This window comes from Quercus robur, chromosome 7, assembly GCF_932294415.1.
Source record: "Quercus robur chromosome 7, dhQueRobu3.1, whole genome shotgun sequence".
Classification (NCBI taxonomy): domain Eukaryota; kingdom Viridiplantae; phylum Streptophyta; class Magnoliopsida; order Fagales; family Fagaceae; genus Quercus; species Quercus robur.
The window spans coordinates 14986055-15100394 of record NC_065540.1 but is presented as its reverse complement, the minus strand read 5'-3'; the positions used below and the strand labels follow the sequence as shown (position 1 = coordinate 15100394).

General features: G+C 34.9%; 7 protein-coding genes, 1 long non-coding RNA gene and 1 other non-coding gene across 23 annotated transcripts; 2 read left to right on the top strand and 7 right to left on the bottom strand.

The window, feature by feature from the left end:
• The first annotated feature begins 20959 nt into the window (after positions 1-20959).
• On the top strand, positions 20960-21879 carry LOC126690847 (transcription factor bHLH139). Its single transcript, XM_050385971.1, has one exon. It carries the CDS (start codon positions 21042-21044, stop codon positions 21699-21701), a length of 660 nt encoding a protein of 219 aa, XP_050241928.1. The 5' UTR covers positions 20960-21041; the 3' UTR covers positions 21702-21879.
• A 254-nt stretch (positions 21880-22133) lies between these two features.
• TRNAI-UAU (transfer RNA isoleucine (anticodon UAU)) lies at positions 22134-22207 on the top strand. Its single transcript has one exon. It is a non-coding gene; the product is annotated as a tRNA-Ile (tRNA).
• Positions 22208-25886: 3679 nt separating this feature from the next.
• Positions 25887-54459, bottom strand: LOC126692428 (receptor like protein 22-like). Of its 9 annotated transcripts, XM_050388037.1 has the most exons (3): positions 52320-54443; positions 31563-32842; positions 25887-26127 (listed from the first exon to the last, which is right to left on the bottom strand). In XM_050388037.1, exons 1-3 carry the CDS (start codon positions 54232-54234, stop codon positions 25909-25911), a joined length of 3414 nt encoding a protein of 1137 aa, XP_050243994.1. In that variant the 5' UTR covers positions 54235-54443; the 3' UTR covers positions 25887-25908. The 9 variants fall into 9 exon arrangements, 8 of the variants coding, with proteins under 8 accessions (XP_050243994.1, XP_050243996.1, XP_050243998.1 ...); XM_050388039.1 differs by lacking the exon at positions 31563-32842 and having other exon boundaries at positions 51046-54459; XR_007645020.1 differs by lacking the exons at positions 25887-26127; positions 31563-32842 and adding an exon at positions 31169-31293 and having other exon boundaries at positions 50791-54457.
• A 9042-nt stretch (positions 54460-63501) lies between these two features.
• Positions 63502-64074, bottom strand: LOC126691062 (putative receptor like protein 25). The gene has a single exon (XM_050386140.1). It carries the CDS (start codon positions 64072-64074, stop codon positions 63502-63504), a length of 573 nt encoding a protein of 190 aa, XP_050242097.1.
• A 2161-nt stretch (positions 64075-66235) lies between these two features.
• Positions 66236-76910, bottom strand: LOC126692426 (receptor-like protein 7). Of its 3 annotated transcripts, none has more exons than XM_050388035.1 (2): positions 76893-76910; positions 66236-69389 (listed from the first exon to the last, which is right to left on the bottom strand). In XM_050388035.1, the coding sequence occupies exon 2, from the start codon at positions 69325-69327 to the stop codon at positions 66550-66552; it is 2778 nt and encodes a 925-aa protein (XP_050243992.1). In that variant the 5' UTR covers positions 69328-69389; positions 76893-76910; the 3' UTR covers positions 66236-66549. The 3 variants fall into 3 exon arrangements, with proteins under 3 accessions (XP_050243992.1, XP_050243991.1, XP_050243990.1); XM_050388034.1 differs by lacking the exon at positions 76893-76910 and adding an exon at positions 69527-69599; XM_050388033.1 differs by lacking the exon at positions 76893-76910 and having other exon boundaries at positions 66236-70168.
• LOC126692429 (receptor-like protein 7) lies at positions 73633-77623 on the bottom strand. Its single transcript, XM_050388045.1, has one exon. It carries the CDS (start codon positions 77354-77356, stop codon positions 73952-73954), a length of 3405 nt encoding a protein of 1134 aa, XP_050244002.1. The 5' UTR covers positions 77357-77623; the 3' UTR covers positions 73633-73951.
• An 8897-nt stretch (positions 77624-86520) lies between these two features.
• On the bottom strand, positions 86521-91409 carry LOC126692431 (uncharacterized). Of its 3 annotated transcripts, XR_007645022.1 has the most exons (6): positions 91189-91409; positions 89341-89506; positions 89093-89250; positions 88848-88895; positions 88260-88318; positions 87070-87171 (listed from the first exon to the last, which is right to left on the bottom strand). XR_007645022.1 is itself a non-coding variant. In XM_050388047.1 (5 exons), the coding sequence occupies exons 1-5, from the start codon at positions 91292-91294 to the stop codon at positions 87073-87075; spliced, it is 594 nt and encodes a 197-aa protein (XP_050244004.1). In that variant the 5' UTR covers positions 91295-91379; the 3' UTR covers positions 86521-87072. The 3 variants fall into 3 exon arrangements, 2 of the variants coding, with proteins under 2 accessions (XP_050244004.1, XP_050244005.1); XM_050388047.1 differs by lacking the exon at positions 88848-88895 and having other exon boundaries at positions 86521-87171; positions 88260-88327; positions 89094-89250; positions 89341-89504; positions 91189-91379; XM_050388048.1 differs by lacking the exon at positions 88848-88895.
• Positions 91410-94136: 2727 nt separating this feature from the next.
• Positions 94137-97505, bottom strand: LOC126691061 (receptor-like protein 7). The gene is made up of 2 exons (XM_050386139.1): positions 97400-97505; positions 94137-97096 (listed from the first exon to the last, which is right to left on the bottom strand). The coding sequence occupies exons 1-2, from the start codon at positions 97503-97505 to the stop codon at positions 94137-94139; spliced, it is 3066 nt and encodes a 1021-aa protein (XP_050242096.1).
• Positions 97506-101232: 3727 nt separating this feature from the next.
• LOC126692433 (uncharacterized) lies at positions 101233-105559 on the bottom strand. 3 transcript variants are annotated; one of them, XR_007645027.1, is made up of 3 exons: positions 105340-105559; positions 104545-104605; positions 101233-102567 (listed from the first exon to the last, which is right to left on the bottom strand). It is a non-coding gene; the product is annotated as an uncharacterized LOC126692433 (long non-coding RNA). The 3 variants fall into 3 exon arrangements; XR_007645026.1 differs by having other exon boundaries at positions 104545-105559; XR_007645025.1 differs by lacking the exon at positions 104545-104605.
• Between the last annotated feature and the right edge of the window lie 8781 nt (positions 105560-114340).

Sequence of the window (114340 nt, the reverse complement as noted above, 5' to 3'; positions counted from 1 at the left end):
TATTGTAAGGGATTTTCTGTAGGCGAGCCCAGCATCGTTGTTAGGCCGCTAGAGATTCGTGTCCCTACATATATATATATATATATATATATAATGGTAAATATGTTTATATCATGAATAAGATTTTTTTTCTTATATATAATTTAAAATTATTTTTTAAAAATAATAAAAATGTTTAATTATCTTAACCCAAAACAAAAAAGTTACTAATTTTACTTATTCAAAGTGAGCTTCAAATAGTCAACCAGCTTTGGTTCTTCAAAAATTTCTCTTTAATTTATATTCATGGAAGAATACATGTTACCGATTAAAACTCTTAAAATACATATTGATAATCACAGTGAAATACCATACCAAACCCTCAAAAAAGTAAAATAGCTATCATAAACTTTTTCAAAAAACACATGCAATAAAATCAATGCCTTCAAAGAATAAGAAAATAAAATACAAAAAAAAAAAAAGGTAACTTGCATGACCAAATAAAAATTAACTTGAATGAAATATCAAAAATAAAGAAATATATATTAAAAAAATTAAAAGAAGCATTAAAAAGAAAGAAATATAAATCAACACATAAACTCAAAGTTACAGAGAATTTCCTCTTAAAAAAAAAAGTTACGAAGAAGAAATTGAAAATAACAATTACGGAGAAGAAATTTAGAGAATGAGGTCTAATATGTGCAATTTTAGCAAAAAGAGTGAAGGAAAGATAACAACAACTAAGTTTTTGTATTTATCTAAAAAATTGATAGAGATATATGAAAAAAAAAGTTGATAAGAATAATTAGAATTTTGTGTCTATCCATGAGGTGTTTAAAAAAAAAAATTCAATTAAAATTAAATTATTTTTTTATAAGAAAGTAAATAATGATAATTTATTATGAAAAATTCAAAATAATAAAAATAGTAACTCCCATTAACATTAGATTACTAAATGACGTCTAACTTTTGTCTTTTTTTTTTTTTTTTTCTTTTTTTTTTTCCTTGAGAAATCATCAAACTTAAAAACACAGAATTCATTAACAACACCTATCTAAATCCAGATTATCAAAGGCCTTGTAGCTGAATTGGCACTTTCCCATACACAAAGTGCTTGGGGGTCTAGGGGGGAAAAGGTTCGAGCTGCGAGATAAGCAGCATATTGTAATTATCTCTCCAAACAATAAAAAATCCAAATTCATCAAAGTTAATCTCTTCAAAACAAATCGAACATACATGGATATGGTTGCTAATCTCTTCAAATGAAATCGCATTAAGAATTTGGATTGTAATAAAGATTTTTAGTAATTTATAGATAAATTAATAATAAAAGGATTAGATGAAGAATTTGGATTGTAATCTAATAAGGGAAATTTTGAGGACAATAGTCTGGTTCACCTAAAATTGTCGGGTCCAAGGATCCCGTCAGCTTTGCTATGCAGAAGACAATGACCCCGCCTCCAAACCGACGGCTCTCAGTTAGGCGACTAGACCTTTTAGACATAATAAGAAGGTTAACTAAAGGAAGCTGACGAGAGAGAGGAGGCTCTTGACGGGTCCAGCATGGCATTTTACTTGGGCTTTACGAATAGATGTATAAGGAAATATCTTACGCCCTACAATTAACCCTAACCAAACGAGTCCCTATAAGGAAAAGATCCCGCAAAATACCCGCATTAACGAGGATTTTCCCCACAAGAAAAGACCTTCTCCGCCAAGAAACACGTCAACTTTACTCTACTATAAAAACTCCAAAACCCTCATAAACCAAAGTACGCATGAGTCCCCAGCTTTGGCACTCTAAAGTTGTGAAAGTTCTCTAACTTGATCTTTGGAAGGTATTTGGCCGGTACCACACCGGTACTGTCTACAAGGTCTTCTTTGTTTTTATTTCGTAGGTGTTGTCTTGAGCACGTGAGAACTGTGTGACCTACTGATAATTTTCGGCATCATCAATTGGCGCCATTTGTGGGGACGTGAGGACTTGTAAAGCCATACTAATGTTTCCCGGACAAAGAGTTGCATGGTGCTTACTTGCTTGATGGGGACCACAAACAATGTTCAAGGAGATGAGCCACACACCACCGGTTCAAACTCTCGTCGCTGCCGTGGAACGTCTCACCAAGCAAAACCATGATCTAGAAGAGCAGCTGCGCCAAAAGAACGCGGGACTTAACACTCAGGAGGAGGACCAAGAAGGCATCAGCGTAGAAAGAAGGGACCAAGAAGGGCCTAAAGGTAGCAACGCCCCAAGCAAACCCGAGCGACAAGACACAGGCCGTCCATCCTTCACAAATTTAGCTCTACCTCACATAGTTGCAGAGATGTAGATGATGAAGGAACATATGGACTTCATGATGAATGCCCTCAGGGACGAGTGTCTAGCGACCTCGATGACCTGGTCCATTGAACTAATTCACCATTCACAGCACCCGTCACTTCATTCCCCATTCCACCAAAGTTCCATATGCCATAGTTAGAGACCTACGACGGATCTAAAGACCCCCTAGACCACTTGGAGTCTTTTAAGACCATGATGCACCTGCAAGGAGTGGCAGACGAGATCATGTGTAGGGCCTTCCCCACTACGCTGAAAGGACCCGCAAGGATTTGGTTTAGCAAGTTGACGCCCAACTCCATTAGTACCTTCAAGGAGTTAAGCGCCCAGTTTGCCTCACACTTCATCGGGGGACATAGGTATAAGAAGTCCATTGCATGCCTGATGAACATTAAGCAACGAGAGGACAAGACGTTGAGATCTTACATAACCCATTTTAACAAGGAGGCCTTCTCAATCGATGAAGTTGATGAAAAGATACTTATGGCTACATTCACGAATGGGCTATAAAAGGGTAAATTCCTATTTTCTCTATATAAGAACGACTTAAAGACTATGTCAGATGTGATTTATAGGGTGACTAAGTACATGAATGCGGAAGACACACTACTGGCCCGAGAAAAGAAGCCTAAGAAGAGGGAAAGACAGGAAGACATATGGCAGGATAGGGTGCGGAAGATGGCTAGAACTAGAGAACGGCGGGAGGACAGGTGCTCCAAGCCCCCACGAGGAGGTTCACGAGCTTCACCCCGCTGACTACCCTGATCGACCAAGTCTTGATGCAAATCAAGGATGAAGAAGCCCTGACATTTCTTAGAAAGCTAAAAGGAGATCCTAATAAAAGGTCTAGAGACAAGTACTACAGCTTCCATCGTGACCACGGTCATGACACAGCCGACTGCTACGACTTGAAGCAATAAATAGAAGCTCTTATCAGATAAGGAAAGTTACAGAGGTTCGTCAGTAAGGAAAGAGCAGACTCACCTCAAGAGCAGGACAACGAGAGAACGAGCGTCTTAGGCCACCCATAAGAGATATAAGAATGATTGTGGGAGGCACGGCGGCCTCTAGTTCATCCAAAAAGGCCTGTAAGACTTACCTCAGGATGGTTCAGAACGTACAGCTAACAGGTTTCATTCCAAAGATGGCGCGGATCGACAACCCCATCATTGAATTCTCAGAAGAAGATACTTAACGTCTCCACCACCCGCATGATGATGCACTCGTTGTCAGCATACGGGTAAGGGACTACAACACACACTGGGTCCTGATCGACAATGGAAGCTCTGCTGACATCCTCTACTACTCGGCATTCCAGCAAATGAAGATTGACAAAGAACGACTAGTCTCGACCAACGCCCCCTCGTCGGGTTCGGAGGAACTAAAGTATACCCCTTCAACGCAGTCACGTTGCCCGTTATGGTTGGTGATTATCCTCAGAAAATCACTAAAGACATTACGTTCCTTGTCATCGATTGCTCATCCGCCTATACTACCTTCCTCGAACGGCCTACCCTCAACTCGTGGAAGGCCATAACTTCGACCTACTACCTGATGATCAAATTCTCCACCGAGTACGGAGTAGGAGAAATACATAGAGATCAAATGGCTGCAGATGGACGATTATCTACAGATAATGAACATAAAAGAGCAGCGGATTGTAGCAGAACTCGTTGAAAGGCTTGAAGAGATACTTTTCGACAACTCCAAGCCAGATCGAACAACAAGGATTAGCACCCTTACTTGCCCAATGGTCCACCAAGCACTTACAACTTTTCTCAAAGAGAACCAGGATGTATTAGCCTGAAGCCATGAAGACATGCTAGAAATCGACCCTTCGGTCATAGTGCACAGGTTGAATGGGTCGCCCTTCTTTCCACCCATCCGTCAAAAGAAGTGGGTGTTCACCCCAGAACGAAACCGAGCTACAGTGGAAGAAGTCCGCAAGTTACAAGAGGCGGGCTTCGTCGAGGAAGTTTACTACCTCGACTAGCTAGCAAATGTCGTAATGGTCAAGAAAGCCAACGGGAAATAGAGGATGTGTGTGGACTTCACAGACTTGAACAAAGCATGCCCTAAAGATAGCTACGCCTCCCGCGGGTTGACTTCCTAGTTGACTCTATGGCTCAACACCAGTTACTAAGTTTCATGGACGCTTTTTCAGGTTATAACTAGATCAAAATGGACGAAGCAGATCAGGAGAAGACTTTGTTCGTTGCCAGCCAGGGCCTCTTTTGCTACAAAGTAATGCCATTCAGCCTCAAAAACGTGGGCACAACATATCAGAGGTTCATGAACAAGATGCTCGCACAGTAGATTGGGAGAAATATCCAAGTCTATGTTGACGACATGCTGGTAAAAAGCCGAAGGGAGGGCGATCAATTTGATGATCTCAGGGAAACCTTCGACACCCTTCGTTCTTACAATATGAAGCTCAATCCAAGCAAGTGTACATTTGGGGTGACAGCAGGAAAGTTCCTAGGATTCATGGTGTCTTAGAGAGGTATCGAGGCCAACCCAGACAAGATCCAGGCCATAATAGATATGACAGCCCCAAAGAACGTGAAAGAAGTACAAAGCCTCAACGGCAAGGTAGTCATGTTGAACAGGTTCGTGTCAAGAGTGACGAATAAGTGTCTACCTTTCTTCCGCACGCTGAAGAAATCTTTTGAGTGGATGGCCGAATGTCAGTAGGCATTCAAGGATCTAAAGGCCTACCTCTCTTCCTCGCCGTTGTTGAGCCCCTTAAAACCAGGGGAAGAATTGTTCCTCTACTTGGCTGTATCCCCGGCTGCTATTAGTACAGCCTTGATCAAAGAAGAAGACCAAGTTCAAAAACCCGTGTACTATGCCATAAATTGAGCGAGTTCGACGTATAGTACCGCCCGCGTACTGCCATTAAGGGGTAGGTGGTTGCTGATGTCATTGCGGAGTTCACTAATGCAAAAGGTCAGGGGGCAAAAGAGTATCCTCAATGGAGTATACACACAAATGGATCGTCCAACAGATAGGCTGGTGGAGCGGGCATTGTACTTCGTTCTCTAAAAGGGGACGAGATTGAATGCATGGTTCGTCTTGACTTCTCTATGACCAACAATGAAGCGGAATATGAAGCTCTAGTAGCGAGACTAGATCTTGCTAGAGCAACATGGGCTGCAAGTATGGTTATTCATTGCGACTTTGAGGTTGTCACAAACCAAATAAACGGTGATTACGAATGTAAGGGTGAAAGGATGAAGAAGTACCTGGAGCTACTAAAGAGAAGGGTGGATAACCTATAAGCCAAAATTGTTCAAATCCCCAGAGGAGAGAATGAGCAAGCCGATCGTTTTACCAAGGCCGCATCAGCGGAGTACATGATCATCCCCGACAAGGTACTTTCCTCGTTTAGTTTTCACCATTAATAGATTCCATCGACGTGCGGGAGATAGGTTCTGAAAGCAACTAGACCACACTATTAGTCTCCTACTTAAAAAACGGTGCATTACCAAACGGTAAGGAAGCCGTAAGGAAGTTGAAGGACGTCTTATACAAGAGAGGCTTTTCCTACCTATACCTGAGATGTTTAAGCCTCGAAGAAGCGAGCTATGTCATGAGAGAAGTCCACAAAGGGATCTGTAGGAACCACTCAGGGTCACAGTCGTTGGTACATAAACTAATTAGAGCTGGATACTACTGGCCCATTATGCAGAAAGACACCCAGACTTATGTCAAAGCTTGCGACAAATGTCAAAGGTTCAGCAACGTCATCAGACAGCCGACGGAAGAACTGACCCCAATAACAGCCCTGTGGCCATTTGCTCAGTGGGGACTAGATATCATAGGCCCATTCCCAATAGCAATGCTACAGCTGAAGTTCCTTATAGTCGGCATAGACTATTTCACTAAATGAGTAGAAACAGAAGCCTTAGTTACCATCACGAAGAAGAATGTGAGAAGTTTCGTCTGGAGGAACATTGTTTGCAGGTATGGGATCCCTAGGGTCTTAGTCTCAGATAACGGGAAGCAATTCGACAATGACTCCTTCGAGGACTTTTGTTCACAATTATGAATCAAGAACCATTACTCCTCCCCAGCCTACCTTTAAGCCAACGAACAGGTTGAGGTCAAGAACCAATTCTTGCTTAAAATCATCAAGACTCGGCTCAAGGGGGCAAATGGTATATGGCCAGAGGAACTGCCGAGCGTACTATGGGCATATAGAACGACAACAAGGACACCTACCAAGGAGACACCATTCCAACTAGCATACGGGTGCGAGGCAGTTATCCTAACTGAGGTTGGACTCACAAGCTATAGGGTGCACGACTATGATGAAAGAAAGAACGACGAGGCCATGTGTCTACAGCTTGACTTAGAGGACGAAGTCAGGGCAATAGCTGAACAAAGGCTCACGCGATATCAGGACCTCATGGCCAAACATTACAATTCTAGAGTTAGACACAGAGACTTCAAAGTTGGAGACCTCGACTTGAGGAAAGTAATGGGCGCCACTAGAGATCCCACCCAAGGAAAGCTTGGCCTTAACTAAGAAGAGCCCTACAGAACCGCTTCATGCTAGAGGAAAGGCATTTACCACCTGGAGACGCTAGACGAATGAAAGCTGAACCATCCATGGAATGCTGATCATCTCAGGAAATATTACCAGTAAATGACAGTAGGAAAAGCGACACTCCTCATTTCTAGTTTATTTCTTTTAGTTAAGCTTTGCTTAAAATACTCTCTAAGCCTAAAGGGCAGTATCTCTTTATCCTTTTTAAGAACAATTTTTTATTTTTGCACGCATTTATCATAATAAGAGGAGTTATTCAGAAATGACCTACGTATGTATTCGTCTCCACTTTTACTAAGTCCTTAAAGTGGACAAGTTCGTCACTAAGTCCTTAAGTGGATGAGTTCATTACTGAGTCCTTAAAGTGGACGAGTTCGTCGCTAAGTCCTTAAGTAGATGAGCTCATTACTAAGTCCTTAAGTAAACGAGTTCATTACTAAGTGGACGTGTACATTATTAAGATCTTAATAGGACGAGTTTGTTATTAAAGTCCACAAGTGGACGAGCTCAACCCATTGGGAGGCCTTAAATTTATTTAAGTCCACAAGCAGACAAGATTTGTTACAATGTCCACAAGTGGACGAGTTTACCCCATGAGGATGCCTTTGTGTTCTTTGAGTTCATAAGTGGACGGGGTTATTACGGAGTTTACAAGCCGACGGATTCCTCCTAGTTAATTACAAGTTCATTAATGGATGAGCACATCTTAACACAGGCACGAGGAAGGAGGGACATGCGCATAAAAATCAAACACGATTGCTCAAAAGAAATGGGTGTAAAATAATAAAAATATACCATAAATAAAGTAAAATTTTTATGAACAAGGCCCAAAATACAAAAGGGCACTGAGCATTGTCTGAAAATTAGACGAAATACATGACAAGGATTGTCATTACAAACAAAAAAGCTAAGCTAAGGGGACCCCGACGTCCTGAGCTGAAGGGTTCTTATCATCTTTTGAAAGAGGATCCTGAGCATCCTTAGTGGAAAGATTTTTAGCATCTAGAGCCTCGGTTGATGGGATCAAAGGAGTGACAGTCTTCTCTACTGCAGGCTAAGCAAGAACGACACCGTCATTCTTTGGATCATGTTCGGACTCAGTAGAGTCATTGGTATCCTCGTAGACGGTGTCACTAGCAAGGGTTGACGGCAGTGGGTCATCCATGGAGACCTTGGATAAATCCAATTATGGGTAGACGGATTTGACCTGCTTGGGCAGTCCTCAAACCCATCACCATAGTAGACGGCACAGGCGTCAATGAAAGGTTATGAAGCCTTGAATTTAGTGACGGCGTCAACCCTTGCCATCTCAACCTGACCAAGAAGAACCGTCAGTTCCTTCTCAACCGCCTCCTTGGCCTATTGCTAATTTTCCCTCTTGGCACCCTCCTCCTTCAACTTATCGGTCAGCTCTTTCACCTCCTTATTGAGAGTATGTAGGGTTTCCTTGTACTGCTCTTGCTCATTGGTCAGGATCTCATTACGCTTACGCAGACGACCAATTACCCCCTTTTAGGTGACGTTCTTGTCGTGAAACGCCTTCATGCACACCAACGCCTAGAAACAAAAAATAGTCATTAGCCGAAGAAGCAAGCATGAAACAAAGCAAAAGGTAAGAAAAGCATACCCTAGCCAGGTCAGAAAGGCCTGAAGCCCCTAGGTCCTCCGTCAGCTGCTCAGCACAGGGATCCAAATTCGAATCCTTAATGATTAACTTAATCATCTCAACGACGTGTTCTTTGTGCGTAAGAAGTTGATGGATAGCTCCCTGGATGACGAGACTGGTCTTCGTCATAAGACCTTTACCTACTCCACGGACGGACTTGAGGAGCGACGTTTGCTTGGGCTTTTTATCAACAGCGGGAACACCCGGTTCTTTTTTAAATAGACGTTCATCCTTCCCGTCGCTTTTTGGTTTTGGCATTCCCTTGTTGATGCCCTTAAGAGCTGACGAGGAGGCCCCTTCTTTCTCCTTTTGCTTACGGGTCGTAGTTGACGCCCTGACCAAAGCCCTTTGCCTAATCGCATCCATTTCTGTGAAAGTAAAAAAGATAACGTTATGCGAGCAAACATGGGTATAATACATACAGAAGGAAGGGGTTAAGATACAAGAACTTATGTTGACAAGAATAAGCATTGAGCCTACAAGTTGTTGGCATCGGCTCGGGACCACCATAGTAGGCGTGCAAGGTGTCGAGGGTAATTAAATCCCTACACCTCTACTCGTCAAAATTGATCTCCAACAGCTGACGGATAAACGCCTCCTACTCGTCTGTTATATGGGGGCGAACCTTTGCTGAGGAAGGAAAAAAGCAGACAACATTAGATGTTTGAACATATTGGAAAAGAAAAACAGACGATATTAGATACTTGAACAAATTGAAAAAGAAAAGCAGACGACAATAGATACTTGAAAAAATTGGAAAAGAAAAGCAGACGACACTAGACCTAAGTCTTTAACGAAGCCCCAAGTATTGTCAAAACCATGGGGCATCGTCACCCACTCTTCCTGACAGCACATCGGCCCAGTCTGTCCCTTGAATGAAGAAATATCTACCCTTCCAATTCCTATTGGAATTGGGCATGTTAGACACCAGCCTAAAGGTCTTCTTCCTTGCTGCAAAATGGTATATCCCTTGAGACAACGCAATGTGTTGGGGCCTGTAACACCAAAAGAACTCATCCAAGGTAAGCTGACGATTCCCACCACTCAGACGCCCCTAGAGAATTTCGAACCCAATAAATATCCTCCATGCATTTGGAGCGATCTGGCAGACGGAAAATCCTAGAAAGTTAGCCAATTGAAGATGTAATGCCGTCAGTGGCAACCTCAACCCTACCATGAACATGGCATCGTGCATACCGATGTTCGCGGTCTTCCCCGAGTAGCACTTCTCAAACTTCCCAGGAAGACGGATTGGGATGTGATCAGGAATCTGATAATGGTCCTGTAGATTCTTGAAGATGTTGGCTGTTATCATCGGCTTAAAGTCATTAACGGTCCAAATTTTAGGGAGGACGAAGGGATGAGTATAGCCGTTCCCTAGGCTTCCTAAGCTTCCCGCCACAGAAGCCCCTTTATCGCCCTCATCCTCGTCTTCGTCATCTCCTACCTCTAACTCCCTTTCACTCTCTCCTTCACCCTCCTCATCCTCATCCCCCTCTCTTTCCTCTACCTCATCTCCACCAAAGTCTTTGTCCTCATCCACAGGAGATCAGGCAGACGGTTCCCTCTCTGATAACTAGGACAAGCCCTTCTCGGGCCCATGACCTGACGGGAATACTTTGTCATAGCCCGCCCCTTCACAGGCTAACGACTGCTCACTCGTCGCTTCACTATGTCCTGACATCTCTTCACCTATAAGCGACAGAGGCATTCTAAGAATCTAAAACTGACAGTTCTCTCTACAGAATTAACTAATAGCAAGTAAGACAAAAACAAAAGATGGAATAAAATAAAGGGAAAAAATGACTTACAAAGATTAGCAGACGGTTCCTTGAGAAGTGACGACCTAAACAGAATGACGGCAGCAAAGGCGACGAGATCAGTAGGTTGACAGAAATAAGGTAGACAAATGACAAGCTCTCTCTTTTGACTAGCAAGGTTGAAATAAGAGGAATGAGGGGAGGAGGTAAGATTTATATAGGATAAAAAAATGCACGGAAATGAAGCGACGCCCTTGTTTAGAAACAAGGCCAATTAGCCTGCAACACATGTACTAGCATTTAATAATGGCTGCTCGAGGACTCATTAATAAATGCCCCCTCCTTCAAAAAAAAAAAAAAAGGGACTTACAAATCAGACTCCATAACCCGTTAGCTCTTAGCTGAAGGGGCCATGGAGTAGAGGGCAGCTAATAAGGGAAATTTAGAGGATAATAGTCTAGTTCGCCTAAAATCGTTGGGTCCTAGGATCCCATCAGCTTTGTTATGTAGAAGATGACGACCCCGCCTCCAAACCGACGGCTCTCAATTGGATGACTAGACCTCTTAGACATAATAAGAAGGTTGACAAAAGGAAGCTGACGGGAGAGAGGAGGCTCTTGATGGTCCAGTGTGGCATTTTACTTGGGTTTTACAAATAGATGTATAAGGAAATATCTTACGCCTTACAATTAACCCTGACCAAATGAGTCCCTATAAGGAAAAGATCCCACAAAATGTGTGCATTAATGAGGATCTTCCCCACAAGGAAAGAACTTCTTCGCCAAGAAACACATGTTAACTTTACTCTACTATAAAACCCCCCAAAGCCCTCACAAATCAAGGTACGCATAATTCTCCAGCTCTAGCACTATAGAGTTACGAAAGTTCTCTAACTTGACATTCGGAGGGTATTTGGCCGATACCACACCAATACTCTCTACAAAGTCTTCTTCGTTTTTGTTTTGCAGGTATTCTCTTGAGCACGTGAGAACTGTGTGACCTACTGACAATTTTAGGTATCATCATAATCAAATTAAAATTTTTATCAACTTAGAAATTATAGGAAAAGAAGATAATGACAATATATATATATATATATATATTTTTTTTTTTATATTTAAATCTAACAAAAATTTTGCAATTTGGTGAAGCCACTTAGCGCAACTACAGCTTCTAAACCCAACCTTTATTATATAGTATATGATTTTGTATATTTGTCTGTATATATAATATATCTAATTACAAATTAGAATGATCAATAAAAAATTTTCAATTTTTTTTTTAATAATCCCTTATTTATTTATAAAGAGGAGGATTATCCTAAAAGAATTAATTTCAAATTTATGGTTAAAAAATAAATTGTACTTGTACACCTAAAAGAAATTTAATTTTTATTCTTATTTTGATATTTATATTATCTGTTTTATTGTTGACTTTATTCAAATGGTTATAACTTACAAATAAATAAATATAACACTCTAACTTAAAGTAATGTCTGTAATTGTATTGTGCTTTACCCTTTAAAAACACATATAATAATATTACACAGGAAAAAAAAATAACGAATTAATAATTAAAACATTTGAAAACAAAATTAAGCTAAAATCCCAATTCATTAATAATAAAAAAAAAAAATTCAAATTTCTGAACTTTTTATAAAAAAAAAATAAAAATGAAAATGGAGTGAAGTAAATATAGGGTGAGTTTAGTTCAGTTTTTTGTAAAAGTGCATAATGAAAAAGTGGAGTTTTCAAAAAATGCATAATGAAAAAGTGCATTTTCAAAAAGCTGAGTGTTTGGTAAAAGCTGTTAAAAAGTGTTTTTGAAAAAGCTGAGTGTTTGGCTAGCATTTATAAAAGTGGCAGTTTGAGGGGTAAATTACCAAAAAGGATAATGTATATATAAGAGCATCTCCAACAGGTTAGGCAAATTTTTGTACTGTTTGGACAATTAACAGTGACATTTACCTTTTACCTACCCACTTTTTTAATCTTTATTTTTTAATCAAATTTATTCTTTTTTAATATTTCTTTTTTCTTTTTCTATTCATTCCTAACAATTATATTTTTCAACAAAAGTATTATATCCACAATATTTTTTGCAATACTTTCACAAGAATCATAACAAAATCTTATATGGAAAGTTGTTACTAGTTCTAATTTGAACCCACCACTGAAATTATATTTTTACCCACCAATATTAGTTAATTACTTAAAATTTATTGTGAAAATATTGTGGTAGTATTTTTAAATAGTGATTTCTAATTCTTTGCCTTTCTTTCATCCATACGTATCCTTATTTTTTTTTTTTTCCCTCTTGCATTTTGTCCACCACACACGTATACCCATAGGATTCCATCATCTCTTTTTTTCCTTTACATTCCACTTGATTCCAGAGCCTTCCTTTCTCCTTATTTCTCCAGCTCTCTCATTCTTTGCTCTCTCTTTTTTCTACTTGATTCCATAAATTCTCTAGCTCTCTCTGTGATACTTGATTCCATAATCTTGCTTTCCTTTTGGTGTCATTATCTTCAAACACACACAGACACGCATGGAGAGAAAGGAGAAATCGTCTTTGCTCCACCACACCGCCACCGCTGCTCCTCCTCCTCACTGCGGAGTGCATGCAACCAGGGGTTATATCGGCTTCTATTTTTTTTCCTTTTTCTTGATTAGTTGTTGTTTCTGATTTTAGATTTGTCAAATCGGCTTCTATTTTTTTTTCTTGATCATTTATTGTTGTTCTAATTTTTTTTTTTCTGTTCTTGATTTGCTGTTGTTGTTGTTTTGATTTAAGATTTGTTGTTTAAATTATATCAGTTTTATGAGAGCAAGAATTTTTTTGCTTTTATTGTTGTGGTTTGATTAATTTTAAGATTATGTTTTTGAGTTTGTATTTTGATTATGCTTGAGATGAGAGGCATGAGAGTGCTTCAGGCGTGGGAACTGATGACTTTTTATCAGGGTATTTTCGTAATTGACTATCCAGCCCAACGGATAGTTAAAATTTCCATGCGCGTTTTGGTTTATGGACCTCCTGCGGTCCATAACATTTGCGCGTTCTCCACGCGTTTTTTGCCTTGACCCAAAACGCAACTTTTTGCAGATAGTTAAAATTTTCATGCGCGTTTTGGTTTACGGACCTCCTGCGGTCCATAACATTTGCGCATTCTCAACGCGTTTTTTGCCTTGGCCCAAAACGCACATTTGTCTCCAGCTTTTATAAAAATGTGCGTTTCAGCGCCTAAAAGCTGAAACAAACGCACACATAGACTTACATAGATTTTGGACCGATGGATATAATAACATTTTTAGATCCTTCTTTTTCCATTGTATCCAATTTCATGCTGACAGCAAATTTTCCTTTTAAAGAAGATAGATTACATGGATCAAAGCACCAAATAAAAACTACAACAAATTAAATCCACAATCAAATATTGATGTCAACAACAAATAATCATGTGATGAGAAAATAAATGGTACAATATATTGCTTGCTATATTGATATCTAAAAAAACACTAAAAGGTGTGATGACTATGAGATTAAGAAAGCCAAAAGTTTATATTTTCAACATAATCCGTAACAAAAACATAGAATTTCAGCATATCAATAAAACTTGTTGATAAAAACCACATAGTATATAATAAAAAGGCAACAAATACACATAATCTATTCAATTTTTGATTAAAAAATACGTTGTAGGTAGGGTAGAGAGAAGAAGAAGGGAAGAATATAGTAGATAATTGTAAGGTAGGTAGAAAAAAGAATAATACACCAAAAAACTGTGTGAATATATATAGAGAGAATTTTAAGTTGTGAAGAAGATGATATGAACAAAAAGAAGTAGTTTAGGTGAAAATCAAATACTTTATTTTTTTTACTTTATTATTTGGATAAAGTTGATATAAGATGCAAATTCATTCCAAAAAAAAAAAGAAAAAAAAACGTAGTTCAATTATGTAAGGACGCAATTTGAGTCCTAAGTCCAAAAAGTAAGTGGATCTGGGCCCAATGAGCCCAATACAATGAATTTGTAGAGAGTGAGATAGAAAACTAGGTTCTAATGAGTTGGGTAGCAATTATAATGGATTCAGATGATAATAAAGTAAAAGTAGATTGATTTTATTTAAAGCAAATCGTCTTCGGCACAGTCTGAGGAGATCAGTTCTTGTATATATATTACTTTGAAGTTGGTTACAAATACAGTTCTAATTGCTACAGTGTTTCTTTCTTAATTCTTTGATCCTTTTCTCTTAGGGCCTCCCTCCTATTTTATACTATCTCCCTTTTCCCATCTCTACCCTCCACGTGGACATTAGATTGCTTGTGTTTATTCTTGTCCCATTAGCACCCTCCTAAAGTCTTTGGGGTAGCTGTAAGACTGAAAAGTACTATTTATATATCACTTTCTCATTAATGCGGCCAGAGAGTTAATTACAGAGTATTTAATGCGGTGGTAGCAGCCTTTTCTTAGATATTTCCTAGCTCCCATCTATCCTATACGTTCACAATGCATATCCTTATCAACAGAATTTCCTGGAATGTCACTCTAGATGATAGAACACATGTTTTAACCTTTGCTTCGTTTAGCTGAGGAGATACTCCTCCTCGGCCTACCTTCCCCAACCTTTTCATTTGTAACTTACTCATAGGGCTCTGAGTCTTACATCTTCACTATTGTTCATCTGTCCTCGGACCACTCAACGTCCTTAACCAAAGCCCAAGGCCCAATATATACCCCTGGGGCCCTTATCCCTACAAATTCTACTTTAAAAAAAAATTATATCTTATTTGCTTTTACGTATTTTTTATCTCTTTTTTTAATTTAAATTCTATCCTATAATTGATTTTAGGCTTTGTTGATAACATTTTAGATAGACACAATTGTAGTTGTAGCTGTAAATCTAATACTTTTTTTTTTTTATTACTTGATTATTAGGAAAAAGATGACATAAGATGCAAATTTATCAACAAAAAAAAAAAGGTAAAAAAATTAACAAAAATGTAGGTTGATAGACAATAGTATTCAATTCTTTCTTCTTCTTTTTATTCTTTTTTCTTTTTCCTTTTAATTCTATCTCATTTGCTTTTACTTATTTTTTTTTTATTGAAATTCTATCATTTTTTATAGGTAATTCTATCCCCTTTTTTTTTTTTGCTTTTACGTTTTTTTTTTTTAGATAATTCTATCCAATTGATTTTAGGCTTTGTTGATAATATTTTAGATAGACACAATTGTAGGTTGTTGACTTGTAGTTTGTATGTCTCCAACTAAGTTTAATCTCTTTTTGAAATTTTAGAAAACACTTATTGTAGGTTGCATTGCATATTTTAATAAAACACTTATTATTATTTTATGCAAAGAAATTAATAAGCATAAATAAAATTTTGTTTTAATTTAAAAATTATTGCAATTTGGTGTAATCATTTGGCGTAACCACGGCTTCTAAGCCCAACTTTTATTATATAGTATATGATTTAAAAACTAAAACGCAATATTTATTGTTATTATGCTCCTGTTGAGTCACATCAGATAGTATTTCGGTCCATTACAATCTATTTCAGTCCAATTCGGCCTATTTGGTTAACTCTGGCCCACTTCGGTTTATTCAGTCCATATGGGTCCACTTTGGCTCACTTTGGTCCCTTCATTCCACTGTGGTCCATTCGGTCCATTTCGGTTTACTTCGGTCTATTCGTTCACTTTAGCTTACTTTGGTCCATTTGGTCAATTGCAATCTACTTCGGTCCACTTCAGCCCATTGCGGTCCATTAGACCTATTCGGTCCGTTTGGTCCACTTAGGTCTATTTCAGTCCACTTAGGTTTATTTCGGTCTGTTCGGTCCATCTCTCTCTAGCTCTCTCTCTCTCTCTCTCTCTCTCTCTCTCTCTCTCTCTCTCTCTCTCTCTCTCTCTCTCTCTCTCTCTCTCTCTCTCTCTCTCTCTCTCTCTCTCTCTCTCTCTCTCTCTCTAGGAAAAAAGTGCTCTATAAATTATAATGTCCTAGTTGTATGTTCAAATTTGTAAACCTAAAATATTAGCTTTGCATTTCTTTTTCCTTTGTAATAATATTTTTTCGTTTTGAGGAAAATATTAATTAAATGAAAATTTTAGCATCTTCCTTGTTTTCCATGGCATCTTAATATGGTCTAATAAGTGAAGTGACACCAAAATTTATACAACAATTAAAAGAATATGTTGTGATTAACATAATAAAAACTACATTAACAATATGACCTCAATAAATTGTGATATAGACTATAAAAATAGTTTACAACAGGAAAAAGCTACAGCAAATGAAAGAATTTTTTATTTTTAGATTTTAAGAACTGGGGATCTAAGTATATATAGCTCAACATGGTTGGAAGAAGACTGATCGAAACTGAACACTATTCAAAATGGAACAAGCATGGGTCAACGTCCATTGAATGAGGAGAGAGAGTGAATGAGTGAGTCGCCTAGACTTACAGATTCTTTGTCAAGAAAGTTTGACAAAGTGTAGGCCTAAATCTTTCGTAAACGTTTCTGTTTACTCAAGAACTGCAAAAAGAGTCACCACCCGTGTACAATTTATTCAGAGTTCTTCTGTGGACACATATTCTTCTACACATTTTGACATAATTTGTGATTGAATTGTCTAACTGACACACAGAATCATCATTAATACTTACAAAAATTAATTTGATCACAACTGGAAAAATACACTAACTGTAATAAAGTGTGTGCAAAGTCTGTGTGTCTCGACTTTTTGAGTATTCATCACCAAGAGAGTTGAAAAACGTGACTCTCTGCCTTAAACAGTAATTTCCTGAAAACTAATCATACCTTATTATAGCTATGTTTCCACACTATTAGCAACCACACCACACATCTTTACCAGCCCTCCAAAAGGGACCCCCCAATCCTGAATTCTTCAAATCAAATGGCTAATCCAAAGGATTACCTATAGCACTAGCAATGTAGACCTGTCATGTGTTTTTTTTTTTTTTATATCTTCTTTTGATATTGGTTCTGTTAAGTGGTCTCATCACAAAACCCTAAAGAACTCAAATTTATGTTAAAATAGTACATATATATCACTACCATCACATGCATATCAACAAAGTTGTGACTGATGTGTGTGTGTGTTTTTTTTATAAATGTTTTTGGGTCCTCAGACAGAGAGAGACTGATGCGGGTTGAAGAAGCTAGGTTTTGAGAAGACAGGTAAAGCAGGTAATTTTCATTTTTCAGTGGAACAAGTAAGAATAATTAGGGTTCTACCCACCCCAACGTGAAAACCGGAGACACATCACACCTGTGTACGTGTTTGCTTGCTCTCTTTTTTCTCTCTCTCAATTACTGCTGTTCCCACAGCTTTAACTCTTTTCTTTGAAAGAAATTTCGATTTCATCATTTATGTTGCTGAATAAAGAATAATTCTGGATGTATAGTAGACAAAATGTATCACATCTCTGGGTATCACATCTGGGAATAGAAGTTTTGCCTTTACTCTCTCTGTGCCGGTTAATTACATCTTCCTGTCCTTTTGATTAGCATTTTGACTGCCGGTTACTCCAAAAGGTAGGTATTTGCGAGTATTGTAAGTTGTAATTCACGTAGTACTCAAGTGGTAGATTTATTCTAATTTAGGAGGTGTTGGACAGTCTATTTTGAATAATAATTTTTAGTTTAAATAATATTATATATATTTTTATATTTTTAGGAAGTGTTATATTTTTAGAAAGTGTTTAATAGTGTATTTTGAATAACAATTTTCAGCGTTTAAACAATATTACACGTATTTTTATACTTTTTTTACCTACATATATTTGTAAAAAATACAAACAATATTACTAAAACAACATTACCAAACGGGCTCTTAAACTTAGAAGTTTTTAATTCAGTTTACAATACTATCTATTCATAAGATATTTTATATATTTTTTAGCTTAAAACTAAACTAGCTTAAAAAGATAAAGATATATATAGGCTAGGTATTTGCGAGTATTCATAGCAGTAAGTTGTGTTAAAAGCTCCGGTCTTAACATTTTTGTAATCCACCTAGTACTCAAGTGGTGGATATATTCTAACTTAAACTTAGAAGTTTTTAAGTCAATTTACAATATTATCCGTTCATAAGATATTTTTTTTAATATATTTTTTAGCTTAAAACTAAACTAGCTGTGGGGGTAACACACTGGGGAGCCCACACCAATATACGCATTGGGCCAAGGGCCCAGTTCATGGGAAGAACCCCTCCTCGGCCAGGTGTGGCCGAGAACAAAGGGAACGGCCTATCACTGAGAGTGGCACTCCGGGTCATTCCCTGGAATAGGAAAAGTACTAAGATAGAAAAGGACAACAGAAAGAATAGAAACATCTAAGAGAAAGCTGTCATTATTGCATTCAGTGCTCTGTACCTGACAGAGCCATACTTTTCTGCATTTACAACCACTCCCAACAACTTTGGGGAGGGGCTGATGGAACAAGTATCAGCACTATGAACCTAAATCGGGAGGAAGGAAACTAATATAAAAGGGGGTGAAGGGAGGCAATGAGGGGGACTCTGGAACCCCTACCACTCAACGTATACCAGAAAAAGCTCCTCGGATTGTGCCGAGGACCAACCTTCCTTGATAAACTCAATTCATCTTTGCTTAACTGTCATGAACATCATATTAACTGTTACCCATGCACTAAGGTCTAGCTCTTCGACCCACTCTCTACAAATTTATTGTACCGGGCTCACAGGTCTAAAATCTCATACATCTTGGGTTTGGACTGCAAAACCTGACCCTACACTAGCTTAAAAAGATTTTTTGTAATCCACATAGTACTCAAGTGGTGGATTTATTCTAACTTAAACTTAGAAGTTTTTAATTCAATTTACAATACTATCCGTTCATAAGATATTTTATATATATATATAAAACCATAAAACCACATTACATTTTTTTTTGGGGGGGGGGGGGGGGTACTAGGAGAGTGTATTTGAGTGAATAGTTAGGTGTTCCAACCAAAAATAAAAAAGAATGGAAAAAAAGTGATCAATAAGTTTCGGGATATTATATTTTCCACGATAAATCACAATAATTTATGTAGTAATTATGAAAAAAAAAAAAAATTTCCATTTCTAGCATTACATGTATTATTTAATAAAAGCCTAGGCATCATTCTAAAAGAAAATATTAGTATATTACTAATACATTTCATTTCATTAGGCAGCTGTATTATTCTTTTTTGTTTTGTTAAAAAAATTTAAACCCCTAACATCTTAGTAATTTCAAATCAGAATCACATCATGCGAAAACTCATTGTACTTGTAATGGTTTTTACCTATATTGAATTCATCCTAGCATTACTGATTTGATTTATGATTTGTCAAATGAGGATTCTTGTTTTTATAAATTGAACTCATTATATATTGAAGCCTATAAGTTCCCACGTAGTCCAAGAGCTTGGTACATTTGTCCTAGACTCATAGTACTATTTATTTGATACGTGTTAATAATTAGATGTTCAAAGTGTTTGGAAACACCTGAGGTAAAAATAGTAAAAAGAAAAAAGAAAATATTGCTGTTTCTGTCGTAGGTTTATTATTCAACCAACAAACCAAAACTTTGGGTTCTTTAAAGAGTGGGGTTTTTCAGTGAAACTTTGGAGGGATATCTTGCTTGAATCTACCAATGGTTGAAGCAACTTTGATCCAAAATTCCCTTTAAAAGAAGAGCTGATGAGACAATAAGCTCTTTTCTTTAAATTCTTTTCCACTTAAAGAGAGGAAACGCAAGGAAACATAAATAGTTATTCTCTTGCAGCATACAGTGAGTAACCTCGGGACAAAAAGCTTTGATCGTACACTTAAAAGCCCGACAAACACTTGCCCTCAGATTTAGGCACACCTGCTAACAATGATACATCCACTTCGAATTCAGAGGAAGGAAATGGAAGGACCCCCCATTCTTCTCCTTCCTCCTCTTCTTTCACTTCATGACCCACCTTAAAAGAAAACTAATTGACTCTCTCTCTCTCTCTTGCCGACTAGTTAAACATTACTGTTGCTAATTGACTAATTGTTGGGTTCCTCTCTTGGGCCTCTTACCACCGCAAATAATTTCACAATAAGATGAGTCTCGATGAGAAGTGAAAAATGTAAAAACTGTTATGTTTGTAATGGTACTATTCGTTGAGGGATAGAAAAAGTGGTTTAAATGAGTTAATTTTTTAAATCTTTAATAATTTTGTTAAAAATATTCAAAGGGGTCCTTAAAAGATGTTTTCAACTTTTGAATTAAAATTGAAATTTTTAAAAAAGAGTTCTATGATTTGAAAGTTTATGTTTTCTAAATCCATAACTTTAAAAGTATTATTTATACATTGTAATCAATTTCTGTCGCACTCAAAATTAAATACTTAAAATTTTCTTAATGAAAACTCTATCATAGAAGCTCAACTCTCTGATTAAAACTCTAATTTTTTTTTTCTGCATTGAATAAAATTCATAAAAGTTAATGTTTATATTTTAGGCAGTAAAATTTGTAATATATCTCATGCGACTTATTCAAAGTTAAAGGTAAGCAAACGTTATTCAGCCAAAAAAAAAGAAAGGTAAGCAAACGTGGCTTTTAACGAGGCAAAGAAAAACCTTTGCGTATGCTAAAGAGATCTGCTGGGCTCTAAGCCCCTACCTATGTTTTTGCTAAGAATGCCCCTACCTATGTTAGACACCCGTATCCTGCGCCAAAGATTGGCTGACTGATCACATGACGATATCCTCTCCATTCATTCAAAAATATCATATCAACATTATTCCACATTGCTCCCCCTATATATATGTCTGTCCCATGATAAACAACACAACTACTCACAGTCCCAAGTCTCAAAAACCAAACCAAACCCAGTTTGTGTGTGAGCATAGGAACTTTGGCAGTGTTTCTTTCTCTCTAATGGACTACCTTTCCACTTCTACTAACCCTAGCTCATCTGGGTTTTCTTCAGCGGGAAATAACAACAAAGAAAAGAAGCCAAAGGGTGGGAAAAGAAGCAAAGGAGTGAAGCTCTCCACTGATCCTCAGAGTGTGGCAGCTAGGGAAAGGAGGCACAGAATCAGTGACAGGTTCAAGATCTTGCAGAGCTTAGTACCTGGTGGGAGCAAGATGGACACGGTGTCTATGTTGGAAGAAGCTATTCACTACGTGAAGTTCCTCAAGACTCAGATTTGGCTTCACCAAACCATGATCAACTTTGTGGATGAAGACCCATCTCTGTATCTTGGTGGTACTTATCTGCCTCCACAAGAGACCTATTATGCACAAAACGTTTTAGTCGATCAAGTACAACCTTCAGAACTAGTACCACGGCCAATAAGTTCTTCCTTCCAATGTGAAGAGCCTGTGCCTTTTGACACTTATGTGAAATACTAGGCTTTGGTCTCTATGTGTTTGTGTCTGTTTGGGGAGGGGATGGTGGTGTTGTATGATCTATCATCTATGTGGTGTTTGCTAGAAAATCATGAGATTGTTGTAGTTGTTGTTAAGGGTATTATTTTTGAGGGATGTGTGATAATGGAATCTTGTGTAAAATTCTAATGTTAAATTAAAATGTAGCTCTTAACTGAAATATCTTGTTCAAGTCATTAGTCAAACCATAGATTCTAGTTTTTAATAATTAGGAGCTGTGCATGAAGCTAATTAGTTCGCCTTTGCGTAGAACCACCCCATATATGGCCTATGAGTGTAGCCAGCTGGCCTGAACTAAACCTGGAAGCATATAGATATAGTTGTAGAAATTTCTTGAAGACTAAGAATTGATGTGCGTACATGAAGAGGTTTTATATTGGATTTAGGAAATGCACCGGTCCCGTAGCTCAGTTGGTTAGAGCGTTGGTCTTATGAGCCGAAGGTCGCGGGTTCGAGCCCCGCCGGGACCAATTAATGATTTAAAATTTTTAAATCTCTTTTTTAGTTTTCTCTTTCCATGATTTTCATTTCATTGTTTTCTTCTTTTCCCCTAGAAAAGGAAAAATGAATGCTTGGTGCAACATCCAAAATGTGGAATCAAGACTCTTGGAAAGGTATATGAGATAGAGTGATAGACAGACAATCATACAAAAATATTCAGATTGCAAAAATTTGTTGTAAAAGATAAAAAGAGCACAAAGCCTTAAAATCAACACACCCCCTTTTTAACTCATCTAGGCCTACAATTGAGAATCATTGCTATTAAGGTCATGACAACGTTGCAATAGCAAAAAAGATTTAACCAAGAATTGTTCTAGAATATGTTAGCTGCCAACTAGAGTAGAGAGACTCTCTCTCTCTCTCTCTGTGTATTTCTTTTCTTCTACCTTTGTTTTGTGGTGGGGTAAGCAGGTGTTGATTATGGGAGACTCGATGTCAATTTTTACCTTTTTGATTTTTGACCATTAAAAAGGAAGTGAAAATCTATTCATTGTGCACTCTCTGACCCAAGAGGAATTGAGGGTTGGGCTACACATTTTTTTCAAGGAAAGTCCAACATGGTGCCTTCCCAAAAGCCCAAATCTCAGTTGTGGCCCTGAGATGCTGACAATGTTTATGTCTGTTCATTCGTGTTTACTTTAGAATAGCCAAAAAAAAAAAAATCATAAATCTGCTGTATCCTTGTTAGTAATTATCAGCTAGCTACACCCACACGGTTGGTGGCCTGATGGATAACAACTCGGGCTTTCATGCATATTATATGGGTTTGAACATGCTCGTCACTTTGTGAGAGCATTCGCATCAATAATCTACAAACTATTCTATTTTACCATCTCAAAATTTACTTTATTATTTATACCATACCATTTTACAATACTTCCAACATCCCAACTTTTATTTTCCGATTCTACTCATTAAAATAATATTTCTACACAATAAAATAATATATCCCAAAATAACCATCATTTACTATACAACACATTATTTACTCTTTCTCTCTCATTCTTTCTGTTCAACAACTGCAACATTTACTGAAACCACCATCACCACAAGCCCATCACTACTGTGCTACACACACTTGACACCACCACCACCAACAACTCATAATCTACCATCAATACCAAAAAAAAAAAAAAAAACCAGCAACCCACGGTCTCCACCTCCACGACTCCACCATCATTAATCACCACCCACGACAACCCCCACCTCCACGGCTCCACCATCATCAATCACCACACCACCATCAAACCAACCCAAACCAACCAATCCACATCAATCAACCACCACGCCACCACCGCACCGATCAACCACCACACCACCGCCACACTCGATCAACCACCACGTCGAACCCAAACCCACACCACCACACTCAATCAACCAATCTGCACCGATCAACCACCCTACTCAATTGCCACCGTCAACTGACTGATCTGCATCGAGAAAGAGAGAAGGAAGAGAGTAGAGAAAGTGTGGTGGCTATGGGTTTTGGGTATGAAAAGAGAAGGAAGAGAGAAGAGTTACGAGAGAGAGAGAGAGAGAGAGTATGTTATCATTATTTAATAAAAAGTAGGAGAGAGAGGGAGAATTAAATAATAGTATTTAAGTTTAGAATTGTGCTATAGTGCAATTCTAAAGGTAGAATTGCACCGTAGCACAATTGCAAATTTTTTTGCAATACTTGACTTTTATCAGTCCGAATGTTGGGGAGATTTTGGGCAAAAATGCTAAATGCACCCTACATATGGCATATGGCATGCCAGGTGCGGATGCTCTAAGTGCCTTATCCATTTGCACCTTGGGGCGAGTTGGGTACTATTATGATAACACGGTAACACCCACGTTGTGTAACCACGTGGGTCCCTCAACTCATTTTTTGTTTACCAAAAAAAAAAAAAACTACCAGCTAGCTACCATATTGGTAGTAAAATCATGTGTACGGTTCCAGGACCCCTCCAGGAGCACGGTTTCTTTGCCATATCTTTATGACTCAATCTAGACCCCTTAATCATTGATTTCTCAACAAGTTAAAAAGCCAAATTTTTTTTTTTTTTTTTGATAGGAGTTAAAAAGCCAATTGAAGTGAGGTCAATTTACTTTGTTTTTATTTGGCTAAGTCTAAGGTCAATCAACTCAATATAGATTCCTCAATAATTGATCCCTCAATAAGTGAAAGAGCTACTTTGGTCGAGTCTTAGATAAGATAGTCATGGATGTTGGTCTCCTCACCCCAAAAAAAAAAAAAAATTATAGCATGTTCACAAATCTCTCATTTTAGTAAATTCTGTGGGAAGTGATTGGTAGATAATTTTACTCTCAATTTTTTTTTTGTTTAGTGATATTGATTCTTGAAATCAAACTCGCAATCTGTCATTTTTTGTGGAAGACACTTTCTATCAAACCAACAACCGATTTCTAAAAAAAAAGAAAAAAAAAGGGGGCAAAAATGCAATTTACACATGCTAACTTTGCCCAAAAATTATTTTATTTCTTTAAGTTTGAAGTTGGTTATTTTAGTTTAATAACTTCCTCATAATTATTTACTCCTTTAAGTTTGAAAATGGTCATTTTAGTCAAGCAGCTTTACTAAAAAACCATTTTGTTCCTTTAAGTTGGTGGTTTTGAGTGATTTTTGGACAAAGTTATTGTACTAAATGAGTTGTTAAATAACCAAAATGATTTTTGGATAAAGTGACCAAATCAAAATAACCAAATTTCTTTTTCAAATAAAATAAAATAAAATAAACTTAAAAGGCTAAAATGTCTTTTAGGAAAGTTAACAAACTAAAATGACCAACTTCAAACATAAACGACATAAATGATTTCTTATCAAAAAAGAAAAAAAGAAAAAAAAAAGATGACATAAATGATTTTTGGGCAAACTTAGTGAGTGTAAATTGTATTTTTGCCGATGAATAAATAAAAATGATATGGCCATGAATGAAAACTTTTTGCTAACTTATCAACGACAGACCGTTTTCCTCAAACGGCCGATTGCTTTTGCCAATATGTGAAGGTCAAAACTCAAAACGTTCAGTTGTACTCCGAGCTATGCACACTGCAGAGCTAACGTGAATCTAATTATGCAACCAGCAAGAACTAGACCATGAGAAACAACTCAATTATGTAGATTGTGTACTGTGTACGAATTTCATGTGGATCACATTTGCATTGAAGATAACAGAGAGACTCCAACTAATAGAGGACTTCAACATATATTGCAAAAAAAACTTTTCTTGTTCGTGCTCAGGTATTGATGCTCACAAATTCTTGGTTTATATATAGAGACTCCTTGTGCAAGTTATATGCATGAATGCATGTGTTTTCATAGACAAATTTAACGTGTCGCTCACCTGTTTGTTGAAATTCCTGAATGAGCATTAGCTTGAGTCTGACGTGCTTGTTTTTTAGATCGCAACCACACAGATAAACCCAGTTCAGATTTAGGTAAAAAGAACATTATTCGAAGCCAAAAAGGCTACAAACAAGCATTATTCAAGTTATGTGCTAATCTCATCCCCCCACCATTTGGGTTGATGATTCTGTATCTATCTACAAAAGAAAAAGTCCTAAAAATGAAAAAAAAAAAAAAAAAAAAAAAAAAAAAAAAAAAAAAAAAAAAGTCCAAAAAATGAAAAAAGAAAGGCATAAAAGGTTTGCTATGATGAAGTAACTATGAAGAAGATGAGGATGTAGAGGATGAAGAAGAAATGGGGGGTGAGTTATGGCATGTGCATTGAGGGTCATGGATGACGCTCTTCCTACTGATGTCGAGTTTAGAACAAATAACACAGTACCGTCCGTGAAATTCTTCATCTTCCATTTCATCATCATCATCCTCGTCTTCACTGTCTTCTGTGTTCTCATCTTCAATATCTTCCTCTGCCTCAACCTTTGCATTATAGCAGCAAGTGCAAGACAATCCCATCTTTGGAAGAATAATCAGAAGAATCTTTTCAATGCTATCATCCTGCCATTTTCTACCTTTCTCCCAAAATGTTAAGGGAGCAACAACAACTGCTGCTCCAACCCCAAAACCCAATCCGGTCAGTATGAACTGCCAATCAAAACCAATCAAAGTTGTTGAAATTTTGCGTCTAGCTTTTTGTGTTGCTGAAGGTGGTGAAGCTTTATCACTTGTGCATTCTGTTTGCAAAGGGTACCCACATAATCCCTTGTTCCCTTTATAGGAATCATTTGAAAACGTAGAAAATTGCTTGCCTTGTGGAATCTTCCCCACCAATTGATTGAAGGAAAGGTTGAGAAATGAAAGGAAAGTAAGACTATCTACAAGTTGCACAGGGATCTCCCCTGTAAGGTTGTTGCTTGACAAGTCTAATGATTCCAGCTGGGACAAATTTCCCAGAGATGGTGGGATATGGCCTGTAAGGGCATTGTGCGATAAGTTGACAACATACAGTGATTTGAATGCTGCTAATTCTTCTGGAATTGGCCCCTCAAATTTATTGCAGGAAATGTCAATTGAGGTGAAGAGTCTCAGAATCTTCACCAGCTCAAACTCTAGACCTTTAATGGTAACTGTTATTGCATCTTGATAGTAAAAGTGACCAAAATTTAAGAATCTAAATTGGAGGTGATTGGGCTTTGACATGACCTCATCTTCATTGACCATCATTGCCTTCCAGGTAGAAAAGGATTTTCTTGGAAGCTGACCAGTAAAATTGTTTGAAGCTATGTCTATAATCTGAAGCATCGGCCAGGTGGCATTCGGCCCATAACAACCAATGGGCCCGAAAAATTTGTTAGATCGCAAGACAAGGACACGTAAGCTGGATAAGTTCCTCAAGTAACATGGGAAGACATCCTCAAAATGGTTGTTCCCTATGTCCAAGACCTCCAAATTTGGGCAATTGGCCAGAGACTCAGGTAACTTTCCTTCTAGTAAATTTCTGTTGAGACTTAGAGTTTGTAAAACACAATTGCCTAGAAATATGTCAGGTATTGGACCAGCGAGGTGGTTCCTCCTTAGATTCAGAACCCCTAGAGTCTCACTTATTGTGTTGAAGCATTGAGGAATGGCGCCACTCAAGGAATTATTAGATAGATCAAGAACTTGAATATAACTAGCATTGCATAATGATCGAGGTATATTCCCATGGAAGTTATTGCTTGAAAGAGATAAGAAAATTATGAAAGTAAGGGAGATACCAATGCTAGTTGGTATAACAGAGCTGAAGTTATTCATTGAGAAGTCCAGATATGAAACTCGTGGGAGATGTGTGAGTTGCCCCTGGAGTTGGTTGGAGTGAAGGTCTAGGACACTTAATTGAGAAGGAAGATTCCAGAAAGGCCCTTGTAGAGTCACAAGGCGGTTATATGAGAGATTTAGGTACATAAGATTATTAGATTTCCAAATCCAATTGGGTATCTCTCCAGGAATCTGGTTGCGTGAAAGGTCTAGAGTGACTAATTTGGATTGGTTTTTCAAGAAATCAGGGAATTTGCTCAATTTGCAAGAAGCCAACTTCAATGTGCTAAAATGGGGAAAGAGCAAGGAAGAAGCAGTACCATTATAATTGATTGACAACTGGTTGTAAGAAAGATCAAGATTTGATAGATTGCGTAGATTCTGAATCTCATCAAGCTGGAAGGAGCCATTAAATTTGTTGGAAGAAAATGAGAGGAATTTAAGACCTTGGAGCTTGAAGACAGACACAGGTAAGGGCCCTTCCAAGTTGTTGCTACTCAAATCAAGGATGTTCAATGAGTAAGAAGAAACGTTAAATCCCTTGAGTCCACCAGAAAATTTGTTGTTCAAAAGTTGTAGTTTCTGCAGAGATGGATGGGAAAACAGGGACAATGGAATACTCCCTTCAATTGAATTGTAACCCAAGTCAAGATTCACCAGTTTTATAAGCTCTTCCCACTGAGTGGAATTAATACTACCTTCCAGATTATTATGGGAAAGGTTTATCTCTGTCAGATTCTTGGCCATGCTGAATGATGGAATCTGTCCGTTGAATTCGTTCAACGACATGTCCAAATAAATTAACTGAGTAAGTTTTGCCATAGAATTCGGGATTGATCCACTGAAATTGCATCCAAAAAGATCTATTGTGGACAACATTTTAAGGTTACCAATAGAACCTGGCAGTGCCCCTGAAAATTTTGTACCACTAAGCAGCAGTGACCGAAGAGAACCATTTGGAAGAAATTCTGGCAAAGAACCTTGAAGTAGTTTATTATATGATAAGTCAAGCATCTGCAGCGTCAGAACCTTGAACATCTTTTCTGGAAATGTTCCATTCAATCCACAAGAACTGAGACCCAAGGAAGTCAAATTCCTGAATTTAGCAAAAAATTCTGGAACTGGAGCATTAAAGGGATTACTATCGAGACGAATAATTGAGAGGGAGTGAAGCTTCGATAAGGAGGAATTAAAAGGCCCTGAAAGATAACAATCAGACATGCTCAACACCCTTAGATTTGGCACTGATGAAGATAGGGCCTGACACCATTCATTCCCCGGCGCTGATATATTTACACCATCAAGATAAAGTTCCTTTAGCTCCCCAAAATTCTGAACTAGCGTAGCTAAATCTGGGTTCTCAAATTTCAGCATGGAAATACTCAAGAAAGAAAGGGTAGACAAATCGAGAGTAACCAACCTTGTGAGACGTGAAATCGCATTTGGAATCTGCCCTACAAAGCCAGCATTTGACAAATTCAAATAACCCAACTTCGTCAGACTGCCAAACTGAGATGGAATCGCAGAAGAACTCAAGTTGTTATAAGCCAAATTCAGAGTCTGAAGGTACTGGAGACTGAAGAGGCTTGAATTGTGAAGTCCACCCGTGATGGATTCGTTGAACAGGTTGAGACCAATAACATGTCCCTCCTTGCTGCAGGTTACACCTTCCCAGGAACAGCAATTTGAACTTGTATTCCAGTACACTAGTGTTTTGGAAGAGTTTCTGTTGAATATGAGGTTGTTCTTCAATCCGATCAACAAGTCTTGCTGATCGGTACTACATGTATGAGACACCACGAAGATGCCAAAGTTCAGGAAAACTGAGCATATGGGTATGTAGAAAAGCCATGAAAAGAGTGAAATTCTCATTGGGTGCTGTAAAAAAAGCACAAAGCCTTAAAATAAAAACACCCTTTTTAACGCACCTAGGCTACAATTGAGAATCATTGCTATTAAGGTCGTGACTCTGTGTGTTGCAATAGCGAAGATGATATATGTTAGCTGCCAACTAGAGAAGAGAGACTTTTTTGTGTGTATTTATTCTACCTTTGTTTTGTGGTGGTGGGGTAAGCAGGTGTTGATCATGGGAGACTCGATGTCAATTTTTACCTGTACGATTTTTGATCATTAAAAAGGAAGTAAAAATATATTCATTGTGCACTCTCTGAACCAAGAGGAATTTTGAGAGTTGGGCTACACATTTTTTTCAGGAAAGTCCAATATTGGTGCTTTCCCAAAAGCCCAATCTTAGTTGTGGCCCTGAGATGCTTGAATCAATCTAGACCCCTGAATCATTGATTTCTCAACAAGTTAAAAAGCCAATTGAACTGGGGTCAATTTACTTTGTTTTTATTTGGCTAAGTCTGAGGTCACTTAACTCAATTTAGACTCCTCAATAATTGATCCCTCAATAAGTGAGAAAGCTACTTTGGTCAAGTCTTAGTCAGGTAAGATAGTCATGGTTGGTCCCCTGACCCTTTTTCATTACGGGGAAAAAAATTACATCTTGTGCACAAATTTCTCATTTTAGTGAATTTTAGGAGAAGTGTTTGGCAAACAACTTTATACCTAATTTTTGTTTTTTCTTTTTTAGTGAGACTGATTTTCGAAATCAAACTCGCAATCAATCATTTTTTTTATGAGAGGCACTTGCCATCAAACCAATGACTTCTAAAGAAAATAAAGGCAAAAATACAATTTATACTTGTTAACTTACTTTAGTCCTCTAAATTTGAAGTTGTTCATTTTAGTCTAGTAACTTTACCTCAAAATCATTTGCTTCTTTTTTTCTTTTTTTTTTTTAATTAATGAAAATCATTTACTTCTTTAAGTTTGAAAGTTGTCATTTTAATCTAGTAACTTGACTCAAAAATCATTTTATTCCTTTAAGTTGGTGGGTTTGAGTGATTTTTGGACAAAATTACTGTACTAAATGAGTTCTTAAATGACCAAAATGATTTTTGGATAAAGTTACCAAGTTAAAATAACCAAAATTAAACTTTTTTTTTTTTTTTTGAGAAACAACCAAAATTAAACTTAAAACACTAAAATGATTTTTAGGTAGAGTTAACAAACTAAAATAACCAACTTCAAACTTAAAGTACATAAATGCCTTTTGGGGGCAGTTTTTTTTTTTTTGAGAAACTTTTGGGCACAGTTAGTTAGTATAGATTGTATTTTTGCCAATGAATAGATGAAAATGATATGGCAATGAATAAGAACTTTTTGCTAACTTACCAACGACAGACCGTTTTCCTCAAACAGCCAATCGCTTTTGCCAATATGTGAAGGTCCAAAACTCAAAACGTTCAGTTGAACTCCGAGCTATGCATATTGCAGAGCTAACATGAATCTAATTATGAAACCAGCAAGAACTAGACCATGAGAAACAGCTCAAATATGTAGATTGTGTACAGTGTAGGAATATCATGAGGATCACAATTGCATTGAAGAAAACAGAGAGACTTCAACTAATAGAGGACTTCAACATATATTGCAAAAAAAAAAAAGGTTTTCTTGTTTGTACTCAGGTATTGATGCTCAAAAATTCTTGGTTTATATATAGAGATTCATTGTGCAAGTTATATGCATGAATGCATGTGTTTCATAGACAAATTTAATATGTCGCTCACCTGTTTGTTGAAATTCCTGAATGAGCATTAGCTTGAGTCTGACGTGCTTGCTTTTTATATAGCAACCACACAAACAAACCCAGTTCAGATTTAGATAAAAAGAACATTATTCCCAAGCCAAAAAGGCTACAAGCTGGCATTATTCAAGTTATGTGCTCATCTCATCACCCCATCATTTGGGTTGATGATTCTCTATATATCTACAAAAGAAAACGTCCAAAAAATGAAAAAAAAAGGCATTAAGGGTTGGCTATGATGATGTAACTATGAAGAAGATGAGGATGTAGAGGAAGAAGAAGAAAGTGGGGGTGAGTTATGGCATGCACACATAGGGTCATGGATGACCCTTGTCCTACTAATGTCGAGTTTAGAACAAATAACACAGTACTGGCCACGAAATTCTTCATCTTCCATTTCATCATCATCATCATCGTCTTCACTGTCTTCTGTGTTCTCATCTTCAAGATCTTCCTCTGCCTCGACCTTTGCATTATAGCAGCCAGTGTAAGACAGTCCCATCATTGGAAGAATAACCAGAAGAATCTTATCAATGCTATCATCGTGCCATTTTCTTCCTTTCTCCCAAAATGTTAAGGGAGCAACAACAACTGCTGCTCCAACCCCAAAACCCAATCCGGTCAGTATGAACTGCCAATCAAATCCAATCAAAGTGGTTGAACTAGTGCCTTCAGATTTTTGTGTTGCTGAAGGTGGTGGAGCAGTACCATTTGTGCAATTTTTCACCAACGGGGATCCACATAATCCTCTGTTCCCTTCATATGAATCATTTGTAAACGTAGCAAATTGCTTGCCTTGTGGAATTGGCCCCACCAATTGATTGAATGAAAGGTTTAGGAATGAAAGGAAAGTAAGACTATCTGCGAGTTGTACAGGGATCTCCCCTGTAAGGTTGTTGCTTGACAAGTCCAATGATTCCAATTGAGTCAAGTTGCCCAGAGATGGTTGAATGTGGCCTGTAAGAGCATTATGTGAGAAGTTGAGAAGACGTAGTGACTTGAGCTCTCCTATTTCTTCTGGTATTGTCCCATTAAGATTGTTGCAGGATACATCAATTGAAGTGAAAAGAGTTAAAATCCTAACCAGCTCAATGTCTAGACCTTTAATGGTAACTCTTATCATATCTTGATAATAATTTTGACTGAATTGTAGGATTCCAAATTGGAGGTATTGAATTCGTGACTGGGCATGATCCATCATTGCCTTCCAAGCAAAAATGGATTCTCTTGGAAGTCGACCAATAAAATTGTTTGAAGCTAGGTCAACAATTTGAAGCATTGGCCAAGAGGTATTTGGCCCTCCACAATCAATGGACCCATAAAATTGGTTAGATCGCAAGATAAGGACATGCAACGAGGATATGTTCTTCAGGTAACATGGGAAGGCATCCTTTATCTTATTGTTCCCCAGGTCCAAGACCTCCAAACTTTTGCAATTCCCCAAAGACTTTGGTACCACTCCTTCTAATAGGTTTCCATTGAGGTTTAGAGTTAGTAAACCACAATTAACTGGAAACGAATCAGATAAATTGCCACCAAGTTTGTTCCTTCTCAAATCCAACACCCCGAGAGTCTCAGTCATTCCATAGAAGCATTGGGGAATAGTGCCATTCAAAAAATTATTGCGCAGATCAAGAACTTGCAGATATGGAGCATTGCATATTGATACAGGGATACTGCCAGATAAATGATTGTTTGAAAGATATAAGAGAGAAGCAACACTGAGGGAGCTGAGAATGCCAGCAGGTATAACAGAGCTGAAATTATTCCCTGAGAGATCCAGATATGTGGCAGATGGTGGGAGAGTTGGGAGTTGCCCCTGGAGTTGGTTGGAATGAAGATCTAGGATAGTTAACGTAGAAGGAAGATTGGGCAAAGGCCCTTCCAGGTGGTTATACGAGAGATTTAGGTAAAGAAGATTAGTAAGATTCTGAATCCAGTTGGGTATATTTCCAGGAATCTCATTATTTGAAAGGTCTAGCATGGTTAATTTGGATTGGTTTATCAAGAAATCAGGAGAAGTCTTCAATTTGCAAGAAGCCAATTTTAATGTGGAAATTTGGGGAAAGGACGATGATGAAGAAGTTTCAATATACTCAATCGATAAGCTGTTGTAGGAAAGATCAAGATTGGAAAGGTTTCTCAACTGCTGAATCTTATTGAGCTGCAAGGAGCCGCTAAAGTTGTTTGAAGAAAGTGAGAGAAGCTTAAGACCTTTAAGTTGAAAGACAGACGTTGGTACTGGCCCTTCCAAGTTGTTGCTACTCAAATCAAGGGTGTTCAGTAGGTGAGAAGAAACATTAAATCCAAGCCGACCATAAAATTGGTTGTGGAAAAGTCGTAATATTTGCAATGATGGAAGGGAAAACAGGGAGGCCGGAATATTCCCTTTAAGTGAATTGTTACCCAAGTCAAGAATCACCAGATTCAGAAGATCCTTCCAGTTAAGGGAATCAATCTTACCTGTTAGATCATTATGGGAAAGGTATATCTGGGTCAACTTCTTGGCCATGCTGAATGATGGAATTAGTCCGGTGAAGCTGTTTGATGACATGTCCAAATAAACCAATTGAGTAAGATTTCCCATAGACTTCGGTATTGATCCACTGAAATTGCATCCAGAAAGATCTATTCTGGACAACATTGCAAGGTTACCAATAGAATCTGGCAGTGCCCCTGAAAATTTTGTACCACTAAGCAGCAGTGACCGAAGAGAACCATTTGGAAGAAATTCTGGCAAAGAACCTTTAAGTAGTTTATTATTTGACAAGTCAATTGTCTGCAGTGTTAGAATCCGGAAGACTTTTTCTGGAAATGTTCCATTCAATCCACAAGAACTGAGACCCAAGGAAGTTAAATTTGCGAAATTTGCAAAAAAAACTGGAACGGGAGCATTAAAGAGATTAAAATCAAGACGAATAATTGAGAGAGACTGAAGCTTCTGTAAGGAGGAATCAAAAGGCCCTGAAAGATAACAATTAGACATGCTCAACACCCTTAGATTTGGCACTGAAGAAGATAAGGCCTGACACCATTCGTTCCCTGGCGCTGGTATATTTACACCATCAAGATAAAGTTCCTTTAGCTCCACAAAATTCTTTAACAGCGTAGCTAAATTTGGTTTCTTAATTTCCAGCATAGAATAACTCAGCAAAAAATAGGTAGACAAATCAAGGGTAACCAACCTTTTCAGGTTCGAAATCTCTGAAGGAATCTGCCCCGCAAAGCCAGAATTAGACAGGTTCAAATAAAACAAATTCGTCAGATTGCCGAACTGAGATGGAATTTGTGAAGAGTTCAACTTGTTGTAAGACAAATTCAGGGTCTGAAGATAATGGAGACTGAAAAGGGGACTTGAATTGTGAAGTCCACCCGTGATGGATTCGTTGAACAGGTCGAGACCAACAACACGTCCCTCCTTGCTGCAGCTTACTCCTTTCCACAAACAGCAATCAGAAAACTGAGTTTCATTCCATTGCACCAGTTTTGTAGACAAGGTACTATTGAATTTGAGGTTGTTCTTCAGTCCGATCAAAAAGTCTCGCTGATCGCTAAGACATGTTTGAGATTGAGACACCACAAAGATACCAAAGTTGAGGAAAAGTGAGCAAATGGGTATGAAGAAAAGCCATGAAAGGAGTGAAATTCTCATTGGGGTCTGTAAGAAGAAAGACTCATACAGTAAAGAATGGAAGAGATGATGAAATGACTTGTTGTGGATTCAAGAGAGAAAAGGCCCATGGAACATGACCTTATTTTTGACCTGTGGCTAGAGTGGGGCCGCTACTGAAAGTTTGTGTGGACTTTTGGGGTAGAAAAACAGAAGCAGAGAACCAAAAGCCAAAAGGCAAGACAAGAAAGAGAGCGATTGAGATAGAGAGAGAGAGATGAGATTGGTTTTGTTAGGTGAGATTAATCATAGTCCAGAGAGAAGAGCCGTCGTCAAAGAAAAAACGCGTATTTGTTTGTGTGTAACGTTTGGGCTGCTTTTGTTTTTTCTGAATCCTGATGATGATGGCGACTTTCCGAGCTTTTGTAATTTTTTTTGAGAAAAAGCTTTTGTCATTTAATACGACAGAAGAAGATATAATGGTAATAAGGCGGGGGTGGAGGTTTGATCCGTCACTCTCAAGGAAAGTGGGTGAAAGGTTACATGAGGAAGATAGGCATGGCAACTAGTGTAGAGGTAGAATTCTGGGCTTTGAGAGATGGTCTGATATTGGCATCTCAAATGGGAATAAATAACATTGTTGTGGAACTTGATGCAAAAGTAGTCATAGACTTGGTTTGTGCTATTAATTCTCCTAACAGATATTATACTCCTCTCCTAAATGACTGCAGGACCTTGCTCACCCGGTTTCAAGGCATGAGGATCAGGCATGTGTACAGGGAAGGGAATAAATGCACGGATATGCTTGCTAGGGAAAGCTGTTGGTTAAATGATGATTTTGTAGTTCTTGAAAGTCCCTTGTCAAATGAACTATGTATTTCGTTAGATGCAGATTAGGGTGGCATGTACTCTGTAAGGCTTGTAGCCAACTCTCAGCCCACGTTGGCGAGTTAATTTATGGAATTATCCTTTTAACCCAAAAAAAAAAAAAAAGATATAATGGTAATAGAGTGTCACAATTAACATATTTTTTAAAGGGTCCGGTTAATGTGTGTCTTTAGGGCACATATTAAGCTTTTTATTTTTGAAAATATTTTCTCAGGAATTGAAAAAGCTGTCATTACTTTTTCAATTCTCAAGAAAATTTTTTCCAAAAATGAAAATTAATGTGTGCCCTAAGGACACACATTAGTAAAATCATTTTTTAAATAAGAGTTATCAATTTTTTTTTTTCTTTAAAATCCTAAAAAACAGTCACTTAGTCCTAACTCCTAAAAGGTAACTAGCTATTACACATCCTAATCGTAACAAAATTTTGAAATGCTAAAGACTCTCATGTTGCAAACACAATTTTTTTTTTAATTCAATTTTTTAAATGGTATTTATGTAATATTTAATCCTAAAAGATAGGCATTTAGTACATATCCATAACTAAATTTTAGCATGCTTAAAAAAGCTATCCAAAAAAAAAAAAAAAAAAAAAAAAACTAAGAAGGGCTGTCAACAATTCCTTTAATATTTTGAAAAAAATTGTATATATATATATTTTTAAATGTGCAGTGAAAGGCACAACAAAGGACAATACTTTTCATATGGAAAAAATGTGATTGAGAAAAATGAAGCTAAAGTGTAACTGTTTCAATTAATTGAAAATGTAGTGTTACACAAGTTAATAAATACAAGCATATATAGGTACGACATTTACAAAAAAATGGTTTTTAACAACTACTTGATAGATTGACTACCACCTCGCTCACCCGAATTCATTCAATGTGCCTGCTATGCAATCTAACAAAATAGTTAGACATGTATATTTACCAAATTATCCTTTAGTTTTATCTTTACTTAAACCTAGAGAAATAGGGGTATTTTGAAACCAAAAAAAAAATTCGGTCTAAATAGGGGAAGCCCCTTAAATAGAAGTATAGATTTCTCTATTTTCAAAACCAGTTCATCTATCTATACTACTATTTAAGGGGCTTTTCCTATTTATTTTTTATTTTTTTCAAAATACCCCTATTTCTCTCGATTTAAATAGAGATAACTAATGGATAATTTGGTAAAAATACATGTCTAACTTACACTAAAATATTGCCTACAAATTAGGAACACTCTCCCACTAACCCACTTTTATTGTTTTTTTAAAAATACTTTATTATTATTAATAAATAAAAACACCCCATGCACTGATAGTTTTTTTTTTTTTTTTTTAAAAAAAAAAAAACTAATGTATTGATAAAAAAAACTAACACACATGCTTATAAAATGTGGGTGTTGAAACACATCTATTAAAAATGCATAATACTCATTACACCCTTAGATTTTTTTGTGATTGAAAAATGTGGTAATCCCAAATTATAATGGATGCAAATTATTAACTTTTTCCCAAAAAAAAGAAGAGCCTTTGGGCACGTGCGTGAGAGCGTGCTTAGAGGCTAGTATCATTTAAATTTTTAAATTGTATTTTCTTGAAAAAAGAAAAAAAGAAAAAAGCAAAAAGAAGTTGGAGTGAAAGGCATGACAATTGTTATGGATAATTAATTAATTTCACAGGGAAGAGATGTGATTGAGAAAGATAAAGCTAAACGGTAGGAGTTTCAATTAATGATATGTACATTAATTTTCAAAAAAATAAAAATAAAATAAATTGAATCCAACATAGAATTACACAAATTGATAAATATAGGCATAAATATGATTTTTTTCTTATATACCAAAAAAAAAATAAAAAAATAAATAAAAGACTTTAACAACCACTTGATAGATGACTGCCACTTTATGTGAGCTTTGAATTATACAATAATTTTGTAAAGTGTCTCACTCAAACTCATCCAATGTGCCCTTTACGCAATTCAACAAAATTGTTGATATGTCACCCTAAAAAAAAAGACAAAAAGAGAGAGTAAGGATTAAATATAACTACTTTCTCTAAGTAATCAATTAACGTATTAATTATATTGTAATCGTATCCAAATTGCATAGTTCGTCAAGTTTAATGCACCAAAAAAATAAAAAAAAAATACTGTTTAACGTATTAATTATATTGCAATCTTATCCAAATTGCACAATTTGTCAAGTTTAGTACTATTTTTTCATTGGTTGAGATTACAATATAATTAATATGTTCATCTTTTTTGGTTAATAGTAGAGTAAACCAGTTTGATACTTATCCAAATAGCAAAGAAGTTTTTTTTTTTTTTCTACAAAGACTTTTATTAAAAAAACAAACTAGAGCACTAGCATTGAAAAATGCTAAAGCCATATTTAAAGCATTTTTAACACTGTAGAGGATAAAATCACTTACATCAAAGAATGCTAAACCGCACTATTGCAAAAAATTTTGCAATAGTGCTACAGTACAATTCTAAGTTTAGAATTGTACTGTAGCAGAATGTTAAAAGAAATATATATATTTTATTCGCTCCTCTCCACTCAGAAATCTTCTCTCTCTCTTCCTTCTCTTCTCCGTTTCTCCATCTCTGCTCTTTCCTCTCTACGAACCCAAACGCCACCTCTGCTCTCTCTTCCTTCTCTGTTGGGTCCGGTGTTTAGGTTGTGGTTGGGTTGTGGGTTGATCGGTGGGTTGATCGGTGGTGGGTTGATGATATTTTTTGAATGGGTTTGCTCCGGTGGGTTTCGAATAGGCTGGGTATCAAATCGGCGGTGTGGATTCAGATCGGTGGTGGGTGTGGTGGCCGTTGTTGGCTTTGGTTTGATGGTTTGTGTGTGGCTGTGTGTGGGTCACTGTGTTGGTTCTCTGTTTTTTTTTTTTTTTTTTTTTTTTTTTTTTTTTTTTTTTTTTTTTTTTTTTTTTTTTTTCTGGCTATGACCGGTGCTTAAAGGGGTTGTGGGTGGTGGTTGGGTTCGGGGTTTGGGTCGTGTTTGGGTAGTGGTTGGGTTGTGGGTTGATCGGTGGTGGGTTGATGATATTTTTTGAATGGGTTTGCTCCGGTGAGTTTCAAATGGGCTGGGTTTCAAATCGGTGGTGTGGATTCGGATCGGTGGTGGGTGTGGTGGCCGTTGTTGGCTTTGGTTTGATGGTTTGTGTGCGGCTGTGTGTGGGTCACTGTGTTGGTTCTCTGTTTTTTTTTTTTTTTTTTTTTTTTTTTTTTTTTTTTTTTTTTTTTTTTTTTTTCTGGCTATGACCGGTGCTTAAAGGGGTTGTGGGTGGTGGTTGGGTCCGGGGTTTGGGTCGTGTTTGGGTAGTGGTTGGGTTGTGGGTTGCTCGGTGGGTTGATCGGTGGTGGGTTGATGATATTTTTTGAATGGGTTTGCTCCGGTGAGTTTCAAATGGGCTGGGTTTCAAATCGGCGGTGTGGTTTCTGATCGGTGGTGGGTGTGGTGGCCGTTGTTGGCTCTGGTTTGATGGTTTGTGTGTGCCTGTGTGTGGCTCTGTTGATGGGTTTGTGTGGTTCTGTGAGAGGAGCTGGTGCTAGAGGTTGAGGGAGGCTGAGGAAAAAAAAAAAGAAACGGTTGGAAAGCCTAGGAAAGTAGAACTGAAAAAAAAATTGGTTAAAATGAAATAATAAAAAAAGATTAAAGAATAATATTTTAATAAGAATAGAGTTTTAGGATGTGGGAGGTATTGTAAAATGGGATGGTATAAGTAATAAAGTGGCTTTTTGGGATGGTATAATAGTATAGCATAGCATTTTTCAATGCTAGTGCTAAGACACACAGAGAGTATCCTCCAAAGTTCTACGTACTATAATATTGCAATCTTATCCAAATTGCACAAAGCTTTTTTTTTTTTTTTTTTTTTAACAAAGTTTTATGTACTATAATATATTATAATCAATTTTTTTTTTTTTTAAAAACAAAGTTCTACGTACGTACTATAATATTGTAACCAAAGAAAAGCAATGAATATTCTATTTTGTAATCAGAGAAAAGCAATGAGTATTCCAATTTTTTTTAGGTAATGAGTAAGCTTTAACCCACAAACGCATATCATACAAAACTAAAATAAAATAAGGATAAGGAAATATGGAAATAAAGAAAAGTACTTCAGAGTCCACATAATTAGAATAAGGAATAGCAAAAGTAACATATCCGAATTCAACAAAAACCAACAACAAATTGCATAATCCTCATCAATAGACAAATTGTCGGTGACTGTGATAAAAAAATAGTGTTAGAAGACTATTTATTTCTTTATTAAAAAAAGAAAAAGAAAAGAACTATGTACAATAACATGCTTGTTGTTTTTCTAAAAAGAAAAAAAGGAAAAGAGACATACCTGTTGAGATGGAAAAGCCTTTTTTTGTTTGAGCAAGAACAATTAGAAAAGATCTCTTGTTTTTATAAGTAGAGTTTCTTTTTCTTGAATCTATTTATGCAGTGACTGTAACACTTTACCAACCTTGATTAAGAAAAATAAAAATTATCACAAAAAATACATATCATGTGTAAATATTTATGTAAAATGAAAATAAAAATTAGAAGAGACAAACTAACCAAAATTGCAATTAGATAACACATCCGCTATGTAAGTCTCATAGCTTTTAAGCTTAATTAATATGCTGTAAACATCAAATTCCAAAAGAAGTTATAGATTAGTGGTATTAAATAGAATTTGGTGACAGAGGTTCCAAAAACATAAAAGCTTAATTTATCTAACATGAACGGAATGAAAATGATGAGTAAATACCTTTTTGAGTGGTTTTCTTTGGCACGTAGTCACCTATTACTGAAATGCAAAAATGTTTGTTCCTCTTAGTATAAAAAGCAGGGACTTGAGGATGGAGATGGGAATTAATTTTTTTTTTCAATGGAAGAGATGGGAAGTAATTTGATAACATTATAACTGCATAATGATAATGGGGAGATTTAAATTTGTTGGGTAGAAGTTTGGAGTTGTGTGTATGACTAAAATGTGGGTGTACGGCTGGTTTTTTTTTTGGTTGTAATAATGGTAGATGTGCTTTTTTTTTTTTTAATCAATATGGCAGATGTGCTTTTACAAAGAAATGTGTGTTTGTTTTAATTTTAATTTTTTTTATAAATGGATAAAACAATTTGAAAACCATCAAGAGTGGTCCTGTTTTATAGGCAACATTTTAGTAGGAGTTAAAGATGTGTCTAGTTATTAATTAAAACAAAAAACAAAAAAAAAATGGTATATATCTATTTAGTTTAGTTTAGTTTTTTATTTTTATTTTTTTATTTAGTTTTGTTTTTGGATAAAGGTGGGATTTTTTTTATAGGAAAAAAAAAAACAACATTGCTGGGTTGTTTAACTTGTTTTTCTATTTTTTTTTTAAAAAGAAACAATAAATATATAGTTGCTTTGAAGAAGTGGATTAGTGGAAAAGTGTTCCTATTTTGTAGGCAATGTTTTAGTGCAATTTAGACATGTATTTTTACCAGATTATCTTTTAGTTTTATCTCTATTTAAACCTAGGAGTGTAGGGGTATTTTGGAACAAAAAAAATATCTCGTCCCATCTCCATCCCCAAGTCCCTGCTTTTTGTACTAAGAGGAACAATAGTAATAGGTGACTACATGCTAGAGGAAGCCACTCAAAAAGGTATTTACTCATTATTTTCTTTCCATTTATGTCAGATAATTTAAGCTTTTATGTTTTTTGAATCTCTTTCACCAAATTCTATTTAATACCACTGTTCTATAGCTCCTTTTGGAATTTGATGTTTACAGCATATTAAGTAAGCTCAACAACTATGAGAGTTACGTAGCCGATGTGCAGTTAACGGCAAAAATGTAAGTATCTTTCATGACCTCTATTTAGAATGCCTCATGCATGTTGGGTTTTCTGTATTATGTTTATTTTTATGAGTTGCCATTCACTATTTACTTTCCTGTATCTAGTTTATATTTCGTTTCCTTGCTTTGTTACCATTATCCTTTATATACCATTATTTTGTCTTCCAAAAAAAAAAAAAACTCACGTTTTCTTATATTCTTGTTACACTCTCATGTTTCTTATATTCCTTTTTATTTTTAATTTTTATTATATATAACTACATTTTTTATATTCCTCTGTTTTGTTCAAATATGAGTTCTTATCCTGTTACACTCTCACGGTTCCTTTTTTTTTAATAACCACGTTTCTTATATTCCTGTGTTTTGTTCAAATATGAGTTCTTATATAATATATGAGTTCTATTTGAAATCAAATTTTCTTATATTCACGTTTTTAAATATGAGTTCTTATATTCCTAAATGTTCCTAAATGTCATCACATGCAATTCAATGGATCAATGCAAATTATTCTTAACATTACGGTATTTCCCTAAAACCAAAAAACAAAAACGTAACAATAAGAGAATGTTTGCTTTTCAGCCTTTATACAGTTATAATTCATGCAAATTATTAAATTTTACCTAAAAAATAGAAAAACTTCTAAGCATGCGCATGAGAGCGTGCTTAGAGGCTAGTGATTAATAATGAATATTGAATGGTAATGCCATGGTCATTGGTCACGCTTACATAATAAATTATTGGGGAAATTGCAACTTACCCATATGTGGTTTGGCTAAAATTTAAGTTACTTACCTGTAGTTTGAAATTTGACACTTTAACCACTTGAGATCAACTCAGTTAATTTTTTGTAATCCACTTTTATCAAAAAAGAGTAAAATATGTAATTTTTCACCACTTTTTATGTCTTTTTCCTCCAAAAACACAAAAAAACATAAAAATACAAGATTAAATAAGATAAAAAAATAATCCAGCGGAATACTTGCATCATGAGATTTCAAACCACAAGTAGGTAACTTAAATTTTGGTCAAACCGTAGGTGGGTAAAGTGTCAAATTTCAAACCACAGGTAGGCAACTTAAATTTTGGCTAAACCATAGGTGGGTTGGTTGTAATTTGCCCATTATTTATAAAATTTATTATGTTTTAACCGTCAACATCTAATATATATATATTTTATTAATATCATCGTTGATAACCAGGACAAATGATCAAATAATTCAAGAGTACAATGATGAAATACTTCACAGTTCAAACCAATAAGTGCAAACCATTAAATACAAAAATATGACATAAGATGGGCTAAACTTCACGAGTAAAGCCTCTTATTATTAGTTCCAAAATTTATTAAAAAAAAAAAAAACTATTGAGTAAAGTCTATCGAATTTAAAAAAAAAAAAATGCAATCAATGTGAATTTTGGTTAGCTCAACAAACAAAATCTCTTATTATATAATGAGACTAATTGCTTAAGGAATAATGTTTTAGCTAGTTATGATTATAACTCGTGATGATAGTTGAAAATTATTAGGTAAATTATAAGTACACATTATTCTGCATATCTTACACCAATAAATACAAGTCATTATTCAATGATGCTATGCTAGGCAAGCAAGTTTGGTGCTTATTGCAAAATCAAGACTCTCTATTTTTTAAGTTCTTCAAAACAAAATTTTCCCTCCATGGGACCATTTTTGATGCTAAGGAAAATAAAGGGTCTTTTGCTTGGAAAAGTATTTTGAAGGGAAGAGATGTCATTAGGCAAGGGTTAAAATGGAGGATAGGGAACGGTTCTAAGGTTCGTATTTTTAATGATGCTTGGCTGCTTGGACATCGACAAGGCAAAGTTACATCCCCTGTTGCAGATGGCCAAGCTGATGCGATGATTTCTATGTTGATTAATCATGAGAGTATGTGCTGGAAGGAAGATGGGATTGATAGGCTTTTATACCCGAGGAAGCAGCAGCCATCAAGGCCATTCCCCTTAGTTTGTTGAATTGGGAAGACCTTCCCTTTTGGCCCCACACTCGTGATGGGATCTTCTCGGTTAGGTCCACATACCGCCTACTATTGGACCAAGCTGAAACAGAGATAGAAGGTAGCTCAAGTGCGGGGGAAAATCTGAAGGTATGGAAGTCTATTTGGAGCCTATGAGTACCTAACTGGGTGAAATCCCTTATGTGGCAAGCTGGGACAAACTCTATACCAACGCGAGCTAATCTGGTCAAAAGGCAAGTTTTAAATGATGCTTTATGTCAGGAATGCAAGCTTCATCCAGAGGATACCATGCATGCACTCTGGTCTTGCTCGAAACTGAACGATGCATGGAAAGTCCACTTTAATCAACTACAGGCAGCCACGGTATATAGCGTCTCCTTCCTCGAAATTATTGATAGCGCCTCACTTGAAAAAACATCCTTCGATCTTTTTGCCATGATGGTCTCTGCAATTTGGATTCAGCGCAATAAAGTTCGTGTGAGCGTAAAGCGACAATTCCATTGGGGCAGATACCTTCCTCGGCCTATGATGCTCTGTAGGAGTTTCATCAGTTGCGTCCTACGCATGCTACGATCCTGAGGACAGCTCGTGTTGTGCGTTGGAGGCCACCCCTTACAACCTGTGTAAAAGTGAACTTCGTCGGAGCGGTTTTCTCACAGGATGGACTAGTTGGCATCGGCATCATAATCCAGAATGAACAAGGATTAGTTATGGCTGCTCTCTCACAGCAAATTCTACTATCTACTTTGGTGGAGATGGTGGAAGTGGTAGTAGCTCGCCAGGCTTTGGTTTTTGCTAAGAAACTCGGTTTTGACAGGGTGATTGTGGAAGGAGATTCTGCAAGCACTATTTCCTCTATTAATGGAGGTCACATGGATCACTCAGCTTTGGGACATGTACTGTTGGATATCAAATATTTATTTTCTAGCTTTTCTTACATTTCAGTTCAGCATATTAATAGAGAAGGGAATGTGTGGCACATAAGCTTGCGCGGCGGGTTGCAAGGTTTCCTTTTCTGGTTTGGATGGAGTCTATTCCACCAAACATTCTTGATGTGTACCAACTTGATTTGCTGAGAATGCAATAATATGATCACTACCTCTGAGGGGATTTTTCTCAAAAAAAAAAAAAAAAAAAAAGGTTAAGTAGTATTTCAACTTACTTGCTATTATTTAGTATGGAGTATGATGTCAACTATAATTAGGTAGAACTTTTAAAATTTTTTTTTTTAAAGATAATTACTCAATAAGGATATAGAGCTCTATTATCTTCTTTTCTTTTCATTTTTTAAAGAAAGAAATGGACATTACAATTGTTTTTTAGATTGGTAAAGCTTAATTTTTTAAGTCCTTTCTAAAACCTTATTTTGAAACCAGCCTCTGAGCACGCGCTCACGTGTGTGCTAAGAGGCTCTTCTTTTTTTTGGTTAATAATTTGCATCCATTATAAATTAGGATTACTATATTTTTCAATTAAAAAAAAACCTAGAGGTGTGATAAGTGTTATGCGTGGAGAAAGGTTAATAATTTTAATATTTGGTGCAAACACATAACACTCATCGCACCCCTAGGTATTTTTGTGATTGGAAAATATAGTAATCCTAATTTATAATTGATGCAAATTATTAACCTTTACCAAAAAAACGTGCGTGCTCAAAAACTAGTATGTCGTAATTATCACGCGTTTCTTAGAGGCTCTTTTATTTTTTTGGGAAAAAGTTAATAATTTGCATCAATTATAATTTGGGATTACTACATTTTCCTATCACAAAAAAACTTAGGGGTGTGATGAAGAATTATTTCACATGCAAAGACCTTTTTTTTTTTTGGGTTACTTTTCATCTGTAAATGTTTTCTTAACAAATAAACTTAACAGGAGAAAAGGAAGAAATAATGACAATGAAAAAAAAATGGGAGAAAATTGCATTGTAAAATATGTGAAAAATGTTTACCTTTGACTTTACAAATAATAATAAATTAGATTAATGTTTACCTTTGACTTCACGCATAACACTCATCACACTCCTAGGTTTTCTTGTAATTGAAAAATATAGTAATCCTAATTTATAATGGATGCAAATTATTAACTTTTACCAAAAAAATAAAAGAGCCTTTGAGCACGCACGTGAGCATGAGCGAATACTCAGAGGCTAGTGTTAATAATGAAAATCTATATAGTGCTAACAAAAGAATTATAGATAAAGATAAAGATAATTTAGAAGAAATCAAACCTAAAAGAGAAAAGACTTGAAGCAACATAGAGATAAGTTTCTCAATTACATGCTCTTTCTAAGAATAATGCCATCATTGACCTATATGGTAGCCAGAGTAAGTCTCTCTCTCCCACCCTCTAATTTCATAATGATTATAAAATTAAGAAAACAATTAAAATATATGAAGTAAATTATTAATTACATAAAAACAAAAGGAAAATATAAAATAAACTGATACAAACACAAAGGAGAAAGAAGCCAATGATTTGAAATATTATTGACCATGGTCAATAAAAAAAAAAAAAAGCAACGTGATATGTGTTAGAGAGTTGGAGATGGGAAGTAATTTGATAACATCATAACTGCTTAATAATTGCTTAATGATAACGGGGACATTTAAAATTGTTGGGTAGAAGTTTGGAGTTGTGTTTGACTAAAATTTGGGTGTACAGTTTTTTTTTTTTTCCAATAACGGTAGATGTGTTTTTTTTTTTATCAGTACAGGAAACATGTGTGTGTTTTAAATTTTTTTATTTTTTATTTAGAAATAGATAAAGCAATTTGAAAACCATTAGGAGAGAGGTCCTCTTTTGTAGACAATGTTTTAATGGGAGTTAAAGAAGTATTTTTACCAAATTTTGCCCCTACTTAAACGTAGGCTGTAAGGGTATTTTGGAAAACAAAAAAAATCCGGTTCAAACGGGGGAAGCCTCTTAAATAGTAGTATAGACACATCTTTTTTAAAATCTCCCTCTTGCTCTCTGTGTGTGTGCACAACTTTTTAAGCCGCACTACTTCTTTATCAAAAAAAAATGTGTGCCTTGTTATGAGGAGTGCTACGTCTACAATATTTTCACAACAAATCATAGGCGGTAAGTTATTATTGGTTTTAATTTGAATCCACAACTTAAATTACTTTTTTGCCTACCCATAACAACCAATAACAACCTACCACTTAAGATTTATTGTGAAAGTGTTATGAAAATATTGTGGACATAGCAATTCTCTTATATTATAGGAAAGATTTGGTATTTCATGTATTTGACATCAATTATCATTTCTTACTTGGTGAAGTAAAATGATAAATAACATTGTATACAACTTAAATAAAAGGAATAGGAAGATATTGATTCAAAAAATGAACTATGAATCAAGCCAACAAATCAATCATCATTATAATATAAATTTAAAATGAATAGGGTCGCGATGTTAACCAATGGCTTAAAATCGTAAATAATAAGAGAAGTGTTCCAAAAGAATAGACTGGATGTTGGCATTGATTGCTAAATGTACTGAGGATGTGAGGTTTTGACAATAAGTAATTATTAGGTATTCTAAAGGAAAGTGACGTGGTGTTTCTTCCTTTTACATTGACGGTGAATTTCAACATGAATTCTCATAAATGTGAGAAAAAGATGATCCCAATCATTTGGGTTGATGAGTTCATATTTATCTATTAAAAAAAAAAAAAAAGAAGAAAAAATTTAAAATAAAATAAAATGAGAGAGAGAGAGAGAGAGATAGAGAGAGAGAGAGAGAGAGAGAGAGAGAGAAACTTTGCTAAGATGATGTGACTATGAAGAATGTAGAGGAAGAAGCAGAAATAGGGGGTGAGTTATGGCATGTACATTGAGGGCCATGGATGACCCTTTTCCTACTGATGTCGAGTTTAGAAAAAAAAAAAAAACACAGTTTTAGCCGCCAAATTCGTCACCTTCCATTTCATCTTCATCACCATTGTCTTCACAATCTTCTGTGTTCTTATCTCAAATAGCTTCATCTTCCTCAACCTTCGCATTATAGCAGCCAATGTAAGGCAATCCCAACGTTGGAAAAATCACCATTAGAATATTATCAATGCAATCATCATGCCATTTTCTTCAATAATACTTGGCCAGTTTTATACCAGTTGCTATAACTTAACAATAGAAAAATAAGGACTCCACTACGTTTACAATCTAAAAAAAAGGAACTGCCCACAACATGAGCTACAATGACTCAACTACCCAACCTATTAGGACTTAACAATTGAAAGCAAACTCCAACATTATCTATACTACTATTTAAGGGGCCTCTCCTCTTTGAACTTGACATTTTTTTGGTTCCAAAATACTGTTACAGCCTACGTTTAAGTAAGTAGGGGCAAAACTTGATAAAAATGTTTCTTTAACTTTCACGTAAAACACTATTTGAAAAATATGACCGCACACCACTATTATCATTTTTTCTATTTGCTCTCCTCAACTTTGCTCCTGCTCAATAGTATGTGTATGTCAATGTACATTGGTCTTTTCTATTTTGGTTTTCTAATTCATGAACAACTTCTTATATTCGAGAAACAGATCAAATATTTGTGTAAAATAGCCCTTCTATTTCAACCTCAACTTTAATTTCTTTCACATATTTATTCAAGGAACGTGCACCGGGTAATTTCTTTCACATATTTCTTTAAGGAACGTGCTCTGGGGTATATTTCTTCAAGGAACATGCACTAGGGTGTTTATCTTCAAGATTTTTGTATCTAAACTTCAAGGAATGTGTGCTGGGGTGTGGATCTTCAAGATTATCGTGTGCTCTGTCCTCCAACTCCAACGAACTGTTTGGACTTTGGACTTGAAGTGTAGTTAACGGCAAAAATGTAAGCATCTGTGATGATCTCTATTTAGATGCCTCATGTGTGTTGGGTTCTCTGTATTACAACAAATTACGTTTGCTTTTATGAGTTGTCATTCAATATTTGTTTTCTTATATTTGGTTTCCTTACTTTGTTATCATTATTCTTTCTATATCATTATCTTATCTTTTTTTTTTTCTTTTCTTTTATTTAGTTAGTTTTCTCTAATTAATGAGTCTTATTTTTAAGTAAAAAAAATACCTTCATCCTGTATCCCCTAGCTTTTCTGTTTAACAAATAGAGTCAATAACGTCACAATATTACACTGGATTTTTGTGTGATTTTAAAATAACCTCACAAAATTTTAAATAATAGGGTTAAATGAGTAATTAAGGTCTCTCATCCCATCAATTTCTTATCCATGTTTCTCCCAACTCTTCACCTAACGTCTTGCACTTTCCCCACTCCTCCACGCTCCAAACTCAAATTAAAATGACTCATCAGTTATCATCCTTACCCAAATTCAAAAACCATAAGCAACCACCTTATCAGTTATCATCCTCACCCACTTTGAAAAACCACATTCAGAATCTCTTATCATCATCTTCTCAAGAATCCATTCACACGCAGATACTTCTGTAGTCCACAATTCTTCAACCCTATGTTTTACGATTTCCCTCGGCTACTCAGTGCAGACGGTACTCCTCTCCCCCTCCCCCCCTCTCTCTCAAATTTCTGTATTTCTTCTGCCTTTGTTTTGTGGTGGTGGGGTAAGAGCAGGTGTTGATCATGGGAGACTCGATGTCAATTTTTACCCTTATGATTTTTTACCATTAAAAAGGAAGTATAAAGCTATTCATTGTGCACTCTCTGACCCAAGAGGAATGGAGAGTTGGACTACACATTTTTTTTTTTAGGAAAGTCCAATCTTAGTTGTGGCCCTGAGATGCTTGAATCAATCTAGACCCCTCAACCATTGATTTCTCAACAAGTTCAAAAGCCAGTTGAAGTGAGGTCAATTTACTTTGTTTTTATTTGGCTAAAGTCTGAGGTCACTTGATTCAATTTAGACTCCTCAATAATTGATATCTCAATAAGTGAAAAAGCTATTTTGGTCAAGTCTTAGTCAGGTAAGAAGTAAGATAGTCATGGATGGGCGGTCCCTCACCCCTTTTCATTATGGGGAAAAAAATTATAGCTTGTGCACAACTCTATTATTTTAGTGGATTCTATGAGAAGTGATTAGTAAACAACTTCATATCCAATTTTTGTTTTTTCTTTTTGTAGTGAGGCTGATTTTTGACATCAAACTCGCAATAAGTCTTTTTTTTTTTTTTTTTTTTGTAGGAGACACTTGTCATCAAACCAACACCTAACTTCTAAAGAAAATAAAGGCAAAAATGCAATTTATGCTTGCTAACTTATTTTAATCCTTTGAATTTGAAGTTGTTCATTTTAGTCCAACAACTTTATCTCAAAATCATTTACTTCTTTAAGTTTGAAAGTTGTCATTTTAATCTAGTAACTTGACTCAAAAATTATTTTATTCCTTTAAATTGGTGGTTTTGAGTGATTTTTGGACAAATTTACCATACTAAATGAGTTCTTAAATGACCAAAATAATTTTTGGATAAAGTTACCGGATTAAATAACCAAAATTAAACTTAAAATATAAAATGATTTTTAGATAAAGTTAACAAACTAAAATGACCAACTTCAAACTTATAGAATATAAATGATTTTTTATAAAAAAAATAATAATAATAAGACATAAATGACTTTTGGGCAAAGTTAACGTATGTAAATTGTATTTTTTGATGAAAGAAAAAATATATGGCAAAGAATGAGAACTTTTTGCTTACTTATCAATGACAGGCCGTTTCCCTCAAACGACCGATCGCTTTTGCCATTGTGTGAAGCTCAAAACGTTCAGTTGTACTCCGAGCAATGCACATTGCAGAGCTAACATGAATCAACGAATAGAAACAAGCATGAATAGGCACACAATATGTGAGGGAAAGATTCACAAAGCCCCAGAAAATTGTCGCAATCTAATTATGTAATGAACATGAACTAGACCATGAGATACAGCTCAATTATGCAGATTGTGTACTCTGTAGGAATATCATGAGGATCACACTTGCATTGAAGATAACATAAGAGTCTCCAACTAATAGAGGACTTCAACATATATTGCAAAACAAAATTTTCTTGTTTGTGCTCAGGTATTGATGCTCACAAATTCTTGGTTTATCTATAGAGATTTCTTGTGCAAGTTATATGCATGAACGCATGTGTTTCATGGACAAATTTAATATGTCGCTCACCTGTTTGTTGAGATTCCTGAATGAGCATTAGCTTGAGTCTGAAGTGCTTGCTTTTTATATGGCAACCACACAAACAAACCCAGTTCAGATTTAGATAAAAAGAACATTATTCCTAAGCCAAAAAGGCTACAAGCTGGCATTATTCAAGTTATGTGCTCATCTCATCACCCCATTATTTGGGTTGATGATTCTGTATATATCTACAAAAGAAAAGGTCCAAAAAATGAAAAAAGAAAGGCATAAAGGGTTGGCTATGATGATGTAACTATGAAGAAGATGAGGATGTAGAGGAAGAAGAAGAAAGTGGGGGTGAGTTATGGCAAGTACACATAAGGTCATGGATGACCATTCTCCTACTAATGTCGAGTTTAGAACAGATAACACAGTACCGGCCACGAAATTCATCATCATCGTCGTCTTCTTCACTGTCTTCTGTGTTCTCATCTTCAATGTCTTCCTCTGCCTCAACCTTTGCATTATAGCAGCCAGCGTAAGACAATCCCATCATTGGAAGAATAACCAGAAGAATCTTGTCAATGCCATCATCGTGCCATTTTCTTCCTTTCTCCCAAAATGTTAAGGGAGCAACAACAACTGCTGCTCCAACCCCAAAACCCAATCCGGTCAGTATGAACTGCCAATCAAATCCAATCAAAGTAGTTGAACTTGTGCCTTCAGATTTTTGTGTTGCTAAAGGTGGTGGAGCTGTACCATATGTGCATTTTGTCTCCAACGGGACTCCACATAATCCTTTGTTCCCTTCATAGGAAGATTCTGAAAATGTAGAAAATTGCTTCAAAAATGGAATTAGCCCCACCAAGTGATTGAAGGAAAGGTTTAGGAATGAAAGGAAAGTAAGACTATCTGCAAGTTGCACAGGGATCTCCCCCGTAAGGTTGTTGCTTGACAAGTCCAATGATTCCAATTGAGTCAAGTTGCCCAGAGATGGTGGAATGTGGCCTGTAAGAGCATTATGCGAGAAGTTGAGAAGACGTAATGATTTGAGCTCTCCTATTTCTTCTGGTATTGTCCCATTAAGATTGTTGCAGGATACATCAATTGAAGTGAAAAGAGTTAAAATCCTAACCAGCTCAATGTCTAGACCTTTAATGGTAACTCTTATCATATCTTGATAATAATTTTGACTGAAATGTAGGATTCCAAATTGGAGGTATTGAATTCGTGCCTGGGCCATCATTGCCTTCCAAGCAAAAATGGATTCTCTTGGAAGTCGACCAATAAAATTGTTTGAAGCGAGGTCAACAATTTGAAGCATTGGCCAAGAGGTATTTGGCCCTCCACAATCAATGGACCCATAAAATTGGTTAGATCGCAAGATAAGGACATGCAACGAGGATATGTTCTTCAGGTAACATGGGAAGGCATCCTTTATCTTATTGTTCCCCAGGTCCAAGACCTCCAAACTTTTGCAATTCCCCAAAGACTTTGGTACCACTCCTTCTAATAGGTTTCCATTGAGATTTAGAGTTAGTAAACCACAATTAACTGGAAACGAATCAGATAAATTGCCACCAAGTTTGTTCCTTCTCAAATCGAACACCCCGAGAGTCTCAGTCATTCCATAGAAGCATTGGGGAATAGTGCCATTCAAAAAATTATTGTGCAGATCAAGAACTTGCAGATATGGAGCATTGCATATTGATACAGGGATACTGCCAGATAATTGATTGTTTGAAAGATATAAGAGAGAAGCAACACTGAGGGAGCTGAGAATGCCAGCAGGTATAAAAGAGGTGAAATTATTCCTTGAGAGATCCAGATATATGGCAGATGGTGGGAGAGTTGGGAGTTGCCCCTGGAGTTTGTTGGAACTAAGATCTAGGATACTTAAACTTAACGTAGAAGGAAGATTGTGTAAAGGCCCTCTCAGGAGGTTATCAGAGAGATTTAGGTTCAGAAGATTATTAAGTTTCCAGATCCAGCTGGGAATCTCTCCGGTAATCTGGTTAATTGAAAGGTCTAGAATGGTTAATTTGGATTGGTTTCTCAAGAAATAAGGAAAAGTTTTCAACTTGAACGAAGCCAATCTTAAAGTGGTAATTTGGGGAAAAGAAGATAATAGAGAATTAGTTTCATTATATTCAACAGACAAGCTGTTGAATGAAAGATCAAGATTGGAAAGGTTTCTCAACTGCTGAATCTTATTAAGCTGAAAGGGTCCACTAAAGTTGTTAGAAGAAAGTGAGAGAAGCTTGAGACCTTTAAGTTTAAAGACAGACGTTGGTACTGGCCCTTCCAAGTTGTTGCTACTCAAATCAAGGGTGTTCAGAAGGTGAGAAGAAACATTAAATCCAAGCCGACCAGAAAATTGGTTGTGGGAAAGTCGTAATATTTGCAATGATGGAAGGGAAAACAGGGAGGCCGGAATATTCCCTTCAAGTGAATTGTTACCCAAGTCGAGAATCACCAGATTCAGAAGATCCTTCCAGTTAAGGGAATCAATCTTACCTGTTAGATCATTATGGGAAAGGTATATCTGGGTCAACTTCTTGGCCATGCTGAATGATGGAATTAGTCCGGTGAAGCTGTTTGATGACATGTCCAAATAAACCAATTGAGTAAGATTTCCCATAGAGTTCGGTATTGATCCACTGAAATTGCACCTAGAAAGATCTATTCTGGACAACATTGCAAGGTTACCAATAGAATCTGGCAGTGCCCCTGAAAATTTTGTACCACTAAGCAGCAGTGACCGAAGAGAACCATTTGGAAGAAATTCTGGCAAAGAACCTTTAAGTAGTTCATTATTTGACAAGTCAAGTGTCTGCAGTGTTAGAACCTGGAAGATTTTTTCAGGAAATGTTCCATTCAATCCACAAGAACTGAGACCCAAGGAAGTCAAATTTCTGAATTCAGCAAAAAATTCTGGAACTGGAGCAGCAGAAAAGTTGTTATTATCAAGACGAATAATTGACAGAGACTGAAGCTTCTGTAAGGAGGAATTAAGAGGCCCTGAAAGATAACAATTTGACATGCTCAACACACTTAGATTTGACAATGAAGATGATAAGGCCTGGCACCACTCTTCCCCTGACGCTGATATATTTACACCATCAAGATATAGTTGCTTAATCTCCGAAAGATTCTGAACCAGCTTAGCTAAATTTGGTTCCTCAAGTTTCAGCGTATTATCACTCAAGAAAGAAAGGGTAGACAAATCGAGAGTAACCAACCTTGTGAGACGTGAAATCGCATTTGGAACCTGCCCTGCAAAGCCAGCATTTGACAAATTCAAACTACGCAAACTCGTCAGATTGCCAAACTGAGATGGAATCGTAGAACTCAACTTGTTATAAGCCAAATTCAGGTACTCAAGATACTGGAGACTGAAAATGCTTGAATTGTGATGAAGTCCACCCATGATGGATTCGTTGAAGAGGTCGAGACCAACCACACGTCCCTCCTTGCTGCAGTTTACACCTTTCCACAAACAGCAATCAGGAAACTGGGTTTCATTCCAGTGCAACAGTTTTGTGGACAACGAACGGTTGAACATGAGACTTTTCTTCAATCCGATCAACAAGTCTCGCTGATCGCTAAGACATGTTTGAGATTGAGACACCACAAAAATACCAAAGTTGAGGAAAAGTGAGCAAATGGGTATGAAGAAAAGCCATGAAAGGAGTGAAATTCTCATTGGGGTCTGTAAGAAGAAAAACTCATACAGAAAGAATGGAAGAGATGATGAAATGACTTGTGGATTCAAGAAAGAAAAGGCCCATGGAACATGACCTTATTTTTGGCCTGTGGCTAGAGTGGTGGCCGGCCAAAACCTACTTGGGTTTGGCACGGAACTGATACTGAAAAGTTGTGTTAGGTGAGATTAATCAGAGTTCAGAGAGGAGCCGTCGTCAAAGGAAAAACGCGTATTTGTTTGTGTGACGTTTGGTCTGCTTTTGTTTTTTCTGAATCCTGATGATGACGACGACTTTCCGAGCTTTTGTCATTTAAAAAAGTACCGCAATCTTAGAAAAATCGAACCAATGATATAAAATCAACTGATAAAAAAAAAAAAAAAATACTATGTTCATAATATTTTTACCATAACAATTAGTAATAAAATTATATGTAGCTAGTTATTGTGGGGCCCAATGGTCTATGGGCCCGGCTCGCTCGCTTATGGGAAGTCCACAGGTCACCAAACTAAAGGAGGCCAGGGCCCAAGCTCAAAAATAGTGAGCCCGATGTGGTTCAAAGATACGTCCGAGGACCTCTCAGTCCTCGGAAAGCCCAGAAACCCATTGACGAGAATGGGATAAAGGCAAACTTGAGAGATCAGAAAATATCTCACGGAAATAGTCCTTAATACCCTTCATTGACATGACACCGCCCCAAACAGAGCCGGATTTTTAGGCTTTATGGACCATCTCCCCAAATTCAGGGATTAGACTGATGGGACAGATATCTACCCTGGAAAGATCGACCCTACACGTGGACAAAGGACGACGAACGTAGGCTAGTATAAAAGGGAATGTTATGTGACCAAAGGGGGGGATCCGATCTAGCTTCTGGAGAAAGACTTGATGAAAGAGAATGTCTGTATAATACACTCCGGACTCCACATAAAGACCCTCCGACGGGCAACTGGGGACAGCACCCTTGCTCCTCGGACATGGTCCGAGGAGCCGAACCCTCCTAGATACAAGATTGATGGGCCAGGACATCCAGCCCAAAGCTCTATCTCATATCGGTTCACCTATAGTCCGGCCCGAGATGTCGCCCTGTGACCCAACGCTGGCCTTTCAAGCCCACTCTCTACAAATATTATTGTGAGGGACCTTCCGTGTGCAAGCCCAACATCGTCGCTGGGCTGTTACAGATTTTGTGTCCCTACAATTGGCGCCGTCTGTGGGAAAGGCTTGCGCGTTGGCACGGGTGGTGCATGAGTCAGCTCTCCAGTAACCGGAGATTCACGAGTTTTTCCCATCTTCGGCGACGTACAGTTACTGCTTCGCCATAAGCCTCTGCTGGGGGCTACGCCTTACACTGCCAACGGAGTGGACAGCTCTAGGGGCTTGCGGCCTCGAACCTACTCCTCCCTCCCTGGCCTAGGGGCTGACCTTCGAAAGATAAATCAGTATAGGGAAAAGACGACAAAGATGATGACATCTTAAAAGTAATGGACAGAACCAAGGCCTTGCATGGTCCTCGGACCCAAGCCTATGGGGAAACCAAGTACAAAGAAGACATCTTAAAAGTAATGGACAGAACCAAGGCCTTGCATGGTCCTCGGACCCAAGCCTATGGGGAAACCAAGTACAAAGAAGACATCTTAAAAGTAATGGACAGAACCAAGGCCTTGCATGGTCCTCGGACCCAAGCCTATGGGGAAACCAAGTACAAAGATGATGACATCTTAAAAGTAATGGACAGAACCAAGGCCTTGCATGGTCCTCGGACCCAAGCCTATGGGGAAACCAAGTACAAAGAAGACATCTTAAAAGTAATGGACAGAACCAAGGCCTTGCATGGTCCTCGGACCCAAGCCTATGGGGAAACCAAGTACAAAGATGATGAGATCTTAAAAGTAATGGACAGAACCAAGGCCTTGCATGGTCCTCGGACCCAAGCCTATGGGGAAACCAAGCACAATGAAGACATCACTGGAATCCCCTATATCCCAGTCGATTGCTCAGATGGATTGCTTAGAAATCATCAGCCTTAGACGATATTCACGCGCTTATCACAGAATATCCAACTGATATCTCGGTTAGTTTTCTTAAGTTTCATTTATTATGAATTATCGATGTAATGCCTGGTGTTGTCGATAAATTGGAGTTAGTTGAATTATGCTTCAAGCCATTCGGCTCTAAATACTCTTGAGGAAACGCACACATAGGGCACACCCATTCAAGAAACAGTGTTGTCAAAGAAACAGTGCTCAAAACAAGTAAAGAAATTTCCATTCTTATTATGAAGAAGAGATAGTACAGCGTACAATGAAAAGCTGGAATCAACCTACGTCGAAGCCTACTACATAAGCAAGAAAAAGCAAGAAAAAGAAAAATACAAGAAAGTTGGAGAAAGCCGAGGAGGCATGTCGGAGGAGAGGTTGGCTACCGCTCCGAGGCCTTATTCTTCCCCCGCACCCTTACCTGCCCATAACTCAGGCAGCCAAAGAGATCCAACTTGAACCTGACACCGTTGAAGAAAAGGTGTAGGGAGTTGGAGGTGGTGGGGCTTTCTCTAAATATACGCCTACCGCAAAGCAGAGGCGCTGATGGGGAAAAACCCTTCTTCTGCCGCACCAAAACTCTGGCAAGGACAGAACCTGCTTCGGATTTTGACTGAAAGAGGGGAAGATTTCTTTCCCTCTCGGTGGAGATGGAGTACTCCCCTGAACTTGTGCTTCCTGTGCCCATACCTTACTGTTATAAGCCTCATGAAGACACGGTGCTTCTGCGGCGGAGGAAGTTCTTTCTTCCCAACCCTCGTTTTCAACATGTTATGCCAAGAAAGGAGGACTCCGGATATGGAAGGCGTGATGTAAGAGAAAACCGAAAGGAGGGGTGTATATATATAAAGCAACCTTTTCTCCCTCCTATTTAGTTGAAAAGACAAGATGATGGCAGTCAACTCATGCGGCGTCCCAAGGAGCACTACAGACAAAGTGATCTTGGCTCAACTTCCAACGTCAACTGCAGCTAAGAGATTCAAAGAGCCTCGAAAAGGCGCGCCTCGATCCTTGGGGCGTCAGAGAAGTACTGCATGGCCAGAGGTTGCAGAAATATCTCTTAATCTGCGGGTCCATTGAATTCGCGGCCCAGGCCCGCTCTGCGTGAAGGCCCACGGACACCCTGTTTGGCACCTCGGGAAATACTCAATGAAAGGGAAAATCCGAACTCGAAGTCTTGGACAGAACCTAAGGCTTGCATGGTCCTCGGACTCAAGCTAAAAGGGGAAACCAAGTACTAATGCAGACATTGGCCTTGGACAGAACCTAAGGCTTGCATGGTCCTCGGACTCAAGCTAAAAGGGGAAACCAAGTACTAATGCAGACATTGGTCTTGGACAGAACCTAAGGCTTGCATGGTCCTCGGACTCAAGCTAAAAGGGAAAACCAAGTACTAACGCAGACATCGGTCTCGGACAGAACCTAAGGCTTGCATGGTCCTCTGACTCAAGCTAAAAGGGGAAACCAAGTACTAATGCAGACATTGGCCTTGGACAGAACCTAAGGCTTGCATGGTCCTCGGACTCAAGTTAAAAGGGGAAACCAAGTACTAATGCAGACATTGGTCTTGGACAGAACCTAAGGCTTGCATGGTCCTCGGACTCAAGCTAAAAGGGAAAACCAAGTACTAACGCAGACATCGGTCTCGGACAGAACCTAAGGCTTGCATGGTCCTCGGACTCAAGCTAAAAGGGAAAACCAAGTACCGACAAAGACACAAGTCTCGGACTCAAGCCTGAGGGAAGAATCAAGTACATAAGATAAAACGTATAAGTCCTGAACAAAGCCCAGGTTTTGCAAAGTCCTCGGACTCAGGCTTCTTGGGAAATCAACTGCCCTAATGAAGGAATTTTTCGGCTTAAATTCTGGAAAGGTTTAAGTCTCACGTATCATGAAAGTGGCAGGACAACCTAATGATCGTCAACCTAAAGAGGCCATTCATCCGGTGGGTAACACGTCCTCGGATAGCTACTTCTTACATCTTATCGAAGCATTTCATACCCATCACGGCTAATTTTAAGATAAGTCTCATTCCTCACTGGTCGGATTGTTATGTTGAACAATAATTTTGCTAAAGTCATCGTGGCATCTTTTTATCAACGATTACTTTGGTCTTATTTATTATTGATTGAAATGCTATACTATTATGCCGAGCAGCGCTTTCACATTTGTTAAAAATATATAAACAATACATACGAAATAGAGTAACAATAACTTTTATTAATATGAAAAATTGTTACAACGTACAAGAAGGGGCTAAAACAGGCCTATACAAAAAATAAACTACTAGAACAGTAACAACATCCGTAACACAAATAAGTAAACCATCAGGTGTCTTCTGAGTTCGCCTTCAAAGTCTTTCTGAACTCTATGCCTCAGTACTGCTCATATCAGGAGAAGATCCTTATACAAAAATAATGAAGGAGAAGGAAGACGAATTGGAAGACATGGAAGCACTTCAGCAAGCTCTTGTCACTGAAGAATGCAAGGGAAAAAGAAGATGGAGGACATGAGCGGGAAGGAGGAGAAGAAGAGGGAAGCAATGAAAAGAAAGTAAAAGGAGCAAAAGAGGGAGAAGGGGAGCCTTATTAGGTATGCTCATGAGAGAGCAGATGGAGATGACAAGGGAGGTTTTCGACTCAAGCACCCCAGGAATGGGGTGCAACGAGTCCCTGCTTCGGATTTTGGCTAAAAGAATGGGGAGGCAAATCTTAAGCCTCCGCCACCCTTGCCCCGACCGAGCCATCTCGAGTTTTGTTGGGACATGGCGTTTCTGGGAAAGGAAGGGTTTGTTCATGGTGGATTGCTATGAGATAAGTGTTATTGAGTAAGGAGTAACCGGATGGAGGAGGTGGATTCTGGGAAGAACGTGAGGGATTCTGATATGAAAGGGTCACCCTCTGTCTTCTCTCTTTATATAGGGGACGAAGAAGAGGGTATGTGACACATTCAAATCCCCAGGGAAATCCAGAGTATGACGCGCCGTTTCGTTCTCCCACACCATCAGTAACCGTTGCGTCTGGAAGGTCTCGTAAATGGTAAGAGATTAAAGGCACGTTGCAGATAACCACGCGGCATAACGGCAACGAACGTAAATCCAGGAAAAACGGCTCGTAGACTGGCGCATTCCTCGTGTAGGTGAAGAGTCACCAACGTTGATCAAGGGGCGAATTAAATGAGCCGCAGTTAAGGCTCGGTATTACCCAAAACCCACCTTTCCAACCAAGACGTTGGACAGCAGGGTTTTGAGGGGCTATTGTGGGGCCCAATGGTCTATGGGCCTGGCTCGCTTGCTTATGAGAAGTCCACAGGTCACCAAACTAAAGGAGGTCAGGGCCCAAGCTCAAAAATAGTGAGCCCGATGTGGTTCAAAGATACGTCCGAGGACCTCTCAGTCCTCGGAAAGCCCAGAAACCCATTGACGAGAATGGGATAAAGGCAAACTTGAGAGATCAGAAAATATCTCACGGAAATAGTCCTTAATACCCTTCATTGACATGACACCGCCCCAAACAGAGCCGGATTTTTAGGCTTTATGGACCATCTCCCCAAATTCAGGGATTAGACTGATGGGACAGATATCTACCCTGGAAAGATCGACCCTACACGTGGACGAAGGACGACGAACGTAGGCTAGTATAAAAGGGAATGTTATGTGACCAAAGTGGGGGATCTGATCTAGCTTCTGGAGAAAGACTTGATGAAAGAGAATGTCTGTATAATACACTCCGGACTCCACATAAAGACCCTCCGACGGGCAACTGGGGACAGCACCCTTGCTCCTCGGACATGGTCCGAGGAGCCGAACCCTCCTAGATACAAGATTGATGGGCCAGGACATCCAGCCCAAAGCTCTATCTCATATCGGTTCACCTATAGTCCGGCCCGAGATGTCGCCCTGTGACCCAACGCTGGCCTTTCAAGCCCACTCTCTACAAATATTATTGTGAGGGACCTTCCGTGTGCAAGCCCAACATCGTCGCTGGGCTGTTACAGATTTTGTGTCCCTACAGTTATTATTGGTTCAAATTTAAAACTAATACTAAGATTATTTTTTTGTCCTAACAATAACAACCAGTAATAACCTGCCACTTAAGATTTATTGTAAAAATATTTTAGACATATATATATATATATATATTTTTTAGAAGATAAAATGAACTCGTTTTGAAAATGGAGTAACGATTAATAATGAATATTGAATAGTAATGCCATACTCATCGGTCACGCTCACATAATAAATTATTGGGCAAAGATTCTTTAAAATAAAAATTATTGGGCAAATTATAACTTACCATTTGATCAAAATTTAAATTGACTATCACATAATAAATTTTTGTAATCCACTTCTATTTAAAAAGAGTCAAATATGTAATTTTCCCCCACTTTTATGTAGTTTTCCTCTAAAAACACAAAAAAAAACCATAAAAATACAAGATCAAAAACAATCCAGCGGAACAGTTGCATCATTAAATTTCAAACAACATGTAAGCAACTTAAATTTTGGTCAAAGTGTTAAATTTCAAACCACAAATAGGTAACTTAAATTTTGGCTAAACTATAAGTGTGTAGGTTGTAATTTACCCATTAATTATAAAATTTACTATATTTTAACCGTTAACATCTAATATATATATATATATATATATATATTTTTAATATCATTGTTGATAACCAAGACAAATGATTAAATAATTCAATAGTAAAATGATGTAATACTTCACAGTTCAAACCAATAAGTGCAAACCATTAAATACAAAAATACGACATAAGATGGGCTAAACTTAATGAGTAAAGTCTCTTATTATTAGTTTCAATTCATAAAATAAAATAAAAAACTATCGAGTAAAGTCTATTGAATTTATATATATATATATATTAAAAAAAAAGGAAAAAGGCAATCAATGTGAGTTATGGTTAGCTCTACAAGCAAAATCTCTTATTGCATAATGAGACTAATTGCTTAAGGAATAACGTTTTAGCTAGTTAAGATTATAACTCGTGATCGTAGTTGAAAATTATTAGGTAAATTATAAGTACACATTTTTCTATATATCTCACACCAATAAATGTAAGTCATTTAATATAAAAATATTGAGACATAAGTTAGTAGTAATATGAAAAGGTTAAGTAGTACATCAACTTAATTGCTCTTATTAGAAAAAAAAAAAAAAAAAATACTTGCTATTATTAGTATGGAGTATGATGTCAACTATAATTAGGTAGAACTTGAAAAAAAAAATATTATTCAATAAGAATATAGAGCTTCATTATCTTCTTTTCTGTTCTTTAAAAAGAACGAAACGGACGTTACAAATGTTTTTTAGGTTGGTAAAGCTTAATTTTTTAAGTCCTTCGTAAAACCCTATTATGAAATACATCTTTTTAAAATCTCTCTCTTGCTCTGTGTGTGCGTGCAACTTTTTAAGTTGCACTATTTTTTTAGAAAAAGAAAAAAAGTGTGCTTTGTTACGAGGAGTGCTACGTTTACAACATTTTCACAACAAATTATAGACAGTAAGTGATTATTGGTTCTAATTTGAATCCACAACTTAAATTACTTTTTTGCCTATCCATAACAACCAATAATAACTTACCACTTAAGATTTATTGTGAAAGTGTTATGAAAATGTTGTAGACATAGTAGTTCTCTTATATTATAGGGAAGATTTGGTATTTCATGTATTTGACATCAATTATCATTTCTTACTTGGTGAAGTAAAATGTTAATGAACATTTTATACAACTTAAATAAAAGGAATAGGAAGATATTGATTAAAAAAATGAACTATGAATCAAGCCGGCAAATCAATCATCATTATAATATAAATTTAAAATGAATAGGATTGTGATGTTGACCAATGACTTAGAGTCGTAAATAATAATAAGAGAAGTGTTTCAAAAGAATAGATTGTAGAGTGGCATTGATTGCTAAATGCATTGAGGATGTGGGGTTTTTACAATGAGTAATTATTAGGTATTATAAATAAAAGTGACTGGTGTTTCTTCCTTTTACATTTGCGGTGAATTTCAACATGAATTTACATAAATGTGAGAGAAAGATGTTCCCAATCATTTGGGTTGATGAGTCCATATTTATCTAAATAAGAGAAGAAGAAAAAAATTTAAAATAAAATAAGAGAGAGAGAGAGAGAGAGAGAGAGAGAGAGAGAAACTTTGCAAAGATGATGTGACTGTTGGGGATATTACACAAAGAAATAATGGAAGAACAAAATTAACACAAAAGACAAGCAAAAAATAGATAATTTGGAGGCACAATATCGTTTTCCTTAGATAATATTTGCTCCCCACATTATTGTTGCTAAAGAGTTATTGCAAAAATTTTCCCAGAATACAATCAATATGTTGGATTCTACAAATAATAATTCTGGAGAATGACCACAGAATTTTTTGTGTTTCCTAACTTACTATTTTGTGGAGAGTATATACCCATAGGAATTTATTTCATCAAAAGGCATGTATAGAGAGTTAAAATATTTCATAAAACCGTTCACATGGCTTGAAACGTTTTCAACCTTTCTGAACAATCACTAGAAAATTCTACAGAAAATCCTTTTCCATGACTTTCGATTGGTCGAAAATTCCTTTCGATTGATCGAGTGCTCTTTTCGATCAGTTGAGCAGGAATCAAATAGCGATTGAAACATCCAAAGACTTCAGGATTTTTTCTTTACGTTTTTCAATCGATTGAATCAAAGTTTCGACCGATCGAAAATACTGATTTTCGAATTTTCACTTAGAAAAGTCCAAAACTTGAATTTTCACTTTATAAAACCATATTTTTCAAACTCAAATATCATTATTACAACCTATCCTTCTATATATCTATATATACAACGTTGACTATGAAGAATGTAGAGGAAGAGGCAGAAATAGGGGGTGAGTTATGGCATGTACATTGAGGGCCATGGATGACCCTCTTCCTATTGATGTCGAGTTTAAAAGAAAAGACACAGTATCGGCCACAAAATTCTTCACCTTCCATTTCATCTTCTTCACCATGGTCTTCACAATCTTTTGTGTTCTCATCTCAAATATCTTCATCTTCCTCAACCTTCGCATTATAGCAGCCAGTGTAAGACAATCCCAACATTGGAAAAATCACCAGTATAATCTTATCAATGCAATCGTCATGCCATTTTCTTCCTTTCTCCCAAAATGTTAAGGGAGCAACAACAACTGCTGCCCCAACCCCAAAATCCAATCCGGTCAGTATGAACTGCCAATCAAAGTAGTTGAACTTGTGCCTTTATATTTTGGTGTTGCTGAAGGTGGTGGAGCTTCATCACTTGTGTAGTGTGTCGTCAAAGGGAACCCACATAACTCCTTGTTATGTATATAGGAATAATTTGAAAACGCACCAAATTGCTTGCCTTGCGGAATTGGCCCCACCAATAGATTGAATGAAAGGTTTAGGGCTGCCAGGAAAGTAAGATCTACAAGTTGCATAGGGATCTCCCCTGTGATTTTGTTGCTTGACAAGTCTAATGATTCCAGCTGAGACAAATTTCCCAAAGATAGTGGGATTTTGCCCATAAGAGCATTATGTGACAAGTTGGGAACATATAGTGATTTGAGTTCTCCAATAGTTTCTGGTATAGGCCCTTCAAGCTTGTTGGCAGAAATGTCAATCGAGTTGAAAACAGTTAGAATTTTCACCAACTCAATGTCTAGACCTTTACTGGTAACTGTTATCCTATCTTGATAATAAAATTGACCAAAATGGAAACTAAAGTGGAGGTTATTGAGCATTGACCGAACCTTCTCTTCTTCATCCAACATTGCCTTCAAGGTAGAAAAGTACTCTCTTTGAAACTTACCAGTAAATTCGTTTGAAGCTAGGTCTACAATTTGAAGAATTGGCCAGGTGAAATTTGATCTTGATCTTCTACAACTGTTAATGGGCCCATAAAATTTGTTAGATCGCAAGATAAGGACTCGCAACTTGGATATGCTTGTCAAATAACATGGGAAGACATTGTCAAATAACATGGGAAGACACAATTATAAAATTTATTATGTTTTAACCATTAACCTCTAATATATATATATATATATATATATATTTGTGATACCATCGTTGATAACCAAGACAAATGATCAAATAATTCAAGAGTACAACAACGTAATACTTCACAGTTCAAACCAATAAGTGCAAACCATTAAATACAAAAATATAACATAAGATGGGCTAAACTTAACGAGTAAAGTCTCTTATTATTAGTTCCAATTTATAATAATTAAAAAAAAAACTTTCAAGTAAAGTCTATCAAATTTATCACCAAAAAAAAAAAAAATGTAATTAATGTGAGTTCTGGTTAATTCAATAAGTAAAGTCTCTTTTTATATATTGATACTTTTTTTTTTTTTGAGAATCAATAAAAGATGCTTTGTATTAAAGAAGGCCAAAAAGATCAGCCTGTAAAACAGATGATATATCTGGTGGTACATCTTCCATCCAGACGTTAGATTGATACTAATTGCTTAAAGAATAATGCTTTAGCTAGTTAAGATTATAACTTGTGATGACCGTTGAAAATTATTTGGTAAATTAGAAGTCCATATTATTCTACATATCTCACACCAATAAATACAAGTCATTTAATATAAAATTACTGAGACATAAGTTAGTAGTAATATGAAAAAGGTTAAGTAGTACATGAATATCAACTTTCTTGCTATTATTAGAAAAAAGATACTTGCTATTATTAATATGGAGTATGATGTCAACTATAATTAGGTCGAACCTTTAAAAAAAAAATTATTCAATAAGGATATAGCGCTCTATTATCTTCTTTTCTATTATGTTTTTAAAGAAAGAAATAAACATCACAATTGTTTTTTAGGTTGGTAAAACTTAGGTTATGTTTGGTAACAGTTTTTATTTTCTATTTTCAAGAACTTGTTTTTTGAAATAAAAAGAAAAAAAAATTTCTTGTTTTTTTGAAATTAAAAACATGTTTGGTTAGTTGAAATAAAAAAAATAGTTTTTTGAAGGAAAAAATAGAAAATACTAAAATATGTTGTTACTATGATGGATTCATTAAATTAGACATGTGTTTTCATTTGTTTGAAAATTAAAAATTGAAAACGACCTTTTGCATGTTTTCAATTTCTTTCACAAATTGAGTTTTAAAAACAATTTTTGTTTTCAGTCCATTTTGAGTTGCCAAATAAGTTTTTTAGTCTCAAAAATAGAAAATTGGTTTTGAAAACAAAAAATAAGAAGAAAAAACAGTTATCAAACATACCATTAATTTTTTATGTATTTTCTAAATCCTTATTTTGAAATACATATTTTTAAACTCTCTCTCTCTCTTGCTCTATGTGTGTGTGTGCACACAACTTTTTAAGCCGCACTACTTCTTTAAAAAAATTATTTTTTTTGAGTGTGCTTTGTTTGTGGGGGTCTTGTCTTTATCACTAAAGGGAAAAATGACATGTCTTTATCACTAAAGGGAAAAATGACTGTTTTTTTTTCCCCAAATAGAAGGAAAATGATACTCTAGAAAGCAAAAGGAGAATAAATATGTTATGAGAGTGTTATGTTCACAATATTTTCACAACAAATCGTAAGCGGTAAGTTATTATTGGTTCTAATTTGAACCCACAACTTAAATTATTTTTTTGCCAACACATAATAATTAATAACAACCTACCACTTAAGATTTGTTATGAAAATGTTGTGGACAGCATTTTTCTTGTGTTATAGGGAAAATTTGGTATTTCATGTATTTGACATCAATTATCATTTCTTACTTGGTGAAGTATAAATGTTAATGAACATTGTGTACAACTTAAATAAAAGGAATAAGAAGATATTGATTCAAAAAATGAACTATGAATCAAGCCAACAACTCAATCACCATTATAACATAAATTTAAAATGAATAGCATTGTGATGTTGACCAATGGCTTAAAATCGTAAATAATAAGAGAAGTGTTCCAAAAGAATAGATTGGATAGTGGCATTGATTGCTAAATGTATTGAGGATGTGAGGTTTTGACAATAAGTAATTATTAGGTATTCTAAAGGAAAGTGACATAGTATTCCTTCCTTTTACATTCCTTTTACATTTACAATGAATTTCAACATGAATTCACATAAATATGTGAAAAAGATGTTCCCTACCATTTAAGTTGATGAGTCCATATCTATCTAGAAGAAGAAGAAGAAGAAGAAGAAGAAGAAGAAGAAGAAATTTAAAATAAAATAAACTAAGGGAGAGAGAGAGAGAGAGAGAGAGAGAAACTTTGCTAAGATGATGTGACTATGAAGAATGTAGAGGAAGAAGCAGAAATAGGGGGTGAGTTATGGCATGTACATTGAGGGCCATGGATGACCCTCTTTCTACTGATGTCGAGTTTAGAACAAAAAACACAGTATCGCCCACGAAATGCTTCACCTTCCATCTCATCTTCATCACCATTGTCTTCACAATCTTTTGTGTTCTCATCTCCAATATCTTCATCTTCCTCAACCTTTGTATTATAGCAGCCTCTGTAAGACAATCCCAACATTGGAAAAATCACCAGTAGAATCTTATTAATGCAATCGTCATGCCATTTTCTTCCTTTTTCCCAAAATGTTAAGGGAGCAACAACAACTGCTGCTCCAACCCCAAAACCCAATCCGGTCAGTATGAACTGCCAATCAAATCCAATCAAAGTAGTTGAACTTGTGCCTTTAGATTTTGGTGTTGCTGAAGGTGGTGGAGCTTCATCACTTGTGCAGTGTGTCGTCAAAGGGAACCCACATAACTCCTTGTTATGCATATAGGAATAATTTGAAAACGTACCAAATTGCTTGCCTTGTGGAATTGGCCCCACCAATTGATTGAATGAAAGGTTTAGGGCTGCCAGGAAAGTAAGACCTACAAGTTGCATAGGGATCTCCCCTGTGATATTGTTGCTTGACAAGTCTAATGATTCCAGCCGAGACAAAGTTCCTAAAGATAGTGGGATTTTTCCCGTAAGAGCATTATTTGACAAGTTGAGAACATATAGTGATTTGAGTTCTCCAATAGTTTCTGGTATTGGCCCTTCAAGCTTGTTGGCAGAAATGTCAATCGCGGTGAAAATAGTTAGAATTTTCACCAGCTCAATGTCTAGACCTTTACTGGTAACTGTTATCCTATCTTGATAATAAAACTGACCATTATGGGAACTAAATTGGAGGTAATTGAGCATTGACTGGACCTTGTCTTCTTCATCCAGCATTGCCTTCCAAGTAGAAAAGAATTTTCTTGGAAGCTTACCAGTAAATTCGTTTGAAGCTAGGTCTACAATTTGAAGAATTGGCCAGAAGAACTTTGATCTTGATCTTCTACAACTATTAATAGGCCCATAAAATTTGTTAGATCGCAAGATAAGGACACGCAACTTGGATATGCTTCTCAAATGACATGGGAAGACATCGCTGATCTCATTGTTCCCAATGTCAAAGACCTCCAAATTTGTGCAATTGACCAGAGACCTTGGTACCACTCCTTCAAGTCGGTTTCCATTGAGATTTAGTGTTTGCAAACCACAATGGTATGGAAATGTATCAGATATATTGCCACTTAGTTTGTTTCTCCTCACATCCAACACCCCAAGAGTCTTACTCATCTCAATTAAGCATGGGGGAATCGTTCCATTCAGGGTATTATTAGACAAATTAAGAACTTGAAGATTTGTAGCATTGCATAATGATTGAGGGATATCCCCGTGGAACTTATTGCTTGAAACTGAGAAGAAATAAGTAAAATTAAGGGATTTACCAATGCTAGCTGGTATGGCAGATTTGAAGTTGTTCATTGAGAAATCCAAGTATGTGGCAACTGGTGGGAGATCTGAGAGTTTCCCCTCAAGCTGGTTGGAGTGAAGGTCTAGGACACTCAAACTAGAAAGACTGAGCAAAGGTCCTTCTAAGGTCATCACCAGGTAGTTATAAGAGAGATTTAAGTAATGAAGATTACTAAGTTTCCAAATCCAGTTGGGAACTCCTTGCTTAATGTGGTTATTTGAAAGGTCTAGAATGGTTAATTTGGATTGGTTTTTCAAGAAATCTGGAAAAGTCTTCAATTTGCAAGAAACCAATTTTAATGTGGCCATTTGGGGAAAGGAGGATGATGAAGAATTAGTTCCATTATATTCAATCGACAAGTTGTTGTACGAAAGATCAAGATTGGAAAGGTTTGTCAACTGCTTAATCTCATTAAGTTGCATGGAGCCATCAAAGTTGTTTGAAGAAAGTGAGAGAAACTTAAGACCTTGAAGTTCAAAGACAGACATTGGTATTGGCCCTTTCAATTTGTTGCTACTCAAATCAAGTGTATGCAGTACTGAAGAAGAACTGTTGGAAGATTCATTGAGTAGACCAGAAAATTGGTTGTTGGAAAGCTGTAGATTCCGCAATGATGGATGGGAAAACAGAGAGACTGGAATACTACCATTAAGTGAATTGAAACGCAAGTCAAGATTAACAACTTTCGTAAGATCTTTCCAATGAGTGGAATTAATCTGACCTGTTAAATTATTATGAGAAATGTTTATCTGAGTCAACTTCTTGGCCATGTTGAGTGATGGAATTGGTCCTGTGAAGCTGTTTGATGACATGTCCAAATAAAACAACTGAACAAGATTTGCCATAGAGCTCGGGATTGATCCAAGGAAACTACAATTTGAAAGATCTATTCTGGACAACATTTTAAGGTTACCAATAGAATCTGGCAGTGTCCCTGAAAAATTTGTCCTGCTAAGCACCAGTGACCTGAGAGAACCATTGGAATGAAATCCTTGCACAGTACCACTCAGTTGTTTATTATCTGATAAGTCAAGCGTCTGCAGTGTTGGAACCTGGAAAATCTTTTCTGGAAATTGTCCATTCAATCCACAAGAACTAAGACGCAAGGACGTCAAATTTCTGAAATTAGCAAAAAATTCTGGAACTGGAGTAGCAGAAAAATTGTTATTATGGAGAAGAATAACTGAGAGAGACTGAAGCTTCTGAAAGGAAGAATGAAGAGGTCCTGAAAGAGAACAATTTGACATGCTCAACACACTTAGATTTGGTAGTGAAGATGATAACGCCTGACACCACTCATTCCCTGGCGCTGATATATTTACACCGTCAAGATAAAGTTCCTTAATCTCCGAAAGGTTCTGAACTAGCTTAGCTAAATTTGGGTTCTCAAGTTTCAGCATGGAAAAACTCAACAAAGAAGATGTAGACAAATCAAGGGTAACCAACCTTTTCAAGTTCGAAATCTCAATGGGAATCTGCCCCGAGAAGCCAGCATTTGACATGTTTAAAAAGCTCAAATTCATCAGATTGCCAAACCCTGCAGGAATCCGAGAATTGCTGAAGTTGTTATAAGCCAAACTCAGGTCCTGGAGATGCTGAAGACTGAAAAGGGTACTTGAATTGACAAGTTCACCATAGATTGATTCCTTGGTCAGATTGAGACCAATAACGCGTCCTTTGCTGCAGGTTACACCTTCCCAAGAACAGCAATCACTTGCTTCATTCCAGTGCACCAGTTTAGTGGACAAAGTAGTAGTGAAGTTGAGGCTGTTCTTGAATTGGAGCAACAGGGATTTCTGATCCTCAAGACAATGGTCAGACACCACAAAGATACAGAAACTGAGAAATATTGAGCAACTGGGTATGAAGAAAAGCCATGAAAAGAGTGAAATTCTCATTGGGGGCTGTAACAAGAAAGACGTATACAGTAAAGAATTGAGAGAGAGAGAGAGAGAGAAGGAAATTGCATTGTTTTAGACTTTTATGTAGAGATTCCCTAGAAGTGCCGTTGCCAAAATAAAATGCATATTCCGAAAGTAAGAATTTTTCCGTTTATTATATTATGGCCGGCTATTCAAGATGATGACTTTTGAAGCTTTGTCTTTTCTTTTTGGATATAATTTCAAGCTAATCATTTAAGAACCACTGAAAATCTTTGAAAAATCAAACCAGTCAAATGAAATGTGCTGGTTTTGAAAATGGAGTAGTGGATGGATATTGAATGGCGGTTCTCTTGCAGGGAGGTCACGTTTACATATTACATAATAAATTTCACGTTTTCAGTTAAATGTCATTTTCACTGGGAATTGTCGCTAACACTATTTTTATTTTATTACCATTTGTCTTGTTAAAAAAACAGTTATGAAATTTATTGAGTATCAAGGTCTATTGTTTAAGGAATTATGTCTTAGCAAGTTAGGATCCAAACACCGTTGATTATCAGGAAAAATTATTAGATGATAATTTTATGTTTGCCCACAAAATTGTTGAATATATTAAAACTTGATTTTCTTAATTCACATTTTATTAAAAGAAATTATATAACACTTTAAGACTACTAGCATCTAAGCAGCCACATTGCACGTGCTTAAAGGCTTTTTTTTTTTTTTTTTTTTGGTAAAGGTTAATAATATGCATCTATTATAATTTGAAAATATATTTTTTTTATTTTTTTATCAAATCAAAAAAGATAAAATTTAAGGATAAACTATAACCGTAATTTATTTTTTGAACGTAAGGGAAAAAAATGCTAAATTTTAAAAGTTCTCCTAGTTTTTTATTTTTTAAATTGGGGGCGTTTTACTTTTATTTACCGTATAAAATACTTTTATATCCTGAAATTATATAAATTTAAGCAACCTTTAAATACTTCCTCAGCCACTCTTTTCTCACAACTAAATATGGAGACCTCAATCGCAAACATTTAATTCGTTATCTCAATGAAATTAAAGAAATCATTTGTAAGTATCAACACAAAGAGACCATGAATAAACAAAAAGAAATTGGCTAAAAATACATCAATTTATCAAAACTTAATTGTTTTTAGTTGATCTTCTGTGTCATTTTTTTTTTAAGTGAAAAATACTTTGAAATCATCATCAATTTTTATTTTTATCACCATAGCTCATACCACACTAAATAATAGTAAAAGAAACCTACTAATTATAAGTTCTAACAATAAATAAGAGGAATAAGAAGATATTGATTTTAAAAAAAAACTTGGAACAAAATATCTAATGTTCAAATCTTCTCTCCTGTTGTAACCATCTAATTATTTTAAAAAAGAAAGAAAGAAGCCAATAAAACTAATCGCCTTTAGAATATAAATATAAAATGAATAAGATTGTAATTTTGGCTAATGAATTTCTTTTTTTTTTTTTTTTTTTTGGATTATGACCAATGGATTAAAACAGTCATTAACTAGAGAAATGTTGCAAAAGAATATTAGCCTATGGATTAAAATGGTGACTAATTAATGTTACTGGTATACTTATTATCGGCTAATCAGATAGATGCTAGCTAAATCCAAAATGCATTCACGATGTGGGGTTTTGAACATAATTTACTCATTCCCATCAAATTCAAATGAAGCTAAAAATATTGTTTGATTGTCAAAACATTGGAAATGAGTTCATTTAATAATATTGGATTATGATTTAGAAGTGCGGATTATGATTTAAAATAGATAAGGTATCACTATAGTCACGCTTAGGTAACTCAGATCACCCCTACTCATTTTTATTCAAAAAAGAAAGAAAGTGATATACCTTATATTTCTTTATTATGAGAACCAAGATTGGAATCGTCAATTCTCCATCATTGTAACAATCAAATTATTAAAATATTAATCTTAATGTGAAAAATTGAATTTACAATCAAAATGGAAAATTTTAATCAGTGTGAAAACATCGATAAGCCTGGCATCTTGGACCAATGCACCTTACAAAAACCCAATAGTTCAATTTCTATCATCATTATCATGTCGGTCATGGTTAATATAAAAATCACCGTTTTTAAGCCACCATGATCATGTTACACTCGGGAAAGAAATAGTTTTGGACATCAAGAAGTCAAAAACATGGAATTCATTAGCAAATTTAGCCAAATTTAATTTTAAAATCTATAACCATTCATTTATTTATAAGAATTACATTTTAAAGGACCATATTTTTCTTTGAATTTACAAGAAATCAACTATAGTGAATAATCGACTACTCAAACTTAATTAGATATGTAGCTACCAATAATAGGTTCAAATAATTCAGAAAAGCAAAACAATAAATAGGTTTAACGTTTGAAATAGACAAATACTCAAATAATTGATCCATTGGGATGTTGCCAATGCCACTGCTCATTTAGACTAGTCATTAGTCATAGTCATAGTCATTTCCTTGACTTCTACCCGTTGAAGGGAAAAATTATTGTGGAAAAATGCTAGTGACATACACTTATGCACAATTTTGTGACACAACTTGCCACATGGCAAGTTATAGTTGGTTAGAGTGTGTTAGTGGGCCATGTGGGGACACACTCTAACCAACCATAACTCACCATGGGACGAATTGTGGCACAAAATTATGCATAAGGTACCTCAGTTGCATCTCATCGACCAACTTTTGTTCTCTATCACTCCATTAATAGCATCATAACTATGAAAAAAATTTAGTACTACATATTAAACTTACACAATTTATTTGTTACAATTGTAAGTAAATGGTGAAAAAAAGAGAATGAATCTATATATAAGTGAAAAATAACTATAATCTAACACGTCAAAGTCATAATCTAATACGTCAAAGTTGTAACAAAAAATTGTGAAATGAATCAATATTTTATATTCCTAGAACCATTCATATAACTATGAGATGGTAATTTTCTGTCCTCTCTGTCATAGCCAGTGGGTTCTAATGTATGTCACAGTGAAGATGATATTTTGTGTAACAATTATATAAATTTTTTTTTTTTAAATGTGAGAAGATATTTGATGTATTCAGCATATAGTTTCAAACCTTGCTTCAAAAAACTAATGTGGATTCATTGAAAGACGAGACTAATAGGATATTGATCATACAAGTTAGAAGTGGAGCTTTTTCTTTATTCGGCTCTTCCAAATACTGGCAATGTTTTTTATTTATTTTTTATTATATAAATAATAAAAATAAATTAAGTGTGCTTTGTTTGTGGGATCTTGCCTTCTCACTAAAGGAAAATTGACCTTTTTTTTCTTTTTTTTCTCGGAAAATGGTACTCTAGAGAGCGAGAGGAGAAGGTTTATGTTATAGTGAAGATTTGGTATTTCATGAAGGGAAATGCTAATGAGTGCCCTTAGGGCATTCGTTAGCATGACCCTTCATGAATTTGAAGGAGAAAATGATGCTATTTATTTGACATCAATTATTATTTCTTACTGGGCGAAGTAAAATGTTAATGAAGTGCCGTTGTATACAACTTAAATACGAGAACTAAGAGGATATGGATTCAAAAAATGAACCATGAAACAAGGCAACAAACCAATATAATACTATAAATTTAAAATGAATAGGATTGTGATGTTGACTAATGGCTTAAAATCATCGTTAAGCAGAAGAATAGAGTAATTATTAGTTACTCTAAAGCAAGATGATGTAATGTTTCATATTCTCACATTCGTGATAGGTCTCAACATGAATTTATAATAGGATACACACAAATGTAAAAAAAGGGAACATCTCGTATCAAAAAAAGAAAAAAAAAAAAAGAAGGGTACATCTCATCACCATGAAGTTCCCACCATTTTGATTTTGGGATGATGAATCAATATCTATATTCAAAAAAATAAAATAATATAAAAAACAGAAAAAGAAAGAGAGAACCTTAGCTATGATGATGTGACTATGAAGAAGATGAGTATGTAGAGGAAAAAGAAGAAATGCGGGGTGAGTTATGGCATGCACACAGAGGGTCATGGATGACCCTCTTCCTACTGATGTCAAGTTTCGAACAAATAACACAGTAACGGCCCCAAATTTCTTCATCTTCCATTTCATTATCATCGTCGTCGTCTTCACTGTCTTCTGTATTCTCCTCTGCCTCCACCTTCGCATTATAACAGCCAGTATAAGACAATCCCATCATTGGAAGAATCACCAGAAGAATCTTATCAATGCTATCATCATGCCATTTTCTTCCTTTCTCCCAAAATGTTATGGGAGCAACAACAACTGCAGCTCCGACCCCAAAACCCAATCCAGTCAGTATAAACTGCCAATCAAATCCAACCAAAGTAGTTGTAATTTTGCGTCTAGATTTTTTTGTTGCTGAAGGTGGTGGAGATTTATCACTTGTGCATTTTGTCGGTAAAGGGTTTCCACATAATTCCTCGTTCTGTTCATAGGAATCCTTTGAAAACGTATTAAATTGATTGCCTTGTGGAATTTTTCCCACCAACTGATTAGATGAAAGGTTTAGGACTGCCAGGAACGTAAGACGTGTTAGCTGTGTAGGGATCTCCCCTTTGAGCTTGTTGCTTGACAAGTCTAATGATTCCAGCTCAGACAAATATCCCAGAGATGGTGGGATATTGCCTGTAAGAGCGTTATGTGACAAGTTGAAAATATATAGTGATTTGAGTTCTCCTATGTCTTCTGGTATTGACCCATCAAGCTTGTTGGCAGAAATGTCAATTGAGGTGAAAACAGTTAGAATTTTCACCAGCTCAATTGCTAGACCTTTACTGGTAACTGTTATCATATCTTGATAATAAATTTGACCTAATTGTAGGACTTCAAATTGGAGGCGATTGAGCACTGAGTGGACCTCATCTTCATTGGCCCTCATTGCCTTCCAGGTAGAAAAAGATTTTCTTGGAAATTGACCAGTAAAGTTGTTTGAAGCTAGGTCTAAAATCTGAAGCATCGGCCAGGTGGCATTTGGCCCATTACAACCAATGGACCCATTAAAACTATTCGATCGCAGAACAAGGACACGTAACCTGGATATGTTCCTCAAGTAACATGGGAAACCATCCTCAATACGGTTGTTCCCTATGTCCAAGACCTCCAAATTTGCGCAATTGGCCAGAGACTTGGGTAACATTCCATCTAGTAGGTTGCCATTGAGACTTAGAGTTTGTAAACCACAATTTCCTGGAAATTTGTCAGATATTGGACCAGAGAGGTTGTTTCTCCTTAGATTCAGAACCCCTAGGGACTCACCCATTGCGTAGAGGCATTGGGGAATGGTGCCACTCAAGGAATTATTAGATAGATCAAGAACTCGAAGATATGCACCATTGCATAATGATTGAGGTATGTCCCCATGGAATTTATTGCTTGAAAGAGACAAGAAAATTGTGGAATTAAGGGAGATACCAATGCTAGTTGGTATTACAGAGCTGAAATTATTCATTGAGAAGTCCAGATATTGAACAACTGGTGGGAGATCTGGGAGTTTCCCCTGGAGTTGGTTGGAGTGAAGGTCTATGACACTTAATAGAGAAGGAAGATTCGGTAAAGGCTCCTGTAGAGTCACAAGGCGGTTATGAGAGAGATTTAGGAACGTAAGATTATTAAATTTCCAAATCCAATTAGGTATCTCTCCATGAATCTGGTTTTTTGAAAGGTCTAGGGTGTTTAATTTGGATTGATTTCTCAAGAAATCAGGGAATTTGCGAAGGTTGCAAGAAGCCAACTTAAATGTGGTAAAATGGGGAAAGAGCAAGGAAGAAGTGGTACCATTATAATTGATTGACAACTTGTTGTAAGAAAGATCAAGATTTGATAGATTCCGTAGTTGCTGAATCCCATCAAGCTGGAAGGAACCATTAAATTTGTTGTAAGAAAATAAGAGGGATTTAATACCTTGGAGGTTGATGACAGACGCAGGTAAGGGCCCTTCCAAGTTGTTGCTACTCAAATCAAGGGTGTTCAATGGGTAAGAAGAAACATTAAATTCCTGGAGTCCACCAGAAAAATTGTTGTTTGAAAGTTGTAGTTTCTGCAGTGATGGATGGGAAAACAGGGACATTGGAATACTCCCTCCAATTGAATTGTAACCCAAGTCAAGATTCACCAGTTTTATAAGCTCTTCCCACCGAGTGGAATTGATACTACCTTCCAGATTATTATGAGAAAGGTTTATCTGTGTCAGATTCTTGGCCATGCTGAATGATGGAATCAGTCCGTTGAATTCATTGAACGACATATCCAAATAAACCAACTGAATAAGGTTTGCAATTGACTTAGGAATTGATCCACTGAAATTGCAAGTTGATAAATCTAATCTGGACAACATTGTAAGGTTACCAATAGAATCTGGCAGTGCCAATGAAAAGTTTGTGGTACTAAGCAGCAATGACCGAATAGAAGCATTTGGAAGAAATTCTGGGAAAGAACCTTGAAGTAGTCCATTATTTGACAAGTCAAGTGTCTGCAGTGTTAGAACCCGGAAGACTTTTTCTGGAAATGTTCCATACAATCCACAAGAACTGAGACTCAAGGAAGTCAAATTTGTGAAATTTGCGAAAAATTCTGGAACTGGAGCATTAAAGGGATTAAAATTGAGACGAATAATTGAGAGGGAATGAAGATTCGATAAGGAGGAATTAAAAGGCCCTGAAAGATAACAATTTGACATGCTCAACACCGTAAGATTCCCCAGTGAAGATGATAAGGCCTCACACCAATTATTCCCTGACGCTGATATATTTACACCATCAAGATAAAGTTCCTTTAGCTCCCCAAAATTCGTAACTATCTTAGCTAAATCTGGGTTCTCAATTTTCAGCATAGAAACACTCCACAAAGAAGAGATAGACAAATCAAGGGTAACCAACCTTTTCAAGTTCGAAATCTCTAAGGGAATCTGTCCCTCAAAGCCAGCATTTGATAGGTTTAAATAACTCAAATTCGTCAGATTGCCAAACCCCGCTGGAATCGTAGACTTGCTGAAGTTGTTAAAAGCCAAACTCAGGTTCTGGAGATGCTGAAGACTGAAAAGGGGACTTGAATTGACAAGTTCACCATAGATTGATTCCTTGGTCAGATTGAGACCAATAACGCGTCCCTCGTTGATTCCATTGCTGCAAGTTACACCTTCCCAAGAACAGCAGTTTGAGCTCGCATTCCAGTGCACCAGTTTTGTGGACAAAGCATGGTTGAATTGGAGGTTGTTCTTGAATCTTAGCAACAAGTCTCGCTGATCACTAAGACAGTTTTGAGACACCACAAAGATACCGAGGTTGAGGAAAATTGAGCATATGGGTACGAAGAAAAGCCATGAAAAGAGTGAAATTTTCATTGGGGTCTGTAAGAAGAAAGACTCATACGGTAAAGAATTGAAGAGTTGATGAAATAAATGGTGGGTTCAAAAGAAGAAAGGCCCATGGAACATGACCTTATTTTGGCCTGTGGCTAGAGTTGTGGAAACTGGAAAGTTTGTGTGAAACTGGGGTTGGAAAAAAGAGAAGCAGTACAATCCAAACCAAAAAGGCAGTACAAGAAAGAGAGAATGAAAATGTTTAGTCTAGTAGAGACTAGAGACATTCACGAAAGAAAGCGCCGTCGTCAAAGTAAAACGCGTATTTCTCTCGTTTCTGGGTGACATTTGGTGTAGTGTCTTGTCGGCTTTTGTATATTTCCAATGATGATGGTGACTTTTCGAGCTTGACATTTTAAAATACCGAAAAGACTAGAAAAATCAAAACCAATGAAATAAAAAGAGCTGGTTTTGAAAATGGAGCAATGAATATAATATAAATACGGTTCGTTTTTAAGCCAACATGATCATATTACATCACTGAGAGAAAAGAAATCATTTTGGATATCAATTCGTCAAAAACATGGAATTCGGTTGCAAATAAAATATAGCTAAATTTAATTTTTAAAATCTATAACTATTCATTTATTTATAAGAATTAAAATTTTAAGCACCATATTTTTCTTTGAATTTACAAGAAAACAACTATAGGAAATAATCGACTACTCAAACTTAATCAGATATTTAGCCACCAATAATAGATTCAAATAATTCGGAAAAACAAAACAATAAAGGGTAACCTACTTGTTTGGTTCTTATTTTATACATTATATTTTAATTTAGTCCTTAACATGTGTCAATTTGGTCCTTAACCTTTTAGTATCATTTAAATTTAGTCTTTACTGTTATTTTTTGGATGAAAATTGATGATACGTCTAATGATCAAAATAAAAAATTAGTTTTCTTTGATGTGACAATACACTAAAATCTTATTTTAATAGTTTGTTATGTCATTAATTTTCATTCAAGATATAACGACATGGACCAAATTGACACGACATTGAAATGTTAGGAACTAAATTGACACAATTGAAAGGTTAATAACCAAATTGAAATATGATATAAAGAATAAAGACCAAATATGTAATTTACTTCCACAATATATAATAGGTTTGAAGTTGGAAATAGACCAAGTCAAAATAATTGATCCATTAGAAAACAAAACTCATGTAAGACGTGGAAACGACCCGTCTTCTTTTTCATGGGTTCCACTCTTTCTGTAAGCTTCTTATAGACTTTAATACTTTGTTTTTTCAAGTCTCCTTGCCCGTTGGGTTTGGGAAATTGGGAAGTTGCCAATGCCATTAGCCATTAGTCATTAGTCATGGTCATTTCCTTGACTTCTAGACATTAAGGAGGAAAATTATTGCGGGACCTCAGCTGCACCTCATTGACCAACTTTTTTTCTCTATCATTCCATTAATAGCCCCATAACTATGAAAAAATTGAGTGCCATAGACTATTATACCATTTATTTGTGACCTGGTAGAGTATAAATGGTAAAAAAAAAAAAAATGATAAATTCATGTATAAGGGAGAAGAAACTATTCATAACTTAGCATGTTAGAGTTATAAAACAAAATTATAAAATAGTTTGTGATCCTATGACAATTTCTATAACTATGAGAGGGTATCAATTTTGTCCTCAGTGTCATAGGCCATGGGTTCCACTCCACATGAAATGTCCATTACAATAAAATGATATTTTATGAGATCTCTTTCTCATAACATACGTGAGCACCACATGTACAAATCTCACATGTGATAAGAGGATACCCTTCTGTAAATAAAAGTAGGACAATCTTTTTCCTAATAGTACTAAAAATTATTTAATAATCCAACACCTATAATATCTTTCTAATAATTGGTGGGTTCTACATAATTATAACACCCTTGTGTTTTGATGATCCGTATGACCGTATGTTAGTGTCCGTTTAGAACTCCCATAGTTTTGGTAACTTTGATTAAAAGCTACAATTTTTTTTGCCAAGCAAACACTAAAATCAACTATAAACTTCTCCTATTAAACACCTCTTTCTCTCTCTCTCAAAAGAAGAATTCATGTGTGAAAATCAAGTCAAAAATCATCGTTGTTTTACTATTTTCCCCCCTGTTAAATGTACAAATTGAGCCCAAAAATCCCATACAAAATTAGTAAGGGCCCTGGGCCCATACGGTTAGCAATGAAACAGTGTCCACTAGTTTTTTTCTTCTATAATCTAGATTGATTGAGAAGAAAGAAACTCCAAAAAGTCCAACTCATTGTGTCCCCCAAGGAGAAATTATTAAGGATTATTGATGTGGTCCTCCTAACCAATGAGACGATGTCATTTATGTAAATATGTGAATGAGTTTTCTAATTAGCACAAAGAATAAAAAATAAAAAAAATTACCAGGTTATGTTACATTTGTATAAATAATAATATTTTATTAGTTGGAAGGTCAAGAAAGACCTCGCCAGTAATCCTTCTAGTGGACTTAATAATTTCTCCTTAAAAAAAAAAATATAAACCTAACCTTCTTGGGATGGAGTGCGAGTGACGGTCATGGGCTAGAAGTAGTACAGTACAGCCCACAATTTAAATATACACATACAATTTCTTTGATTTTTTTTTTTTTTTTCTTTTGCTACACTTTTGTTTTCATGAAGGTCCACTATTGTATGGCATATGCAACAACAGGTGGTTCTATGATTATATCCCTTTCTTTAAAATACTCCCCCTTTCTCTAATATAGATTGGATATCTCATGTCCTTTATTTGTCTAAAAATTTATCAATTGAGTCAATTAATACCTTCTACTTTTTTTTTTTAATATATCAAAACTTGTAATCAATAAAAGTAATAAATAAATAAAAACTTGTTGCATGACATGTTAAGGGTAAAAATTCCATCCAAATTATTTTATTCTATATCATGTTTTATAGAACAAGCAACCTTTCTGTTGATGTCACTCATGAATCACGATGACAAAATTGAGGGGCAAAACTTCCACTTATCAATGCCAATGAAAAATTAAAAAAAAAAAATTATATATATATAGAAAACAATTTCACATTATAATCTTAGGTTGAATGTCTATAGTAGTCCATTATTGTTTTATAAATACTTTTAAAGAGGAATGCTACCTAAAAAAAAAAAAATTTATAACAACTGAGTTAGAAAATTTTTACAGGTTCGTAGGCACACAACTAACATAACTTATATTATTTTAATAATCAGTAACAACTTGTGAACTTCATGGTTTTAAAATTGTTTGTAAATTTTTTTTTTTTTTTTTTTTGGTGTCTCTAAATTTATTGTATTGGCAAATGCATTAACCACGAAACCCAATTAGCTAACCTTGGTCAGTCCGGTCTCAAAGGTTATTTTCCTTTATATATTATGTGTCAATCTTAATTCGTAAAACACCTATAAAAGTATCTAGAAGAATTACGTTTGTTTGATCATAAAAAAAAAAAATTACGTCTGTTTTTTCATAGATCCAGGAGAATTACTTGGTCGGTATTGTTGTTTAAACAACAGTTTCAGTGTTAAACAACATTACACGTATTTTCACATATTTTTTTACTCACAAAAATTTCCACAAAATAACAACATTACTAAAAATCCCTTACCAAAAGGGCCCTTACTCTAATACAATAATGTTATAACTCTAGAAATACAAATTCTTTTTTTCTGGCTATTGAGATAACATGATATATAAGTGGTGATAATAAATTTTGCGTTGCTAGTTGGCTCATGTGAAAATGATGTTATCTATATCTATATAATACTAAAAGCTGAAGCGTAGCATTTAATATTGCTAAGTTCATGTTGAGCCACGTCAGCAGCCATGTTATTTCCATCATATTTTTTTGTATTTGTCCAACAATTTAAAAATAATTTCTATCAATTTAAAAATATTAAAAATATATATAATAAATCCCACCCCTATCTTCACCATAAAGCCCACTTCTTATCTATATCTCTCTATCAACTCATCATCTTCCTCTTCTCAAAAAAAAAAAAAAAAAAAAAAAAAAAAAAAAACACATCATCTTCCCACAAAACAAATTGCTAATGTTTCTTCTATTAATGACTTCACTATTAAATCTCAATTGCCTTAAATTCAACAATCAATCCTCTCTCTCTGACTTATCATCTCCTTATTTTATGGTTTGCACAGATTTTTTATTTTTTTTATTTTTTTATTACAATGTTGTAATATAGTTTTTTTTTTTTCCACTTTACAAATTTTAGTCTTTTTCTTTATATTCATGTTTACAATTTTTCTATACATAATTGCATTTTAACCATTAAAATTGTTTGTGTCTAAAAAATTGGAATGCATTTTATTGATTTAGCTCATGTGAAACAATTAAGCTCTTTTTTTTTTTTTTTTTTTCTTTTTTGGTTTGGTAGTGTTTTGTTTTGTATTGTCTGTTACTATGTCTGGATTCCATAGATAGAAAATAAAGAGTATAGTTTTAATCTATATATATATATATATAATTGAAACTTTTGAAGTTCTTACAATTTTCCACGTCAGCATAATTTAAAAAAAAAAAAAACGTAATTGAATTTTTTTAAACTCGACTCTGCCTTTCACGCTTTCCCTTTCACGAGGACTTTGTCTTTACCCTTCACGATACTGTGCCTTTTCTTCTAGCTCCTCCCAACTCCTCCTCAATCAGACCCATGGCAAGCCAACAACAAAGCATCATTGCATCGCATCTGAAAACCCACCATACCCACCAACAGACATCTTCTTCTTCTAAATTGTCTCCTTCCTCAGAACACCCATTATAAACACTATAAAAGCAATACAAACCTCAATATTTTAATATTTTAATTATTCTTTTGACATTCTCACGCTACAATCTCCTTCCCCCAAAACCCAAAACTCAAATCATTTAAATATTTTCCACACAAAAAAACCCATAGAGAAAAACGAAAGTCGATACCAGATAGCTGTTGTCACCTCCATCTTCTTCATCTTCTTCGCCAAGACTCCTTTCTTTCTTTTTTGCTTAAGCTCCTTTCTTTTTGCTTTGTTTCTTTTTCCTTTCGTTCTTTTGTCTTCTCAACCTTATTTTGTTTTGTGTGCCTTTGCCTGACCAAGCCTCTGAAGCTTTCAAATTCAAGTTTATATGCCTTTGCCATGTCCAGCAAGTGTTGACTTCGTGCACTTGCATTATTTAAACTTCGTGCACTTGCATTATTTATTTTATCATTTATATTATTTTATATTAAGTATTGGTTGTTTATTTTATTAATAGTGCTATCTCTTTTAACTATTCTTTTGATAGTAGTGATTTTATTTTTAAATAGTCGTGTATATGTTTGGTGGTTTACAACGACCACTATTAATGTTTTATAATTTTAATTTACATTTAGCCTTTTGTTTTGTTTCTCTCTTTGTATTAATATGAGACTTTTTTGTTTGTTTGTGTTTAGATATAATTTAAGCTTATGAGTTGTAGTTTTATTGTTGGATGGGTTAACATATTTGCTATTGTTGTGGTTCATCATGATTAATTAGAAATATTGAATAATTTGTTCTTTAAATTTGTCTTTCATACATTTATTAAATAATTGAGAATGTTAAACCTTCATACCCAATAACTTTCCCGTGCATCGCACGGGTTAGCGACTAGTTTATATAATACTAAAAACTGAAGCGTAGCATTTAATGTTGCTACGCTCATGTTGAGCCATGTCAGCAACCATGCCATTTCCATCATATATATATATATATATATATTTTTATATTTGTCCAACAATTTAAAAATAATTTCTATCAATTTAAAAATACTAAAAAAAATAAAATAAATCCCACCCCTATCTCCACCATAAAACCCACTTCTTATCTATATCTCTCTCTCAACTCATCATCTTCCTCTTCTCAAAAAAAAAAAAAAAAAAAAAAAAAATCATCTTCCCACCAAACAAATTGCTAATATTTCTCCTATTAATGACTTCACCATTAAATCTCAATTGCCTTAAATTCAACAATCAATCCTCTCTCTTTTTTTGACTTATCTTCTCCTTATCTCCACCATAAAGCCCACTTCTTATCTATATCTCTCTCTCAAGTCATCATCTTCCTCTTCTCAAAAAAAAAAAAAAAAAAACACACACACACACATCATCTTCCCACCAAACAAATTGCTCATGTTTCTCCTATTAATGACTTCATCATTAAATCTCAATTGCCTTAAATTCAACAATCAATCCTCTCTCTGTCTCTCTTTGACTTATCATCTCCTTATTTTATGGTTTGTGCTATTTTTTTTTTTTTTTTTTACGATGTTGTAATACAGTGGGTTTTTTTTTTTTTTTTTCACTTTTCAATTTTTAGTCTTTTTCTTTATATTCATATTTACAGTTTTTCTATACATAATTACATTTTAACCATTAAAATTGTTTGTGTCTAAAAAATTGGAATGCATTTTATTGATTTAGTACATGTGAAACAATTAAACTCTTTTTTTTTTTTTTTTTCCTTTTTTGGTTTGGTAATGTTTTGTTTTGTATTGTCTGTTACTATGTCTGGATTCCATAGATAGAAAATAAAGAGTATAGTTTTAATGGTTCCTTTTTTTTTTTTTTTTTTTTTTTTTTTTTTAAATCTATGGCAAACTAACTTTGTTTAATATTTCTTATGCGAAAAAATGAAAACAAAGTTTGGATAAATTGCTCATTAACAAATCCAAAAATGCAAAATAATGTTAGCTTTCATAGTTTCATATGAAATCATCAAGATTCATTATACATTCTTTTTTTTTTTTTCCTTTTCTTTTTTATTGTGTTGCATTTTGGTGCATATCTCACTATATTATAATGTATTACAAAATATTTTGTCATATATAATAATTAAAAATAAAACGCAACATGTTTCCTTGGCAAAAAAAAAAATATATATATATATATATATTTATATATACAAAAAATCAAGATATAGACTTCTTTAGTTACAGAATATATATTATATATTATAGTGTAATCACATTATTGTGAGATGGGTTTGGGACTATTATTTATAAGTCTTAACCACTATTTTCATTTTTTACTTAACATAAAAGAATATGATGTCAAATTTTTCTGCGTATTATGCGGGTCTGCGACTAGTTAAATTATAACTCAATATGTTTACCATTGTAAAATTTTTTGTATATTTAGCATTACTCATAAAAGTTGGATTCAGTTAACTGATATGTTTAAAGCATTTGTTAATGATCCATTTTAGTAATACCACTTTCATGAGAAATATTAAATATGGTCAAAATAGTTTGTCGCTCTTTCATTTTTCCATAAAAATATTTTGAAAAATACTTCTTAAAATATTTCAAAAACAAAGTCATGTCTTTGTAATGAATGCTATAGACATGGTCTAATTAATTCCATCAATTATTTAGTTTTAGAAGAACAAAAAGGTATAGAAAATTTTTACCGAGATGATGATAATTAAAATTTAAAGTAATAGTATTTTCAAGTTGCACAGGGTTCTCAACTTCCCGGGCGCCCGCCTGCACGCCGCGGGAGATAGTGGAATTTAGCTTGAGAAAGCATTGTGAGATAGGTTGAGAATATACAAAGATTTGTGTACCTCTATTTCATTTGATATTGGCCCATCAAGATTGTTGCATAAAAAGGTCAATTGAAGTGAAAAGAGTCAGGATCTTCATCAACTTGATCTCCAGACCTTTGATGGTAACTATTATTACATCTTGATAATATAGGTCATTGCCTTGTTCAACATCAGATTGGAGGTACTTTGATTGGGCCTCATTATCAACCATTAATGACTTTGAGTTAGCCAAGGCTTTTATTGATAGCTTACCACTAAAATTGTTTGAAGCTAGGCCTACAATTTGAATTATTGGCCTAGTAGCATTAGGCATTCCACAACCAACTGACCCATAAAATTTGTTTGATCATAAGACAAGGACTCACAAACTAGATATGTCCTTAACATTGGAAGGCATCTTGTATTTGTTTGTTTCTAAAGTCCAAAAACTCCAAAATTGTGCAATTGGCAAGAGACTTTGGTACCACTCCTAGTTTTTTTTTTTTTTTGTTTTTGTTTTTGTAAACCACAATTGCATGGAAATATATCAGTATTTTGCCAGTGAGGTTGTTTCTTCTTAGATCTAGAACCTTTAGTGTTTCACTCATTGCAATAAAGCATTGGGGAATGGTGCCATTTATGAAATTATTAGACTGGTCTAGAACTTGAAAGAGATGTAGCATTGCATATTGATTCATGGATTTGCCCGTGGAATTTATTGCTTGAAAGAGATAAGAAAGGATGAGCAAAGTTGGTCCATGACAAGTCCAGAGCTCGCATAACAGAGCTAAAATTATTCCATGACAAGTCTAGATTAAAAAAAAAAAAAAAAAAAAAATGGTAGGGGAGATCGGAGTTGCCCCTGGAGTTGGTTGGAGCTAAGGTCTAGGATATATAATGAGCGAAGACTGAGTAAAGGTCCTTCATGTTAATTATATCATATATGAGAGATTTAACTTAAAAAGACCGAGTTCCCAAATCCAATTGGGTATCTCTCTATGTATCTGGTTATCTAAAAGGTCTAGAATGGATAAATTAGCTTGATTTCTCAAGAAATCAGGAAATGTTTTCTACTAGCTAGAAGCCAATTTCAATGTCTTAATTTGGGGAAACTAGAATAATGACGAATTAGTTGCATTACATTCAATCAAAAAGTTGTAGTAGGAAAGCTCAAGATCAATAAGATATCTTAATTGCTGAATAAAATTAAGCTGAAAGGTGCCATTAAAATTGTTTGAAGAAAGTGACAGGGCCTGAAGATCTCGGAGTTCAAAGATGGGTACTGGCCCTTCCAAATACTTGCTACTAAAATCAAGGGTGTCGAGTAGGAAAGAAGAAACGTTGGAAAATTCATGGAGTTAGACTAGAAAATTGGTTGTTGCAAAGATACAAGGTTTGCAGTGATGGAAGGTAAAAAAGGGACATTGGAATACTCCCTTCGATTGAATTGACACAAATTCAGGTCCACTAGACCCTGAATCTCATTCTAGTGACTGGAAATAATCTGACCTGTCAAATGGTTGTGAGAAAGATCTATCGTTGTTAGACTCTATGCCTAGCTGAATGATAAAGAGAGGCATTGGAAAGTAATATCGAGATTGCTAATGTTCATGTTTAGTGTCTCTATTATCGAATACAGTGACCATATATGAAACATACAAGCATTATAATTCCATTCAACAAAAGAACCTCTCTACATATTACATTTCTATGAAAAGAGGGACAAATAAACTTTGTATTCTTTAGGCCACTGTGTATACCATATAGGATAGCAGAAAAACTTCATCAAGTATTTCTGATTTCACCTCAAAGCTGTGCACCATATAGTTAATTTATGCAGGTCAGCTAGATGCTCTTCTGTATTCTGTTGGATTCACCGCATCTTCAACAAAGCTGCCAATGCCTTAGCTAAATGGGGTCTTAGTGTAACTCCAGTTACCTATTCTCTTTTGGCAATCTGCCAAATGTGAGCTCTGCTCTCAGAAGGGTTTGTTAGCTGTTTTTGGTGCTGCTGTTAGCCCTTTTCTAACAGAGCAAGAAGTAAAAAAGACAATTATGGGTTGACAAAATTAAGTGAACCACCTTTACAGGACAACACGCAATGAGCTTATGATTGTCTGATTGCCAAGTGTAAGGCTAATTCCCTTTTATACATCCTTGTATAACAATTGATACTTCGGTATTCGCTCTGGTGGCAGAGGGCAACTCACTATCAGCTTGCCTTTCATGGCCCCTCTATATATTGCCTACAAGAATGATAAGACAGGAAAAAACATTATGCATCCTTGAATCATACAAACATCTCGAAGCATCAGTCATTTACAAGATGAAAGTTATTTGCATATTATCGTTTATACAAGCAAGGAGTGCATTACATAAGAAATAATTATGACAAATAGTTTAAAAAAAATAGAAAGTGTTATAAAGAACAATAGAGTTGCAATGTTTCCTAAAGGTGACCCAGATTTGCAATTGATCAAAGAGTAATATTTCTTGTCCAAGTAAACTTAGTCACCATCACATTTTGTATGTCCATTATTTTGGGAGTGTTTTACTTTCTTAGCTTATTACACAAAGCTTTAAATAAAGATGTGAAGAAAGAAATGCTACCACTAAATCTGCAATGTTGCCCAAAGATATACCAGACTTTCCACACAACCATACAGCAGCGTACTTCTTGTTACATAACACATTTTTTCTATTGAGAGAGTTATGCTGTAGGCCATATGCCAATGCCACAACAAATATTAACTGCTAGGGCAGATACTTGCCTCACCAATTTAGTTAATGAAGTTTTCCCATATTAATCTAGCTCCTATAACACCTCCAACTTTTAATTTTCAAGTATCCAATATCTACAGCTGAAAAGAAAGTTTTCCCCATGTCTCATCATTTTAAGCGATAAAAGTCTTTCCCACATAGATTTAGTACCCAAGATACCATTGATAAGTCCATAGTTGTAGTTTAAAATTTCAAGTATTCCACCTCTACTGCTCAAAAGAAAATACTTTAAACAAACTTTGCTGCAAAATCATGATTCAGAACAGAGGAATTAGTCTTACGATTAACTCTACAAAGGACTGGTGAAAAGAAAAGATCTTCTGGATATTGTTGACACTGCAAGGCAAGGTAACTCACAACAAAACCGATGAAGTATTACATTTATGCATGTGCTAATGGAAATTGGAAGCAACTTAAAATTGTTTCAGTAACATGGCAGACTAGTTTCACACAAGCATAAAAAAAAAAATGAATTTTCACTCCAATAGCAAGACTAGCAATTTATGTAACTAACAGCCTTAAAATCATTCAGTTTCTGAGGAGCTACGTATACCTCTACAACATCAATAAAATCCTGCTTCTTGTGAAATGCGCCAACCCATTTAGTGTGATCTGCAGTCCGGCAACCAAAGAAAATAAACACAAGAATCTGATATTTTCAGTCCCTAAATTCTTAGCTGCATGACATCATTTTCAGAATACAAGACATTTAGCTTAAAATTTAGTTCATAAACGGATTCTCATTCTTCAAGGGCATGATCAAAATATTTGCAATGTATGATAAAATTCACAACAATATGATACCTACACAGATTCACCCATTGCATACAAAAATTCATTGTGACAGAGACTATTGTAAGAATAAAATTCCACAACAGCGCAAAAGAAATTACTGCAAACCAATTTAGGGAAGAAAATCAAAATTGTAACAAGTTTGTGAAAGGCCAATGAAAAGGAGATCTTGATGCAAACTTTGTTTGAGATTCAAGAGCTAGAGATCTAATTAATTGTTCCACTCATCTTCCAGAAGCCCAATTACCATATTTTACAGGAAACTCACAGGTCTAAGCAAACAAAAAGAAAATTACAAGACTAAAATGAAATATGAAAAAGCATTCCCCTTTAATTTTATTATACTCACAGGTCTAAGCAATATTAGAAAGGGCTTTTTAGAGATCCAGCTCAGTTGCTGAAATAATTATAACAACAAACCAAAAAATTCATCAATGTATAATTTCTCAAAATAGATGCAGAATTACATTCCCGGAAGATAATCCCTGTACTCAAATAGTTACATGCAATAAAAATATCTGAGCTTGTGTTTTGTTAAAAATCAATAAATAAATAATAACAACAATTAAAAAATAAGAAGAGGGGGAAGGGTACCCAAAATCCATTTTCATGTGATGAACATTGAAAAAGAAAACTGTTGAAGGTATGAAAGTAATGTCAAAATACTTGACATAAACTTGAATTTCATTGGAATCAATATCTACAAGTGCTACACTTGCAAATTTGGACACCTCTTGAGCCGATTTAGAAAGCTGCATAGAGAAAAAAAAAATTGAGATCATTCACTTCATAATAATTAGAATAAATAAAAACTCAAATAAAGTGAGAGAGAAGTGGCATACAATGCCATCAAGTTGAAGGCAGACAGGATCAGAAGCACGGCCAAAGCAGAGTACAAGGATCTTGTCAATGGTGTCTCTGATGATTGCGTCCACCTCTTGTTTCTTTGTCAGCACCTTCAATAGGTAACTACTCATTCTCTCCACTTCCAGATTTTGGGGTTCGTCTCTTACATTGTCATTTTTTTCAGGCCAAAGATTACTTATAAAAAATATTATAGTATCATATTCTACTATGTAGAAGAAAAACTTATAAATAAACAATTAATATTTCTAGGTTTTTTTTTTCCATCACCCCATTCCAAGGATGTAAAGTGCAGAAGGTAATGGCATCTCGAGAAATCTAGAGATGTTGTATATAATTAGAAATTAAAACTAAATTGAGATTCCTAACCAAGTTCTCATAGTCTAATATTTTGCCTATATATCAAGCATAACCATTGAACATATCCTAATTCTTCCCCAAAAAAGTAAACACTTGGTACTTTTTTTCATAAAAAATATAACTATAATAATATAAGCATTTGTTAATATGATCAATAAGATTATACAATAAATTGAAATTAAAATTGTTACCCAACTTTTGAATTATTGCATGTGATCAAATGGCATTGAACAACTAAAAAGAAAAATAGTCAAGAGAAATACGCGTACCTTACCAAAGTAAAATTGGAAAAAGCTTGTTAAACCATATATAAATACACACACACACACACACACACACACACACATATATATATATATATATATATATACGAAATGACATAATAGAGAGCAAATTAAAAGATATGCAGTGGAAAATTATAGTTGAGCATGTATCTCTTTTCACACCTTCAATACAAATTCAGTACATAATTCTAGCATAATATGGCTTGCTAGAAAGTCTATCAACTAATTTTCTTAAATCTAGAGTACAGTCACAATCTCAGAGTCTTGTTAATGAAGTCAAACACCCTTCTTCAGTCTTTGCTTACCCTTGAGTCTGGGGGTATCATATACTAGAGACATAGCTTGTGTCCAGTGCATTAGTAAACTGGACACGTTATAAACTGATATCTTAATTAAGAAATATATTATATTATTGATGTAGCATCAATCACATTATTCATTGCCATGTTAAACACTTAAATTATAAATCTCTTGTAATAAAATTGTTCTGGATACAAAAAGAAGGTGGGGGGGGGGGGGGGGGGGGGGTATCTTATAGCATGAAGATCAAGAAACCCAAACAAACTATGGATTCACATACAACATTTTATGATCTGTTTGGCGGCTGTGACAATGTAAGGAGGAAAAAAAAAAAATCTCAAAATTTTAAGTTTGCTCAACAAGCAAAGGAAGTGTTGAAGGCCTACTAAATCAAATCATCCTTTTCTTCCAAGTGTGACGAGCCTGAGGTTTCTTTTCCACATTGGTACTTCACCAACAACTTATGTTCCAGTTCCAAGTCTCAGAACACAGATATGCATATGAATCATAGCTTTCATTAATGAAAGGGGATGTTAATCAAAAGATAATTACTGCATAAACTTTATGGTGGCCTTCTTGCAGGCAGAATCATGTGTTTATTTTCTCAGGAAGAATGAAAAGGAATCTCTTTTTTTAATGAATCCAAATAATATTATTGATGATCAAAGCATAATAATGCCCATGAAGACTCAACACACCAGCAGAAAGATGCATGAAAACCCATTATATATATATATAACCATCCAATGGGAAAAGAGCCACAGAGATGAGCCAAATCGGTAATATTATCTTTATAAGAAAAAGTCCAATGGGACTTTATTCGTATCTTAATAGATGACTTGCATAAAACAAAATTGAAGACATGGGTTTGGAATGTCATACCGTTTGAGGAGAGATTCCCTGGGAAACCTGAGAAGAAAGCTCTGATTCTCTCTTCTCCCAGGTCTTGCTGGAGCTGATTTTGCGTTGTGGTGAAGAGAGAGTTCATTGATAGAGAAAGCAATTTCGGGAGGAAGGAAGAAAGAAAGAGAGATAGTGCAGAGCTCGGCCAGAGAGTGAGAACGAGAAAAGAATATAAAATGACTCATCCTCTAAATTTTAGTTTATTTAATTAAGATATCTTTATCAATTTCGGCTAATTTTTTTTATTAAAAAATTCTTAAATATATTTTTTAATTTAAAAAATTTGAAAAAAAAAAGTAAAAATTTGGACAATTAACAGCAACATTTAATAGAAGCTTATGGAAAGACCAAATTGAATAATCTTGAAACTTAAATGATTAAAAAAATTACTAAAATGAATAAATACAAAATTAGAGTACTGAAATGAATTTTAATGAAACATAAAAGGTTTTTACATTTTAACCAAAAAAAAAAAAATTACTTGTAACTAAAAATTTATAAGATATTGCAATGTAAATTACTAGTATTATATTTATAAAAATTAAGTCAAAACACCATATAAAAATAATGTTATTTACTTATTCCCACTTAACTCATAGCAATTTGGGAAAAAAAAATCATAGCAATTTTAGAAAAAAAAAATTATAAAAAATTATATGGTCTTTGCCATTAGCATCACTCCATTTATAGGTCACATCTTAAATCCTATATCATAGAATAAAAATTGGTTCTAGGACTAGAAGTGATTGGTGTGGCAAAATGGAATGGCCATGTATTATGTATATATAACACTAAACCAAGCTAGAGCAATTGCTATTCTCCAAAAAAAAAAAAGAAAAAAAAAAGTTAGAGTAATTGCTGCTGTGGTATGGTGAAAATATTACAAGAAGCGTATTACCAAAAATAAAATAAAATAATTGCAAAGAGTGTATATCACTAGCAGTTAATAATATACTTGGGCTTGATGGAAACTCCAGTCCAAGTCTTACCATGAATTTTGCGAGAGCTTTAACTCTTCTTTCTCATCTTTCATGAGTTCCACGATCATGGTGAGAAGTTTTGCTTCCAAAATTTTGTGACACTAATAATTTTTACTTGGCATTGACAATTTCATTGGTTCTATTATTTTATATCATCTCTATATGCATCTCAATAGAGGATAAGAATTTTTGAGAAGAATAGAGGACAAGATTTGAGGACATTAACTTATCTAGTTAAATTTACTAGTTCAATTCCCATGCGAGTTTTACTTTGCATAATTCTGCTTTCAATTCTTCTTTTCGATTGTTTTTCATTAATGAATTGTGGAATTTTTCATGTATATATATGTGTGACTTTTCCTATCAATTTTAATCCTTATGAATTTGAATATTTTTTAATTTGTATTTTATGGTCTTTTCGTGTAAATTAAAGAACAAATATTAGTGCAATTTTAATCATAATTCATAAAATACTCGAAAAATATTGTCACATATGTGATATATAGTAAATATATATTTGTATACATTGGTTACGTATACTTCATGCAAACTTTTTTTTTTTAATTTTTTAAATATTAGTTACATAGCCGCCAATTAGTTTCCATTCAATTAAAAAGATGATAACATATCAAACTAGGGATTACAAGAAAATAATGAACTTATAAAGTACAGATTTTGTGCTACTTGATGAGAAAGTTAGTTATGGAATCAAATAATGAAATCTATTCTAGGTCATCAAATATAATTGAACTTTTTTTCTTTTCATTTAAGTTTTTTTATTTATTTAAAGTTTGGTTCTAAGATTGGTAGTGACTTTTTAGGATGACTTTATTACTTAATATCAAGTCAAATAATCAATTTATCAATGTAGATTTTGATCTATTTGATGAGAAGGTAAGTTATGAAATTAAGTAATGAGAATCATTTTATGTTTTCAAATACAATTGGACTTTCTTTTTCTTAATTGAGTCATATCTTTATAAATATATAGTTTCGTTTTAAAATGGATGCCAACTTTTTCAAGATGAATTTATTTGTGGAAGTATTTGAAATGCTTCTATTGATTATTTTAGAGATATTATGCAAGAAGAAGAAAAAAAACATAGAATTAAGTATTTTTGAGTTATAGAAAACAAGAATGCGTACAAGATTGTGAATCACAAGTATATGATTAGATTTTAAACCACAACATCGCTTAAGCTTAGACAAATAGATAATCAACTTATTCCAAATCAAAAGTATTAATTTATGCCATTTGATGAGTTGAAAAATCTTGGGTGTCAAAATGTTTAAAATGAGTTTTATCATTTGTTTTAAATTATTTTATAATCAATATTTGGTTTTTTTTTTTAATTGATAGTTACAACAGGGGAGGGACGATTTGAATTTTAATGTCTCCATTGAAAACAATAAAATTTGCTAGTTGAGCTATAAAATTCTTGGCATTTTGATAAAAGGTTGGTCTTACATGATAAGCATTTATCATTAACATAAATTAAAATTTTACTTTTACATGTGATTTTATATTTACAATAAGTTTTTCATTTATTTTTAGAATATATATTTAATATTTAAAATATATATTTCACATATATATAATTCTTGATTAAGTTGCATAATACTCTATCATCTAAATCTAAAAAACAAAAGTAATGTCCTTGTATTGAAAACTATAGACATGGTACAATTCTACCTGTTATAATTTTAGACAAACAAAAAGAAATAGAAAATTTTTAAATATATGGAATTGCTGATTAAAATCACAAGCCAGTTGTATATGAAAACAGCTTATTTTAATATAATCTTAAAATAAAGTTCATTGCGAATATGAAATAGTACAAACATCTTACCTAACAAAGCTCACGCCCAATTGCTAGGATACATTTTTATTTTGCTCTTATAATGAAAGCGAAAAGGAAAAGAAATAGTACAAACATCTTTCCATACCTAATGCCTCTGCCCCGCATTCCTTTGTGCTCGGATTCCACGGTATTGTTTTCCTCCAAGGTACAGCTGTGGGAAGATTCTGAATAAAATGTCATCAACGTGTTTGCAATACCAAATCCTCCACCTCTTACAAAACATAATCGGCCAAATGACCATCCCAAAGCCAAAAACAAATCCCAGCTCTACACTTAGGAAATTCCAGTCAATCAAAGGCCGAGAATTTGAGTTACTTTCTTCAAATGTTGGAGGTGGTGATCGTGGCTCTGTAGATGTGCATTTTGTCTTCAAAGGACACCCATATAGTCCTTTGTTCCCTTCGTAGGAAGTTTCCGAAAATGTTGCAAATTGCTTGATGTATGGAATTGGCCCCACTAATTGATTGAATGAAAGGTTTAAGACTGCAAGGAAAGTAAGACTATCTGCAAGTTGCACAGGGATCTCACCACCAAGCTTGTTGTTTGATAAGTCTAGTGACTCGAGTTGACTTAATTTTCCCAAAGATGGTGGGATTTGGCCTGTGAAAGAATTGTGTGACAAGTTGAGAATATGCAAGGATTTGAGTACTCCTATTTCTTCTGGTATTGGCCCTTCAAAATTGTTGCTTGAAAGGTCAATTGAAGTGAAAATAGTAAGAATCTTCACCGACTCAATTATCTGACCTTTAATGGTAACTGTTATTACATCTTGATAATAATAACTACCTTCATTGTATTCCCTAGGATCAAATTGGAGGTAATTGAGCCCTGATTGAGCCTCATTATCAGCCATCATTAACTTTGAGTTAGCCAAGGATTTTATTGATAGCCTACCACTAAAGTTGTTAGAGGCTAGGTCTACAATTTGAAGAATCGGCCAAGTAACATTTGACCTTCCACAACCAACAGATCCATAAAATTTGTTCGAATGCAAGACTAGGACATGCAAATTAGACATGCCCTTCAAGTGACAAGGGAAGGAATCATGTATCTTGTTGTTCCCAATGTCCAATACCTCCAAATTTGTGCAATTGGCGAGAGACTTTGGTACCACTCCTTCCAGTAGGTTTGTGTTGACATTTAGAGTTTGTAAACTACAATTGCTTGGAAATGTATCAGAGATTTTGCCAATGAGTTTGTTTCTCCTTAGATTCAAAACCTTTAAAGTATTACTCGTTGAAGACAACAAGCATTGGGGAATTGTTCCATTTATGGAATTATTAGACAGATCTAGAACTCCAAGAGCTGCAGCATTGCATATTGATTCAGGGATTTGCCCATGGAATTTATTGCTCGAAAGAGATAAGAAAGCACTATCAGAGTCGAGACTCCATAAAAAGTCTAGCTCTGGTATAACAGAGTAGAAATTATTCCTTGACAAGTCCAAATAATAACAATATGGAAGGGGAGTTGGGAGTTGTCCCTGGAGTTGGTTGGAGCTAAGGTCTAGGAAAGTTGTTGAAGAAAGATTGTTTAAAGGTCCCTCAAGGTAGTTACAGGAGAGATTTACATAATTAGGTATAGAAATTTTCCAAAACCAGTTGGGTATCTCCCCATGTATTTGGTTCTCTGAAAGGTCTAGATGTTCTAAATTGGCTTGGTGTCTCAAGAATTCAGGAAATGTTTTCAACTTGTTAGAAGCCAAATTCAATCTAATAATTTGGGGGAAGGAGGATAGTGAGGAATTAGTTCCATTATATTCAGTCAACAAGTTGTTATTGGAAAGATCCAGATAGGTAAGATTTCTCAACTGCTGAATCACATTAAGCTGTAAAGAGCCATTAAAGTTGTTTGAAGAAAGTGTTAGGTCTTGAAGACCTTGGAGTTCAAAGATAGACATGGGAATTGGCCCTTCCAAGTAGTTGCTACTCAAATCAAGTTTTTCCAACAGGAAGGAAGAAACATTTGAAAATTCATGGAGTTGACCAGAAAAATGGTTGTTGCCAAGAAGCAACGTTCGCAATGATGGAAGGGAAAAAAGAGATGCTGGAATACTCCCTTCAGTAATCTGACCTGTCAAATGATTATAAGAAAGATTTATCATGATCAGGTTCTTTGCCATGCTGAATGATGGAATTGATCCGGTGAAGTAATTTGATGACATGTCCAAATAAACCAATTGAGTAAGGTTTGACAAGGAGTTTGGGATTGATCCAGTGAAATTGCACCCTGTAAGATATATTTCAGATAACCTTTTAAGGTTGCCAATAGAATCAGGAAGTGTCCCTGAAAATTTTGAACCGCTAAGCTGCAGTGACTGAAGAGAACCATTTGGATAAATTTCTGGCAAAGAACCTTGAAGTAGTTCATTACCTGATAAGTCTACCGTCTGTAGTGTTGGAACCTGGAAGATCTTTTTTGGAAATTGTCCATTCAATCCACAATAACTGAGATCGAAGAAAGTCAAATTTCTAAAATCTGCAAAAAATTCTGGAATTGGAGCAGAAAAATTGTTACTGCAGAGATTAACTACGGATAGAGACTGAAGCTTCTGTAAGGAGGAATCAAGAGGCACCCGAAGATCACAATATGACATGCTCAACACTCTTAGATTTGGCAGCGAAGATGATAAGGCCTGACACCAATCATTCCCTTGCGATGATATAATTACATAATCAAGATAAAGTTCCGTAAGGCACGTAAGGTTCTGCACCAGTGTAGCTAAATTTGGGTTCTCAAGTTCCACCGGGTTCTGATCTTCATCATTAAAAATGTAAGACAAATCGAGAGTAACTAACCTTGTGAGGCGCGAAATCTCAATGGGAATTTGACCAATAAATCTAGTTTGTGACAAATTCAAATAAATCAAATTTGTCAGATTTCCGAATTCCGGTGGAATACAAGAATAACGGAAGTCGTTACCAGCCAAACTCAGGTACTGTAGATGATGAAGACGGAAAAGGCTACTTGAACTGTCAAGTTTACCAAAGATTGGTTCGTTGTCGAGGTAGAGACCGACAACACGTCCCTCGCTGCAGGTTACTCCTTCCCACGAACAGCAATCAACACTTTCATTCTAAGGCAGCACTTTTTTGGAAAAATCAGTTCCGAAAAAGAAGCTATTCTTCAATTCGAGCAAATAGGAACGCTGATCGCGAAGACATTGACCAGACACGGCAAAGATGAGGGTAAGTGAGCATATGAATATCGGGAGAAGCCTTGAAAAGGGTGGAATTTTCATTGGAGGCAGTCAAAATAAACACTCAAACAGTAAAGAATTGAAGGGCTGATGAAATTAATGGTGGGTTGAGGAATGCAAAGATTCGTGAACATGATGGCCCTTTTAACCTGTGTCAAGTACTGGTGGACCAAAAACAACTCGGTTTTGCATGGGACGACAGTCAAAAGTTGTTGCTATTTCTCCGTAATTGATAAAGGTCACTGCTTTTGTCATGGAATTAATATTTTAAAACTGTGGGGGCCAGTCAATCAACAGGCTCTTTAAGGTCAGGATCGTTGGGCCTGTGGCCCATCCGAGGATGCATATCCATCCGAGGAGGCCAAGTCAGGTCATAAGGGTAATTACCGAGGGTGGTGGTAGTCAATATCACAAAAGTAGAGTTCTGTATTCCTCCGAGGACGTCATACTCCTCGGCAGTATGCGTCCGAGGACTATCAGGACATAGACTTGTTACAACCGGACCTCGGAATTATGTCACCACTGAAGATGGGATAACAGACCAAAGATAAGAAAGAAAATGCAAACAAATATCTATAACTACAGCTGCCTCCGCATTAATTACCTTTCAACCAACTCTCTGGCCACATTAATATGGAGGTGATACCTGAACAGTAAGAAGACAGTCTTACAGCTGCTCATAGGAAGTTGCAGGAGGTGCTAGATGGGACAAAAAGAAATCTCCAGAACCCAACCTACACGTGTGTGGTGAGGATGGAACGTAGAGGGTGGTATATAAACTGAAAGAAGAACATGCAAAAAGGGGGATCGGAACAGAAGAGAAAGAAAGAAGCATAGACTGAGAAAGAAGAACGTGAAAAGCAAAAGAACTGTATCGATTACCAGAAAAGAACCGATTGTTGTGCCAACTCTGCCTTCAATATACGTGAGGGTGAATCTTTTCGTTCCAAAAAAGTTAATCTAGCTCTTAATACCCACGCTCTACAAGTTATATTATTTGGGCCTATTTACGTGCGAACCCAGTATCATTTCGGGTCGTTACAAATCAAGTCCTTACAAAAAACCATGTAGTGGTTCCAATTTCTTTTCTTTGCAATCAAAAGTCGTTGCCTTTCACTTAATTGAGGAAGATAGGTACTCTAGCCATGGGATTAAAAATTTTAAAGCAAGAACTGGTTCCAGTTTCTTTTCTGTGGGCCAAAACTTTGGGAAGGAAGATTATGTGAGCACTATTATAATGGCCAAAGATTTGAAAGCTAGGTCCACACACAGCAAAATTCTAGGATTAAAGAGAAAGAAAGAAAGAAATAATAATAAAAGAGAGAAAGAAAAGCCAATCTGGTCTACCACTGCTACCACAACGTGAGAATACAGAGTGCGTATCGTATGAGAATACAAAGTGTGTATCGTATGATAGTGGAGAATCCTATATGGAGTCATGCCTCAGCAATCTCGTTCAAATTTATATATACTTACAGTCTCTTTGATTTTCTTCTTTACTACAGAAGTAAAAAGGTTTTTTTTTTTTTTTTTTTTAGAAAAACATAAATGGAAAAATGATATGTATAAATAGGAACATTCTTTGCGTTGGCATACGGATACGGGATATTGTATGGTGTATTAAATATAAACTAGCTGCGAATCCGAGCGTTGCGCGTAATAATTAAATTTATAGTGGTTTTATTAAATTTTTTTTTACAATTTAAACTAATCTAATAATGAGTAATGTATTTCGTAATTATATTTTTATTTATTATAGGAACAATCATAAAAGTAATATAAGAACAATCCAAAACACCAAAAAAAACGTAAACTAAAAAAAAAATTAATAAAAATTAACAATGATTAATTGAACCAATATTAGGATAAAATTTTGTTTTTGATAATCTATTATTGTTATTTTCTTTGTAAAAATTATAATTTTTTCCACCCAAAACATCTTATCAAATAAACAATTTTTAGCAAAATCTAAGAATTAAATTTCTATACATGCATTGTTATAAAATAATAATAATAAAAATAAAATTGCAAAAGTTAAAATTTGTCACCTATCTAATTATTTTCGTTTGGCTAACCTTTGCTTTTCTTTAAATAAATGGCATTATAGAGTACTTCTAATACAACTATTAAGAGTACTTTGTCCACCAGAAAAGATTAGAAAATAAACAAAAATTAGTAAAGTCTTATAATTTAACATCTAAATTGAGCACTATAAAAAAACATGCTATTTAACAGAATAAATACCAAATTATCCAAATCATGCTATATAATATAGAATAATATTATATTTTTATATGTTATATTTAATTCTTTAGAACGCAATAGGATAACATTTAACAATCAAAGAGAATAAAAAAAAATTAAAAACAAAACTAAATCACAATTTAAAAAACAAAACTAAATCACAATTTAAAAAACAAAACTAAATCGCATTAACCCAAAATAGAGTTTTAAAGAATATAAAAAATTATCAACCTAAAGTAGAGATGTAAGAAAAATAATTAAAAATCCACCAAAAAATTTAGAGAGAGAAAGAGAGAGAGGGAACCTTTTTTTGTTATGAGGGAAAACTATGCATAGAATAGAAGAGATAATAACAAATTTATAGTAAGAGGATGTGAATAAGAAGAGACAAAAATAGAAGAAGATAAAGGGAAATAGGAAGAATGATATTAATATAGAAGGTAGTGGGGAGATGAAAATGTAAGGGAGGGAGAAAGATTGAAGAAGTAGTGGGGAGATGAAACAATAAGGGAGAGACAAAGGTTGGAGAAGTGTAAATATTAAAAAAATAAATGTTAAAAACAATTATAAGAATAAAAAAAAAAAAAAAAAAAAAAAAAAAAAAAAAAAAAAAAACCCTAAAGCTTGAAAGGCTTCAATGTTTTTTTTTTTTCTTTTTTCTTTTTCTTTTTCTTTTTCTTTTTTTCTTTAAGTTGAAAAGGCTCACACAAAACCTTAAAACTGAACTGAAAAGGCTTTGGGTTGGGTTTGATAGTGGAATTAAATAAATAAGAGGTGGGCTGGATTAATTATACAGATTTATCATAGGGTGATAGTGGAAGTAAACAAATAAGAGGTGGGCTAGATTAATTATATAGATTTATTATAGGATGATAGTGGAAGTAAATAAATAAGTAGTAGGCTAAATTTATTATAGGGTGATAGTGAAAGTAAATAAATAAGTAATGGACTACATTAATAGGGTTGAAAATTGTAAAAACCATTTTAAAATTGTAAGACAAATTATATTTTAAAAAAAAATGATGTGGTAGTTGATGTGGCGCAACATGAGAACAGCAGTATTAAACGCCACGCTTCAGCTTTTAGTAATACTAGTGTTTAACCTGCGCGATGCACGAGATCATTTAAAATCTCATAAGTATAAGAAAATACAAGTAATTGCTTTAAATATATGTTATACATTGTTAAGACTCTTAGTCATTACAACTCTATTTTTTATGGTATTTACGAAGGATCCTGACAAATTAAATTGAAATAAACAGACATGTTTTTCACTGTATAACTAACCCTCCTAAAAAAATAAGAGATCAAAATGATAACCTGTGTATAGCTATAAAAATGGTTTCATTAGAAGTAATAAAGTTGTAAGAATTAGATATCTTTATATTTCTTTTAAAATAAAAAGGAAGAGAGGAAAAGAAATGGGAAAAAAAATTTAGATTGTTATATTTATATATCTGAACCATGGCATACTATTTCAAAAAAAAACTTGCTTTAACTTATTATATTTCTTAGGTAAAACTCCATAGTGTTCCATTAAGCAATTGAGAAGGAAAAATAGCACAATTGACATTATAAGGAAAATTTTGATGTATTCAAGCAGATATATAACTGATCCAAACAGCCACAATACAATTATATACACTATATTGACTTAGTTGAAAAATTAAAGTAACCAAAAAAATAGAGATGTAGTAGCTGAACACACATAACTTTTTACTTTACAATAACAGAACAATAGGGGAAAATCTATTTATTTTGATAAAGCAAATCCTGTTGTCTACATTCTTCATTCAGCTTATACACTTTGAAATCAACCATTTTGGGACCATCACAGTGTCTAATATACCAAATTGTGAAATATAATTACATTTTATAGTAGCGTTGTTCTAATCTGTCAGCTTTATTCAGTACATTGAGTTTACTCTTCTAAAGGAAAAAAAATAATAATTAACAATACTATGAAATACATAAAGACTTGAAGAGTAAGGTAGTATATACAATAGAGTTCTTTTTTTTTTCTTCTTTGTAGCAATTTGCTTAGTACTTTTTTGACGTTTTTGAAGCATTTGGAGCGGCATTCTTTCAAGTCTTTGAACAGATGTTTCTCCTATTTCTATTTTTTGATTGGCTATGTACACTAACACTAAGATACACACAATAAAAATAAATAGGTAAACAAAATAAATAAAGCTAACAACAACATTTAAAAAAGCCTCCCAATAAATTGAGTGTAATAGTCTGAGCAGTACAAAAATTAAAAGAAACAAAGACTTATAAGCATTCTAGTAAATTAAAGACATATATCAATAAGGAAATAACAATAAAATTTACATTAAAAACTCAGTAATTAACATTAAAAAAAAAAAAAAATAACAACCATATATAAAAGAAAAGCCAATGGGAAATAAGAAAATGTTATTCTAAATAAGAACCAAGTAAAAGCATTGTTAAATATTATGTGTAAATAATTAAAGATTATAACTTTTTTTTTTTTTGAGAAAATTAAAGATTATAACTTGAGGCCAAAACATTGAGTGAAAGAGAATAAATGTATGTCCGGATTTTAATTCAATTTCAAATAACAAAAAATAACGTTGAGGATGTGAAATAAGAACTGAAATTAATGATTACATAATCATCACAAATAGAAATTCAAATCCTTCAAAACCAACATAATGTAATCATTGAGCTACACTGAATAGTAAAATACCCAAAAACTGATCCACATATCTTAAGAAATAGGATTGGATGATTTGCAAGTTTTGGCAAGTAACAAAAATTGAAAAGTAAAGTTCCAAACTTTAAGAAAAATAAGACAGACAATACTTTTACAGGTCAATTTACTGAAGAAAAAAAATTTAATTGAAACCAAATACTTCAAAAACAATTCTGACTATATTGTGCAGGGAAAAAATTAATTCAAACCCAAAGACATCAAATGAAAAAAACGTAACCCAAAAAAAAGAGAGAGACAAAAGGAAAGTCAAGCTAACCTAAACCTTTCAATATGATTCGGTATCTCTTCTTGCAAAATACTAAACCATCGTATCTGGTAGAGAACTGCGTAAATCTGTAAAAGAAGAGAGATGAAGAGAGACTATAAAAGAAGCGGACGCAAACATTATAATATGGTTTGAGTTGTAAAAAATATGAAAGATTGTTTTACTTTTTAATAATCTATTACCTATTTCTAATATGATGATGGTAAAGAATTTGGCTTCCATTAGCCAAGGATATATATAAATAAATACTTAAAGCACATCAAACAGTAAAACTTAAAGCAAAATTTACAATATATTTTGTAAATAAAACATAATAGTTCAATGTCATATGACCAATGACTTTTATGAATAAGTAAACTTAGTATATATATTTACACCCATTCAAAATAACAGAAACAGCCAATAGCCTAAGGTAAATTGTAATTGCCAACTTCTAAATTTTAGTATGTATTTAGTGCTTTAAATTAATTCCATGAGAAAACAAAGAACCATAAACTTTGCATATGAAAAAGAATCCAACAAATTTAGACAATATTTATACATTTTGGTGAAAACAGATTCAGTTCTAGGAAATATTATCTTGAACAACATTGAACAAACAAATTTAATTTTAATCAAATGTTTGATACCCCTTTGCAGCTTCACTTTTGTGGTCATGCCACATTGGCTGCTGCACATACAATCTTTGTAAGTATTCTACAGTATGAAACTCAAAAGAAAAAGAGGTGTGCTCCAACCAAACATGATCTACTAAATGAATTACAAACAATTTCTATCAATTTAATAGTAATTACATTCATTGTTTTATAAATGAAAATTCACCTACCAGCAACCATAAAGTTACAACAACAAAAATACATTACACTTTCAGATTTCAAAATCTTACAATCCAATCTAACCAACAACACAAATATACATCAGAATTGAATCTCACACCAAATACCCAAAACAAAATCAATTATAACCCAAACACCTTAGGTTTTACGAATCAAGTTTGTACCCATATAAAATTATATATATCGCAAGCCACAGTATCCGAAACTTGAATTAATATATCACATACATCAATCACAGCACACAGATTTATCGAACAATAGTTCTTAAACGAAATTATGCAGGAAAATTCCTGTAGAAATTTGAACAATCAATTTTCACAACAAAGCACCAAAAGGGGAAAAATGAACACACAGAATTGATGCGTATATTTCGTCCAATTTTCACAACAAAGCACTCCAAAAAGGTAGAATGAAGACACAGAGAATATTCTGTAAATTGACGGAAACAGGGGAAACTTATCCCGAAATCACAGAGAAGTTTCAAAACCGAATCAAAACAACAAAAACTCATACAGAGAAGGAGAGAAAGTGAGGTGATTCCAAGATTATATTCCTAACAGATTATATTCCAGCTCAAACACAATAAAATGGCACATTTATTCATGACCAATCTGTGGTTAGATCCTATCTAGAAAAGAAAAAAAAAAATCTGCAGTTAGACAACATTGAGCAAAAGAATTAAAATTAAATCTATAGTCAACTAAAATTTAGCCAAAAAAAAAAAAATGCTATAAGTTTAAGAGAAGGGCTGTCAAGGCCCTTAAATGCCAACAACTGGCTCCTATTTCATTTCCTAGTGAGTTTTCATTTTAATTTTTTGTACTCTTCCCTCACCTTCACTAATTAGTCACATAATAGATAATCTTCATTTTGATGTTGGCCCATATGCTTAATAAACTTTGTCATAATCTATGTTTTGAAGTTTGGTTTTACTCCCCATTTGTTCAATTCCTTCCTCTCTCCCGACAATAGTTCCTCCAATGTTTTCTAACTTAAAAGTAAAACCTTGAATGTACCCATCTATTTTAAGTTCCAGTTAAGTTCTCAAAATCTCTTTTTTTAAGATTTTCTTTTCCCATAAAACTTTTGCACTCATAGTCTTATTTGTGTTGCTGTTAAGGAAATCTTTGTTCTAAATCAAAGCAATTGCAAATAGAAAAGAGATTTCATTGAACAATGAAACAAAGAGGAAAATTTAAGCTATCATACCTTTCATTTTATTGTAGAAAACCCAATGGTAATTCTTCTATTAGAGAACCCAGTAACTTTTCTGGTAGGGAAAAAATTAAATTAACAATTGAGATAAATGACATTTGAAAGTTTGAGAAGATATTCTAACTACCCATGAGGCGTTCAACAAAACCAAACGATGCCAACAAATTGCAGTTGGCAGTACTTACGAAGTTTTTTTTTTTTTTTTTTTTTTTGGGATAACGATAGAAATTTTATTTGATAAAAGGGAAATACATGTACAAACACAACAACCTTGTAAGCATAAATACAGGGGAACAAAGACCTGTTCTGCCGAAAACAAAATATGCAACAAAATAAATACAGCCCATGGACATAGAATACAGAAACAGCAACAGATATTACAATTACCCCCTGTAAGCACAAATTATGCAGATAATCCTGAACCTGTTCTACAGAAAACAAAATATGCAGCAACAGAAATACAACCCGTGGACATACATAACAGAAACAACAACAATAGTTCTTAAACGAAATTATGCAGGAAAATTCCTGCAGAAATTTGAACAATCAATTTTCACAACAAAGCACCAAAAGGGGAAAAATGAACACAGAGAATTGATGCGTATATTTCGTCCAATTTTCACAACAAAGCACTCCAAAAACGTAGAATGAACACACACAGAATATTCCGTAAATTGACGGAAACAGGGGAAACTTATCCCGAAATCATAGAGAAGTTTCAAAACCGAATCAAAACAACAAAAACTCATACAGAGAAGGAGAGGGAGAGGGAGAGAGAGAAGAACGTACCTGGAAAACTCAGAAGGGGATAGCGATGATCAATCCAATCTCCAGTGTGGCGCAAGTAATTTTTTTTTTTTCCTCCTAGCGGAGTTTGATGTGAAGAGATCGCCTCTATCGTAGTACGGCTAGGGTTTTTTTTAGAGAGAAAAAAGTTAAGAAGACTGATGTGAAGAGGGTAGGATTTTTCCCTTTTTCCCTTTATCTGTATCGCAATATTGGCATTTTTTATTTTTTTTTTAAAGAAAGAGAAAATGTTAAGTGGTCTGAAGAGATCGGCAGATATTTTAAAATTTCTGCGTTTTTTTTTTTCTTTTAATAGATTTTTTTTTTTTTGTTAATATAAAAAATTATAGCCAAACGGTGTTAATATTTTGAAAACAATATAATGTATCGCTTTTTAAACTTACACATGTCTGAATTTTAAGTAGGAACTTTTCCTATTTGTCAAACTCATTTTCTCTCAGCTTCTGCTATTATATATATATATAGATATAGATATAGATATAGATATAGATATAGGTATAGATTTAGGGTGAAAATTCCCATCATTCGTTTTCTTATTTATTTTTTATTCCTTTTTTTTTAGCAAAAAAATATATACAGATAAATTATTAATTTACACATTTATCTTAGACAGTTTTAACTTTACGTATAACTTTGTATTTACATATTCATCTACTTTAATTTAGATGTTTATAACTTTAAAAAAAAATTAAAAAAAAAAAAAAAAAAAAAAAAAAAAAAAAAAACCAAAAACAATGTCTATACATATCTATACTATATATAAATAATGAAAGTTTTGCAATAAAATTTACAAAACTCTTTCTGCACCACATACTTAGCATCTTTTCTTATTTTTTGTTTTTTTTTTTTTCAATTTTTATTTTGTTCAACTTTTCATCTTTTTAAACCATTGTCTTCTTAATTCAATATTTCATCTCCTCCAATCATTGTCTTTTTAAATTTAATTTTTATTTGATTCCCTTTATAGATTTTAAAATTTTCTCATTTATATCTTCTTAAATTCTACGGTTTCACTTTTTCAACATTTCATTTATTTTTTCCCTTCCTCTTCCACCTTAATTTTCATATAAAATTCTTATTACTTTATATCCACCTCTCTCACCTGTTCCTTCCAAGTTGTCCACAACAAAAAAGGTCAATACTCAATACTCTCTCTCTCCAATTTTGTTTATCTTTTGGTGGATTTTCTTATTGTTTCAACCACTTTCTTTTTCACTAATGGTTCTTTTTATTATTTTTGATTTAATTTTCATGTCACGTTTGTTTCTCTTTTTGATAATTTGTATCGACTTTTATGCATATTTAGGTATTTTGGTATTCCAATTCATGATCACTAGTTCTTTTTCTTTATCCCATTGGTTTGATTTGGTTTGGTTTTTAATTAGTTGTTTAGCAAGTTAGAATTTGTTTTTTTTTTTTAGTGATTCATTTAGATGATAAACTATTAGATATTACTAAGTTTTGTTTATTTTTAATCCTTTTGAGTGGACAAATTTGTAGTTTTTGGTAGAAAAAAAAATAGGGTTTGAGAAAGTTTGTTTAAAACTAAAAGAATAATTTTCAAATTTTATATATTTTTTAATGATACACAAAATGTTATAAATGACTTTTATTAAAAAAATAATATTTTCACTAACTAGCTTTTTAAATTCCTGAGAAAAATTGTATTTTTTTTTTCATTTTGGTACAACAAAAATTAAATTATTTATATATTGTAGGGACAAAGTTTGGAGCCCAAGCCCAAGCGTATGGAATCCTGGTCCAGTAAGCCTAATACAATGAATTTTGTAAAGTATGGGTCAAAGAACTAGGTCTAGATGAGTTGGGCAACGGCTAGCATGGAGTTAAGAATCAATCAAACATGAATAAAAGCTATTATGACCATAAGACCTTCCATCCAAGGAGACCAGAATTTGACGTATATATATAGATCACAATATTAGGATTGTTTAGCATACTACAATATTCTCTCTCACTCTTTTTCTGCCTCTCACTTCATGGGGGCTCTTCCACATTATATAGCTCATTCCTGATCATCTGGACCTTACACATGTTGATCACCTAGACCCCCACTTGAGCACCCATCCCATTAGACACCCTTTTCAGCCCTCTGTGAGTTGCAGCAGCCAAGACAGCACTGTTCAGGGGTCTTCTCCACATTAATGCCGCCAGAAAAGTAGCTGCAGTAAATTTAATGTGGTAGTGGCAGCTTTTCCTTGGATATTTTGAGTTTTCTTCCCCCTCACGTGTTCAGGGGGTGCACTTCAACTACTTGAGTATACACTTGGTCTGCGTTTGTCATGTCCGAGGAGGAGTTCCTCCTTGGACATTCTTCCCTTTGTCTCCCACTGATGAGACTTGTAACGTAGATCATCTAAGTCGTGTTTCTCTCCTCGGACTTGTTAGTGTCCTCGGACAAGGCGCAAGGCCTAATACATTATTTTGGGCCCTAGGCCCCACAAAAGCCCCTCAAAACTCCGGTTTTTCCCTTCCATTGGAGGAGAAAAGCGGGAACTAGAATTTGTTATTAGACATTAATATATATCTATGAAGGGATTAAACCAATTTAGTCATGGTGTTTACCATATATAAAGAAAGATTAAGTTAAAAAAAATAATAAAAAATAGCTTACAAACAAGCTTGAACTTGTTGAACAAAAAAATGAACCAAACTTGAATATGAGATTAGCTTAATATTGAGATTAACCTCGGCTCGTGTTCAAAATAAATTAAATAAACTAATTTTTATCTTGTAATGCTTGACTCAGTTCAGTTTTTGCACAATCTTACTAATAGAGAACCAAATGAGAATCAATAGAAGAATATATATATATATATATATATATATATATATATAATCAATGCATAAAAGCATTTTTCATGCATTGGGTAGAATAAATGTCTAGGCATATATAAAACTTGGCTGGAAGAGTTATAAAAGTTTTACTGAAAAACACACTAATGAGGGGGAAAAAAAGGTAAAAAGAATATAGACACGGTCCTGCGAGGTCATGATTCCATGAGTGCTACTTTCCCTTAACAAATGATATGTCATTAGCCTAAATAAAACATAGCACATTGACGAGAAGGACTTGGTAGGAAGACCTAAGACTAGTCTTATAAAAGTCATGTCTGACTCATACGCTTCTTTGGAAAAGCCATAGACATGGTCTATGGTTCAAAAGAATGAAAAGGACCTATTGAGCAAAATTATGGACTCCACCTAAGAAGTGATGCAAATATAATACTATAAATTTTACTATATAATTTCTATAAATTAATATATCACTATTTTCATTTAATTTAGATTTCCATAAAAATTAAATGAACCAATTTTTATCTTTTAATGTTCGACTCAATTTGGTTTCATCACAATCTTACCAATAGAGAACCAGACAAGAATCAATACAAGAGTATATAAATAAATGAACACAGGAAAAACTTGGAAGGAAGATTTATAAAAGTCATCAATAATGCCAAAAAGCATTGACGAGAAAATGTGGGTAAAAAGCTTTATTCCTATCCCATGACTCTATGAGTTCTACTTTCCTTTAACAAATTAATGATGTCTTCCAATAAGTCCTCATTTCTTTTGTTGTGTCTTTTTATAGCAATTTCCCTTCCTATGTGCTCTAATTGGCTATCCTGATTGACACCAAACAACATGTCCCTCGCCTCAGGTTACACCTTAATTCCATGAACAGCAATAAGTACTTTCACTCCAATGCACATGTTTTGTGGACAGAATACTGTTGAATTTGAAGTTGTTCTTCATTTGAGCAACAGTGATAGCTGTTCACCAAAACATTGGCCCTTTTAACCTGTTTCTCAAGTGTCAAGTGTAGAATGGGTTGCAAGAATATTTAGCACCTTTTTTCAAGTGTAGCAATGATGATAAAAATCGGACTCCATGATTTCTTTCCAACAAAGTTCTTATTGAACACAATATTCTTAAAAATTCTGCATGCCTGCACAATTACTTGAGTTGGAATCTTATTAACTAAGGTTTAGGATGGTTTTATTCAATCATTAGGTAAGAATTTTATTAACAGATCTGGCTTATTAGGCTGGTCTGCTCCTATGCTTAACAAACTAATATCTATTTATATATATATATATATATTGGAAGAGGAAAACTACCTTATATTTCATTAAGTGAAAGTGGAATCCACGTACAAAAGCCTCAACTGCTGGTGGAGGGATGTCCTCCATCCAAATAATCTCATTAGATACATTTTTTGCATGCCGAGCTAATGCATGAGCTGCTGTATTTGCACTTCTTCTAATAAATTGAACTTGTGACCAACGAAGGCTCTTTAACAGACAAGACACGTCTTGAAGAATGTGGCCAACTAATATCTATATTGGATAAGATACATTAGGTTGCAAGTGACTCACATACATTAATTAACAAAGTTTTTTTTTTTTTTTCAAGTCACTTCACAATGAAAAAGAGAGGCATTGGAAAGTAGTATTGTTGACACCCTATTTTGCAACCCATATTTAATCTTACATAGAGGGTAAAAGGGTAATTTCACCTTGAAAATATGAATCTTGATTCTGGTCACTAGACCCTTAATCTCATTTCACCAAAATAATCTTGATGTTGTAACGATCAAATCGACTGGTCATAAGCCCTAATCAGACCATCAGATTGAAAGTCATCATCAAATCAAGTTCTAATGGCCGAGATGCACAATTACAAATTGAGTATGACTATATGTGATTATGAACAATTTATTTCAATTGGTTATAAGTACAATCAATTTGAGAACAATGATGTGTCATAATTTGATTGGTTAGGACTACATTTTATGGTAGCACCTAATTAACTAAATAGTTAAACATTAATTATTCAATGAGTAATTTGTACAATTATCTTTTAATTAGGGTAAATTTGGAGCCAATTAAGTTTGAAATGGGAGTGATTGGAGCCATTTAATGTTAATTGTGCTGAAATCATTTTCTAACAAATGACCTTTGCTCACCATTTCATCAATATCTCTCAGAATATTTTGAATCTGTGAATGAGATTAATTTTTCCGAAAACTCGACATCCAGGGCTTCAATTTGAGTATAAGAACGAGACAATTCCGATCAGAATTGTATCAGATATGATTATTCGAAGTTGGCTCTACAGGCTGTTACAGCAGCTACGGGAAACCGAATTTTGGCTTGCTCCTCACTCCCACCAATCCTTCCATTTAATGCACCAGATTTCCCCCAAGGCTAAAATGAGGTCTAGGTTCATGATTCTTTGTTAACCTTTATTAAATGGTCTTCCATTCATATTTCCTCCACCACTACTATATAAACCCCCTATCTCCTTCATTCCAAACACACACAAAAAACCTCCCCTCTCTTCTCTTCTCTAGAGTTCTCATAAAGTTGAGTAGTCTTGTCATATCTTGGTCTTCTTGAGACTCAAGGTATTGAGTGAAACTCACTCTCCCTCTCCTAAATCTTCTTTTGCTCCACCCTTAGGACCTCCATCAAGAGTCCCCTCCTCCACAATATGGATCTTGCATGAATGTATAATCTCCTTCCCTAACTGTTTGTTTATGTTGCCATGATGAGAATTTAAGACTAAAGTATGATAATTCCCTTGAATATGTTTAAATGTTCTTAATTGTTCTTATGTGTTTTTCACATGTTCTTGGTTGTTCATCACATGTTCATGCATATCACTAAATTTAATCTTAAATCCACATCAAAAATATGAAAAACATGTTTGTTTAATAATTCTTTCAAATCCTTGAATCTAGGATATCACCATCCACACACACTCACTAGAGTTTATTTTTCAAACCAAATGTCATGCTTAATAAATTGAATTAGGGTTTATCACGTGCACACACATTAAATTCAACATGCAAATTGATTGACTTATTGGATGATATGATATGAATGTTGGCCACCATAGTCTAGAAGAACAGTTTCACCAGGCAAGGTGAGTGTCTAACACTTTCCCACCTTGTAACATAGCCTTTGAGCTTAGATCAAGAGTTAGTAGATCAAATGCTTATCCATGTAATTTTCGATTTTTAGATTGTAACTAGGAAACAAAGCAATGTACTTTATCTTAGATTGTATCTAGGACCAAAGCCATATAATTTTCCTATGATCAATGTAAATTCAATTTCAAATTAATAAAATGAGGAATTTTTCAATTATGGTTTTCTTATTTTTCCAATAATTAATTAAGTGGCGACTCCATTGTAAAACCCTTAATCTAAAGGGAAAAATATAACTAGTCGAACCTCTATTTTAAGAGGCAATAACACGACTCCACCCATTCACGTGGGTTTGGCCCAACCGGGGGCGCAATCTCTCACAGTGGCGACTCCACTGGGGATATTGAGGGCTAAGCTTCAATTAGGTTATGGTGGCCAACCATGTCATTGTTTGTTTATTGCTTTTTGTATATAATATGTTTAATATGTCATTATATTCCATGTCATGCATCATTTGCTTGAATGAAATTTATTTTATTTGTGTGCTAGCCCGGAAGCCCAATAGTATCAGTCGTGGATTATGGTCTTCTTGAGACTCACATACCCAACGGTGAACCTACCACCCACCGTAACAAGGATCATCATGGTTATGCTATGGTGGTTCATAGGGACAAACTGTATCGTTCGAACCAACGCGACACTCTTGGCGTCACAAGTTGGGAGGTACGACGTCCTAGCTTGTGGGGACCTTTAACTTACCTTCTACCCATGTTGTAATGACCCATAGAACCTACCTTTAGGTTGGTCCATGTAAATTTCATTTCATTACACATTTGTTTGGCCGTTGTTTGAACCATGACGACTCAAGTCCAACGCTTAAGCCCATCATGATTGCTTGAACATTGTATGTTGTGAATGAACTCAAACCCAAAAGCCTAAGATTGAACTCTACTTGAAATAGAAGCCCAATTTGTTTCTTGAATGAGTTTAAGCCCAACACTTGAGCCCATCAAAGGTGTATACACATGATCAACATCAAAGGCCAAAAGCTCACAAGATGCATGCCTTCCAAGTGTAAGCCCAAGTCATTTCAAGCAAATAACAAATGATCATATGGTTCAAGCCTTCCAAGTGCAAGCCCAAGCCATTTCATCATAATCAAGGTTCAAGCACACCAAGCCTCAAGCATCCTAAATGGACCAAGAAGAAGCAAGTGGCCCAACTTTGCCTTACTCCAAATTTGGTTTGCAACATCATGGTTAAGCTTAAAGTTTTTTTGTTTATTCCATGTTTCTACGTTTTTTTTTTTTTTAATTCAAAAATTTCATGTAGCATTTAATAAGCTTTGTTTGTGTATATATATTTTTTTAAAAAACATCACAAAACAAAAAAAAAAATTCAAGATTTCCAAATCTTTCCCAAAAAAAGAGAAAAATTTTCAAATGAAAAAAGTCTTTGGACTAGGGGCATTGAGCCCTTAAGTCATTTAAAAAAAATTCTTTGAACTATGGGCATTGGACTTCCTAGTGACTTTTTCAAAAAGGCCCATTTTTTTTCTTTCAAAGATTTCAAGATTCTTTGAAGTCTTCTTTTCAAAATGGACATGAGGATCCCTTGGACAAAACTTTTTCTAAATTGTGATGTTTAAAAGCTTGAGCAATCAACTTGCACTAAGAAAGGATTAATTTCATTTGATCCATGTAAACACTTTTGGTAAATTACTTTGAATAAAAGAAGAAATGGTCTTACAAGGCAATCAAAGAAAATCTATCCATCAGAAAATTCAAAAAGCTCATGCATTCATTCCAAATTTCTGAAAACTTTTGTGTCTCCAATAGAGCATTCATACTTTTTCTTTTAAGAGGAATTTATTAAAAGAGCTCAAGTCACTATGCCTATAAGCAAGCATTACTAGGGATAGGAGGCCGTCTTTGGTAAAACAAGATTATACCTTAATACCTAGAATAATCATTATCCATTGCTAGCCCATTTGAGCCTTTAAACACTTAGCCTCTTTTTCACATGAACCCACTAAAATCTAAACCTAGGGTGGGAAAATTCAAAGTATGCATGCTTAAATCTCATGTTGAGGAGGAGTCGACCTTGTAGCTTTGAAGCTAATTGATGAAGCTCTTCTAGAAGACATGAAAGACAAGTACAGAATTCATTAAGCTAAAGATAAGATATCATCAAAGAAAAATGAGCTTTCACTCAATCAAGGAAAGAGAAATGAAATTCCATCAATGTGAGAGAAAACAAAATGTACATCAAGTTTGAAGAACCTAAAATTCATCATGCCAAGAAGAGTAGAAGGTTCATCTAAAAGAGAGTTCATCAAAAAAGGAAAAGATTCATCAAGCATAGAAATGTGCAAGCACATCGTGGCAAGAAAAATGTATAAAGAGTGCATCAAAATTATTTAAGCTGAGAAATACAAGGAGGGCAAAAGGTCCCCAAAAGTTCATTCAATCAAGAGATTAAAGACCCAAAAAAGAAAAGAAGTCCGCTAGGCTGAAAACCCAAAAAAGAGGTCTAGGAAAAAGCTAGGGCCAAAAAAAAAAAAAAAAAAAAAAAAAAAAAAGCCCGCTAGGTTGAAAACCCAAAAGGGCAGTCTAGGCAAAAGCTAGGGCCAAAGAAAAGAAGAAGAAGAAAAGGAAACAATTGGAAAATTCTACCAAGTTGGAAACTTAAGGATGCAACCTAAAAAGAGAAGAATTTTACAAGATGAATGAGCTTAAAAACAAATGTTGATACAAGTGACCAATGAATACTAGTGAAGATGGCAACAAAGAAATGAGAAAACTCCTCCAATACTTGATTTTTGAGTAATGCATACTTGGGGGAACATCATAGGGAATTTTGAGCCTCTTTATGTCATTCATTTCATAGCCTAAACCCGGCCTACATTACAACCCATGAATAAGACCTCCTTGAAGTCTTGCTAATTGTAGGGGCATCTTAAACTCTAATAATATTTTTCTCTTGAATTAAAAAGGAAAAATGCTTAAAATTGTCAAACCCCACAAGATG

Bases quoted from the DNA above. Each gene is read 5' to 3' on its own strand.
- LOC126690847 (XM_050385971.1), top strand. From the start codon at position 21,042: ATGACGATATCCTCTCCATTCATTCAAAAATATCATATCAACATTATT.
- LOC126691062 (XM_050386140.1), bottom strand. From the start codon at position 64,074: ATGTTGGATGAAGAAGAGAAGGTTCGGTCAATGCTCAATAACCTCCAC.
- LOC126691061 (XM_050386139.1), bottom strand. From the start codon at position 97,505: ATGACAAAAGCAGTGACCTTTATCAATTACGGAGAAATAGCAACAACT. The intron at 97,097-97,399 runs GTTAAAAGGGCC...GTTCGTGGGAAG, and splicing joins TCCACCAGTACTTGACACAG to GAGTAACCTGCAGCGAGGGA.
- LOC126692431 (XM_050388047.1), bottom strand. From the start codon at position 91,294: ATGAACTCTCTCTTCACCACAACGCAAAATCAGCTCCAGCAAGACCTG. The intron at 88,328-89,093 runs GGTACCCTTCCC...TCTTTGGTTGCC, and splicing joins TCACATGAAAATGGATTTTG to GGACTGCAGATCACACTAAA. The intron at 87,172-88,259 runs GTATACGTAGCT...TCATTCTTGTAG, and splicing joins ATTTTATTGATGTTGTAGAG to GCAATATATAGAGGGGCCAT.
- LOC126692429 (XM_050388045.1), bottom strand. From the start codon at position 77,356: ATGAAAATTTCACTCTTTTCATGGCTTTTCTTCGTACCCATATGCTCA.
- LOC126692426 (XM_050388033.1), bottom strand. From the start codon at position 69,978: ATGAGAATTTCACTCTTTTCATGGCTTTTCTTCATACCCAGTTGCTCA.
- LOC126692428 (XM_050388037.1), bottom strand. From the start codon at position 54,234: ATGAGAATTTCACTCCTTTCATGGCTTTTCTTCATACCCATTTGCTCA. The intron at 32,843-52,319 runs CTGCTGGCATTC...GCTCTGTTATAC, and splicing joins TAATTTCACCTCTTTTATAC to CTGCTGGCATTCTCAGCTCC. The intron at 26,128-31,562 runs GTCGAGGCAGAG...TATAATGCAAAG, and splicing joins CTGGCTGCTATAATGCAAAG to GTTGAGGCAGAGGAAGATAT.